The sequence below is a fragment of the Ochotona curzoniae genome, unplaced genomic scaffold (genome assembly GCF_017591425.1).
Source record: "Ochotona curzoniae isolate NIBS_2020 unplaced genomic scaffold, NIBS_Ocur_1.0 patch216, whole genome shotgun sequence".
Taxonomy (NCBI): Eukaryota; Metazoa; Chordata; class Mammalia; order Lagomorpha; family Ochotonidae; genus Ochotona; species Ochotona curzoniae.
Genome location: NW_024466769.1, coordinates 326324 through 466813, shown reverse-complemented (window position 1 = coordinate 466813; position 140490 = coordinate 326324). Strand labels below are relative to the sequence as shown.

Genomic DNA, 140490 nt, shown 5'->3' with positions numbered 1-140490 from the left:
CAGCCAATAGACCTTGGAAAGATTTTCCCAAGCCTGATGCAACAAAGCTGACAGTGTCTCAGAACCATGAGAACCACTCAAGCAGCACCCTTGGAACATTCTTCCCACACTGGGGTTTCTAAGACAGACGTCACCAAAGGACCATCCCCATCCCTGGGTTCTAACGAAGTTTGACAGCAAGGAATGGACCCTCCCCCTCCCCTGTGGACATAGGAGATGAAAAAAGAACTGAATCCTTTGTCTACCCACCTTCCTCCACATCTGACTCTCCCACTCTGTTCAGAGGTTCACATGGGCATGCATCCTTCTTTGCTATGTAAACAATATTAAAATGTAGTAAAAATTTAAAAATAAATTTAGCAAATAGAGATAATGGAAAAAGAGAAGTAAAATAAGTAAATAGAAAAAGTTTAAATTATAATATATGAAAGAAGCAAATGGTATGAAATATGAAATATAATATGAAATATGATGGAAGTGAGTCATGAGTTTGCTTTTATTTTTATAACTGAAAATAATATTCTTAGGTTTTTAAGATGTGACCCTACAATACCCTTTATTTCTAATGTACTTTAAGATAATTCAATTAAAATTGCTTTTTTTCCATTAGTATTTGAAAAGAAATAAAAAACAATAGTGCAAAGATCTGGAGAATAACCAGCATGGTAGCATTGCATGCCAAGCTGCTCCCTGTAGTGTCAGAAATGAGTTCTGGTAGTTTCACTTCCAATCCACCTCCCAGGTAACGTGCCTGGAGAAGCAACGAAGATCACTCCTGTCTTTCAGTGCCTGCACCTGTGTGGGAGACCCAGATAAATTTCCTAGCTCCTGGCTTCAGCATGACTCAGCCCTGACTGTTGCAATCATCTGTGGAGTGTACGAGCAGATGGAAGATTCCCCTTTCACTCTGTCTCTCCCTTTATTTTTCTGTAACTTTGCCTTTTTATATGGATAAATGTGAAAAAAAATTTAAGGAGCTGAAATGAACCAGATGCATCACTTTTTTGTACTTCTACATGCTACTAGGTAAGGATATAATATTCCAATTCTACCATGTGAGGACATGGCAAGATGGTACTTGACAGATGAGAAACATACATTTTCTCTTGGACTTCCCAATCTGCAGAACTTGAAAACAAACAACTCAATGAATAAGATGGACTCCTAATAACCTGCTCAGTTTGAGCTGACTATAAAACAACTGTGAATATAGAAAATAAAAGTCAAGGGATGCTTGGGAAAGGACTGTCCACTGAATGTGTTTCTCACTCTCTAAACAGGTGCATCACCCTCAGCAGAGGCCTTGTGGAAAACAGCAGCCAGACCCTATCCCCTTCCAGCTTGGGCAGTGTCAGCAGAAGAATCCTGGGGAATATTCACTCTCATTCTCATTCTGCAGTAATGAGATAGCCACAGGCTAAGTGCCGGAAACGACTTCAACCACTACCTGGCAGTCATGATGCAAAACTCCCTTTTCACCACCGACACAGCATACTGAGGTGTCTAATGGAAAACTACTCTACATGCCAAGAATGAGGAATATCTCAAGTTGAATGAGAAATGATAATCAGCAGACATCAAGGCTAAGATGAAAACTGGTCAGAATGATCTGAAAAGGGTATTAACAAAACCAACATAAAATGCTTAATGAACAAATTATTAATACATTTGAAAAATGCTAAAAGAATAAAACAGGAAACCTGTGCAAAGAAATAGGAGACGTAGGACATGGCGCAATGACTCAGTGGCTAATCCTCCACTTTTAAGTGCTGGGATGCCATATGGGCACTGGTTAATGGCCCACTGCTCCTGGCATCCCATCCAGCTCCCTGCTTGTGGCCTGGGAAGGCAGTCAAGGACAGCCCAAAGCCTTGGGACCCTGCACCCATGTGGGAGACCCAGAAGAAGCTCCAGGCTCCTGGCTTCAGACCAGCTCAGTTCTAGCCATTGTGGCCACTTGGGGATTGAACCAGTGGATGGAAGATCTTTCTCTCTGTCTCTCCTCTGTGTAAATATGCTTCAAATAAGAATAAATAAATATTAAAAATGATATGTCTTCATAAAAAAGAAATAGAAGACATGGAAGAAACCCAAATAAATATTTGAATTGAAAGGTATGATACTGAATTCCAACACTCAGGGAAAGAGGTCAGATGCAGATTGCAGAGACACAAAGGATAAAAAAACTAAAGACAAAACAAAAGAAATTATCTAATTTAAACACCAAAGGAAACTAGGCTGAAGAAAAATAAACAGAGTTTCAGGGACCAGTGTAACCAAAACCCATGTCATTTGTACGAACAAAAATCAGAACAGGGAGAAGAAAAAGGGCAAAAACAAAAAGTAGTCAGGAAAACAAGGACATTTGCCTGTACTCATAAAAATATATAATAACGTATTCAAGAGCCTAATTAATTCTATACAGAAAAAAAACCTAACAAAACCCATGCCAAAATACATCACAGTCAAAATTGTGAAAACTAAAGACAAATATCATTTATTGAAAGCATGGAGCTAGAAACAACACATAGAAAACAAATGTGCTGGCATGGTGGCTCAACTGCCAAATCCTCCCCTTTGACAACTGCTGGGATCCCATATGGGCACCAGTTTGTGTCCTGTCTGCTCCACTTCCCACCCAGCTCCCTGCTATGCCCTGGGAAAGCAGTAAAGGATGGGCGAAAGCCTTGGGACCCTGCACCAACATGAAAGATACAGACATTTCTGGCTTTGAATCCACTCCAGTGGCCATTGGGGGCATGAACCAGCAGATCTTAAGAGAGAGAGAAAAAGAAAGAAAGAAAGAAAGAAAAGAGGGAAGGAAGGAAGGAAAGAGAGGGAGGGAAGGAGGAAGGAAGGAAGAAAGAGAGAAAAGCATTCTGATCAGAAGGAAATACTGCCATCTATAACAACTGATAAAATAAAATAATAGAAAACCGTACATGATTATATTAATGGATTTACCTTTATATGTAATTTGGATTTTACATTTACATTTCTGCATACAAGAAGTTAAGCAGGCAGAGAAATCTCTTAGGATTCCTTTCTCTGAAAATGTCTTGATGTCCCGTCATTCCAAAAGAAATTTTTGATGGTTAGACAATTTCTGTATTAGGCCTGTATAGTGGACCTCAGGTTGAGATGCACATTGGAGTAGAATTCTCTTTTGAGTCGCAGCTGATCAGGTTTCAATCAAAACAACTGCGAATGCACCTTACAAAAGCAGTGGAGTGGGGCTCAACCTCCTGCATCTCACCCACACAGGTGGAAAGGTGAAAGGCAGGATAGAGTTCCTGCCTCAAGGCTTGTGCCTGACTCATCGCTGTTTTGCACGTATCTGTATAATGCACTAGTATTTGCAAGATATATCTTTCCTTGATGGTCTCTCAGACTATCACTTAAGGAATCATGTAAAATATAGAAAGGCAAAAAAAAAAAAGAAAGAAAGAAAGAAAAGAAAGAAACAAACCAACCAACAAACAAAAAACCCAGAAAGTTCAGAACCAGAGCAAAGACTGCAGAACATGGCCAGAAATATAAAAAACATGGTGATTATGTATAATAAAAGCACTTATATTTCACAAAGAGATATAACAAATACAGGAACAGAGCAGAGGATTAGCAGGAAAATCCATGGAGCTAGGAAAAACAAATTCTAATTGGAAAAACTCAGAATGCACACCACTGTATAAAAACGTGGTGTCTGATGCATTAGATTCTGTTGCATTAGAACAGAATCTATTGCCATGAATGCATCTAGCGTTCTGAATCTGCCAACAAGAAATGGCAGATAGCTCTGGAAGCCAGCATTCCCACTGAGACAAAGTGGATGTGATAATAAAATAAAAAATAATAGGGCCCGGCGCAGTGGCGCAAGTGGTTAAGGTCCTCGCCTTGCATGCCCAGGATCCCATATGGGCGCCGGTTCTAATCCTGGCAGCCCCGCTTCCCATCCAGCTCCCTGCCTGTGGCCTGGGAAAGCAGTCGAGGACGGCCCATAGCATCGGCCGTTGCGCTCACTTGGGGAGTGAATCGTCAGATGGAAGATTTTCCTCTCTGTCTCTCCTCTCTGTACATTCGCCTTTCCAATAAAAAAAAAAATTAAATAAAATAAATCTAAAAAATAAAATAAAAAATAATAAAATCGAAAAAAAAATTAAAATTGCAACAAGTAAAACGTGCCATCGCTTTCAATGCAAAAGCACAAAGTGTTCCCTTCAGAAAAGTTATCTGATGCCGAGTTAAAGGTGAGCAGTGCGCAGAGACATGTGGGGCATATTTGGGGTGGAACGGTCAGGAAGGGAAAGGTGGAAGGGAGAGAAATGCTTCTACCATCCCTCCTGTTGCAAGGTGTGTGGTGGGGGGAGAGAAAGAACCGCCTTCCACGTTGCCACTCTTCATGTGACCTGGGCTGGTATCTTCATCGGCTTCATGATACCAGCCCAGATGCAGGGGGAGGGGAAGTAGGTTCCCGTGATTGAGACATGGGCAGGGGGGTTTCAAAGAGCAGAAGCAGTGTGGCTTGCATCTTGGGACCCTGTGTCAGCGACCTAACTGTCCCACGTCATTCCCCTTCAGGGGGCTATGACGCTCAGGTTGCCTGCAGGGAGCAGAATCATCAGCTCTTGTGTAGTTATTTCCTGCTCATTGGGACATGGGCCTTGAAAACCATGCGGTTGGGGTTTGAAACTCTATCTCTTGGAATGAATTCTCTCATGGCCTAGAGATCTGCTACTCCGTGCCGTTGGCTGTGTCCCCTCATCTTCATCATCACTCTGAGCTGTCCTGGGCTTTGTGGCCCTGGTGGTGAGGCCAAAACCAAAACATTGGTGGGGGCAGCAATGTTGAGGCCTGAAGCTCGGTCCCACACAAGGGACAGAGTCAGGAGTTGTACGGGTGGAGAACGTGCAGATTTCTGGTTGAGGGAGGCTTGGAGAAGTACAATGGGGTGGTCTAGTTTTGAAAGGGAATATTAGGCAGATAATAAAAAGGCACGAGACTCTCCAAAGCTGAGCCCATCCATGCATGAGCAGAAGCTAGTGAGGTCAGCGCCAGAGAACCACCTCAACTCGGAGGGCTGCTTGGGTGGGCAGGGGTGTGGCTCGTGGGTGGGGCCTGTTCGGCCACCTCCTTCTGCCCCAGGCAGCATCACGGCTTCTGCTTCTGAGGGAGTGGGCTGGTGAGGAGAGCCTGAGCCCGCCCCGCCTCCCGCCTCCTGCTTCCCGCCTTCCGGCCCCTTGCACCATCTGGGGCCTCCCGCCTTCCGCTTCCCGCCTCCCGCCTCCTGCTTCCCGCCTTCCGGCCCCTTGCACCATCTGGGGCCTCCCGCCTTCCGCTTCCCGCCTCCCGCCTTCCGCTTCCCGCCTCCCGCCTTCTGCCCCCTGCACCCTCTGGGGCCTCCCGCCTTCCGCCTCCCGCCTCCCGCCTCCCGCCTTCTGCCTCCCGCACCCTCTGAGGCCTGTTGGTGCGCAGCAGGACCCAGCTGGCCGCCAAGTGGGTCGGGGTGCTTGTGGACAGGCCGCTGCCCGAGGTGAGCCGGAGCGCCCCCAGCCCAGCCTTCCCCTGAGGCCCAGGCACCAGCGGGAGACGCGGGAGCCGCAGCAGCAGCAGAGGCAGCAGCGGGAGCAGCGCCACCCCGCCAAGGCGCCCGCCCCGGCGGCCATCACGCGGCCCAGGCCCGGCCACGCCACAGGCCCGCACCATGCGCCTCACCCTGCAGGCCGGCCCGCAGCTGACCTTCCAGGTCGACGTGGACCCCGAGCACACGGTGAGAGCCCTCAAAGAGAAAATCGAGCTGCAGCAGGGCAGGCACGCCTTTCCAGCGGCGCAGCAACGGCTGCTGTATGCCGGCCAAGTCCTCCAGGACGGCGCTGCTCTCAAAGACTACCACCTGGATGAGCACACAGTGGTAGAGGTGCTGCTGGCCGAGCCCAGCGCAGCTGCCACTGCAGGGCCGGCCGTGCCCAGGGCCACGGCCACCAGCATGGCCACAGCCACCAGCACGGCCACGGGCACAGACACGGCCACAGCCACCAGCACGGCCACGGGCACAGACACGGCCATGGGCACAGGCAGGGGCGAGCAGTCACAGCCTGCCCCCTCTGCTGCCCTGGCGTCCAGCCCGTGGGCAGCTGCAGCTCAGGCCCCAGCGCCTGGCCCTGCCTGGGCGGCCACCTCCAACATGGCGTCTGCCCAGCCCGCCGCACTCGCTGCCCCTGCGCCTGAGCCACCTGCACCACAGGAGGCACCCGCGCCAGGTGCCGCCCTCCCAGCAGCCAGCGACGAGGCCACCGCAGGACCCTTGTCCGGCCCCACGTCCTGGGAGCACGGGGCAGGTGCCCTGGTGTCAGGCCCAGCCTACGAGCAGTCCATCACGGACCTCGTGTCCATGGGCTTTGAGCGACGGCAGGTCCTGGCAGCCCTGAGAGCCAGTTACCACAACCCTCACCGAGCCGTGGAGTACCTTCTCGAGGGAATCCCTGCACACACAGAAGGGCGGGCCGCGCACCAGCCCCCTGCAGCCGCGGGCCGCAGAGCTGCTGGCTCACCAGCAGACGCTGCGTGGACAGCGGCGGCAGAGGCTTTGGCATCTTCTACCAAACACCTGCTGGACTTTCTCAAGACTGGCTCTGGCCCTGCAGGCCTGGCTCAGGGCCAGCAGGGCTCCAGCGAGCTGACAGCCCAGGAGCTAGAAGCTATCGACAGGCTGAAGGTCCTGGGCTTTCCTGAAGCACTGGTGAGGCGAGCGTATCTAGCTTGTGACAAGGACGAGGAGCTGACGGCCAATTTTCTCATCGAGCACTACCTGCAGGAGGACTAAAGGGAACTCTTGTGTGCTGCATCCGTCCCCCCTCTGCATGACACTGACCTTGGTCTTGGGTGGTCCTCGCTGACTGCTGCTCTCCACATTTGGCATCTGGTTATAGATGCTAGGGCTTTGAGTCGAGTGCTGGTTACCCAGGGCAGGGATAGGCACGTGGTGGGTCTGCCTCTGCAGCAGGTGCCACAGGTCCCCACCGTGGGTCCCCCAGGATGCAACCAAAACCTGCTTTCGCTGCTGTGCATTTCTATGGGAACGCATTCAGGAACTTGTCCTGAGTGTTCCTCTTGTCAGTAGACTGCCTCCACAACTGTGTCCTGGCCTCCCTCCCGTGCTAAAACACTGGGTAACCTCTCCTGAGTTTGTGGCTCACTGGCCCCCAGCCAGGCTTGCATCTCGTCTGGATTCCTTTGGTCAAGCCCTCGGTCGCCTGTGCTGGCTTCCCCCGTTGTCGGTGGACTGCAGCCACACTTGGGTTTTGTCCTGACTGCGGAGATGACTCGCTGCGTACCTTCTGGGTTTCCCTGTAGTCACTTGCCTCCCTCCCCACCCATGCAGTGTACTGCCCCGTTTCCATCTTCCCTACACGTTGCTTTTTGCAGTCACTGCTCCCTCGAGGGCAGTTTGTCTCTGTTTCACAGCAACACTAGGTAACGGCTTGGTGAAACTGCCAAAAATAATTTGCAAGCACAAGAAACTGTGAGTGCTGCTTCTGGTGAGAATAACGTAGAAAGCAGCCCATCCCTCTTATCTCCTACTTGGTGTGTGAACGAGAGAAATAGAAGCTCTTTGAATTCAATGTGAAACCCTGCCAAAGAGACAGAGAAACTGTACATGAGTAGGCAAAGTTTTGTGCTGCTCAATGTTTGCTTGTTTTCCTGGTTTTTTTTTTTTTTTTTTAATTTCCTGGAGATTGGGTATGCATTTTTCTGTACCCGCTAGTCTTTTTGAAATACTGTTTGCAAACCACCTGTGTGTAATGGTGCTGCTTCTCCTGAGTTTGATGTGTGGGGAAGCTCTTTCTTGCGCCTCTCACACTTGGGTGGGCAAAGGGAGAAAGGCAATTGTCGTTTGAAGAAGAGTTGTGCGCGTGAGAGCGCTGTTGGTGTTGAAAATGTCCTCACTGTGTTGACTGTGAGACCCTTCTGGCCTGATGGAGGCAGTGTACGTGGGCAGGCCAAGTCATGTTGCCGTCTTCATTATTGCTTGTTTCTCTTGCGGGGAAATGGGTACATGCCTGCTTACTGTGTACCTGACATGTTTATGGCAATAAAGTTTGGAAGCCACCATTGCCTGTTTGCTTGGGACATTTCCTTTTGAATAGAGCGCCTTTGGGACCCCTGGGGGAAATGCAGCCTTCCTGGTCCACAGTGCTCTCCAGCCCTTTCCCCAGCAAGGTCATGTTTAGGAGCAAGTCCTGCCGAAATTAGTACCTGCTCCCATATGGGATCTTGATGCTATCATGGCAAGGACTTTAGTCGCTACGCTGTCACATGAGGCCCAATATTTGGAGTTTTTACTTCCTTATATGAAAAGCTTGGTCCCAGGGATAGCCAGAGGAAGGGACAGTTGTATCATCCGTTTATTGTTCATTCCCCCAATGCCTGTACCTGTTGGGTCTGGCCTATGCCAAAGCCAGGAGGGAAAAATTCTATCTGGATGGGTACTGAACGAAAACTCTATAAATAGGCAAAAAAAAAAAAAAAAAAAAAAAGAAGAAGAAGAAGAAAAGCAAATGTTTTTGCAGTTTAGAGCTAGGGTAGGAGAGAGAAAAGCCCTGAGCAGTAGGCAGAGAAGTACTGTTGGGTGACAAAAATGTAAAATTCAATTTTGGTACCATATGCACACCTTTGTGAATTCACTACAAACTACTGAATTGTTACTTCCCCACAGTGCATCTTATGATACATGACTTTTATCTCACAATGCTGTTTTTTTTTTTTTTAAGATTTATTTATGGGCCCGGCGGCATGCCCTAGCAGCTCAAGTCCTGGCCTTGAACGCACTGGTATCCCATAAGGGCGCCGGTTCTTTTTTTTTTTTAAGAGCACCGGTTCTAATCCTGTCAGGTCCACTTCCCATCCAGCTCCCTGCTTGTGGCGTGAGAAAGCAGTGGAGGACGGCCTAAAGCCTTGGGACTCTGCACCCATGTGGGAGACCTGGAGGAAGTTTCTGGCTCCTGGCTTTGGATCGGCGCAACACTGGTCATTGTGGATACTTGGGGAGTGAATTATCGGATGGATGGAAGGTATTTCTCTCTGTCTTTCCTTCTCTGTATATCTGACTTTGCAATAAAATAAATTGGATCCTTGTTGCACCAATCCGAAGCCAGGAGCCTGGAGGTTCCTCCAGGTCTCCCATGTGAGTGCAGGGTCCCAAGGCTTTCTTTGGGCCGTCCTCAACTGCTTTCCCAGGCCACAAGCAGGAAGGTGGATGGGAAGTAGAGTTGCTGGGATTAGAACTGGCACTCATATGGGATCCCGGCACGTTCAAGGCGAGGACTTTAACTGCTAGGCCACCAGGCCATGCCCAACAATGCTGTTTCTTTGAAGAGATTTATTACTATTTTATTTTTTATTTGAAAGGCAGAAAGAGGGAGAAAGAAATCTTTCATCCACAGGTATATGTTCAAATGACTGCAACAACCAGCGCTGGACTAGCCTACAGCCAGGAGCTAGGAACTCCATCGGAGATTCTCATAGGGGTGGCAGGGGCTCAAGAACTCAGGCCATTGTCCACTGCCTGCCCAGGTAAAGTAGCAGGGAGTTAGATAATCAGTAGAGCCTCAGGAGTCAATCCCGAGCTCAGTTACAATTGGGACATCAGTGGACATCTGTTCCTGTTTCTCAGATAAAATCATTTAAAAATGCTTATTTTAGCGAAAATGTTCAGACTGATGGGTTTTCATAATGGTTCCACAAACTTTTTAAACATGTGTTTATATTCGTTTATTTATTTATTTTTTGAAAAATATATCAACAGAGATGGAGAGACAGATCTGTGCGGTATTTCACTCTCCCCTATGCCTGAAATAGGTAGGACTGGACCAAAGTAAACTCAGGAATCCAGAAACTCCATCTGTATCTCCCATTTGTGTGGCAAGGGCCCAAGAACTTGAGCCCTCACCTGCTGCCTCCCCAGGTGCATTAGCAGGAAGTTGTACTGGAAGCAGAGTAGCTAGAACTGGAACTAGCACTCCGGTAATGGAATGCTAATGTTAGAAATAGCGGTTTAAGCCAGTGGGCCAAATTACCAATCCCTGTGAACTTTTTAACCTATTTATATAGGAAATTTTCAAAATTGAACAGTTAAATAAATCAGTCTAACTAAAAAACGAAGAGAGGATGTAAAGAGACATTTCACCAAATGGGATACCTGGACAGCAAAAACAGACATGGTCACATGTTGTCTGTTATTAGCTTTCAAGTCACTGCAAACTCATGTCGGCCTCAGGGTTCCTCCCTGGATAAAGCCAAGATGGGGGAAGTGAGGTAAGTCAGAGCTGGGGGAAGTATAGCAATGGAAGGATGAATGAAGAGATGAGACATGGTTATTACTGTGTCTCAGGCTAGATCCTGTCTCAGAGCTCCGTACAACACGAACCTGCAAATGCCAGCCTATCAGCTAGGAAAGAGGTCACCCGTGGAAGCCAGAGAGGCCCACGTGGCTTTAGTCCCAATCTCTACATTGTTGACTGGCATGACCAGGTTAGCTGGGCATGCCATACCTTTCCTGTAAAAAGTCAGCTAATAGGTACCTTAGAATTTTTAAGCCAGATGGTCTCTTTAGCAACCACTCGATTCTGCCATTGTAGCTTGAAAACGGTCACAAAAATATGTAGATGAATGGATGTGGCTGTGTTCCCATAAAACTTTATTGAACGCTGAAATTCAAACTGCATATAATTTTCTGCTATCCCAAACTTTCTTGTTGTGACTTTTTTCAAGGACTTCAAAATAGAAATGGCATTCTTAGCTCATAGAATATAAGATAACACCATGGGTCAGCAAACTAAGTGTTCAGAACTTAAAGAGGTTGTAATGGAGTATTGTACAAGTGACAATACTAGAATTACAATGCAGTGATGTTTAAATCCATAAACCCTTTTGAAAAAGATTTATTTATTTGAAATGCAGAGAGACAGATCTCCCATCTACTAGTTCATTCAGTAAAGGGTCACAACAGCCAGGGTGGTCCAGGCCAACCAAAGCTGAAGCCAGGAGACAGGAGCTCCACCCACACCGCCCAGCTGGGTGACAGGGCTCCAAGGACTTGAGTCGTTTGCTCTACTGCTTTCCCAGGTATATTAGTATGGATCCTGTTTTATATTGTGTATCTTCAGAGTTGCAACCTTCAAAGATGAATTCTAAAAAAATGGTCCCCGTTTCAAAAAAAAAAAAAAAACCTTTTTAAATGCTCATTCTCGTCCCCAACCATGGTAAGTGAAAGGCAACCCCCCGCCCCCCGTAAAAAGTTAAGATTACAGGACGACAAGCGACAAAACGATAGAGTGCCTTCCTTACAGATGAGAACCGCTTAGGTTTTGCCGTTTATACTGAACGCTTCACTCCCTAGCGCTACACGCACCTGCGCATTCCATCACCCCTAGAACCCGCCAAAACCCTCGTTGCCACGTGCAGTGCCCAAGGCTCTGCGCGCCGCTTCCGCAGCCTCCAGCTGGCCGGCTAGTGGCTGGACAGCCTGTTCCAACACGTTGCAGTCCTCCTGGATCCCCACACGTTCCGCAAAGTCCCGCCCTTCTCTTCTTCCCTTTGGTGGATCTTACCTCCTTTCAGACCGCCCCTCCCCAGCTGGTTATTTGGTTGGTCAGCGCGCTTGTGGCTACGTAATTCACCCGCGCCACCCGGAAGCCGTGGTTGTACCAACCCGTTCTTATTGCCGGCGGCCCTCAGGTAAGGGGCCGCGTTTTGGTGTCCCTGGGTAGCCGAGTCCTGGAGTTGGGAAGGACAGAAGGTGGACCCCCCCACCCCCAGCATGACCCGGACGTGCTCATTTCCCAACCTTAACAGGGTGGAAATGAACTGTGCATGGGGCCATACTGAAGTGGTCAATGTGGTCTTCCCCTTCCCCCTCCCCAGGAGCCCGTAATGGAGACGCCCCCTAAAGGGCGGGTGGTGGAGGCCACGGCCGAGAAAGTACTGCGCTATGAGGCCTTCATCAGTGACGTGCTACAGCGGGACTTGCGGTGAGTGACAGCAAGAGGGGCGGGGCCTGCAGGATATTCCACGTGGTGGATGGGGCGTTTGGAGTCCGGGCCAAGCCTTCGGATTGGTGGGCGACACATCCGGAGCCCATCCCCACGCGTTTCCTTAAGGGCGAAGGGGAAGCAACTTCCGGGGTGCAATCGGGCTGGGACTTGTGAGTCGAAGGGCGTGCCTGCGCATGCGCGGACCGCGATGGCTTAAGAGCCAAGTTCCCGAGCTACAGTTCTGGGGCTTGAGCTCTGGCTAGCTACTTTACCATCTACGTAAATATCGCACCCACCTTCTTTCTGTGTCTTATAAAGCTTTCAAATCAGTGAAATGAAGAAATTACAGAACCTTACTCATGCCATGATTTTGAGTGTTCAGAGTGATGTCAAATATACTAGGTGTTCAAGGAGTATGAAGAGCTATTATTTCTGTCCTTGGTTATCTGAGCAGGAAGCGGGGTGTTAGAACTTGGACTATGAACAGCCTGAAAGGAATGTAGGAATTTTCTAGGATGAGGATGACACATACTGATTGGCATTGGGAGTGAAGTGTAACAACAGTTAAGAGTTAGCACATTTATAAGCCTTACGATTTGGAAGGCATTATTCTAAATCTTTTATAGTAAGTTTTCATTTAATCCGAATGCCTCTACACGATCATAATGTCACCCCTATTTTATAGTTGAAAAAGCCAAATAGATTACTTGCCAAAACCACACATCTGGGTAAGACCCAGGCAGTCTGACCCAGGGTCCAAAACCTTAACTTCTGCACTGAAAGGAGAGCATAATAACATGAGACCTTTGGTGAGGTGTAGCCTGTTGCTCACCATTGTACTTTTACCCATTAGGAAGGTGCTGGACCATCGAGACAAGGTATATGAGCAGCTGGCCAAATACCTTCAACTAAGAAATGTCATTGAACGACTCCAGGTAGACATCAGGGTTGGATGCTCTTTTTTTGTTTTGCTTTTGAGGGTGCATGTGAGGGAAGTGGGAAGAGAGACCCTAGACTGAAACCTTTTACCTGAGCTGAAAGCTGACCACTGACCCCTGCCTCTTTCTCTCTCCCTACAGGAAACTAAGCACTCGGAGTTATTTATGCAGGTGGATTTGGGCTGTAACTTCTTCGTTGACACAGTGGTGTGAGTGTCTACCACCCTCCGGAGCCCTTCCCTCATGGAACAGATATTTTTTCAGCATCTGTTATGCACCAGACGCTGCTAGATTTTATAACCATTAGGATATAAGCTAAGTATTGGGGATATGAAAGGAAATGAAATGGAATCAGATCCCTGCCTCCCCAGAAACTCAAAATGGGGATGGAGAGGGGATAAACAGTTTTAATTAAACTGTGTGGTATGATGAACAGTAATAAGAACCTCTTCCAATTCTTCTAACCTCTCTCCTCAGCCCAGATACTTCACGCATCTACGTGGCCCTGGGATATGGTTTTTTCCTGGAATTGACACTGGCAGAAGCTCTCAAATTCATTGATCGTAAGAGCTCTCTTCTCACAGAGTAAGTCCATTTTGTGAAGGGAGTATCTAAAAGAACCATTTCCAACACTCTTTTCCCGTAACTTAGAGACCCAGCTTCCCTGTTCTTCAGACATGGGTCTAAGGGAGTGGATATGCAAAGCTCAGCCCCAAGGCTAGCACATAATAAACATTCCAATCACGTGGTCTTTGAATAATTCAGTCATACAAACATATTGGGCATCTTTTCCTGAGCACACTCTGTGCATGAGAGTAGAGATACAGCAGTGAACAAAACAGAAGCAAGCTCCCATTCTAAAGGGACTATGTTATTATACCCAGCTACAGCTGTGACAACAGCTCAACAAGGCCTCAGTGTAAGTCAGTAACAGTAAAACAAGTTACCTCTAACTTTACCTACTGATTTTCCAGCTAATTCATTATACTCTTGCCATGGTAACTTTCACATGCCTCTTTAAATGTCCCAGGAATGCTGCTACCCTGGGGCAGATGCAGTGGCTATTCTCCCTGCCATAGTCTTTCCCCAGTACACCTGTGGTTTCTCTTCTCACTCAATTGCCCTGCTTAAATATTCTCTCCTCATCAACAAGGTCTTTCATAGACTTAGTATGTACTTGCAATCCCTAAGACTCTTGATTTCATTTATCTGCTTTTTCTCTTAATTTTTCTTCTGTACTTATTACCTCCTAATACTTATTGTGCAATTTGTTTCTTTGTTACACATGTAGTGTCCTTCAGGATATAAGCTTAACAAAGGGAGAATTTTTGTGTAGACCCCAGGTGATTAGAATAATACATAGCATACAGTAAATCATCTGTGTGTGTTGAATGTATTTGAAAGGAATTCTGAAAACAAATTGATGTGGTCAATGAAATAAACCTGCATTGGTGGCGATGGAGAGAAAGTACGGATTCCAGTTGAGTTTAAGTTGTTGAATATGGAAGGACAGTTGGGAGTATAGATGAGGGGTTTGAAATGTACCTGAGGAAAGCCTCCCAGCAGAGATTCCATTTTGAGCTATTTGAATAAGCAAGCCATGGGACTTTCTGGGGAACATTCCTGTAAAGGGCAGCAGTGTACCTGGCCTGCTAGTGGAAGCTACCAAGAGGCACGCATGGCCCAGATGGGACAGGTGTGAGGGATGTGAGCATTGCGCTTAGATTAGCAACATCTCACAAGTGTGAATACTATTGATTTAAAATTCCTTCTTGGTTGTTTGTTTATTCCTGCATTGGCTTCTTCCAGAGTTACCTCCCTTTGTTTTTCAGTATTTTTTTTTCTTTTCAAATGTTTCTTGAATTTCTGTTTTAGTGAACTCAAAATAGTATCAGACCTGCTGAGAATTCTAAATCTTAATGATCAGACCAGTTAGTGACTAGTTTGATCAAGGGTTGTTCTGCTTTCATTATCAATCCAATTCCAAACTGCTTTCCTTTTTATATCACAGGATTCCTGGGTCTTTGAGATACATTTAAAATTTTTGAGACCCAGTGTTTTTTCTAAAAATTAGGTATGTAGCTTGTCAGTGCCTGTCCCCTTACCTGATCTATTAGTGTAGTTAAAAATGTGGTTGACTCTCTCATGCTTTAATATTAGCAGTTCGACTCTCTAGACATTTAATCTTTGTAGGAGATAAAAATGTGAGTCTGTAGGCTTTCCTCCTCAAGATATGATCATTTGGTATGTTCTTTCTGATTATTTCATGTATTCAAAACTGCCCAGAAGTGCTTCCTGTTCTTAGTCTATAATTTTGGGGATGGAGGAGAGCAAGCTTCTATATATTCTTTCCTGCTAAGCATCAAAGAGTGCACATCCACATCTTACAAAGAGACATGTAATTATAGAAAAGCAGTAGTAATACAACTGGAATTTGGTAGACTCATATTTTTCTCCATTTAAGGGTTAAAGTCTATAGCCATTCATAAACTAAACTTGTTTCATTGCTTCAGTAATTTTGTTCTTTCTCACTTTTTAAGGACTAATTAATTTTGTTCTTTTTAAAAAATATTTGTTTATTTGAAAGGCAGAGTTAAGTTAAAGAGAGAAGGAGGGAGAAACAGATTTTTCCAGCTGCTGGTTCACTCCCAAAATGGCTACAGTAGCAAAGCTGGCAAGATCAAAAAAACAGGAGCTTGGAATTCCATCCAGCTTTCCCATGTGGGTTTCAGGGGCCCAGCACTTGGATCTGCTTTTTCAGGTGCATTAGCAGAGAGATGGATTTCAAGTAGAGCAGATAGGACAAGAATCAGTGCCATATAAGATGCCAGTATTTTAAGTGATGGCTTAACCTGTGCCACAACCCTCCCCGCTGTTCTTTTTGATACTAAAAAGAACAGCTATGGATCTGATCAACTTTATTCCCTCCTGTCTTTTTTTTTTTTTTTAAGATTTTTTTTTCTAAATTGGAAAGGCGGATCACATTTACAGAGGAAGAGACATAGAGAAGGATTTTCTATCTGCTGGTTCACTCCCAAATGACCACAACAGCTGGAGCTGAGCTGATCTGAAGCCAGGAGCCTCTTCTAGGTTTCCCACAATGCTGCAGGGTCTCAAGGCTTTGAGCTGTCCTCTACTGCTTTCCTAGATCATAAGCAGGGAGCTGGATATATCCCCTGTTCTTTGAGCACTACACCAAATAACCTCGAAAGTACTGTCACTCTAGAAACAGCACCGTGCTTCATTTTTGATCTCTAAATGTAGATTTAACAGTTTTGTGTTTCAGCTTCCTTTGAGTCAATAATCCTTCATTTATTCAGCACTGCCCCACACTGTTCTGGATACAGGAAATGCAACAGAATAAAACATATCAAAAACTTCACCCTCACATAGCTGACATTCTAGTCAGGGAAGACAGACAATAAACAAAAGTAATATGAGGCAATTAAAAAAAATGAACATTAAGATTTATTTATATCTTCATTTATTTATTTATTTTAGAAAGGCAGATTTACAGAGAGAAGGAGAGACACTGAGAAAGAGCTTCCATCTGCTGGTTCACTCCCTAAACGGCTGCAATTGCTAGAGCTGAGCCAATTTGAAGCTGGGAACCAGGAGCTTCCTTGGGGTCTCCCATATGGGTGCCGGGTTCGAAAGCTTTGGGCCATCCTCCATGGGAAGTGAAGTATCTGGGACATGAACTGGTGCCCATATTGGATCCTGACACTTTTTTAAAAAAAGATTTATTTATTGTTATTGCAAAGTCAGATATACAGAGAGGAGGAGAGACAGAGAGGAAGATCTTCTGTCCGATGATTCACTCCCCAAGTGACCACAACGGCTGGTGCTGCGCCAATCCGAAGCTGGGAACCAGGAACCTCTTCCGGGTCTCCCACGCGGGTGCAGGGTCCCAAAGCATTGGGCTGTCCTCGATTGCTTTCCCAGGCCACAAGCAGGGAGCTGGATGGGAAGTGGGGCTGCCGGGATTAGAACTGGCACCCATATGGGATCCTGGAGCGTGCAAGGCAAGGACTTGAGCCACTAGGCCACGCTACCGAGCCCGGATCCCGACACTTATAGGTGAAGGATTAGCTGATTGAGGCATAATGCTGGCCCCTGTATACTTAATTTCAAAGTCTCTGATCTTCTGGCTGTTCCTCAAAAAAAAAAAAATCTTTCCTACCACTGGGCCTTTTTCTGGAAGACATTCACATTGCTGAACTCTTTCTTATTCAGTTCCTTCTCATTCTCATTCTTGAGGAAGGTTTCAACCTGTCAGGATTCTTTTGGGTGAGATCTGATGCAAACTGCCTTAGAATTGACTGGTGCATGTAGCTCAGCAGTCCAGAGCCAGAATGGTTTTAGGCACCTCTGGTTTCAGATCTTAGGCCTTGGCATCTGCCCCGAGTCCTAGCTCGCACCCAAGGTCCAACCCTTTGCTAAGTCCTATTGGCTCTACCTGCAAAATGCATCCCAAATCCAGTCATCTCTCACCCCTTTAACAGACAGCCACTGTTGTCAGAGCCTCCTTGGCTCACACAGTATACTGTACACTAACTCTCCATATTTCCATTCACTCCTCAACCCAGCATCCAAATGATGGATTTTGTTTTTAAGATTACTTATTAGAAAGATTTACAGAGCAGAGACGGAAATATCTTCCATCTGCTGATTCACAAGCTGAGTCGATCCGAAGCCAGGAACCAGGAGCTTCCTCAGGTTCTCCCACACAGGTACACAGGTCCAGCGTCCCAAGGTCTTAGGCCATCCTCCACTGCTTTCTCAGGGCACAAGTAGGGAGCAGGATGGGAAGTGGAGCAGGCGGGACATGAACCAGCACCTGAATGGGACCCCTGCACTTGCAATTAGATGATTAGTCATCATGGTAGGCTCAGATGTATGCTCATAAATCCAGTTCACTTCACCTCCCAGCCCTTACCAGGCTTCCAGTTCACTTAATAGAAATGCCCAGACTTTTAACCTGGCCTTGTTGGGTTTACACACTCTGCCTCCCACCCACCCCCATCTCTACTGTTTGACCACACCTGTTACAGTACCGCTCATTCTTCTCCAGGCAAAGTATCCTGTTAGCTATGCTTGAAACATGCCAGGTAAACTCCCAGTTCAGTACTATTGTCTTGGCTACTCCTTGTGTGTAGAGTACCCATCCTTCGTGTAGCACTATTAGCTTCTTTATGGCTTGACTCAAAATGCTTTTCAATGAAGCTGTCCCTAGGTACCCCATTCCACTTTTATTGTCCCTCCCTGTTTACTTTTTGCATTGTACCTAGAACCATGTGACATGCCGTGGATCTTATTCCATCATTTATTTGTCTGACTCTCTTAGGAATCTGAGCCCCCTGAAGCCAGGAAATTTGTATATTGTGTTTGCTGCTGTCCCCCCAGTTCCTAAAACCAACATACAGTAGATGTTTGGTAATCTTTGAATCAGGTCCAGACTGTGATCAGCCACTTCTACATAGAAGATTGGTAAAAGTCCTCCTGGATCTAAGTAGTTGAAGTGAGGAGGAAGAGTCATCTTTGTAAGTGGAGCCCACTTTGCCCATTGTTTTTTCTTTTCTCCAGGCTCAGCAACAGCCTCACCAAGGACTCCATGACTATCAAGGCCCATATTCACATGTTGCTAGAGGTGAGAGCAGTGCAGCCCACTCCCAGCCTCTGCCTCCAGATGTGGTTAGGGCGATGACCTGAAGAAGGGAGAGAACCAGCCTTGGAAAGGACCATCTTTCCCTTTGAACTGGATTCGGGGGGCGGAGGGGGGAGTTCCGAACAAGCCTGAGGAGGGGGCCTAGACCCAGTCTCTCTTATAAAAACCCTCTGTCCTCTTTTTCAGGGGCTTAGAGAACTACAAGGCCTGCAGAATTTCCCAGAGAAGCCTCATCATTGACTACTCGCCCCATCCTCTGACATTAAAGAGCCTGAATGCCTTTGAGTCACATGGCCCTTCTTTTACCCCTTAATCCCTGATGGTTACTAAGGTACCCTGTTTCTGGGATCCAACGTTAACTGGGAGGTTTAGTTTTTCTATGGATCCTTTAAAGCAACCTGGAAGTCCTGCCTCCAGCTTGTTGCCTGGCAGACTTTGCTGCTTGACTTTAGGTCCTCCCCTCCGTGTCACCGTGGCAACCTGCTTTCCCCCCCCCCCATTCCTTCCATTCTTTTTCCTGGACAGCATCCTTTGAATTGCCTTAGAGAATGGACCGATTCAAGGTGGAGGTTTGTTCCCATGGCAATCAGCCGTTCACTAGTAGCCCTAAGATTTACACAAATCGTTCCACAGGTACCATCAATTACACCCACGCCAGTCAACCTTGCCCCCAGCTTCTAAATGGTTCCAGCTGCCAGCAATAGGTGCCGAGCCAGAGTGTGCCCTCTCTGGCCCAACCCCTATGTTAGGTTAAATCTAGCTTCCCCAAGTCAAGGCAGAGCCAGGTTCCGCCTCCCATAATAACTCTGGCCAGAGCCCAAGCTTGCTCTGTGAGCACTTAGTTTCTCAACGCTCCTTTGCGTGTCTGGCAACCATCCTGCCCTCCTACCTCCGCTCCGTTCTAAATTCGTCTTTTCTAGCCAATCGCTATAGAGCTACCCTGTCCTCCTACGCAGAGCAGGGCTGGCTGCTACGCCCATTTCTATACAAGTCCTGCTTCCGCTAAGCAGCGTGGCTCGCAGCACCGCCTGCTTGCTGTTTTGGCAGCTGTCTAGGAGTCTCGTCCGCCAATCACTGGAAAGCTGCACCCGCTCTTACCTCCCCCCCGCCCGTCCCCCGCCCGTCCCCCGCCATCTTCAGGGGCTTTCTACCTTCAGTTCCGTTTGGGCCAATCAGCACGAGGCAGGTGCTCCCCCCACCTTATCAATTAACCACGATCTGTCGGGCCCCCTAGAGCCAATCTGCGTGGAGCAACGGCGAGTCCCTGCGTGTCTCCTCGGGACTCGGGTGTCTGTCCGGGGCACGTCATGTCGCCTTGGGCCAATCACGGAGTGGCTCTGTGGGACTGGCTCCGCCCCACCGAGCCCTGAAGCCGTGCGGTCTGGCCGTGGCGCCTTGGCCAATCAGCAAGCGGCGGGAGGTTGGGGCTCCTCCCTCGCAGGCCCACGTGAGCGGTGGGGAAACGCAGGGGCGGCTTCTAGGTGCTGCCGCCGCCGCCGCCACCACCGCCACCACCGCCGCCTCAGAACCCGGGCCTGGGGGGCGGTGGGGCCGCGTATGGAGCCCCCGCCCCCCGGAGCTACTAACACCGCCTACGCCGCCGCCGCCGCGCTACACACAGGTGAGTTCCGGCCTGGAGGATAGAAGGTCCTATCCATGACCCCATGTATCCTTCCCGCCCCCGCGTGGGGAATGTGGCTTGGCCGGTGGCCTGTGGGTGTCCGGCTCCCTACTACCACCACCATGGCTGGTGCACCTGCATGTGGCATGCCCTCCCTTCCCTTTGCCCCCAATGCTGGATCTGACCGTGGCCTAATGTTCCCCCTCCCGCTGTATAATGGATCGGTCTGCGCGCTTCTATTCTCCACACCCCAATTTACAGTGGACTCGTCCATGGGCTTGCCCCACCCCCCACCCCCCACTTAGAGCCAGTTCGCGGCATTGTCCAGCCCCCTTAATAGTAGGTGCTTGTTGCAGTTCTTCAGCCTCAACTTTCGGGGGCCCCTCTATGGCCTTGTTTATTGCACCCGTCCTGGTCCCCATAGAGAATCCGTGGCTCTGTACTCCACCGTGAACACACATACACACGTGTGCCCGTGCGCGCTCCTGTTTCAGCGAGTCCACCTGAGTTTGTGTGGTTTCCGTTCTGCCTTCTCCAGGCTCTATTAGTCCCTGGCTTTATCAAGGCCGCGCTCCCTTTCTAGAGTTCAGACTGGTCTTCAGAACCGCGGGCTTAGCAGTCCAGTGCCCTGTCTTACCTCCTATTTTGTATACTGTCACCCCAGGGCTTGGGCTTCCCACTTCCTTTTCCTAGTGGGTTGCTTCGGTGCTGTGTACTCCAGTCTCTGTTTGCAGTGGCACAGTCTCTGGCTTTGTCCTGCTTTCCTCTTAATCAAGTTTTTCCGCTGGTTTTTCTCCCTTTCAGCTGTTGCTCAAGAATCCATAAGCTTTTCCTGCTAGGAGATGAACCTTATCTCCCGCTCCCTTACACAAGGATCTGTTCCATGGTCTTCCTGCCCCCACCCAGTGTTCTTCCATCCCGCCTCTCCCTTACTCCCTCCTCCTGTGCAGTCCCAATCCCTGGGGAGTCTAAGCCTGTGCACTTTTGGTTGTGGAGCACTGTGCTTCATACACACTCTTAGTCACCAAGACGTGCTGCGTCCTCACTGTAAGTGAATACATTAGCGGCAGTGATAATGACCACGCCAGGAGGAGCTAACATTTACTGAACATCTGGTATGAACAGGTAAAGTGTTTTTATGTAGGGAACTCATTTTATCTTCACCACTATCTCGTGAGATAGGTATGGCAGAAGTGGGAGCCTAGCAAGCTCAGAGGCCTCACTCAGAGGTGCTCCAGTAAGTAAGCCGGGCACAACAGCTCTCGAAGCTGCCCTCTTTTACCTCGAGCCAGATCACGCCATAGGAAGCCCCACTCAAAAAAAGCAAATGCATTCCCGGCTCCATGTGTTTAGTTTTTCTGTTTCCTGTGCCTGCAGAATCGTCTCAGCAGCCAGCCACCAAATCCTAGCAGCTGGGTGACCACCCCCACCTCTTAAGCACACACACACACACACACACACAAGCACATGCGCGCGCACACACACATGACTGCTTTAACCACGTTATCTCTGCACGTGTTTGCTCGTTTGTGAAATGAGGGAATCGGAATCCCCTCCAGCGTAAATAAAGAATACCTGTGAGTTAATGAAACCAATCCCTTGTCTGGCCTCCATCCACTCCCCACCTCCTAACTGTGTACACTGTTAGGGTGCGGGAAGGACTCCTGTCAGCACCTCCCCGCTGCTTTTCCAACAGAGCCTGTACATCCTGCCACAGGGCCTTTGGACTAGCAATTCTCCAATGTCTCTGGCATCTGCCTGGTTCCTGTCTGGGCTCTGTGGCATGAGTGAATGGGACACACTGTGAAGAGACATGTATAAACAAAGCTTTGAAGAATGACAGTTTATATGTGAGAAAGGTGTTAGCAAAAGGATGTGTTTCCCAAACTAATATATAATATCTCCTCTTGAAGGCGCAGGTGGGAGAGCTGCTTTTAAGAGTCCTTGGGAGAAAAAAAACAGAGTCCTTGAACTGCACTGTATCTGGGTAGTGTTTATCACACTGTGGTACTTGGGCTATACTATTTAAAGGCACACATGTAATAAAGTTCCTCTGAATGGTATTTCTAACAACAAAGCCACTCTTGACGGTGGGCTCCCACACACTCAGCAGGACTCAGGCCCCGTAACTGTTCTGTTGGTCCCTTCGTCCTTTCCCGCTCCCTGACATATTGGCCGGTTTAGTTACTGTCTCTCCTCATTAAGTGGTTGTCCTGTAAGAATTTACACTTTATGTCTGCTTGTTTGCCCTAGTGTCTTCAGCTCCCTGGAAAAAAAAAAGAAAGAAAGAAAAAGAAAAGACCCAGGTATACAGTAGGTGCTCACTAAGAATTTATTGTGTGAATAAATAGGAAAAAACAGAATTTCAGACCTTGGTACTGGGGACAGGAGGGGTAAGAAGGGATATGAGCGGGAACAAAACAGGCGCATAGCCCTGTCCTTGGGGAGGACACCGTGTAAACAAAACAAGTGAAATGAGATCGTTAAACCGGGTGGTAAGGAGAAAACAGGAAGTGGAGCAGTAGGAATGGGTGAAATGTTAGGCAAAGGAAAGGACTCTTGAATTAGGGCCTGGAGGAGGTGAGGAAAGGATCTGTGATGTCTCAGGGAAGATGTGCCGGTGGAAGCAACAGCTAGGCAAAGTCCTCGTGGTAGGACTGTGCCTGTTGTGTCCGGGACCGTGGAGGAGGCTGGTGTGGTGGGGAACGAGGCACATAGGGGGTAGAAGCTGAGGTCACAGCAGTGACAGTAGCCAGCTGGCACAGGCCGATGTGATATATATCTGATTGGAAAGAAGGAACGAGGAGGCAGACGAATGATACACAAGCTAGAAATGCTAGCTAACATTTGTCTACCATGTGCCAAAACGCTTTTTCTAAGTCCCTTGCGTATATTGACATATTTCATGTTCCAAAAAAAGCCTTAAAGAAGAAGTGTATTTTTGAGGCTATTTTGAGAACAAAACATTACCATTTTACAGATGAAGAACTAGGGACAGAGAGGTTGAGACACTTGGCTCAGGGTCACGCAGGCAGGTCATGGCCAAGGAGTATAAGGCTAAAGAAACAGAATGGGTCTGCAAGAGTAGACAGGTTATTTGATGCGCCACATCACAGAGGGAGAATTCATTCTGCCTGGAAGGTACCAGAACTTGATGGTTGTGTAATCAAAGTTCATGGGGTGAGGGAAGGACTCCTCTGGCAGTGAGAACACATGTGTGCGTATCTCCCAGAAGTAGGCTATGTGGGTCGCTCAGGATGGTTGTCTCAGGTCAGCATCACTTCCACCAGGAAACCCTCCCTGCTTACCTCCCAAGATTGTAGCCTTGCATGTTTTGCTTTCTTGATGACTGGAGCCAAAGCTCATGGGTTTGAATCCCAGCCCCACCAGCTTTCCAGCTGTGCAGTTCAGGGATATTTCTCTGAAGTATATATTCTCAGTGCAGGATACTTCTCTGTGCCCCCATTGCTTCATCTGAACAGTGACAGCTGTAATAACCACCCTTGAGTTCTTGGTTAGAGGATTAAAAGAGCGTATAGCACATATTAAGGACAGTGCGACTGGATTGTATTTTTAAAATTAATGCTCATGGCCATGCACATCAGGGTCTACCAAGCCTCTGAATGTCTCCAAAACTGGTTGCCTGCTCACCTCACAAACCATACCCCTTTTCCCCCGACCCTGACACTCCTACTGCTGGGTTTTTCTGTTCTCATTCCTTGCTTTCTGGTCCCCTCCATTGGAGCTGGCTGCACCCTCCGCTTCAAAGCTCTTCACGCTGGCTGCGTCCTTGGCTGGGCATAGTACCCCCATTGCCCACAGCCCAGCTGCTTCGCCTCTTCTAGGTCTTTGCTCCCATATGATGTCCTCAGTGGCCACGCTGTCCTGACTCCCTGTGTCAAAACAACTGCTCTTTTTCTGCTCCCGTTTGGCCCGCTGCCTTCAACACCATTAGGTATGCTCTTGTTTGCCTTGGTTCTCGTCCTGCCCACTCCACCCGTGTATGCATTCCTGTACAGCAGGGAGTTTTGTCTTTTTTTTTTTTCCACATTTGTGTCCCTAGCACTGGGCTATGGTAGACACTCAAATCCTTGCTGAAAATGAATGGGATGAAGAGGAGTAAACACATCTGAGTGAGGCAGAATACTAGAGTTCTTATTAGGGGTCGAGTGGGAGAAGTGATAATAAGCAAAATACAAAGCCCTGTTGTGCTGGCAAGGCTGGAAGCCAGCCGGCAGATTTTCACTGAGCTGCTAGAGTCTGGAAGAGAAGGCAGTAAAAAAAAAAAAATCGCTTCTCGGCCTTTTGGCTAAGATCAAGTGAGAAGCCAGCAAATTTGCCTGGGTTCACGACCAGGAGTCACACTCAACTCTCCAGGCATCTGAAACAAGTCTGGCCTTCAACATAAACTCTGCTAATCCTCCGGCGACAGGACTGTCCCCATCCCACATTGCACGACGCTGTGACTTGTATAATTACCCAAGACTGGGCCAGCTGCATGAACTTGGAATCAGGTCAGGCAGAAGAGGATCCTGCTGTGTGGTTAGTTTGTGGCAGAATAAAGAATCCACAGTAACTGGAGGATCTTTGAAAGCTTCTGTTTTAACCCAGTGATCCTGGCCAGGTGAATAGTTGATTAGTTAAAGTTCATTCTCTTAAGGAACAGGAAGTTCATGTTTATTTTCCATTTGCTGCTAGGAAAAGACACGGCTGGAGTGACAGGGAGGGGCCTGCTCTCCGAGGGACATGCCTGAGAGGCAGCAGTTGATGTTCTGGGGGCAGGGGAAGCAGGGTGGCACTATAATCTGATGGCTAAAAAGCTCAGATGCTGGCTGTGCTGCTTCCAGCTGTGTGGCCTGGGCAAGTTCCAGAGCCATCTTGTGCCTGCGCTTCATCACCTGGAAAATAGTAATCAGACGACCCTAGATCCTAGCCTTGGGATGAAGGACCAAGGAGTCCGTACCTGTAAAAATACAGCACTGCAGGCGCACATGACCCGATCAAACTGGGCTGGGTAGGTTTCGTAGTCTTAGATTTTAGAAAGGTACCGTGGTGCACTTGCGATGTGTTACATAATCACATAATCGCCTCCATGAGCTCTGGCATCAACTACGTTTCTGTCTCTGCAGCAAGCGGAATGAGGCTCAGTAAAGACCGAAAAGGACCTGACTGCCATTCAAATCGGATTTTGCTGCCAAAAGAGTTACAAAGAAGCTTTCAGGTGTCAGGGCTTTTTGGATTTCTGAAAAGTAGAATAAGCAATTATTAACAAATTGGAAAATAATGTTTATTTAAACCCTACTGCCCTCCAGGGTGTATCATATTGAACCCACACAATAACCCTATGAAGCAAGTATCGTTGTTATTGTTTGTGTTTGACAGATGAGAAAATTGAGGTAGAAAGGAATGAAAAGTACGTGCCAAGGGTCACACAGCTAACAGGAGGATATGTCACACTGTTTGTGGGGAAAAAACAGGATTAAAGGTATAAGTTTATTTTTAGGAGAAATGTGTTATAAAAAGAAAAAACTTTGCAGCAAAATAAACTTGCTGAATTCCATTATTTCCTGGAGGTTTTTGAAATACTTTCGTAATTGGCAGAAACAGGATTCGAACCTTGGCAATCTGAGCCTAGAACCTGGGCTGTTGTCCAATAAGCCGCACTGCTGCTTTGCTTGGAACAGTGCCTGACATGTGTAAGTACTCAGTGTATATTAGTTATTGCTGTTGTTGAGAACATATAGGGACGAGAGTTGCTATGGAAGGGAGAGGACTTGGCAGCAGAGGGACAAGTGGGAACAGGCCCTGGGATTCAGGAAGACTTCTTAAAGGGCCTCCAACTGGGGCTGAAAGATGTGGAAGACTGATAAGTGGAGGTAAGGAACCAGCTTTAAGAGGAGTGGCAAAAGAAAGCCTTCCCACAAACTTAACCTTGATGTGGTAGGAGACACCGGTTAGGTTCAGACGAGGGGGACTGCCCTAGATACCCGCAGTGGTGGTCAAAAATTCATCTGCTTAAAGCAATGGGTTTGCAGTCCTGTAGTGCTGTATGGGTGCAACCCTGGTCTCCCCAGGCTGATGTCAAGGTGTTGGCAAGGCCGTGATCCTTTGTAGCACTGCTCGGGGAGAATCTGTTTCCAGCTTATTTGAGTTATTGGCACAGTTTGATTCTCTGAGGTTGGAGGACCAAGAACACTATTTCCTTACTGGCTTTCAGTTTGGGGCCCTTTCCAACTTTAAGATGTTGCCCACTTGCCTTGGCATAGGGCTCCTTTTTTCCATCTTCAAAGCCAGCAGCAGTAGGTCAAGTTCCTCTCACATTTTGAATGTCTCCTCCTCCTCTATTGTCTCATCTCTGCGTTACTTTTCTGGCTCCCTCTTCGGCTTTTCAGAGTTCACATGGTTATATCCAGCTCTCTCAAAAAATCCAGACAAATCTAAGTCTGTAACCTTATTCCATGTGCAGAGGGTCCCAGGTTATGTGGACATTTTTGAGTCGGGATGGCATTTTCGTACCTACCACAGTCTGCCCTCTGATCCCAAAAGTTTCACATAAGTGGCACATGCAAAACCCATTCACAGCACCCTAAGAGCCGTGTGTGTGTGTGTGTGTGTGTGTGTGTGTGTGTGTGTGTGTGTGTGTGTGTGTATGTGTATGTATGTGTATCATCCCAATAAACAAAACTGGGAAGCATAAAAGTTCATCTGACGGCATTCAGGGAAGGATGATAGCATATGTAGAGGCGAAATGACAAGAAAGGAATTCCCCCCTCCCTTCCATCTCTCATCTCTGCCTCCTCCTGTGTCCCCAGCTTCTCAGCTCTGAGTTCTCTACCCCTCCAGGTACTCCTGGGATGGCGTGAGTGCTCCCCCAGCGATGGACCCATCTGTGACGCTGTGGCAGTTTCTGCTGCAGCTGCTGAGAGAGCAAGGCAATGGTCACATCATCTCCTGGACCTCACGAGATGGTGGGGAATTCAAGCTGGTGGATGCAGAGGAGGTGGCCCGACTCTGGGGGCTGCGCAAGAACAAGACCAACATGAACTACGACAAGCTCAGCCGGGCATTGCGGTACTACTATGACAAGGTAAGGCCTCTAAGCCCAAGGCCGGAAGCCTGTGACATTGAGATCAGAAAAGTCATTATCTTGTTTAACTTCTCCTATAACATTGAAAACAATATGAAAATGTATTACTTCTCAAATCCTTTGCCTAGGACCTTCAGACTAACTTAATCTCCCTTATTTTCTTTGGTTAAAACCTTTATAATCCTCTTTTAGTCAACAATGTGTGCTATTCTTATTCCTGGAGTCGCAACCTCCCTGAAAAGGTTATGCTTATCTTCCTGACTTCGTTCTCTGAAACTACAGCATTTTTTTTTTTTTTTTACCAATTCTTTCGCTAAAGTCTCTGAAACAGCATGTATAAAGCCAGCTCCACACCCCATACTTTTGGATTCCCAAAGCATCCCTGATCTACTCCAGTATCTGTATGAGCTGTTTTATTTCATTACTACTACAGCAAAAATTTTAAATTTCCTTCATCCTGTACACACAGACTCTCTGAACAAGATTTTTCCTCTCCTTAATGTTTATACCAGGCATCTCACTTTGTTATTTAGCTGGATGAGGCCTGCCGCGGTAGCCTAGCAGCTGAAGTCCTTACCTTGCATGTGTCATGCCGTGCCGGGATCCCATATAGCCACCACTTCTAATCCTATCAGCTCCACTTCCCATCCAGCTCCCTGCTTGTGGCCTGGGAAAGCAGTGGAGGACGGCCCAAAGCCTTGGGACCCTGTACCCGCGTGGGAGACCCGGAAGAGGCTTCAGGTTCCTGGCTTCCTGGCTTCAGATTAGCGCAGCTCCAGCCTTTGTGGCCACTTGGGGAGTGAATCAGCAGATGGAAGATCTTCCTTTCTTTCCTCCTTTCTGTGTATCTGACTTTCTTATGTAGCTGAAACCTCCACCACAACAATGTTCCTTTTCATTCCTCTTCTGAGAAACAAAAACCCTGATCAGCATCATGACCTCACAAGGTGGCTGGTGTTGTGGCAGGCTAAGCCACCGCCTGTGGTGCCAGCATCCCAGTTGAATGCTGAATCACGTCCCAACTGCTCCACTTCCGATCCAGCTCCCTGCTACTGTACCTGAAAAAGCAACGGAAAGTGGCCCAAGTGCTCGGATCCCTGCACCTGTGTGAGAGACCAAGATGGAGTTCCAGGCTCCTGGCTTCAGCCTGGCACAGCCCCTATCCCTGCAGACATTTGAGGAGTGAATCAGCAGACGGAAGATCCATCTCTTGCTCTCTGACTCTGCCTTTCAAATAAATAATCCTTAAAAAAAAAAGCCTCACTGGGATGCCCTAGTATCTCCACAGTCCTCTTGCCCCCAGAACAGCCACATTCTTACATTGCACACATTAATCATCGAAGGCATTTATTCCATTTTCCTATTTTATGCTTTTAACTTGGACCCCCAGAGCACCAAGGTTACCTCTGTATCCCCAAAGGTCCACCAGAACCTCCCTGAGTACCCTCCAGACCAGACTGGTCGTGAAATAAAATCTCAAACATACTTGGCTCCCCCAAACCGGCCCTGAGATCTGCTCCCACAGTGTTGACACCAATATTTTTATTGGTCTTTTCTAATTGTTATCAGCGGGTTCATTTTATCACTCTTTTAGCTTACAAACCTCCACAATGCCACAGCAGTATTTTTCACTTATTTGAGGGGCTCAGACTATGTTCCCATCCACTGGTTCACTCTCCAAATAACAGCAGCTGGGGCTGGGCCAGGCTGAAGCTGAGAGCTCGCAAGTCAGTCCTTGTTTCCCACATGAGTGGGAACCATCACCTGCTGTCTCCGAGGTGGCACATTAGCAAGAGTGTAGAATTGGGAGCAAAGCTTTGACTTGTACCCTGGGCATCGCAGCATGGCATGTGGATATCCCAAACAGCATCATTTACTATCACACTAAACCTCTATCCCCACAATTTTATTTATTTATTTTTAAAGATTTGTTTATTTTTATTACAAAGTCAGATATACAGAGGAGGAGAGACAGAGAGGAAGATCTTCCTTCCAATGATTCACTCCCCAAGTTAACCGCAACGGCCAGCGCTGCACTGATCTGAAGCCGGGAACCAGGAACCTCTTCCTGGTCTCCCACGAGGGTGCAGGGTCCCAAGGCTTTAGGCCGTCCTCGACTGCTTTCCCAGGCCACAAGCAGGGAGCTGGATGGGAAGTGGAGCTGCCAGGATTTGAACCGGCACCCATATGGGATCCTGGTGCATTCAAGGTGAGGACTTTAGCCGCCAAGCTACGCCGCCGGGCCCTATCCCCACAATTTTAATGAGGCCTTCTTACCTTGTCTGCTGTAATGGACCTCGGCCCGCTCCACTTCTATGTTAATAACTTTAAATACTCTTTATTAATAATTCATCTTCCCACTCAGCTGAATTAATTTATTCTCTTCCAACATTTATAACAGTTACTTTATTTTCCTGTTGTATCGCATTAGCTCGCCTCCAAATCTGTGTCCTGGCAGCCACCCCATAGGCCTGGCATTGTTAACCTGCAGGCACCTCTGCTGCTCAGAGGCTTGGGAGAACCTGCCCCTGGTACCATGCTCCCCTTGATGGGCCCCATTGTGAACAAGATCCAGTGGGGCTGGGGGAGCAGAGAGATGGAGATGAAGAGTGGCAATGGGAAACTTGAAGGTTGGTGCATGAGGAAGACATTAAAGAAAGCATCATGGAAGGGAGGAAGAAACAGAAGAGATAGTGAGACAGGAATTGAGGGGAGTGAAGAATGTAGACATTGAAAGAATGAGATGGGTGAAATTGGGGCAGGTGGGAAGAATGGTGCTAGGAGGAAAAGGACCCCTCCATTCTCTCCTCTCCCGGTCTCCTCTTTCCTCTAAGGCTCTCTGTTTTGTCTCCTTCCTTCCCAGAATATCATCCGCAAGGTGAGCGGCCAGAAGTTTGTCTACAAGTTTGTATCCTACCCCGATATCGCAGGGTGCTCCACTGAAGACTGTCCACCCCAGCCTGAGGTGTCTGTTACCTCTGCCGTGGCCAATGTGACCCCTGCTACTGTACATGCCACCCCTGGGGACACTGCCTGTGGCAAACCAGGCACACCCAAGGGTACAGGAATAGCAGGCCCAGGTGGTTTGGCACGCAGCAGCCGCAACGAGTACATGCGCTCCGGTCTCTACTCGACCTTCACCATTCAGTCCCTGCAGCCACAGCCACCCTCTCACCTCCGATCTGCCTTGGTGCTCCCCAACACCACCTCTGGAGGAGCAGCAGCGCCCCCCTCAGGGAGCAGGAGCGCCAGTCCAAACCCCTTGGAGGCCTGCCTAGAGACAGAGGAGGCTGGCCTGCCTCTGCAGGTAAGGACTGGAATGTGAAAGTTCCCTAAGAGGGGGGCTGTACAGTTCCAGAATGAGCAGGAAGGCTGGTACAAGAGGTGCAGAAGTCCCCTTGGAGAGACTGGCACTGTGATGCAGTGAGTTAAGCAATCACTTGGAATGCTACCTTTCTCATTAGAGCACTAATTCAAGTCCCAGCTACTTTTCCACCACTCCAGCTCCCCACTAATGCACATGGGAAAGCGACAGGTGATGGCCCAGATGTGTGGACCCCTGCCACTCACATTGGAGATTCAGTTGGAATTCCTGGCTCTTGGCTTCAGCCTGACCCAACCCTGGCAATTGCAGTCATTTGGGGAGTAAACCACTGAATGGAAGATCTTTCTGTCTCTGTCTCGCCTTCTCTCTGTAAATCTGCCTTTCCAATAAAAATAACTGTTGAAAAAGAAAGAAACTGCCCTCTAGAGGCAAGGCAGACTCTAAACAATTACTAGTATATCCTGCTGTGCCTGGGTTAATGGTCTCTATATCTGTCACTCTGTCTTTTAAATAAATAAAATATATCTTTAAAAAGAAGACCCCTTGGAGAAAGGGGTGGAAAGGAGAGCTCTACAAATCTTAAGATGGAAAATAAATGTCCTACAATTCAGTGTTACCTGCATGTTGTGGCTGCCATGAACGCGGGCTCTCACTTCAGTGCTTGTCAGGACCATCCAGAGGGCCTGTTAACACATGGCTGGGGCTCACCTGCAGAGTTTCTGATTGCATAGGTCTGGGGAGGGGAACTTCCATTTTTTTTTAAAATGTGTTACCTTGAAAGAGAAACAGAAAGCTACCTTCCTCTGGTTCACTGCCCAAATGCCCATAATAACCAATGTTGGGTCAAAGCAAAGCCGGGAACCAGAAATTCAGTCTGGGTTTTCAGCTTGGGTGCCAGGGACCTGTGCGTTGAACTATGGCCTGCTGCCTTCCTGAGTACACATTGGCAGGAGGCTGAAAGCAGAGCTGGGACTCACGTCTAGGCACTCAGATGTGGAATACAACCCATTGCTGCTAACTGGATGTCCAACCCAAAATTCAGCACAACTGGTTTGTCAATAAAATTTTGAGGACCCCTGTTTAGTGCATGAGGCAGGACATTGTCAGTTGTCACAGCTGGGCATGGGCGTCTCACCCAAGGCCACTGCCCCTGCAGAAATCCCACTTCCCTAAAGTAGTCCTGTGTCCTGTGGGAAGATCTGCACTTATGCAGAGTTGAGCCCCAAACATCAAGTTCCAGGGAAATCATTGGGTAGCTCATGAGAGCAAGCTGTTCTACCTAAACCAGTTTACCTACCCACTCTGCAACCACCCCTCTCCTAGGTCATCTTGACCCCTCCCGAGGCCCCGAACATGAAATCCGAAGAGCTGGATGTGGAGCCTGGTGTGGGCCGGCCACTGCCCCCAGAAGTCAAAGTGGATGGGCCCAAAGAAGAGTTGGAAGGCATGATGGAGGCAGGGTTTGTCCCAGAAACCACCAAGGCTGAGGCAGAAGTTCCTCCAACAGAAGGTGGGCCAGCCCGGCTGCCTGCAGTCTCTAGGGAGACTGCAGCGCCAGCGGGTAGCCTGGCAGCCTCTAGCCCTGAGAGTTCCCAGCCACAGAAGGGCCGGAAACCACGGGACCTGGAGCTTCCACTCAGCCCAAGCCTGCTTGGTGGGCCGGGACCCGATCGGACTCCAGGTTCTGGAACTAGTTCTGGTCTGCAGGCACCAGGACCAGCTCTGACGCCTTCTCTACTACCTACGCATACACTGGTGAGTGCCTGTGAATGAGGCAGGCCTGGCAGCCAGGGTGGATGGGATTGGTGCTAGGCAGGTGATTTACAGGACTTCAAAGGAGGAGGATGTGGTCACTGAAGAGGTTGAGCCTTGCAGTGCAATTAGCAGCCGTGAGACTTACCTGGGAGGACTGGAACTAAGTTGAAAGGCAGGTCTGGGGACTTCTATGGGCAGGATTGAGGGGCTGCCTGATGTTCTGTAGGAACTGTTTCCAGATTAGACTGTGGCTTAAAGATTCTGAGTGGGGCTTTGGGGTCTGGGATTGGCCAATTGGCTCTCCTGTCAGGTATCTGAGTGGGACATACAAGTTGGAGGTTAACCCTGAGCCACTGGGATTGTGCTTTGTGAGATGTGAGGACAAGGAGTGGCTAAGTTTTTGGGGGTGAGTGCTCAGGAGTTGGGAGGGGGTGTCTAAATTTTGGGAGCTGTCAGGGGCATGGCCTTAGTAGTTATGGTCTAGGTCTGTCAACTTTTGGGGAGTGAACTTAGGAGTCCAAGGGGAAAATTGGTGGTACGGCTGTGACCAAGGTCCTTCCGTGTCTCATGCCTGTGTGCCCTGTGCTCACTGTGAGTACCCCTTCCCTGCAGACCCCGGTGCTGCTGACTCCCAGTTCGCTGCCTCCCAGCATTCACTTCTGGAGCACCCTGAGTCCTATTGCACCCCGTAGTCCGGCTAAGCTCTCCTTCCAGGTAGGATGCCTTCCTCTCCCATCTTGGGGAGGGTGAGAGACCCTAGAACGACCCCCCCATCCATGACCTCTCCCTGTTTCTGTCCCCTCCCCCCCCAGTTTCCTTCCAGTGGCAGCGCCCAGGTGCACATCCCTTCCATCAGCGTGGATGGCCTCTCAACCCCCGTGGTGCTCTCCCCAGGGCCTCAGAAGCCATGACTTCCACCACCACCACCATCCCCTTCTGGGGTCACACCATCCATGTCCTTGAAATTCTCTCCAGCCAGCCATCTCAAGGAGAAGCATAATTCAACTGACAGACTCACGCTCTGGTTGTGGTGGGGTGGGGGATTCTTGGGAAGAAGCTCTCCCACTAGCTCTTCTATAAAACACCCACGACTTCTGTGCTCTTTGTCAGTCCCCCAGTGGCCGCCCTGGCACGTCTCCTACTTCAAGGGTAGGGGCGGTTTATTTATTTATTTTTTGAAGGCCACTGGGAGGAGCCTGGCCCAATCCTTTTAGGGGAATGGTTAAGATGTCTCCCCTGCGTCCCCACTTTTTCCCCTCCGAGACGAGACAATCAGGGTCTGGCTTGAGATAGACATTTCCTTATTTATTTCTCAGCCTACCCTTGGGGAGATGAGGGAGCCCTGTCTCTATTTTGGGATTTGGGTAGAAAAGCTAAGCTTGTTGCATTTTTTTTTTCAATTATTATTATTATTGTTGTTGTTGTTGTTGTTATTCCTGGCCACCTCTTAGAGTCCAGGGAAAAACAAATTGTACCATTTAATGGTTTGGGAGTCTTGGCCAAGCAAGAATCACACCTTTGAAATGGGTATTTCCACCTCCGCCTTTCTCTCAGACAACTTGTTCTATTTTCAACCAACATTCTGGCCAGGGAGGAATGCCCTGTTGTTCTTCTCCCCCCTGAGAAGCCATTCCTTTGTCTGCCAAACTCCCTGGGGTCCTGTGTGTTACCTCCCAATGGAGGATTTTTCTGGAGGAATGGTCCCCGTCTGGGGGACCCCTCCAACCTGTACTCCAGGTCTCCCTGTCTCCCACCCCTGCCATTTTGATAGTATAATCTATTTTTAAATGGGGCTTTTCAACAGGGGAGATGGGGGCATCTCTTCCTATATCAATGGGGTGGGTGGGAAGGAAGGGATTTGGGGGGGATCTTCCTGTCACCCCCAAGTGTTTATTTTTGATACCAAACATGTATTTTCAGCTCCCTCCCAGCCCCCCAATTTCCTGCGGGCGGGTACAAAGGACTCTAAGTGTCCCTGGAGTTGGGAGGGAAGACTGGGGGACATAAAACCTGTTCTGTCACAATTCCAGGCTGGAGAGGATGGGTTCAATAAAACTCCTGGGCTCACCTCCCATCAGCACCAGCCTAGTCCAGGCCTGCGGGTCTGGGGGTTGGTGATTTGGGGGACGGTGCTACACTCGTCTCCACTGTTTTACTTCCCCAAAATGGACCTTTTTTTTTCTAAGAGTCCCAGAGAATGGGGAATTGTTCCTGTAAATATATATTTTTAAAGGTGTTGCTGGAGGCTGCTGCCATTTTTTTTCCCTCTGATGTTGTCAGGACTGAGTGTGACAGGCATGATTTGGTGTAAAGGCAACGAGAGTGTGAAGCAGGGGTTGATTGTGAGAAAAAGTACCACGACATTAGGTATCCAAAATAATAGTGGCTCCAGATTGACAGCCAAGTGTGAGAAATATGGGAAGCTATGATTGTGTTTATGTGTGTGTGAGAGAGAGAGGGAGAGAGAATGAAGAAGGAGAGGGAAGGAAGAAGTTATGAACACAAACTTTTGATAGTGTGTCTTAATGGGAAATCATGTGTTTCAGGAAATCTCTCTGACTGAATGATTAAGATCCTGTAGAGAGGGAAGGTACTTAGCTTTAACAGTTAGGCCACAGGTTAGGATACCTGGTAATGCACATTGAAATACAATCCTGACTCCAAATTTCTGCTGTTGCATCCCCGAGGAAGCAAGTAGTAGAGTCCCCGACATTGATGCGCCAGACCTTGTTTGAGTGCCTGGCCCAGCCCAGTGCAGCCCAGCCCAGTCTGGCCACTGTAGGCATTTAGAGAGTGAGTTGGCATATAGGAGCACTCTTATTTTTTTATTATTTTTTTATTGAAAAGTCAGATACACAGAGAGGAGGAGAGACAGAGAGGAAGATCTTCTGTCTGATGATTCACTCCCCAAGTAAGCGCAATAGCTGGTGCTATACCAATCTGAAACCAGGAGCCAGGGACTTCTTCCAGGTCTCCCACGTAGTGCAGAGTCCCAAGGCTTTGGGCCGTCCTCACCTGCTTTCCCAGGCCACGAGCAGGGAGCTGGATGGGAAGTGGAGCTGCCAGGATTAGAACCGGTGCCCATATGGGATCCCAGCACATTCAAGGCAAGGACTTTTAGTTGCTAGGCCACGCCACCGGGCCCAGGAGCACTCTTTTAAATAAACGTAAAAATGCATATATATCTGCTGTTCCTAAAATCTACCAATGGCAATGTTTTTTGAAGACTTGTGATGCTACATAGACAATGTTTATGAGAAGGGAGTAAGGACTGCAGATTTGACACTATGCAGTCTGATGAGCAGGACCAACTGAGTGACCAAAATAGTGTGCAAGAGGTGGTTAGAGGAAATGGGTAGAGATTTGGGGGACCATGTACGGGTGGCAAATTTAACTGTGTGTAAGCAAGCTACTCTGAACAGTTGTCAGACTATTATTGCAAGGCTATAGTATCTACATGGCACCAGCATACCTGTGAGAATTTAAGAGACAATAAGCAGGACCAAGTGGTGGCTGAGACCCAAGATAGAAAAATGGTTCGTGAAAGGCGGAAGACAAGATTGAAAAAGAGCTGGTGATGGGAAGAGTGTAGGGTCGCAGTCATATGACCCTGAGATTATTGCTAACGATCAGCAGTTCCTGCTACAATCTCTCAGAATTTTACAAGACTGAATGAAGGGGTGTGAGAGAGGAAGTGAACTGTTGGTGAGGGAACTAGAAGTAGCGATATCTGGAAGTCAGTGACTGGAAGAGAAACTTGAAAACTGAGCAGCATATGTGTGTGTGTGAAGACTCAGGAAATCTATGTGAGAAAACGACACTGCGCCCTCATCAGGTGATGTGAGAAATTGATGCGACTGCAGTAATTCACATGTATATGAGGGGACTTGAAAAAGTTTATAGAAAAAGTTTATAGAAGGGGGCCGGGCAGCATGGCCTAGCGGCTAAAGTCCTCACCTTGAACGCCCCAGTATCCCATATGGGCGCTGGTTCTAGTCCCGGCAGCTCCACTTCCCATCCAGTTCCCTGCTTGTGGCCTGGGAAAGCAGGTGAGGACAGCCCAAAGCTTTGGGGACCCTGCACCCATGTAGGATACTCGGAAGAAATTCCTGGCTTCGGATCTGCATAGCATCGGCCATTGCACTCACTTGGGGAGTGAATCATCGGACGGAAGATCTTCCTCTCTGTCTCCTCCTCTCTGTGTATCTGACTTTCCAATAAATAAATAAATCTTTAAAAAAAAATCTTTAAAAAAAAAGTTTATAGAAGGGTGAACATTTGGCACAGTGGGTAAGGTACTGCCCAGGGTGCCTGTATGCCTTTTCAGAATGCCTAGGTTTGAGTCTTGGCTCTACATCCAGTTTTAGCTTCCTGCTAATGCACACCCTGGAAGCAGTGGGGTGATGGCTCAAGCACTTAGACTTCTGCCACCTATGTAGGAGACCTAGATGGAGTTCTTGGCTGCTGGCTTCAGCCTGGCACTCGGAAAGTGGAGGAAAGGGCTCTTAGGCTCACTGGCTTTTGCTCTCCCACCTCTCTTAAATGGAAAGAAATAAAGTGTAAATCGTTGTTTGGAATCCACACTTTAAAAACATGAGAGAAAAGCAGACTACGAGGGAAAAGATAGTATGCAACCCTGACTGTCCCATAGGAGGTAACTGCACTAGCATCCGAGAGCATGATGGTATACATATGTGTAAAACTCAGAGGCATACATGTATCTGGACCAACTGTGTCGAGAGCTGATTGAGACTAACTAAAAGACCTGAATGATAAAGATGGAGTGTGATATCCAATATAGTGGTTCTGTTGTATGAAAATCATAGGAAACTGTAAGAGACACTGGAAGCCGGGACCGTGGGATGTGAACTAAAAGTGGCTTGAGTGAGAAGGGCTAGGAGAGAAAGGTGTTCTTGTGTGTGGGTGAGAAACATAAACAACTCACAGTGACTAGAAATCAGTGACTGTTGTTGGTGTAGATGAGGAAGCAGCAGGCTAAATGAATGGCTGCCACATGTTAGGAGCTGATACCACTCTGTGTGAGAGAGACTGGTGAGAGAACCCTGGCAGGGCTGCACCAGTAAACGGGCTATAAGAGCCGGTGGTATGTTTGAAACTGCTAGGAGACTGCAGTGGGGCCAAGGGTCAAGGGTGGAAGATGAGTCCCTGAGGAGGGAGTGACCAAATATCCGAAAGACTATTGTGGCTATGTATGGGAACGTGTTCCTAAAAGACACCAGCGGAGGCTGTAAGTGTGGATAGAGAAGAAAATGTGAAGGAAAACAAGTTCGAAAGCATCTACGGAGACCACAAATCAAGCCTGAGATGCAGGGAAAGCCCTCTGCTCTTCGTCCTCTCCCTCTGCAGGCCCCTTCCCAGTTCTCTAAAGCTTGAAACGCTGGAGTTCCCCCAGACCTTGCAAGAGTCCCTCCTTCTCTTGTTCCTAATGGTCTTATCCAGTCCAGGAAGTAAAACTTGAAAAACTGCTCATTTCCTAAGTCCTGCCCAGATGCTAACGTCCAACTCGCCATTCTTAGTACTTGTCAGCATCTTGTATCCCAGGAACAGGTCCGTTCTGCAGATATTTTCTTGAGCACCAACTATTTGTTGGTCCCCATCCAATGCCCTGCAGACTCAGCAGTTAACACACTAGGCATAAACTCCTGTTGTTCACAGAGCTGCTATTTAGTGAGGGAGACCAACAAGAAAATACATCACACCAGGCAGTGACAGAAGACCAGAAAGACTGACTGACTCTCTCAGTGTTCCCCACAGTCACTGCCACAATGTATGAGAGAAGATGAAAGGGCCAGCATTCCTCTTCCATCAGGAATCCTATGAATATGCAGTGGAAGAACAGAGAAAATAGTGGTTTCTAACATTATCACCAGGGCAACCAGTGATTCCATAAGACAGCCAGTGAGAACTGCAGGTTTCTTGGGTAGTTTGTTTTCACAGGCTAACCAGCACTTACCCTTTAAATCTTAGACTCTTGAAAAGACTTTTGTTCTATGCACACTCTCAAAGACAAGCTAAGATTATGTGAGAACAGAGTATATCCGTAATGAATACAAATATTAACACACACCTTATCACCTGTAAAACAAGATCAAGATTCTTGAGGGATTTATTTTACTACTTGGCCAGATTCTTTGGTTTTGGTTTTTAGAATGGTATTTCTCCATTAATATAAACGACATGAGTTGTTGGCCTCTGTTTTTCTTAGGCTCTTTTTTTCCTTTTCATTAAAGAAGTCATCTCTGGAAACTTACAAGATCTCCTCTCCCGCCCAAACACACACACCGTTTTTTTTTTTTTTTTTTAAAGACAAAACAGATCTGTGGAGCTCAGTCTTACCTGCATGAAAAATGGGCTGAAGAGGAATTAACAGTAAAATAAGTATAGAAAATTCTCTCTAGATGGCAATCACAGAAAAATAAAGGATCAAGGATTAGAACAGTGGTTCATTCAAGTGTGGTCCTAGACAATATCATCAGTCTAACCTAGGAGCTTGTTAGAAATACACATTTTTTTCCTAAGATTTATTTATTAGAGCAAGAGTGAGAGAGCTTGCAGTGCTAATCCACTCTCTAAATGGCCATGTGGGAGCAAGGAGCCCCAGCTGCGTCTTCCCATGGGGCAGGGGCCCAAGTACTCAGGCCACCATCTGCTGCCTTCCCAGGTATATTAGCAGGAAGCTGGATTGGAAGCAAAGCAGCCAAGGCTCAAACCAGCACTCTACTGTAGGATTCTGGCTTCACAGGTAGGAGCTTGACTCACTGTGCCACAACATCAGATACCGAAGTAGATTTTTGATCCGCACTCCACACCTAGCGGATGGGAAACCTGGGTACGAATCAGCAGTCTGCATTTTAACAAGTTGTTTGGGCAAATATGAAACATTAGCACTTGAAGAACCACTGGGCCGAAGAGTAACAGGGGTACCCTGCAACAGTGGTAGCTTAGGGAAGGCCTCTGTGAGATAGGTGGCATCTATTATCAGTCTTCTCTGAAAGGTATAAGGCCCTCCGGGGCCAGGAATTGTGTCCCATTCTTCCACCTAGCTGCAAAGAAGTGCATCTGGCATCTAGTAGGTGCTCAACAAATACTGAACAAATAAATGAACAGAACACTTGCTCTACAGCAGACACTGTCCTCAATAAACCGTGCCTGTGTGGTAGGTGCTGTCCATGTGTATATTTTATAGTGAGGGGGGCAGCAGGCTCAGGGAGGGGGTGCATACTGCTCCAGGATATTCTGCTGGAGGCGACCCAACAGGCTCCCTCCTAAGCACTCTCCCTCCCGCCCCCCAGGCCCCACAGGTCTGTCCAGGGGCAGAAGAAAGGCCCAGTCTACTCTTGCTGAACCCTTCCCCACCATTCTGCTGCTTCCTCTTCTCACTTCCCCTGTCAACAGGGCCAGGTCCTGTGTTGACCGCAGGGGACCTCACTTCCAGCAAAGGGAAGGGCAGAAGGAAAAGCAGTCACCCCAGAGCCGCCCCTCCCCCTCCTCCCACCAAGACGGCCGTGATCCCCTCAGCCCCTGGTCACCCCTCCCCAGAGGTGGCCCTCAGGGTAGTGGTAGGGATTGTAGCAATCAGCAAGCAAACTGAGACCCAGAGAGGTTTAAGCAACATGCCTAAGGTCATGCCCCATGTCCCCTGTGAAGTTGTCCAGGGAGCGGTGATTAGACACTTCGATAAGGCTTCTAGGCAGAACATGAAGTGCTGGAGATACGGTGACAAACAAAACAGGCCCAAGGCTGAGGCAGGAAATGGGATGGGAAAAGAGAAGGAAGCAGAGGTGATAGGGAAGAGGTCAGAGCAGAAGTGGCCTGCATCACACCCTCCCAGTTCCTCCTGCTGCAGATTCCTCTTTACCACTGACTGGGAGCAGGTCATCCCGCAGGCTGGCAGACCTCCTCTCTGCCACGGGTACAGGTGCATACTGCTCAAGATGCCCGCCCAATCACAGCCTCCTGTGTCGCTGCTGCCACTGCTGCTGCTGCTCTTCACCCTGCCAGCCAGCGGTGAGTGGATGAGGGCCCACCTCCCCCCCTTTCCCTGGGGATGTCCAGGGTGCCCACTACATGCCTGACTATGCCACCTGGCCCTGTTAACAGGCTCGGACCCTGTAGTCTGCTTCATGCAGTATGAAGAATCCAGCGGCAAATGCAAGGATCTCCTTGGGGAAGGCATCAGTGAGGAAGAGTGCTGTCTCAATCCTGCCTATGCCTTTCGGAAAGCTGGCAGCGAGCTCTGCCAGGCATGCAGGTTGGGGAGAGCCTGGGGCTGGGGACAGACCAAAAGGTTATCTGGAAGTAACAAAAAACTGGGCTCTTTTCTGGGATTTTGAAGGTTGCACCCAGCTCCCTGGTCATGACCATAGCTTAGGGTTTCTCCACCTTGGCACCATCTATAGTGTTTGGGGCTGGAAAAATCTTGGTTTGGGGAGATGGCGTTGCATTGGTGCTGCTCACTACTTTGTAGGAAGATCTTGTAACATCTCTGGTCTCCCACTAGATGCCAGTAGCAATCCTCCTCACTAGTGACAACCAAAAATGACCCCAGACATTGCAAAATGTCCTTTGGGTGGAAGGCAGGGAGCAAAATTTGTTCCTGATTGGGAATTACTGCTGTAGTTCACAAATATTGAGTGCTTCCTGCATGCTGGAAGCATGGGGGACAGGGAGCAGGCTGGAGGAGGAGGTTCAGCTTGATTGTGAAGGCAGCTTTAGTCCCCAAGTTGCTGTGGCGCATCCTAATTATCAAGTATTTATCATTTATGAACACACTGTAGGGGTGGAAAAGTGTGGATAATTCTGAGGGCAACTCTGGCCCCTGATTCTCGTGCCACGTCATCTTCATTGAGCACCTCCTGCGTACTAGATGCCTTGCAGGGGCGAGGAGGCAGCTTAAGGATTTCAGAGGGTAACTCTACTCTCCTTATCACCATTTCCTGCTTACATGCTTTGAGCTCTTCCTGTGTTCTAGAATAATCCAGCAAAACTGTAGGGGTAAGGAGGTTGGGGATTTCTGAGGCCATCTCCGGGCCCTTGGTTGTGTTAACAGTTCCCTTCAGTTTATTAGTGTTAACACCACAGCTGGTGCTGTTCAGTGGGTTGGGGACAGGTCAGGGACATTTCTGAGGGGCCTCTGAGGTCACTGGAATAACGCCTTGTAGTAAGTACTCGCCATCTTCCTGCAACCAATGCACGGTGTTGACCTGGAGGCGGGGCGTCTCTGACAGAACTTCCAGGCTCTCTAGTCTAGGTTTGCTTACTGCACACTTGATACTGTCTTTGTGAGGCTTCTAAGGCAAACTCGAGGGCCTTCCATTAATAAATGGCATTTATTAAACACTTAATGTATGCCTACCTCTTCCCATTCAGTTCCCCAACATTGGTAAGAAGGAGGTACTGGGTGATCTATCCTATGTCCATTCACCCAGCACCCCCTCATAAGCCAACCCATATACCCTGGCATCCCAAACGCCATCTTCAGCAGCACTCCCTAGGGTGGGACACTTGTGTTTACCCCCACAGGTCCCCAAAATGGTCCCAGTGGTCTGCGTGGGCGCCCTGCTCAGTGTCGTGTTCTGAGGGTTCCCAGCTGCGGCACCGGCGCTGCATGGGCAGAGATGGGGAGTGCCCAGAGAAAGCAGCTCCAGGGAGCCTCCAGTGGGAACTCCAGGCCTGTGAGGACCAGCCGTGCTGTCCCGGTGAGGAGGCTCAGCAAGACAGGAAAATACCTGCATGGTCAGTGCAGAGGCTTTGAGGGTGGGCCCAGGCCCCTGTGCTCACAGGGCACTAAAGAGCAGGCAGCAATGGTGGGAGGTGAGGCCAGAGAGCGAGCAGGGCCTAATCTTAGGAGACCAAAGAGAAGATGCTGGTGCCTGAGAGAGTTAGGTTCTCTGCAGGGAGAGAAATGTTGTCTGACTCAAAAGCGAAGAAGACAAACTTTGGATGGGGTAAATCCAGAAGGCTGGTGTGAAGTTGCTACAACAGTGCAGATGAGCAGTGATGGGCTGGGTGTGGTGGTACAGTCAGGGGAAGGGACAAGATGAGTGACTGTGTAATATATGAGGAAATAACAAGCCCTGTGGGCACCCCTGTCTTTCTCCCATGCCCCTCCTCTCCCACAGAAATGGGTGGCTGGTCTGACTGGAGTGCCTGGCAGCCTTGCTCTGTCACCTGCTCCAAAGGGACTCGGACCCGTAAGCGAGCATGTGATCGCCCTGCCCCCAAGTGTGGGGGTCACTGCCCAGGAGAGGCACACGATTCGGAAGTCTGTGATACCCAGCAGGTCTGCCCCAGTGAGTACAGACTGTGCAGGCACCCTGATGAGGGCATCCAGGGTGGCTCTGTGGAAGGACAGTAGGGAGCTTCTGAGGTGAGATGACTCCAGCAAACATAACCACACTTGCATCCTCCCATTACCACCACCACCACAGCCCACGGGGCCTGGGCTGCCTGGAGTCCCTGGAGCACGTGCTCGGGTACCTGCCTCGGCGGACCTCAATCAGCAAAGGAGACAAGAAGCCGCAAATGTTCTGCACCTGAGCCCTCCAAGCAGCCGCCAGGGAAGCCCTGCCCAGGGTCAGCCTATGAACAACGGAGCTGCACTGGCCTGCCACCCTGCCCAGGTACACGTGAGCTCTTGATGGCATGCATAGCCACGGAGACAGTCTCCCTCAAGGGTCTTAGAGGCTGGGGGTGGGGGAGTGAAAAAGCCTTCTCACTTTTTTCCCCACTCCCTGCCAACAGTGCCTGGAGGTTGGGGACCATGGGGCCCTGTGAGCCCCTGCCCAGTGACCTGTGGCTTGGGTAAAACCCTTGAGCAACGGAAATGTGATCATCCTGTGCCCCAGCATGGAGGCCCCACTTGTCCCGGTGATGCCACCCGGACCCACGTCTGCAAGACAGCCACACATTGTCCTGGTCAGCACACCTGAGCCCTGCCACCACTGCCTCGCTCTGCTGCTGAGGCTTCATTCCAGCTTCGAATGCCTCCTTTCCCAGTCCTGCTAGCTTGGTTCTACCTGTCATCCGCCAGTCCCCCAAGCTTATAATCCTCATTCCCTCACAACAGCCCACATCCCTTACCCCTCTCTAACTCCACTTGTGAGCACTTTGCTTTGAGCTGAGTCCCCTATCTCTGCAGTGAATGGAGAGTGGGAGGACTGGGGAAAGTGGAATGAATGCGTCCGCCACGGCATGAGCTCCATCAAGTGCCAGGAAATCCCAGGCCAGCAGACACGCAGTAGGACCTGCAAAGGCCGCAAGTTTGAAGGACAGAGATGTCCTGGAGATATCCAGGATAGCCGGCAATGCTACAACATCCAGAACTGCCCCTGTGAGTTCCCTACCCCCTGCACCCACGGACTGCACTGCACAGGGAGCAAGGGTTTCCCGGCTCTCCACTGGGCGCCCGTGTCCCTGAAGCCTCCTGCTTACCTTCACACTGAGACTTTCCATTCTGAATCTGTGGCCAACCTCTCCACCCCTTTTCACTGCAGTGAAAGGCTTCTGGTCTGAGTGGAGTACCTGGGGGTTGTGCAAGCCCCCTTGTGGATCCAACCCCACCCGCACGCGCCAGCGCCTCTGCACAGCTCTGCTTCCTAAGTACCCGTGAGTGAGAGGGCACAGTGTGCCTACCAGTGGGCGATGGCATTAAAGACTAGACAATCAGATAACCTCAACCATAGCTTCCACCACCAGTGGGTCTAAAGAGCCTAACTTTTGGAGCTATCTCCCAGCTGCAGCAAGAAGGGAGAAATGGAAAAAGAGAAAGAAGATAATAGGGTAGGACTCGTAACCTCTGGGCTCCTCGATCACTCAGTCTCTTAGCTATCCTCCCATTAACTCAGTCCTTTGTGTGTCCATTCACTCTGACCTCTCCGTAACCCACACTCTGAGTTTCTTATTCACTTAGTCATTCAGGCCTCCACTCATTCCTACAGTTGCCCAGATCTCCATTCACTCACTCCACATCTCGGGCCCCAAGGTCCTCCAAGGCCTTTTTAGCAACTGATGTAGACACAAAGAACCCAGATCTCATGGATGCCCTACCCACCCCCTCCCTGCCTCTGCAGGGTGAGCGCAGCGTTGATGGAAGCAGATAAAGAATGGCTATTTGCAAAGGGACTTCCTCCTCAGTCCGGATCCCATAAGTTAATCAGACCCACCCATCCCCAGGAATCAAAGGTTCTGGAAAGCAATTATGTGGACATTAAGAACATAACCAGAATTATGGACACACAGGATTGGCAGCCCCACGAGTTTCCTGGTGACCAGAGTGACCCAGGTTAAGACATGCATGCTTTGCTTTCATCCACACACATCAAGCTACTAGATTAAGTAGGTTGTTCCAGTTCATGGAAGGCCTGCCATCTGTGAAGTGCTCTGGCTGTGGCTTAGAGTGGATCTTCAATATGAGAAGTGTTGAATGGAGGCACAAAGGATTTGAATGAGCAAGAGACTGAACAGAGGAAGGATCAATCGAGAGAATCAGTAGGAATGAAGGGAGGGGGGCTGGCTAGTGGGAAAAATAACCAAGGAAGAAGCCTTTCTGTGCATAAGATTGAGCTGGGGTAAATGCAGGGGAGAAAGCTATTGCCTTGGGACAGGGATTCGGGTCCAACAAAGTCTTGAATTTCAGGACAGAGCACTTGGATTTCCCGCCCTCCCAGGGGGAAAGAATCAGTTTTGAAGTAAGAGAAGCTAGCTCATGTCACCAAGTGACAATCACCAGCATTTATTGAGCAAATACTGTGTGCCAGGTGCTGCTCTGAGCACTTTACTAGAATCAACTCTTTGATTCTTACTTAGCCTGATGAGCTAGGAATTAATGCCATTATTATTCCTATCATTCCCCTACGCAGATGAGGCACAGGGAAGGTGCAGAAATTGTGTTGAACAGATAGCAATTGCTCATGAAGAGTTTGTTGAATGTATTGTCACCTTTGATGAGCTTCTCACCTCCTTCCCCTTCTCCCAACACCCCAGGCCCACCGTTACCTTGGTCGAAGGTCAGGGTGAGAAGAATGTCACCTTCTGGGGGAGACCGCTTGCAAGATGCGAGGAGCTGCAAGGGCAGAAGCTGGTGGTGGAGGAGAAACGGCTTTGTCTACACGTGCCTGCCTGCAAAGACCCTGAAGAGAAACCCTGACCCCTGCCCCTTGTACTCTGACCCACTGATCTCCCACACCTCAATAAAGCAGTACCTGAGAGCTCTTCTAAGCACCATTAACCAAGAGAAAACCATATGTCCCCTTCCCTAGAGTGAGGCAGTTGCATCTAACAGGGCAAAGTCATTGTAGCCTAGTGATTTTTCCACTGTGGCCATAGCTTAGCAGAAGTCAAAACAAGTGTCTTGCTCCAGCCTCCTTTCCCTGTGGTAACCTGGATGTCTAGGGCCACCCAGCAGAGCTCTGTATTACCAGTTTGATGATTGGCTACTAATCCTGGCAGGATTTTCTTGGTTGGTCTGTGGGCTTGTTAGTTGCCATCCTCCCCTCCTCCTAGCCTCCTGCCCTGCAGAGCTTGGCCATTGCTGGCTCCCTGTTGTGCGAGCACCTGAATCCACCCACTCCCAGCAGCCTAGCTCCAAAGCAGCAATTACAGGCGAGAAATAGCTCCAAGGCAGCAGCAGAGTGTGGGAGGGGGAGGCCAAGGAAGAGCCTGAGATGTGCCTCTAGGACAAGGAAAACTGTAGGCAGCATCTGCCTGGAAAGAGCTCCCAAGACAAACCCAAACATATTCCTTGAGCATTCGTTCATTCAACACTTATTAGCGTCTACTGTATACTAGAGCTGTGTCTGGACATCTGGAGTGGAGGTGGAGGAGGGCTGATAGGACATTTTGAGTGAGGGAACAGATTCAGAATTGGTATTTCTTGCGCTTGCACGTGCAACACTTAACGCCTACTGTATACTAATAATAGTGCTAGACATCACGGGGACAGGGAAGAAGAATCAGAACAGCACATGCCTCCACAGGGAAGAGAACAAGCCTAGAAGCCACCACTTTTAACATTTGTTCATTCATTTGCCATGTGCTGGGGCTCTTATGATGAGCTGCCTCATAAGAATTTGCATAATAATTATGGTAATAGCTAATCCTTAGAAAGTCTTTGCTGTGAAGCTTTCCATAGCATGAGCCAATTTAATCCACGATAAGCCCATGACGGTCATTATTGCTGTCATCTTCCTTTCACGATGGAGGAAGCAGGCATAGGAAGGTAGCAAGCTGGACATTTCTCAAACACTATGGATTTTGACATGACCTTAAGCATCAGGAGCAGAGTTCAGGACTTGGTGCTGTGCGTGAAGGAGACCCCTCTGTGTGAGAAAGTTCCAGCAGGAGATTTGTACAGCCAAGAGTCTTGCCAGTGTTCTCCTGTGACTCCTCTGGGTTGACTTTCCCTTATGAAAAAATGGGCCAGTTGGTGATTTATAGAAATGAGTGGGTACTTGATCATCTGCAGAAGAATGGGCCAGAGTGAGGGATTCTAGGTGCTCCTACAGGGTGAGAGGTGTGTATTTATGAGAAAGCACAAGTTCAACTGTGTGTGCATAAATTACACATGTGGGGCCCTGCAGTGTAGCCTAGTGGCTAAAGTCCTCGTCTTGAACGTGCTGGGATCCCATATGGGTGCCAGTTCTAATCCCGGCAGCTCCACTTCTCATCCAGCTCCCTGCTTGTGGCCTGGGAAAGCAGTCAAGGATGGCCCAAAGCCTTGGGACCCTGCACCCATGTGGGATACCCGGAAGAAGTTCCTGGATCCTGGCTTCGGATTGGCATAGCATCAGCTGTTGCGCTCACTTGGGGAGCAAATCATCGGACGGAAGATCTTCCTCTCTGTCTCTCCTGCTCTCTGTATATCTGACTTTGTAATTAAAAAAAAATTACACATGTGTACGAGAGATGCTTATGTTGCATAGAGATGTATAAGAATGGAGGTGTTGAATGTGTGACATGTGATCACAATGTGTGTTATATGCCCATGAAGGTGGCATGGGTTACAAACATGAATACAGTACTGAGTGCGAACATTTGCCAAGAATGTGCATTTGACTTTCTACTACTCACCAATGCACAACAAAGAAAATCTCTCTTGAAGACCTTGTATACCCATTCATGCTGATGAACACGAGAACAGTTCAGAGGAGTTCATGGGAACAGTTCTGTCTCTGATCTTGAGGCATTCCTGGAAGGGGTACCTACATTCCACTACAAAACAATGTCCAAAGGCCATTTCTGGGAATTGGGCTACCCCTGGAAAAGGGGAATGGTACTAGGAGTCACTAGTATTAGGAACCTGGGAACCAGGCCCTTAGGACGAGACATAGTCTGAAGACAATCCTGCGGAGCTTGCATTCAGGCCTGGAGAAACCAAGAAGATCTGTAGACCTGAAACTGCTTCTGTCCCTCACGAAAAGAACTCACCACAGTCCCCGCACAGCTTGTTTGCCTTTATTACTAAGCAAAAAACTAAGGAACACAATACTTCAAAATATTGGAAAATGCTCACCTTACAGGATTCTCCCATTTGGTGTCTGCAAGAGTTTGGAATGCCAAAGAAGGTAACCTAGAGGGAGGAGAAAAGAGTAGCCAAAATAAAGGCGCTAAGGTGGATTTAAAACTGGATGGGATGGAGAAGGGAGAAGAAGATGGTTCCAGAAGTGTTAAACTATGGAGCTGTGGCAGCCTAGGGGAAGAAGGGACAGAGTCAGATTTGGAGACCTGGAAACCATGGTCAAAGAAGACTTTTGATAGAGGGAGAGGACATTCCTGGCTGAAATTATACAGCACGTGAAAAGGTCCAGAATTTGCTCCTTCCCTCCTCTCCTTAGAAGTAAACTAAGTAATTGCCCCCTTTTCATAGAAGAGGGAATAAGACACGTTCCCAAGGGTATAGTGAAACCCAAGTACTGGGTCTACAGACCCCACATTATTACTCCACTGTTTAAACTGGTCAATGACTTAATAATTAATGAATAAGTGGGTGGTTCATCTGCAAATCTTTCAGGCAAAAAGGCGTAAAATCTGCCTACATATTGTCTATTTTCTTCCACTGCACCTGCTCTGCCCTAAGTACTTACTATAGCCAAGGGTTTGTCCAAGGCTCTAGGTAACCATCCTGATCCCATCTCCTATCACAAGCCTCCTCTCCTTGTTCCAGGTTCCACTGACATTTGCTGCTCCCTCTTCCTAGCATAGTGTTAAAAAAACAAAAAATGTGAACATGAACCTTTTTGGAAATTAATTGAAACTGTTAGATTCCTTCATCTGTTAAGTGGCGATTATGTTTATCCACCCCATAAGATTGTTGGGGAGGTTGGATGAAACTATATAAACAGCTAAGTTTTGAGTATACAGTCAATCAACAAATGATTATTCATATAGTTGTGCTTTTATTGTAACCAAAATCTTAACAGTTTTGGCAGGCTGACTTCTACATACCGCATTTACTCATGTGAACACATTGTTTGGCACCTACTGTGTGTCTAAACTTGGGCCTGGCTATGTTGTGTTAAAATCCCTGGGTAAAGGAGGAGACAGCACGGACACTGCATCCATATCAGAGGAAGAGTGCATAGCGCCAGTCTGGCGGGAAGGAGTAGATGGACACAGGTCGAGCTAGAGCTGCAGAGAATGTGTATTACAGATACAGTGTTTCTCCATGGTTCCACGGGTGTGTGTTTTATCCAGGTGAGCATGCTCAAATAAGTTTGCTTAGTCTCTGTGTGTCAATGGGATTTCTGTGTATCTGCATGCATGTGTATATATGCCCATATGTGTTATTCTGATTTTGTATGTCTGAATTTATACTAATATGGGTGTGAATTCTGAGTTTCCTTACTTCTGTATGTGTTTTGTCACCTCGTGTGTGTCTCATTCCCTGTATGCTTCCAACCCTCACCCCACCAGGAGCAAGGGAGATACACCATCCAGGTATCCACCTGATCTGTCTGATGCTGGCCTCTATACCGCAGCACCCTACTCTCTGCCTAGCTAAGACGTAAAAGACTGGTCCTGCAGAAGACTGTGTGTGACTTCCCCCAACCCTTTCGAGAGGGTGTTAGTTCTCCACTTTTATGCCTCTTAAGTGCGTCTGCACTCCCACTCCCTAAATGCCTTCTGCAGTGAATATCAACAGTGGAAACTGAGTGTCCACGGAGGGTATCTGTGAGAGTGGGTGTGGGATGGTGTGACCTAGCAGACGACGGACCACGACGCTCCACACAAGCACCCTACCCCCACTCCCCAAATTGCGCATCCCCTATTGGAGGCGGGGGAGGGGAAACAGGATGCGGCGTGGCGCGTGCGCACTGCCAGCTTCAGCACCGCGGACAGCGCCTTCGCCCCCGCCTGCCGGCGCGCTCCACCAGCGCCCCAGCACTGAAGGCGCGCTGACGTCACTGGCTGTTCCTCTGCAAACTCCCCTTCCTGGCCTCCTTGGTCGCGTCCTCGCCACCGCCGGCCAAGCTGGACTGCACCATGCGAGGCGTGAGATAGGGGGACACGGGCGCGACCATCCGCGCTGCGGCGGCGGCGAGTCAGCGCTACCTCAGTCTGCGGCGGGCAGCAGAAGAGTCGTGTCGTGCCTGAGAGCGCGGCTGTGCTCTTGAGCCCCGCGCGGCCCGCCCCCGCGGCTCCTGGCCAAATTGCCCCTAGGACCCCCTGCCCCAAGCCGCAGCCATGAACTACCTGCGGCGCCGCCTGTCGGACAGCAACTTCATGGCCAATCTGCCGAATGGGTACATGACAGACCTGCAGCGCCCGCAGCCGCCCCCGCCGCCGCCCTCTGCTGCCAGCCCCGGAGCCACACCCGGTTCCACGACTGCCACTGCCGAGAGAACCTCCGCGGCCGCCCCAGTGGCCTCACCGGCAGCCCCTAGTCCTGGGTCCTCAGGAGGTGGTGGTTTCTTCTCGTCGTTGTCCAACGCGGTCAAGCAGACCACAGCGGCTGCGGCCGCCACCTTCAGCGAGCAGGTGGGCGGAGGCTCTGGGGGCGCAGGCCGCGGGGGCGCCGCCGCCAGGGTGCTGCTGGTCATCGATGAGCCCCACACCGACTGGTAAGCCATTGCCGCGGACGTCTCCCCGAGGGCCTGGGTTCCCATATAATTCCGCGGTGAATGAGCAATTACTGAGTGCCACTTGTGCATCTGATACCTGCCCCTTTTGCCCAAATTCTGCTCCTCTGAATCGTTACGCTGGGGGCTTCCAGTGTACCCCTACCCTTGTCACCTAACCTCCTCCATGGATACAGGGAGGAGTTGTGTATTGGGCACTGCTGTATACTTCTTCCCCAATCCACCTCCCCTAAATACTTTAGCTTCAATATATCTTATGAACTTCAAGAACTGAATGTACCCTGACGCGCCCCCCCACACACACATACACACAACCCTTGCCCTCAAAGGCCCTTGACCTCGAATGTATCTTAGGAGCTTTTTTTTTTTCTTTTTTAAATCAAATGCTTGCCCTATGCTTCATAGATGAATTCTTATCCTTCCCGAAGGCCTTAACTTCAATTTTGTGAGTATGTTTTGAAAGCCTGATTTCCGTCCTGTTGCCCTCAGGCCTGTCTCCAATGGATCTTATGAGCGTGCATCCATCTGTGCTATGTGTCCCACGCCAGCCCCCTCCCCAAAGACCCTTGGAAACTATTCAGTAAACGTTGATTGAGTATCCAGCTTCTCACCAGAAACTGTCTCTTTAATGGATCCCAGGAGTCTTGCCGAATACCTTCTGGGTGCCCCCACACACACATTCCAGGCCCTCTCCCAGAAGACCTCTTTTTCTAAAGGAAGGTTGAGGTTTGCTCATCCCAAAATCTCTTCTCAGGCAAATTATTTTTCTCCAGTGATATCCATGAGTGTTTTTGAGCCTTCTCTGTGTGACTCATCATCAGACTGTGCTCAAAGACCTTTCCCTGCAGTGGATGTAGAAAGAATTTATTGAGTGTCCCCTGCAAATGCCTTCTCTTTGGTGGGTGCCTCCAGCATTGATTCAGTGCCTGTGATGTGACTCTTCTCTAAAGAGTTTTTCTTCCAATGATTGAATATTCAGCAAGCAAATATTGACTGCCTGCTGTATCCTGCATCCTCGAGCCCTTTCCCCCAATGCCTTTTCCTCCAGTGAATTGAGTCAGCCTCATTGAGCACTTGTCTGTAGGACTCTACCTCAGATCTGCCTGTAAAAGCCTCTGCCTCCATTTACTCCAGTGCTCAAATATCTAGCATTTTCTGTGTGCACCATTTCAATCACCCTTCACAGAGATCTCTTGTTTTAGTCATTCTTGGGAGGACTTACAGAATTACCTGTTCTATGTCTTCTCTACAGAAGCCTTTCCTGTCATGATGGAGATGCAAGCTTATAATCTACATCACCATTCTCCTTCCCCAAAACAGTTCTCCTCCAAGGACCCTAGTAACCATTTAGCAATTGATTGCATGTCCCCATATCTAATGTCGTCCACCTCCAAGAGCCTTTTTTTTTTTCCAGTAGCTTCCATGAGCGTATATGGAGTGCTCACACCTCCTCACAAAGTCCTTTGCTTCCAGAGAAATCAATAAGTGTCCACTGCCATTCATTGCCCAGGAGAACCACCCCAATCCTAAGGCCTTTCTCCAGGGTCCTTTCAAATGGTAAAGCCAGAGCCCAATTTATAAGCTTTGCTCCCTTTCCCACTGACTTCAGTACCCCTAGAATTCCCTCTCATAGCATCCAGTCCCTACTTAGTGAGCTTTTAATCTATTTAAGCCAGTAAACACTTATTGGGCACACACAGTATGAGTCATTTTCAACCCCCTTTCCTCAAGTGTCTGGAATTCTGCCCTTGCCTCCTCCATGGGTCTGCTTCAGCCTAAGTGTATTGAGTGCTGGCTGTTTACTGGTCAGATCACTCCTCCCCCAGAAGCCTTTACCAAGTGACCTTTCTCTCTGTCCAGAGTCACTTAGTCATGCCACAGTACAAGTGTATTTCAAAATGTTCATGTTTATTTTGACAGAAAGGAAAACTCTTGAAATCCATGTGTAGTTTTCTTAAAATATACATCTTCCATGAATTTTCTGACAATCCCTCATACTTATATTTATTGCAATACCTTCCATGGGCCAGAGTGGGGGGGGCATTTATCAAGCAGTACTATATACCAGGAAGAACACCTACTCAGCTCCCTTTCCTTTTGATCCCACCAGCTGGCTTTTCTATACCTTTCCCCCCATTCAACCATGCGATCATTTAATAACCACTTATATACTACTGGGACCCCACATTCAATGCCTTTTCACCTCCTCCTCCCCTTATAGCATGAATTCCCCTTCACCAATCTCCCTCCTGCCTTTCACGTGACCCGTCTCTCACCCATTTAATAACCATCTCCTTAGCTGCCCCTTTCACCCGATTATTCATGAAAACACGTGTTGATCTATTAAGGTCTTATGTTCAAACAACCACATCCCCTGCCACAAGCTTCTTCCACTCCTGTCTCCATCTGTCTGTGAAGCATGTAGTGAGTACATGCCTTTGCCAACAGCCACTCATCGAGGTGATATTTTCCAGGTTAAATCTGCTCTGGTGAACTTAGCAAATTTGAAGACCCTACTGAATATTGATAATCACCCTCCTTTAGACTCCCCTTTTCCTCTCTGGCCTTCCCAGAAGGTTTTTTTTTCCCCCTGCACTTTTCCTTCATCTCATGAAGTGTTTATGAGGATCCTTCAGAAAGTTAATGGAAAAAATGTTGACATCCATGCATGTGAGAGTGCTTCAGAAAGCTCTTGGGAAATGGATGTTATGGAAAAACTCGGCATGGATTTCATAATTTTCTGCCCCCAAATAAAATTCTATTTGAACCGCGTTTCACACTCACTCCGGTTTGGTGAACTCTGGACATGTCTCATCTCCTTGCCATAATCTTAGCTCTAACGTTTTTCATTTTGTTCAAACCGGTCCAAAAAGCATTTACTGAGCACCTGTTGAATCCTGTGAAAGGTTTCCTTCCCCTTCTGCGTCCCAAAAGTCCACCTTTAATCCCAGGAACCCCTCTGGTGTTTTCTTGCAGTCCATCCAGTAGGTCATTATATCAGCGCCTGCCCTGTGTGAGGTGAGATAAACAAGGACGGGAGCCTGTGGATGCCAGGCCCCGGGTGGGCAGCTCACAGACACTCAGACACACAGGGATTTCAGCCTGGTGTAAAGAGGTCCCACCACAGGGTGCATACCTAAGTAGAATCAGACACTTTTCTCACCCAACTTCTCCACCCACCTTCCTTCCTGCATCTCGCTTCCTCCATAGTTTAAAGCTGTGCATTCAGAGTTGAGACTCATCACCCCCTTTTAGAAGTCATTTCATCTGTTTTTCAAATCACGAATCACTTGCTGGCTTGTCACGAGCATTTCATTTTCTTCATGGGGTGGTTGCAATGAAACTGGAAAACAACTGAGCCCATTGAACGTAGTAAGTATATGTATGTTAGTCTTCATAGACGGGAATAAAATCGAACAGTAAATATAAGACTGCACTGTGCATGACAAAGGCTGTTATTTATTGGAATGTTCATCCCAGTTGTGTATGCACACTACTATTATACTTTCTAGGTACATATGCATACCACATAATTATATTATATATGTGTTACATAAGGCCACACCCTATATTCTGTTATATTTGCCCTATAACATAATGTATCTTACATAATATACATTACATATGTGACATGGGGTTATTATGTAAGTATATATGTAGTAGATTACATAAACTGTTTCATACTGTGACTTCTTTTCTTACACTTCCCTGGAAGCAGACCTTCACCCTCAGCTAGTACTTCTATTGGTCTCAGTAGCTTATTTGATGGATGATCCATTCCTTCATCCTCAAGGGATCCCTAAGCCTTTAGTCCCCATTGCCTTCTCAAGCTGTGACAGCTGCACATGTCCATTTGCCATCAAAGCTGAGCAAGTTGTACCAACAGATGTTCACGGAGACCACTTGTGTGCCCCGCATCCTCCTCCCTTTGCCCACTGTGTAACAGCAGCGCTGTCTCCTCCTAATCAGCAGGGTCATGCTCCCCTGCCAAGATAGCAGCTACTCTTCACCTGGCATGAGAAATTTGACGTGCCCACCTGCAGCTTAATGGTATTCCTGCTCTGCCCCCTGGTAGCAGTGTTCCATCCTCCATCCCGCCAAGAGACCCGGACCTCTAGCCTTGTAGAACCCTGGGGGAACAGGGCGGGCAGGTTCCAAAAGTGGATCTTGATGATAAGCTGAGTCACTCCTCCTGAAGCCTGTGAATTCCCAGCCCTGTGTGTTCTGCCTGTTAGGGTTATGGTATGGACAGCACTTGTTGGGTTAGTATTTACCCTGTGTTAGAGGCAATGTCAATTTTTACATATTACCTCCAGGCTTGGTCTTAGCATGGCAGCAACAAATCATGATATTGTGTTAGGTTGGGTGTGCAGTTTTTGAGTGATATGGTACACAAGGCCACCGGTTGATCCCAAGATCACAAGCCGGCTTTTGTGTCTTCTTTGTTTTCCATTCCTTTGCCTTGTCGTAGAGTTTCTCCTTTAGTTTGATGAAATGTTAGGTGATATTCCATGTTGGTGGATCGAACACTGTGTAAGTCCTTGGACAGTGGCATTAGCTAAGGCTCTGCAGTCAGAAAAGGAAAAGTAGTCAAAAGTTTAGCCAAAAGAAATCACTTCCTCCATCCCCGTTTCCTGGGGTAGTCAGCTTGCCACAAAGTGCCTGGTTGGTCTTCTGGAGGAATGATGTCGTATCAGAGATTCAGTGCTAATCTCTGTGGCTGGCAGATTGGACATTCAGCGGCAATGCAGTTGACCCCAAATATAGCTTCTCTTTCTGCTGCTTTTGCCACTTCATTCATATGTCCATCTGCTAACACTGTGGCCAGCTGACATCATCTGGGTAGCTCATTGCCTCTACCTGGTTGCTTAATACCACTTGAAGTGCTGGTGGATGCTCTCTGGTGGGTATTAAGGCATGATAAAAAGAGTCCCCACTTTACATTTAGTCTTCTCCCATAGATCTACCCACAGTCTGTATCACAGACGACAGATCACTTCCATTTTTTTTCCTTCCTTTCCTGACTAACCAGCCAAGCCATTTATCACTGCCTGTAAGTGAACATATGAGTGAAAATGGGGAGGGAGGACCTTAAAAAATTCGTGGAAATGGGATTAAAATGTACATTTATTTTGTGGCAAAGCATTTTTGAAATCCATGCCTATGAGAGAATCTTCCCAAGTTCATAAGCAACATGTGTTATGAAAGAATGGTGTGTCAAGTATTTTTCACTCCCAAATAATCTTAGCTCTTGATTCCATTTTCTCACAGTTTTTAAAAGAAGTCCTTTCGTATTCGCACCAAGTAGATGAGCAGGTGCACAGCCTGAAGCTCTGGCCATTGGGAGCTCTGCCACTGTCTTTCAAAGCCACTCCAAGCTGCAGGGCCGCCACTGCCCAGTTTTTACTTCCATCCATATACAAGGCAATCCATGTGTGAACCAAGCTTAAACTGTTTTCTCCTTCATCAGCTGGTTTGTAAGAAGTTTCATTAGCTGAGGGAGAAACAGTGCTGTGAAAACTGTGGAAGACACAGCATTGGGGGACACCTGCTTATGCACTTTGTGGATCCTGGTTTGGCAGACCACCTGACTTTATCAGTTGATGGAACTGGCAGAGCCTAGCTCATAATGAATCATTCTGGATGCAGTTACTTGGTGCCCAGTGGCTAAAGTATCCTGTTCCCATCAGGACCTTGTACTGTAGGTCCCAAAAGGCATACTATTTATCATTGTTTGATGTAGATGGCATGGTCTCACTTCAAAACCACAAGAGCTCCCCACTAGAATTTCCCATAGACACTATGCTGCATATTCTCCCGCTACTAACATTTCCAAATTCATAGCACCTGCTAGATCATATAGACTAAGTGGCTGGAATGTTTGTATCAGAGCCTGGACTTCTATAGAACCTTTTTCTTCCACCTCCCCACCTCCAAGTCAGGGCTTGGCAGATTTACCTATCACCTTAAACATGGGTCACAGTAGCGTTTCTAGACATGGAATGTGCTGCTCCCAGAACTTGGAGGAGACCTTCCAGGTGTTGTGCTATACTCTTTCAATAGAAGGTACAAGGTGCAGTCCTTTTCCCTGTACTTTGAAGGAGCTGTCCTGGCCTACCCTGTGCTTCTGGATTCCGAAAATATTGCTATTGTGGCCGTCCTCCAAATCTGTGCTGTTTATCCCCCTCTATAGTACATGGGTCTTCTCAAGGCATATGCTAACTGTCTCTTGCTTATCTTTCAAAAACAGTATGTTGTAATCGACAGCATAGAGCAGTGTGATATGCTGCTGGATGTCCCAATGATCTAGGTTGCTTTAGACTATATTCTGACAGAGGACGAGAGAAGGATAAAGTAGCTCTGTGGAAAGACCATCAGTAATACTGTTATCAGTCCACATGAGTGTAAACACAAGTGGTTCCTATTTGTCATCAGAATAGTTCACAACCCATTCATCAAGCAGTAGCATCTGCTATACCTGAGGTCTTGCTACTGTGCTGCAGCGGTGATGACATATTCGACATGGTAATTGCAAATAAGGGTACTTCTATATTTGGTTGTACTTGTAATAGTCTACAGGCATTATGCAGGATCTAATCCAACCTGCTCAGTAGCCAAGCTGGTTAATTCAACAAGTGTAAGATGAGATCAAAACCCTCGGCGTTCTTTAAATATTTCAAAGTGGCACTGATTTTCACCATTACCCTGGGATGCATACAATAATGATTTTGGTTTACTGTTTTGGTTGGGACACAGTGCGCTACCATTTAAGAAGTTTCCATTGAACTTCCTACTGTCATAGTTCTTCATGCACAGGCTAAGGAACCCCCATGTAAGGGTTTTGACAGCTACAACTTTCCAGTTATGAATTGGGGAAGTGACAACTGGGTGGGTGTTTGGGCCAGGACATAGTGCTACTGTGTGTCTCACCATGGCTGATAACCACTCTTGTCAGCATACCCCGTATTGTTTTTAAAGTTTAGTATGTCCTTTGGGCCTTTTCATAAAATATAATCAGCTGGTAGGTCTTCCAGACTTGAGTAGTAAATCTGCTTAACATGTCTGCTTTTAAAAAGAGAATATTTATTTATTTTCATTTGAAAGGCAAACTTTACAGAGGGAAGGAGAAGTAGAGAGAGAGGGTCTTATATCCACTGGTTCACTTCCCAAATGACCACAGTGGCCAAACTTGAGCTGATCCAAAACTGGGAGCCAGGAACTTCTCCTTGGTCTCCAACGTGGGTACAGGGGCCCAAAGAATTGAGCCATCATCCATGCTTTTCCAAACCATAAGCAGAGAGCTGAATTGGAAGCGAAACAGTCAGGACATAAAAACAGCCAGGACATGAACCAGCGCTCATGTGGATGCTAGCACCATGGGGCGGAAGATCAGGCTGATGCACCAAACTGCCAACCTCCATATCTGCTTTTTTGAGCCCCTTGGTCTTTCCATCCACAAGTTACCATGGAAGTTCTGGCACTTCTACCTCACTTAATGGGCTATGATGTTCTGTAAGCTTCAAAGAGTTATTCTCCCAGTGTTAGTAGCACCTGCCAGGGTCCTTGCTAGGGTTTGGGGTTCTGTATTCTGGGAGAGCACTCCAACTTCATGTTCTACCTCTTTGATCCATTCCCCTCAGGGCCCAGTTCCATGTATACCTTATCAGCTCCTGCTAGTGTGTGTCAGGCAGATCCAGCCAGGTTGTGCTACAATATGATCCTGATAATTAGTCCAGTCTTCAGAAGCAAGGGCAGGGGTGGATTCTGAGAGAGGCAGTCATTGTCGTATAAGCCACCTGATTCATTCAAAGCCTTTGCATTATCTTCAAAGCAGAAGGGAGGGAGGTCTGTATTTTAACAAGAGGGATGTAACCTACTTCTGCATATCTAGTCCGTTCAGATGGGTCTGTAAGTATTTAGCCACATCTGTTTAGATGGCTCCATCACAAGCCCCAGAATTGCACTCATGTCCTATTAGGATCCTGAGCATGGCGTAGGAGATGTGCTGAGCCTGAGAATTCAGCCCTCTCTGAAGCTCCCCCACCCCTATAGTTAAATCCTCAGCCTTGCCCTCCTTTCTGTCTGCCCTCTGGTAGGAGATCAGGGATTTCTTTCATGAAGCCAAGGAGGTCTCTGGCTTTCACATTTGGCCTGGAATTGGTGAATTTTCACCAAGCGTATCCTGTCTTTTGCCAGCTAATCAATAGCACTCAGCAACTAGTCACCACAATCTAGTTACCATTGCCTTCATACCTCTCCAGTGCCAGGGATATTTCATCATCTGACTCATTCCCTTCCCCAGAATCCTGTTCACAGTCTACCAGCAGAAAAATTCATGGCCGTTCCAAAGCCTCAGGGGCCTGTGCTGTGATTCTCCCATGTAGACTACATTCCACACAGCAGCTTTTCCTGCTCCTGGGTCATGGGGCCCAGGCAGATCGTATGGCTTAAGTGACAGTCTGCTTGTCCCACATCCCCACAGTGCTGCAGAATGCCCCATGTGGCTACAGCATGTCACACCTAAGGGGGCTCTACCTCCCACCGCTGATGGAGCCTCATGGCCATCTGGTTACTGAGTGACCCATCTCCACAATTGCATCAGAGTCTCTGGCATTTGATTTCTTTGGTCCACTGTTTTCAGTGCTGTCCTAGCAGCTGACTTTGAGGCAAGGGTTTGCATGCAAGGAAGGCTGCCGGGAAGTGCCTTGAACCTGTGAGGAGAGGGGAGAGTAGAACACAGAAAAGGCTGGCTTGCTGTGTTGTTATTTCAGAGGTGACCCCAAGAGGAGCTTAGGAGTGGGATGACCCTTTCAGTCAGCCGAGATTGAGCTGAAGGCTGACTCTGTGCCCCCACAGATAGATAGGCTCCAAGGAAGGTGTAACCTTGGCCAAGGTGGTTCCCTGTGACAGAGGACAGTTCCCAATGGGGACACAACGATGAGCTGTTAGCAGCTTATCCTCAAAATCTAATGAGCCTGAGGAGGAGACCTGAGTATAACATTCAGCATCCATGATGTTTATAATCAGAGAAAAGCAGTGAACTACAAACATCATCTGTTTAGAGCTAAGCAAGGTGCACATCTGAAATTCCCTTTTCATTCTGGTGATGGGGTAGGAGATGTAAAGGAAGAGGGAGGGAGGAAGTGTTAGTGGCTGCGTTTGTGGTCTCTTGTGTATATCACTGAAGATACCAGGATCCATTCCTGATGAGTGTATGTGTCAGACCATGACTGTTTGCATGTCCATAACCAGTGCCCCTGGTAGGTCTCCTCACCTTGTTGCCTTCCACAGAAAGTCTGACTGAGGATGAGCTTTCTTCTGTGAAGGCTGGCAGTAAGAGTCCTGGGCGTGGGGAAGGAAGCCACTAGAAAGCAATCCCAGCTGGGGACGAGCCCAAGAACAATGACATAGCAGTTCATGGTGTGCCTGCTGCCTATTCCTCCTCCCTCCTCCCCAGCTGCATCCCTCCCTCTCCCCCTCCTTCATTGCTGGCTGGGGCCTCTTTAGAACCACCCCCACCCAGCCTGCACAGCTCAATCTTCTCCCATTAGCATCCAGCTGCCCACCTACGGATGGTACATCCCTCACAGCACACAGCTATACATGGTGAGACTGTTCCTCCTTGTGATCGGGCCCGAGAGCAGAGAGGGATGATCAGACACACGAACAGACACACACAGACACACACAGGCACCAAAAGGCTGAGCAACTCAGCCCCTAATGTACATATGCTCCCTGTCATTCTTTTGCATTTACCAACCTCAATCCAGTATCTTTTCTAAAATGTTTATTTTCATTAACTTGAAAAGCAGAGAAAGAGAGAGAGAGAGAGAGAGAGAGACAGAAAGAGATCTTCTAACCACTAGTTCACTGCCTAAATGTCCACAACAACCAGTGCTGGGCCAGGCCAAAACTAGGATCTCAAATCTCCCTGTGGGTCTCCTGTGTAGGTAACAGGGCTCATGCCCTCCAGCCAGCATTTGCTGCTTCCTCAGCCATATTAGCAGAAAGCTGAATCAGAAGTGGAGTTGCGGGCCCAGCGCGGTGGCGCAGTGGTTAAGGTCCTCGCCTTGCACGCCCAGGATCCCATATGGGCACCGGTTCTATCCTGGCAGCCCTGCTTCCCTTCCAGCTCCCCGCCTGTGGCCCGGGAAAGCAGCTGAGGACGGCCCAAAGCTTTGGGACCCTGCACCCGAGTGGGAGACCCGGAAGAGGCTCCTGGCTTCAGAGCGGCATAGCATCGGCCGTTGTGCTCACTTGGGGAGTGAATCATCGGACGGATGATCTTCCTCTCTGTCTCTCCTCTCTGTATATCCGACTTTCCAATATAATAAAATAATAAATAAATAAATAAATAAATAAGAATCATTTGAATCCTATGTAAGATAAGTGAATTCTTTAAAAAAAAAAAAAAAAGAAGTGGAGTTGCCAGGACTTGAACCAACACTCTGATATGAGATGCATCCCAAATTGTGCCTTTAACCTTCTATACCTTAACACCTGCCCTTCCACCCCATGCCCAAATCTTATGAGCACCCACCAATTTTCTGAAGGTATTCCAGAGCATTTCCATGGGACAGTTGTTACTAGAAGCTAGGAGGGGAAATGGATAAATTAAATCTTTTTTTTTTTTAAGAGAGAGAAGATTTGAAATATTCCCAAAGAAGAGATGATAAATGTTTTGTTAAAGAATGTTACATACATATATTGAAATGTCAGCCTGCCCCTCATACATATAAAGGGACTGACATTTAGTCTAGCGGTCAACACATGATTAGGATGCCTGCATCCCACACCAGGAGACCTGAATTTGATTCCAGGCTCCAGCTCCTGACTTCAGCTTCCTGCTAACGTAAACACTAGGAGGCAGTGGTGATGGCACAGATATTTACGTTCCTGTCACCCGCATGGGACACCTGGATCGAGTTCCCAGCTTCCTATTCACCTTTCTGTCATTGTAGACATTTGAGGGAACAAACTGGCATATGGGAAGAGTATGTTTTCTGTCGCTCTCACTCTTGCTTTCTCTTCCTTTCTTAAATAAATGCATTTTTAGAAGCACTTATAACAGCAGTTTGATGCTACAAAGCAGCTTTTTGGATACATCATCTCTCTGTGGTTTAAGGATACACTTTGTGGTTTGAAGTGTACTTCCATCTTTACCCACTGCTGTGAGGGTTATAAAAAGGCCACGTTTCACCATCTACTACTGATCTTCCCAAGGTATCCAACGATAAAGCACTTTATGTTTTCTACAGTGGCACTGAAAATGCACCGAGGTCACGGGGCTGCCTTGGGTCTTGTTTTCTTGCCTGAGATTTGAGCATTTGACAGATATAATCTACTTGCCTCTGCAGGGCCAAATACTTCAAAGGGAAAAAGATCCATGGAGAAATTGACATAAAAGTAGAGCAGGTGAGTGGGGACAGGTGGCCCAGGGGGGCTCAATTACCCAGATTACAAACTGAATGCTCATTTCTGTATGATATGGGTTAATCACCGATTTTCTCTTTCCCAGGCTGAATTCTCTGATCTCAACCTTGTGGCTCATGCCAATGGCGGGTTCTCTGTGGATATGGAAGTTCTTCGGAATGGGGTTAAGGTTGTGCGGTGAGTACAGAAAGGGAATCTTGGTATTATGGAACCTTGGTGTTATGTGAGAGGCAGAAATACTCTTTAGAGCTAGGGGAGATTTCCCACTTACCCCAGCCTCCCCTCAGTGCTCAAGAACTTAACCACAGAACAGACCATGGGGAGATAACTTTCCTTTTAAAGAAGAATCAAGGGTCACAACAGACCACATGCCAAACTTTTCAATTATGCATTCAGCAAACATTTGTTAAGCATCTACTGTGTGCCACTTGAGTCTCTTGGCACTTTACACTCCACAACTATTTATTGAGTACCTACTTTGTACCAGGAGCTGTTCAACATGCTGAGTCATGCATAAAACAAATTAAAAAAAAATAGAGTAAAACAAACCAAATGAACAAACAACCCCTGTCCCCTCATGAAGCTTACATTCTTGTGGCTTACAACCAATAGTTCTTAATAGGGAAGTGTAGAAGTTCTAAGAAATAATAAAACAGTAAGTCATGTGTAGGGGTTGTTGGATGGCAATGGGGTCTGAACTATCCTACACAAATATCTGGAGGGAAATGATCCAGGCAGAGGGACCAGCCCATGTGGAAGTCCTGAAGCTGGAATTTATTCTGAGCAGGTACACTTTGAGAGCCTAGTTGGTGGTCTCAGACATTGTGACCAGAAAACTTTCAGAACTGAGTGAAACAGTTATAAACTGAGCTCAGTATGGAGGGGAGCAGGTAGGACAGGCTTAAAAGAGGTCAAAGGATGGAGAACAGACAGGAAGGATGTAAAGGCAGAAGGAACAGCTGTGTGTGTGAGAGAAGATACCACTTTGCAACTTCTGGGAATGTTGGAGATTTGGAAACTCGTTCTTTGTTCCATGGGAAGGGGCAGCTTCTGGGAGACCCTCCACCCTGCTACCCCTGCCATCCCAGGTCTCTGAAGCCAGACTTTGTGCTGATCCGCCAACACGCCTTCAGCATGGCACGCAATGGAGACTACCGCAGTTTGGTCATCGGGCTGCAATATGCTGGAATCCCCAGTGTGAACTCCTTGCATTCTGTCTACAACTTCTGTGACAAGCCCTGGGTGGTAAGTGCCAAGAAGGAGGCTGTGGGCTCAGGCACACACACGGGCGCATTGCATCACTCTCATTTTTGCGAAGTGAGAATGTTTGGGGATGTGAAGATTCCTTTCAAGGAAATGACTCGCTGACCTACCTCCCTTGGTTTTACAGTTTGCACAGATGGTTCGGCTGCACAAGAAACTGGGGACAGAAGAGTTTCCACTAATTGACCAGACCTTCTACCCCAACCATAAAGAGATGGTGAGTCCAGAGGAAGTACAGTGGGCCTGAGGGACGAGTCATGATCACTGTGGTAATGTTACCAATGAATATGTTTTTAGTGTTGTATCAAACAGTACTGTTGGTGTAAAGTGTGCAAGTCTGAAGTTACTTTGTGATAGAAGTCAAGGAATGCCATGAAGTTACTTTATGGCTACTAGTGTGAACTTGATCACAGATCCCAATATTGATTAAATCGTGGTGCCCATATTGTTTATTCTCATCAGTATTAAAAATGCAATTTTGTTTTTAAAGACTTATTTACTTGTTTGACAGGCAGAGCAAAAGAGAGGGAGTGAGATGGAAAGAGAGAGATCTTCCATTTACTGTTTCACCTCCCAAATGGCCAAAACAACCTGCTCTAGGCTAGGCTGAAGTCAGGAGCCAAAAACTCCCACGTATGCCCAGCACAGTAGCCTAGTGTTTAAAGTCCTCGCCTTGAACATGCCAGGATCCCATATGGGTGCTGGTTCTAATGCCAGTGGTCCTGCTTCCCATCCAGCTCCCTGCTTGTGGCTTAGGAAAGCAGTTGAGGACAGCCCAGGGCCTTGGACCCTGCACCCACATGGGAGACCCAGAAGAGGATCCTGGCTCCTGGCTCCTGGCTTTGGATTGGCTCACCTTCAGCCATTGAGGCCTCTTGGGGAGTGAATCATCAGATGGAAGATCTTCCACTCTGTGTCTCCTCATCTTTGTATATCTGACTTTCCAACAAAAACAAATAAATCTTTAAAAAAAAAGAAAGAAAACTCCCTCATGGGTGGCAGGGTTCTAATATTTGAACCTTCTTCCCCTGCCTTCCATGCATGTTAGCCAAGGGTTAAATTGGAAGCAATGTAACCATGGCTTGAACCAGCACTCCAGTATGGCTGGCTCTCCAATAGGGGGTGCTAGTGTTACAAGCAGCAACTTAACGTACTGTGCTGCAATGCTAGACCCTCAAAATCAGTTTCTTTAAGCTTTATTTGCTTTACTTGAAATTCAGAGTTACAGACAGAGAAGGGTAGAGACAGAGAGAGATCTTCTATCTGCTAGTTCAATCCCCAAATGGCTATAGTAGCTGGGGCTGGGCCAGACCAAAGCTGAGAGCCAGGAGCTTCTTCCAAGGTCTCCCACATGGGTGCAGGGTCCTGAATCTTTGAGTCATCCTCCACTGCTTTCCCCGGCAATTAGCAGGAAGCTAGGCCAGGAGTAGAGCAGCTGGGACTAGAAACAGCATCATTATGGGATGCTGGTAACCACAGGCAAAGAATTAGTCTGCTATGCCACTGGCCAGCCCCCTGCCCATGAATGTTTAAATCAAGCTAACAGAATCAATGTAATGAGACAGATTATATGTTTACATCGAGAAATTAAATAGCTATTGCTAGCATTATCAAATATCCCTTATTTTACTTATATTTCAAATTAAGATTGCTAATAAAAAATTACTAGTAGCAATGCAAAAAGTAAATTGTTTGTGAATAGAAAATAGAAAGTGAAGGAAATTAAATTTTCATTATTCTATGAATAAAGTATATTACATTAATTGTTATTTTCATAAAACATAATCACAAGTATTGCAACTAATTGTAAATACAAGTTATTGTCACTGATGTAGGTGATGAGTACCAACATAACTAATTAATATATAGTTCCTATGAAAAAACAAATAATCATTACTAATGTCATCTAAGATTATAGATACTATTTTAAGTATTACCATAACATTACAAATTATGTTTTAATATTAAATTATAAATACATTTTTGAATTATTATGTTATCCCTGGTATTAGAAATGAAACTGTTACTAATACCATAACATAACTAGTATGACATTTTTTTTACCAATGTGATAGGTTCAAATAGCCCATATAAATCATTAATACTTATGCTATCAATTAAACTGTAATTACTAAAAGAAATTGTCAGTAGAAATCTGTTGTCACAAATGCAGATTTTTACCAATGTTAAATTAGGTTTGATAACATAAACTCTGAATACCTGTTTTGAATTATCTTATAGTTCCTAATAGAAATTATTACTAATGTGGTTAAAATTCAAAAAATGCTATTATAGATCAGTGCTAAAAATAAAACTGATTACGAATGCAGATTCTGAGTACCATAGCTATGAGTCAGTTTAGTCTGTGGCTAGACATTGAATCATTATAACTAAGGCCATCAAAGTTTACAACTAATTTTGAAAAATTTTACCAATTATTCCACATTGTTTACTTATGTATGTCATCACCAATTATACATCTTAATGTACAATTAAATGTCAGTATTAAACTAACATTACTAGCTTCATTAAATAACCATTGATGTTAATTTTATAAATTCTTGCCTATATCATAAATTATAGTCACTGATGTAAGTTAACAGGGTTATGAATTAAGTGTATGAATTATGAATTATATTAAGGGTATGAATTCATGTTTACACATGAACATCAATAATTGCTTCTAAGGAAAGTTTGTTTATCAATATTATTAGTCTACAAGAGGTTATAGCAAAACATGATTAATAGCATGAACTTGGGCCCAGCGCAATAGCCTAGTGGCTGAAGTCCTCACCTTGCATATGCCAGGATCCCATGCAGGCACCAGTTCATATCCCAGCTGCTCCATTTCCCATCCAACTCCCTGCTTGTGGCCTGGGAAAGCAATCGAGGACGGCCCAAAGCCTTGGGACCCTGCTCTCATATGGGGAGCCCAGAACAAGCTCCTGGCTCCTGGTCTTGGATCGCCTCAGCTTTGACCAGTTGTGTACATTTGGGGAGTGAACCAGTGGACAGAAGGTCTTTGTCTTTCCTTCTCTCTGTAAATCTGACTTTGCAATTTAAAAAAATACACAAATCTTTTAAAATTTTTTTTAAAAAATAGCATGAACCCTGTAGCAAAAAATTTTATATGGGGATCCTAGCCCTATAACTTATTATAGGAAAGGTTATATAACATTATTTGCCTCAATTTACCCATCTGAAAATATACATAATAATAGTTCCTGTCTCATAGAGTTGTTGTGAGAATTAAGTTATTTTAATACATTTTAAGTGGTTAGAATGGTGCCTCTGACATCTGCTAATTGCTGCTGACATGCAGATTAATATCACTATTTCCAGTTGCCTGAATGTTTTTATGATGGAAGGAGATTGTACTTCGTAGCCAATTTTTTGGCTGTGCTGACATGATCATGTGGCTGTCTTCCTTTGTTCTATGAATAAGTTATATTCCAGTAATTAGCTTTAGTGGAAGTTGATTTACCCACAGGTCATATGTGTTATATGTGGAATCTGATGTGCCTGACCTAAATTTCACCAGGTCGTGGTCTAAGTTCTTTTTTACATGGTATAGATTCAGTTTGCTCATATTTTGCTAAGGACTATGGTATGTGTATTTGTAAGGGTATTGATCTGTAGCTTATTTATGATGTCTTTGGGTTTGCTGTCAGAATGATACTGGCTTCATAGAATGAATGGCACTCTATGAAGAATGATTGATTGTCTTCTATTTTGGGGAAGACTCGTATTAATTCTCTTAAATTTAGATAGAAGTGACAGGTAAAAACAACTGGTCATGGCCACTTTTTTTGCAGAAGTTTTTAAACTTCTAGTTCAATATTTTCACTTGTTATATATCTGTGTAGGTCTTCCATTTCTTCTTGAATCAATTTTGGTATTTGTGTCTTTCCAGAAATTTTTCATCTTGCTTTCTGATTTGTTGGTATTCAGTTGTTCATAATATTCTCTTACAGAATTCTTTTTTATTTCTGTGGAAGGAGTAGTCATATCTTCTCTTTTATTTCTAATGCTATTAGAGTTTCCTTTTTTATTAGTCTATAAATTTGTCAATTTTGTTGATCTTTTAAAAGAACCTTTTTTTGTTTCGTTAGTTTCCTATTCTTTTTCCATTTTTTTATTCCACTATTTCCAGTGTATTTTTTTTATTAATTTCTTTCCTTCTGTTTGTATTGGACTGTTTTCTATTTTCCTAATTTCTTAAAATGAAAGATCAGATTATTAATTTGACATCTTTCTTCTTTTTAAATATAGATGCTCCTTAACTTATGATACTGTTATATCCCAATAAGCTCATTGTATATTAAAAATACAATACACCGAATATGCATTTAGTACATCTTATGTACCAAACATCATGGCTTAGCCATAGCTTAGCACCTTAAATGTGCTCAGAGGGGACGGCAGCATGGGTTAAGCCTCTGTCTGCAGCGCTGGCTTCCCATATGGCACCCATATGACTTTAGTTTAGTTTGAGTCTGGCTGCTTCACTTCTGATCAAACTCTGCTAAATTTCCTGGGAGAGAAGCAGAGGATGGCCCAAGTCCTTGGGCTCCTGAATCCATGTGGGAGACCCATATGAAGCTCCAGTCTCCTGGCTTCAGACCTGCCCAACCCCAACCATTGCAGCCATTTGGGGTGTAAAACAGTGGATGGAGTATCTCCCTTTCTCTCTCATTCTCTCTGTGATTTTGTTTTTCAAATTAAAAAAGAAAACTCTTTTTTTTAAAAGTGCTCAGAACACTTACATTCATGCACAGTTGGGCAAAATCATACAATATAAAGGCAATTTTATTTTTTAAAGATTTATTTAATTTTATTGGAAAATCAGATATACAGAGAGGATGAGAGACAAGCGGCCACAACGGCCGGAGCTAAACCAGTCCGAAGCCAGGAGCCCAGAGCTTCCCATGCAGGTGCAGGGTCCAAAAGCTTTGGGTCATCCTTGACTGCCTGCCCAGGCCACAAGCAGGGAGCTGAATGGGAAGTGGAGCTGCCGGGATTAGAATTGGCACCCATATGGGATCCTGGCACGTGCAGGGCGAGGACTTTAGGCTACCATGCGGGGCCCTATAAAGCCTATTTTAAAGTGTTGAATATCTCATGCACATACTCAGATGGGCATTTTACAGACATAAGATGTGAAAACACAAAATTAATAACCCAAAGATGCTAGCAACACAGCACACTGAGGAGCACTACTTGTTTGCCCCAGAGATTGCATGACTGACTGGGAGCTACAGCTCTTTGCCACTGAAACAACATTAAGAGAGAGGATGATAGTACATATCACAGGCATGGGATGGTACCACAATTCAGGATGTAAAGCACAGTGTGATGAATGCATACTGCTTTTGCACCATGTCACCAGTGGAAAGCTGAGAAAGTGTAAATTAAACAGTCAAGTTGGGAACCATCTGTGTATACACTTACGGCTATGAATTGCCTTCTAGGCATCATTTCTGGCTACATCCGTGATGCTTTAATATATTGTTTTCATTGTTATTCATCTCAAAACTTCTAATTTCTCTTGTGTTTTCTTTGATCCATTGGTTATTTAGGGGTGTGCTGTTTACGTTTTATATATTTTTGAATACTCAAATTTCCTTCTGCTATTGCTTTCAAATTTCATTTTATTGTGATAAAAGCACATACCCTATATGAGTTCAGTCCTTTCAGATTTTTAAAATAGTTTCGGTTATTTATTTGAGAATGTGTGTATGAGTGAGAGAGAGGGAGGGAGAAATCTAATCACTGCTCACATGGCCACAACAGCCAGGGCTGTGCCAGACTGTAGTCAGGAGCTTCGTCCATGTCTCCCACATGGGTAGCAGGGACCCAGACATTTGGATCATATTTTGCTGCTTTCCCCCAGGCCATTAGCACAGAGCTGGATCAGAAGTGGAAGAGTCAGAACACGAGCCAGTACCCGTAAGGGATGCTAGTGTCACAGGCAGCACCGGTGCAATGTAGAATGATATTGTATGATAAATATAAATAGCAAAAATGGTTCCGATAAAGACATGCATTAGCCATCCATCATCTCATGTAGTTTGCTCTCTTTGTGTTGCAAGAGCAGATAAAATCTGCTTATTGGGCCTGGCGTGGTGACCTAGCGGCTAAAGTCATTACCTTGAACTCGCCAGGATCCCATATGGGCGCTGGTTCTAATCCCGGCAGCTCCACTTCCCATCCAGCTCCCTTCTCATGGCCTGAGAAAGCAGCCGAGGACAGCTCAAAGTCTTGGCTTCCTGCACCCTTGTGGGAGACCTGGAACAAGCTCCTGGCTCCTGGCTTCGGATCGGCACAGCACCGGCCATTGTGGTCACTTGGGGAGTGAACCATCAGACAGAAGATCTTCCTCTTTCTCTTCCTCTCTGTATATCTGCCTTTCCAATAAAAATAAATAAATCTTAAATAATAATAATGAAATCTGCTCCTTATCCTAAATCCCCCAAACAGTATAATTTTATTCATTCAGGTCCTCCTATTGTGCATCAAAGCCCTACACTTTTTCATTCTGTATAGCCTTGACTTTGTGTCCTGAGACCTGCAACTCCCCATTTCCTCACTCCTGGCAACCACTCTTTTATCCTCCAACTGCGTGTCTCTGAGGATTTTTCCCCAGACTTCACAGAAAAGTGAGATTATACAATACTTTTCTCTGTGTCTGGCTTATTTTCCTTTGCCTAATGATCTCTAGGTTCATCTACCTATGGCCACTGGCAGAATTCCTTTTATAAAGTTGACTAGCATTCCGTATTATATAATATATATATTTAATTTCCATTTTTCATTTGTTTGTTGATAGACACTTCTCGCTTTTTTTTCAGTCTTCAAACTAAAGATACAAATGTTTATGTACCAAATAAATGTATGACATTAGAACATTTTGAAATTGTCTGTATAGTTACATTTACCAATGAGTTTCATACCTTCCACCATTTTCATATTCATTAACATTTTTTTTAAAATGTAGTTTTTAATTGAAGGGCACATCTACAGAGAGAAGAGAGAGAGAGAAGAGAGAGAAAAGAGAGAGATCTTCCATCTGCTGACTCACTCCCCAAATGGCTGCAACAGCCAGAGCTGAGCCAGTCCAAAGCTGGGAGCCAGGAGCTTCTTCTGGCTCTCCCACATGGGTGCAGGGTCCTGAGGACTTAGGCAATCCTCCACTGCTTTCCCAGGCCATAAGCAGGGAGCTGGAGCAAAAGTGGAGCATCCAAGACTTCAACTGGTATCCAGCTGTCTGCTCCACAGACAGAAGATTGCGCTACATGCCACTTTGCCAGAACTTCTTGTTTGATTTTTTAATTATCTCAGTCTCTTTTTAAGCTCTCTAACAGAGCATTGAGTTATTTCTCTGTTTTCTTAACGTTCTCTGAGTTTCCTTAAACAGTTTGAATTCTCTGAGGTCACACATATATTGGTTAAGATATGGTTAGTTCTTGGCATCTAATTTTGCACATTAGGTGAGGTCACGGTTATCTAGAAGCTCGTTTTAGAAATATCTTATATGGTAGAAGGGTGAGCATTTGGTGTAATAATTCAGTCATTTCATAAGATACCCACATCCCACATCCAGCTGCCTGGGTGAAGTCCTGGCTCCTCTACTTCCAAAACAGCTTCCTGCTAATACACACCCTGGTGGGCAACAAAGGGTGGCTCAATACTTGGGTCACTGTCACTCACCTGGGAGACTAAGATGGAATTCCTGGCTTCTGGCTTCAGCCTGACAAAGCCCTGGCTGTTGCAGACATTTGAGGGGTGAATCAAGAGATGGAGGATGTCTCTGTCTCTGTATCATTCTATGTCTCTCTGCCTTTCAAACAAAATGAAAATCTGCTTTTAAAAAGTATCCTTTGAGAGGCAGACAAATACAGATGGATAGATGGGTGGAGGGACAAACCAAAGAAGGAAAGAAAGGAAGGAAATGGAGAAAGAGCTTCATCCACCAGTTTATCCTTCAGATGCTTGCACCAACCAGGGTTGGGCCAATCAGAAGCTGGGAGCCAGGAGCCATCCTATCCTGGGCCTCCCACTTGGGTTGCCCTTACCAGGTTGTGCATTAGCAAGAAGCCAGGATTGAGAGCAAAGCTGGGTTTTGAATCTGGGTGTCCCAATTAAAATCTTAACTGCTGAGCCAAATTCCCACCTGTTCTTGGAAATTCTTGATACCGGTTGACACACATCAACATCTGTGCATGGAAGGATTAAGTCTTCACATCTAGTTTTGTCTGTGCCTGTACTTCGAGAAATTCTAAGCAGACTGGGTGTTTTGCTGAGCCTATGGTCACTTCTGCTTTCTCATCCTTAGATGGCACTCTAAGTTCAAGTTTGATGTGATTCTGCCGTTGGTGCATTGTCACTGAGCACTTTCAAGATTCCAAGACCAAATTTGTCCCAAAGTCACAGATGGTACACTTTTCAAATTTATGGAAGAGTACCTAGAAAGGGTAATCTAGCCGTGCAGGCTGTTCAAATTAGTCTCTGTGTGGAGATGATCATTGAAGGGTCTTTCTCAGCTCCCATATTTCCCTATCTGTTTGGCTATTTTGAGTAATGCTGAAATAAGCAGGGGAGTATAAGTGTGCAATATCCTTACAAGGTAGTGATTTCCTTCATTCTGAGAAAATAGATGTATATGTATGTATGTGTGTTTCTGGCTCTTATACTAGTTTCATTTTTAATTTCTTTAGGAACATTCATTCTGTTTTCCCTAATAATTACAGCTTTCTCCATACTCTCACCAACATTTCCTATATCTTCACTTTCTAATAATAGTCACCCTAACGGGTAATGGTGATACCGCATCATTCTGTTCATTTGATATCTTTGGAGAAATGTATTCATATCCTTTGCCATTTTCTGATTTTGAATTTTATGGTTTCTTTATCAATTTTGGATATGAATACATTATCACATAAGTGGTTTGCAAAAACATTTTTCCCAGTCCAGGGGCTGCCATCTCATTTTGTTGATTATCTCCTTTGCTATTCACAAATCAGTTCTTTTCTGCTTATGCATATTTATTTTCTTATTTAACATATAGCCTGTCCTGAAAAAAGTTCCATGCACACTAGAGAAAAATGTATGTTCTGTTATTAAAAGGGGGAAGGTCTACTATACCTAGTTAGTTTATAGTATTATTCAAGACTTTTCTCGTTGATCTTCTATATAGTTTTGCTCATTTTGAAGTAGGGAATTGAAATCTCTATTGTTAAATTTTGTATTTTTCTTCCAATTCTGCTTGTTTTGTTGCTTGTATTTTTGGACTTTATTGTGAAGTGCATATGCTCGTTGTTGTATCTTCTTGATAGAGTTATCCCTTTATCATCTCCTTCTTTGCCTAATAGTTCATTTTGTTTGATATTAGGATAGCCATTGCAGCTGTCTTAGTTACTGTTTGCATGGTCAATTTTTTTTCTATCCGTTTAGTTATGACTGTGTTTCTGAACTTAAAATGTGACTCTTGTAGACAGTATGTAGGCTAATCACAGTTTTCATCCATTCTCCTTTTAATTGTAGCATTTAATTCATTTACCTTTATGTTCACAATTTTGCTATTGGTTTTTTGTATTATATCTTTTCATTCCTGTATTCCTCTGTTAAGCCTGGCTTTGTGTTAAATATATTACTAAGGTACCATTTTAATTCTCTAATCTCTTTCCTGTCTTTGTTTAATATTCTTAGTGATTTCTTTGGGGAATTATAATTAACAATTTCATTTATACCACTCCAGCTAGAATTACCAAATTAATTTCAGTACCAAAGGAAAGATAAAAGCATTAATCTCTAATAGTTTTATTCTTGCTTCTACTTTGTGTTATTACTGTCGTACAGATTACATCTTACACATTGTATGTCCATGAAATAGTTATTGCTTTACATAGGCATCTTTTAAAACAGAGAAGGCAGGGGAAGTATGATAAATAATATTGCATTTATGCCATATTTAATACTTGCCTATATAGTTACTTTTATTGATGTTCTTTATTTCTTTCTGTGGTTCTAGGCTAGTGTCTGTTATTTCTTTTAAGTCTGAAAGACTCCCTTTACTATTTCTCATGGGGGAGGTGTGGTAACTTTAAATTATCTCAGTTTTTATTTATCTCCTTCCTTTTGGAAGATAATTTTGCTGGATATAGAATTGTTGAATGACAGTTGTTTTCTTTCAGCGCTTTGACTATGTTACACCATTGTCTTCTGACTTCCAAGAATTCTAATGAGATGTTATCTGTGAAACTTATTGACAATCTGTTCTGCGTGATGAGTCATTTTTCTCAGTACTTTCAAAATTCTGTCTTCATCTTTCCTGGTTTTATTTGTGATGCATGTAGGTGTATGTTTCATTGAATTTATCAAATTTGAGAGGATAAATTCATAGATTAATGTTTTTCATCAAATGCCTTCAGATATCCTCTCCCCACTTCTCCCTTGGAGACTGCTATAATGTGTGTGTTAATACTCTTGATGATGTCCTACAGACCTTTAATGCCATATTCATTTTGTTTATTTCTCTTCCTATTTCTCAGCTTGGATAACTGACCTGTTTTCATATTTACTGATTCTTTACTCTGATAGCTCAAATTTGCTTAATTTCTCTAGTGAATCTAAAATTTTTTCATTAGTCTTTTATTATTTATTTGGGAGAGAAAGAGAGACTGACTGTTCACTGTCCACTGCTCACTCCCCCAAATGCTCAGAGTAGCCAGGACTGGACCAGACTGAAACCATGGACCAAGAACCCACCCTTGGTCTCCTGTCTGGGTGTCAGTGACCCAACTACTTGTGTAATAATCTCTTGGTGCCTCCAAGAACACATTTTAGAAGGAAGCTAAGGGTCCAGCAGCATGGCCTAGTGGCTTAAGTCCTCACCTTGAATGCACCAGGATCCCATATGGGCACCGGTTCTAATCCCGGCAGCTCTACTTCCCATCCAGCTCCCTGCTTGTGGCTTGGGAAATCAGTCGAGGACAGCCCAAAGCCTTGGGACTCTGCACCTGTGTGGGAGACCTGGAAGAAGTTTCTGGATCCTGGCTTCAGATGGGCATAGCACCAGCTGTCGCACTCATTTGGGGAGTGAATCATCGGACAGAAGATTCCTCTCTGTCTCTCCTCTCCGTATATCTTACTTTCCAATAAAAATAAAATAAATCTTTAAAAAAAAGATAATATTAGACTCACCGATTTATAGTCTTTATCAAGTCCAACAGCTGGACTCCTGAAGGACTTCTATTTAGTAGTTCACCCACCAGCTCTGCAATGGCTGATACTGGACTGGACTGAAATTAGGGACCAGAAGCTCATTCGAGGTTTCCCATGTGGGTGGCAATTACTTGAGCTGCCTCTGCTGCCTGCCAGAGTATGTACTAGCAGAAAGCTGGAGTCAGGAAGCAGAGCTGGGCATTGAACCCTGGCAGCTTGATGTGAGGCACAGACACCTTAACTGGCATCTTAGCTGCAAGGCTGAAAGTTTGCTTCAGGTGCAGTGTCTGTTGTCTGCTAGTTTTCTTTTCATGCTTTTTTTGCTTGCGTCATCCATTCATGGTTTGTTTATTCATGACATAATAATATAAGTGACAACTCAGGAAATCAGATTCTGCATTCTCCCTGGGGTTAGTTTCTGCGGCCTTTTTATTTTTTTTTTAATGTAAATATTTGTTTAACTTGAAATTCAGAATGAGAGAGATCATCAGTCCACTGGTTGACTTCCCAATTGGACCACAGCCCAAGTTGGGCTAATGCAAAGCCAAGAGCCAGGAGCTCCTTCCCGGTCTCCCACGCAGGTGCAGGGTCCCAAGACTTGAAGTCATCCTTAACTACTTTCCCGGACTACAAGCAGGGAGCTGGATGGGAAACAGAGCAGCCAGCAGCACATGAACCAGCATCCATATGTGGTGCTTTCTGTGCCACTGCGCTGGTTCCAGTGTGGCTTTTTAAATTATTATTATTTTTGTTTTAGAAACATTTCTGAACTAATTCTGTAATTAGTTCAGAGCCACCAAAGTCTGTAGTGTGTTGGATTAGTAATTAACTAATGTTTGTGAGGTATTTTTTGAAACACTATAAACCATTACGTCTCCCTGCCTTTACTTACAGGCTGTATGTAAATGTTGAGGAAGGATTTTAGTGCTCAAGGCAGGCTGTTGACAGCTTTGTCTTCGATTTTGCCTGCAGCTTTGGCATAGCTCCAAAGTCAAACAGTTCTCTTAGCCCAGAGCTTTGAAGAAACCCCAACCCTCTTCTGCCTACAATGGTAACCTGGTTGTGCAAATACAAAATCACAACATTCTCATTTTAATATCTTAATTAGGGGCCGACATTGTGATGCAGAGGATTAGGTCACTGTGACACCTGCATCCCATTTGTGAGTGGTTGGCCTGCCTCCCAGCCAGCTCCTGCGAAGGTGACAGAAGATGCCCAAGTCTGTGTCCTGCCACTCATGTGGGAGACCCAGCTAGGATTTTCTGCTCTAGGCTTTGGCCTGGCCCAGACCTGGCCTTTGCAGTCATTTGAAAAATGAATCAGCTAATAGAAGACCCCTCTCCTCCCACCCCCTGCCCCTTCCCTCTTTCTCCTCCTTTCTCCTGTTCTCTGCTCTCCATGAATCTGCCTTTTAAATAAATCATTAAAGATCTTAATTGCCTTATGCGTGAGTGTAGAGTCAGACAACAGTTCATTCCATAAAATGGAATAAGTATTCTGGAGAGCTGAACACAGGAAGTTTGTTTTATAGACAGTTAAAAACTGAAGTAGATACAAAAACAAACAAAAAACAGAATTGGTTCTTTCAAAGTCACGTTCCTTGTATGGGAGAGGCTGGGAAATGGACTAATAGAGAAAATAGCTGGTGGGGTAACATCAGGTGACCTTTCATTGTAAGGAATAGAAGAGAGGGAGTGTCATTATCATGCCAGCTAAAATCAGCTTGTTTGGAAAATTTAACTGTGATCCAATTTCTTAAAACGTTAGTTTCAGTTTGGTGACATGGAACTTTAATATGAGTAACTGCTTTTTGATTTTCGGTCTGGTCATCCGTGGCCCAATGAAGGAGACCTTAGTCCCCACACATGATTTCCTTGAACTTGTCTTTAACACTACCCTGCATGTTTTTTTTAACCAACATCACTGTGAATTTGCAGGGCTGTTTCAGAGAGGACAGAAGAGGGTGGAAAGAACAAAACTTCAGATAGCATCAAGTTTGTTTTTCCTCACTGAGATTCAGTCATTTTTCTTAAGCACATGACTTCCAAATTGTAAACTTTTGATCAATTTGTAATGTACTAAAACAGTTGCGTTTTGACTAATTTGCCAGTGTTCTCATTTCTGTGTGGAACAGAGGACTTTCACAGACGCTTTCACCGGCCTGTCTGCTCACATTGCCGCCAGGCGTATCTTGTTCCTTCCCAGCCATTGCCCCAGACATTCCAAGGCCAAGATATGGGAGCTGAGCGTGCTGTGTCCATAGCTACTGCAGTGTCCTTGCTTCTAGGCTCCTGCCCTCTGTGCAGAGTTCATCTTTGTGGCTGTATCATTTCAAATGTCACTGTATGCTTATGTAATGTGTTCACATTACCTCCAGTTTTAAAAAAATTTTTTTGAGATTTTGACTGATGTAATGCTTCAACGTTTGGGTACAATGTAATATTTCAATACACATGTACCAGGTACATTGACCAAATTGGGCAATTAGCATTTCCATTTCTCTAACTTTCGTTTATGTGTGGAGCCAACCAGCTCTTTTCTCCTAGTACTTTACACAGACTCCATTATGGTGGACTATAGATACCCCGCTGTGCTGTACAATCCTAGAACATTTTACTTCTGTGTTTTAGTACCTACCAGCTATCTCCCCTACCTTTATCCATCCTACCCCAATCCTTCCTAGCCTCCAGGATTCACTATTCTGAGTCCAAATCTACGTCTTAGCATTTTTACAAGTGAGAGAAAACCTAAGGCATTTGTCTTTCTATAGCCAGTTTATTTCACTAAACAACGATCTCCAGGTGCATCTATTTCGATGCAAGTGTGAAGATTCCATTATTAAATTAATTTTATTTATTTATTTTTAAGATGTATTTATTTTTATTGGAAAGACAGAATTACAGAGAGAAGACAAGACAGAGAGATCTTCCATCTGCTGGTTCACTGTCCAAATGGCTGCAACGGTCAGACCTGAGCTGATCCAAAGCCAAGAGCCAGGAGCCAGGAGCTTCTTCATGTCACCCATGTGGGTATAGGGAACCAAGGCCTTGGGCCATTCTCCACTGTTTTGCTAGGCCATAAACAGGGAGCTGGATCAGAAATGGAGTAGCCAGGACACAAATTAGTGCCCATATAGGAATCCAGCACCTTAGTCTGTGTTTTGTTACTTTAATTAAAATACCTAAGTGGGGTTCCTTTGGGAAAGAAAAATTTATGTCAGCTTCCAGTTGAAGAGTGCAAGATGTGAAGGCTGCATAGTCTGGTATCTAATGGAGACCGGTCATGCTGGGTTCAGAGGCATGACCACGTGATGGGACAAAAGAGAAAGACAGAGATAGAGAGAGGGAAAAGAAGAGATCTTTCACTTGTTGCTTCACTCCTCAGATTACCCCAACAGTTAGGGCTGGACCAGACAAAACTAGGCTCCAGGAACTTCTCCCATGTGGTTGGCAGGGGCCCAAACACTTGGACCATCTTCCACTGCTTTCCCAGGTACATTGGCAGGAAGCTGGATCAGAAGTAGAGCAGCTGGGACCTGAGCCAACTTAACCTGCTGTGCCATAGTGCTGGCCCAAGAGAGCCATCCTCTTGAGAGTAATGTTCTCTGTGACCAAAAGACTTCTCACAAGCTCCACCACTCAGCTTCCACCTGTAAATCAGCCACTTACGTTAACACATCAGAGTTTAAACGTTTACCTAAGTTTTGAGGCAACAAGTCTTGCTTGAACTGTAAGAGATGGTCTTTTATCTAGTTTATGTTTTTGATGACTTGGTGAAGTCATTTTTTTTAATTCTTTATTTTATTTGAACAGCAAATTTACAGACAGAAAGGGAAAGAGAGATATCTCCCTTTCCCTGGTTCACTTCCCAGATGGCCACAATAGCTGGAGCTGAGCTGATCCAAAGCTGGAAGCTTTTTCCAGGTCTCTCAAGAGGGTGCAGGCCCCCCAAAGACTTGAGCCATCCTCCATTGCTTTTCTAGAAAGTAAGCATGGTGTCAGAAGTGGAGCAGTCAGGACACGAAGTGCTGCCTATATGGGATGCTGGCACTGTGGGTTGAGCCATGGTGCCAGCACCTGCATGCTTCCTTATTATTGCACTAGAACCAGGCACTGTGTCCCTGGGCCTCCTTGGCGCTAGGAAGGCGGCTTGGTGTGTCATTAGCTGTTCAGTTGGTCTCTCTTGGAGAAAATGATGTCTGCAGTGTCTTACTCAGTCACTGTCTGACATTGCGATTTTAATCACACTCCGTAGAGCTCGGTCTCAACCTTCTGCCAGTCCTCATTTATATTGCTTTTTGCTTGACTTAAGTATCATTAATTCGTTGATTTATCCGGCCCTGCAGGACACAGAAGGTATTTTTTTTTTCTGTAATTTCAATGCTGATACCACTGTGAAGGGCAAATCCTTTGTTTTCTCCTTTTTATGTCTTTAGACTGCGAGTATGCAGTCACAGTACTAGATTCTAAAATTACTGGTTAGTTACCTTTACTGTTCATTCAGCATAATTACATGATTCATTTTGCTTCAAATATACTTTGTTTCTCTTTTACTCTATTTGCATTTTCCCCTTATGCATGTTGATCCAGGGCATTTTGCCTGGTTACAAATATTATAATATAAAAAGACATAAATAAAATTAAACACCCAAGTTAAATAAGTAGCTGCCCAGGAGACACAGTATCCTAAAATTGACCTCATTAGAGTTTAATAGCCAAGTTCCATAAAATAAATAGAAAAGGTCGCTAAGTATTGAGATCAGCTCATATTACAGGGGATTTTGCTGAATTATTAGAGACCAGTCAAGCTCATCACCTCAAAGAAAATGAAGAGACATTCCCATGCTTTTCTTCCTTTCTATAGCTTGTTCACCAGTGTTGTTATTATTGTTTATTTGAAAAGCAAGGAGAAAAGGGGTTGTAAACATAGGGCCCGACACAATAGCTTGGTGGCTAAATCTTTGCCTTGCATGCACCAGCATCCCATGTGGGCACTGGTTCCTGCCCAGCTGCTCCACTTCCCATCCAGCTCCCCGCTATTGGCCTGGGAAAGCAGCAGAGGATAACCCAAAGCCTTGGGACCCTGCACCTGCAAGGGAGACCCAGAAGTGCCTGGCTGCTGGTTCTTTATTTCGGATTGACCTAGATCTTGCTATTGCGGCCACTTGGCGAGTAAACCAGAAGATAGAAGATCTTTCTCTCTGTCTCTCTTCTCTGAAAATCTACCTTTTCAATAATAATAATAATAATAATAAATCTCTTTTAAAAAGAGCTGTAAATATAATCCAAGTCTCCCATGTGGATGGCAGGAATCCAATTACTTGATCTATCACCTGCCAGATTCCAGGATAGGTGTTAACAAGAAGCTGAATCAGGAGCAGAGGCAAGGACTTGGACCCAGATACCATTCCTGTGGCCTGCTTTCACAGGCCACAGGCAGGGAGTTTCCGGAATTAGAAGTGGCACCCATATGGGATCCTGGGCCTGTGCAAGGCGAGGACTTTAACCGCTACGCTATCGCGCCGGGCCTGGCACGTGAAGATTTAATAGCAGACATCAGGTCACCTGGAAAAGCCGCCAAGTTTGTGGTTTCATGTTTTTGCCAAGGCTCGGAGAAGCGTGGGTTGGTCTGTAGACCCGGTGCTGAGTCGGGGTTGAGGTGCTTGGCCCTGTGGAAAGCAGCGGTTGCAGTGGCTGTGGTTTGTTGCTGTCAGGAACTAGGCAACAGGGACCAGGGCCAGGGCCCAGGGAGACTGAGCAGGGAGGGAAAAAAAAAAAAAAAAAGGAAATGACTTTGTGAGAAAGGACATTGAGAGATGTGGGAGTTAGGGAGCCTGAGCTAAAGCAGGGAATGGGAATGGAGAACCTGGGGCAGCGGTCGGGGCAGGAAGTAGAGAAGAAAGGGAGCTGGGACTAGGAGGAGGGAGGGAACAGCCTTTGGGAACAGAGAGCAGGGAGCGGAGGACCTGTGGGTACCTGCTGCTATTCAAGGCGACCTTTCTGGGTCCCGCCTTCTCAGAGCCTGGAGGGGAGCTGAAGGGCACGCACCTTCCGGGCCATTCAAATACAAGCAGTTCTCTTTCTCGCTGGGACTCGTGCATTTCTCTAAGCAGCCAATTTCAAGCGCTTAAGGCAGAATTGGCTGTGGTGAGCTGAAATCAGGAACACAGAGTCCTGGAGTCCCGGGGCTAGACGCACAGATGGTGCAGATGGGGGCCTGGGAGTGAGGGCTCACGTGGAGTGGGAACAGCTTGGATGAGGGTGAGAAGGGATTCCCAAAAGGGAGCCTCCCCTTTGAGTGGGTCCCCATACTTGTCCTTGGTGGCTGTGACCAAGGACATTGCTCTTTATTTTCAAGGATTTCTGTGGACCCTGTGGTCCCAAGGATTCGGGACCCTTATTAGGAACCTCAGTGAGAGTCTTGGAGGAGCAAGAGGAAGAAGAACAACATTTATGCGGTGATGGGCTGACATCTTAATAACACATCAGTAGCTTTGAGGGTGTCAATCCCTTCAGCCAGAGCAGTGTTAGGGCTAGTATTTTTATGGGAAAACAAGTGTCCAGGAGAGGTACCCTTGGTGCCCTGAGGACTTTAAACTGATCATTCTGCAAGCTATTGGTATGGAGTATCAGCTACCAGAGTTATACCACAAGGACCCCTGACCCTTCACAATTGTCCTATCCCCAAGATTTCCGGAGAAAACATCAGACATCTCTCCTCTGGAGGGAAGGAGAGATTCCACCTTCTGGAATCTCACTGACAGCTCCTGTTTAGGAGGCCTCTGTTTAATGTTCAGAGAATCACTCTCCTGCTGAGACCCGTCCAGGTCTGAGTTATAGCACACCATGTGGAGATGTGGTTGAGAGCTCCCAGAGGTCCGCCCAAAGGCAGAGCCCGAGGGATCTCAGGGGAAGAGTTGAAACTTGTCCTCCCCCTGGCCAGGCTTGCTCCTTAACAGGAAGAGGATTCTGCAGCACCTGTCCAATGTCATTGTTTTCCAGGGGTCTGGGGTCAGAGGGAGGCCTTGATGGTGTAGTGGGGTGAAAGGACCCTGGATCTGGGGGCCTACTTCCATTCAACGGAGCCGAAGCTCTTTGTGAAGGTTCCACAGGAGGCCCATGCTCAGGGGTAGATAGTCAGCAACAGGTAGCTATAGCCTAGACATTCTTGGCCACATGAATCAGATCTTTATTATGGTCTCTGGGTTTCATACCGTGGCCCTTCTACTGGAGCAGGATTCTTCTGGACCTCTAATAGCTTAGATTTTCAACCTATCTTGTGTTTTCTGAAAGTTCAAGTTGTACCCCCACAACCAGAGAGAACTTTGCACCCTCTAGTGTAGTCATGGTTGATCCTCAGATTTCACTACTGCTGGTATAGGAGGTGTCCAGAGCCGGGTAGTAAGATGTGTCAGTCACTATTCATAAAAAGGAAGTGCTACTCTTAGACAAATCAGCCATTGCACCTGTCATTAGGTAAAAGACAAGGCTGACTCATCATATGGGGTAATAGGTTGGGAGCTGTTCTATCTAGCAAGGGGATTTTCCAACTGTAAATATCTAAGGATGCAGAAATGTATTCAGTGGAGGACAAGCAATAGGGAGGGAATACATGGATGTGTGATTTTATAAATGGAAAAAATTCTTGAATGGGCTTTTGTGAGCTATATCGACAGATATCAAGGGTAGCTGTTTCTGAATAGGAAAATGTGACAAGGGGGCTCATCAGTGCCATTCCTAGTGGACAATAAGCGCATGCCCATATGCTCTCTTGATGTATGAAGGTGCAGATTTACCAGGAGTTTTCAGTGAGAATTCTATCTTGGAAAAACCTTATGATTAGATGGATTTCTCAACTGGGGAGATACCGATAGATGGGTAGTTATGAAGAGAGATCGTGTTGCCAAGCTCCACCAGTAGGCAGGAGATTACTGCTGGGTGTTTGTGAATGGGGAAATGTGTCACTGGCGGTGATGCATGGTGTGATGGCAATGGAATATTTATGAACCAGAAGATGTTTCTTAGTGAGGCATTTATGAAAGAGGGGATTTGTCACAGTGAGGAGAGAGGACTTATCAAAGGAAGAATCTATTGAGAACTTGGGATATGTTGTGTGTAGTCGTGGCAACAGAAGAGATTTACAGAGGCAAGGATTTGTCCCCAGTGAGAACAAACTGGTGGGGAATGCTATTGTGGAGGTGGGAGGTTCCTTCAGAAGCCTTGTCAGTGGAGAGATTGTACACTGGTGAAGCAGGGGACACACATCATACCCTGAAGACAAATGTAACAAGTGAGTTTATTAAATATAACAGCTCTGGGGGAGATGAGCAAGATCATGAGTTAACTGTTTCCACATCTTGGCTCCTCTTTTCCCAATCCAGCTGCCTGCTAATACACCCCCTCTGAAGGCCCTGGGGTCCTGGTACTCATGGAAGATAAGGGTAGAGTTCCTGGTTCCTGGCTTTGGCCTGGCCCAGCCCTGGCTGTTGTGAACATTTTGGAAGTAAATCAGTTGTTGAACGATATCTTCTTCTCTCTCTCTCTTTTTCCCTCTCTTCCCTCCCTTCCTTCTTCCTCTCTTCCCTTCCTCCCTCCCTCCCTCCATCTTTCAAATAATGAGAATTTTTTTTTTAATTAGAAAATACGAGGCTGACATGCAGCACAGCAGGCTAACCCTCTACACTGCGGTGCTGGCATCCTATATAGGTACCAGTTCATGTTCTGGCTACCAAATTTCCAACCCAGTTCCCTGGTTGTGGCCTGGGAAAGCAGTGGAGGAAGGCTCAAGTCCTTGGGACCCTGCATCCACGTGGGAGACCCGGAAGAAACTCCTGGGTCCCAGCTTCAGATCAGTTCAGCTCTGGCCTTGGCAGTCATTTTGGGGAGTGAAATAGCAGATGGAGGACCTTCTGTCTATCTTTCTCTCTGTTAAAAGAAAAAGAAAAGAATCTGTCTTTCAAATAAAAATTAAATTAACCTTTAAAAAATAGAAAACACATTCTTTAAAAAAAAAAAGGCTTCCAGGGTGCATCAAATTATTACTAATAGAATACATGGTTTCTAATCTTATTATTACTAATGAATATTATTTGAAATACTGTAAAGAATTACTAATAAGAATTATCATTACTAAAGTTATAAATTAAAATTATTTTGACCATACCTGCTACTTATAAGTACTGTATGCCTAGCACTATGCTAAGCAGCTTCCATATACAATCTTATCTAGTATGTACATCATCTTTATGTGTTAGATATATAGTAAATCTACCTATATATCTATTATTTATTAATTTATTTGATCAGCAGAAAGAGACACAGAAAACTCCTGTTTACCGGTTCGCTCAATGGCCAGGGCTGGACAAGGCCAAGCTAAAGCCTAGAGCCAGGAGTTAATCCATGTTTCCCCAACTACTTGAGCCATAACCACTGCTTCTCAGGCTTGTATTAGCATAAAGCTGATAGACTTGAACTCAGGCAGTCAGTTATGGGATGCGGGCACTTCAGCTGCTATTTTACTGACCAGGCCAAGCACTTGCCCTTTAACTTAGTATACATGTTATTCTTACACAGGAATTGAGGTGCAGGAAGCTAATAAGGCTCTCTCCATGACACGCAGCTAGGACATGGCAGGGCCAGGATTTGAATGCAGGTGGCCTGACTCCAAAGCACATGGTCTTAGCCATCACTCTACACTGTCTGGCAATTCAGTGTTAGCAATGTTGCACATAAAGTTACTGTTACGAGAGTCTTGTATTTTCACCTGAAAAATATCCGTGAGGCAACGATATCCTTTGCACCCTTCTTAAGCAGAGCTTCAGAATGATTCTGGCTGGAGACTGTGACACTCAATTTTTAGTAAAGATTTATTTATTTATTTTTATTGGAAAGTCAGATATACAGAGAGGAGGAGAGACAGAGAGGAAGATCTTCCTTCCGTTGATTCAATCCCCAAGTGGCCACAATGGCTGAAGCTGCACCGATCCAAAACCAGGAATCCGGAGCCTATTCCAGGTCTCCCACATGGGCGTAGGATCCCAAGGCTTTGAGCTGCGTTTGACTGCTTTCCCAGGCCACAGGCAGAGAGCTGGATGGAAAACGGGACCACCAGGATTAGAAGTGGCGCCTGTATGGGATCCTGGTGTGTACAAGGAGAGGACTTTAGCCACTAGGCTACCATGCCGAGCCCTGTGACACTCATTTTTGAGGCAGAGAAACAGAGACCAGATAAGAGAAAGGACAATCTCCAGACTGCCCACTGAGCTGCACACTTTGTGCAGCCGTGACATGCACATGCATGCTCTCAGCTTTGCTAAATCTCTCCCAGAGGTTCACACATGGACCCACTGAATGCTGGGGATAGGGGATGCTCATTTTACTCCTTTTAAATAGATTCTCTAGAAGAATGCTACGGGCACATGGTGATCCCAGGACTATAGTACCTGCCGGGAGTTCATGCCATTTCTCTAAGGGGGTGTAGCTTTGTGCACGCTGCTGTGGACTCTGTGTACCCTGACGAATTGGCCTGCTCCATCCATGCTGCACTGGGTGTCGGTTCAGTGATCTCCTGAAGGGTGTGTATGCTGACAGGAGAATGGTCTCCATGATGAATGCCCTGCCACCTTCCAGGCCATCCTCCTCCCACGGGTTAGAAGAGCTGAAGGCTCAGGGAGTGGGTCCCAAAGGCAGGATGCAGCTCAAGAATTCAGAATGCATCCTGGGATTTGGTGAACCCTAGGAGCTGCCACAGGCTTGCAGGAAACTAAAGGAATCGTGATATAGTCACCTGGGCCACAGCGAAGCCCAGCCCATTCCCTGACACTTGTATCCGTCCGTAAAGGCTGCCATTTGCCTTTTTTGGTGGACAGAATTCAAAGTCTCCTAAGTCATAATCAAGGTGCTGATAATAACATAGAAACCACTGCCACAGTAGACCTTGCCTGTTCAAGCATATCAGTTTTGGGTGCTCAGAATCTCCTGTCCTTATCTGGAACATAACTTAGGCCCTGGGAGTGCCAAAGGCTCTGAAATAGGACCATAGAGGCTCTAAGGTCCATGCTTGGTTAGCCAAAATGTTCTGGAGGACACCTGAGTTCTTACTGGTAGAAGCAGTGGGCAGTCTGATGGGAAGGAATTCAGGGTCCAATAGGACCCTTTTCAGATTCAGGTCAACAGGACACTTGAGTGTCCCAATGAATATTTGCATTAATCTGAAATGCTGGTCCCAGAGCCCTCACCCAAGTAAAGACTTTGGAGCATCCAAAGCAGGAGCCAGGGCCTGGGAAGGGGCCAGAGGGGCTCAGCCCCAGCTTTACGCATAGAAAAGGCCAGGTGTATTGGGAAGGTCTTTTTGGAAGAAGATGAGACTGAAAAGTGAGGGGTTTGGTTCAGAGACCTCAGTTTGAGTGAGGAACCAGCTGGCTAGGGAAACACTGTGAAGGGCATTTGCTGTTTAGTCCTCCTGGTGAAGCCTAGAGGCATTTCTTGGTTGTCAGTATTCCCTTCAGCAGTGGCCAGAGGAATGAGGGAGAGGAAGGAGGGGAGGGGGTAGGAGGAAAGAGCTTGGGGATTTTGCGATCACCATCTCCTCTCCATGTCACCTCTCCTGTGGCTGCACAAACCCCTTCCTAAGGAGTCCCTCCCAGGCAGAGGTAGAGTTGGAATCCCAGGCTGGGCCATACTGGGGATTTGGGATCTGCTGAAGGCTTCTCCTTTTTTTTTTTTTTTTTAAAGATTTTTTTTTTTTTATTGGAAAGGCGGATATACAGAGAGGAGAGAGAGAGAGAAAGATCTTCCATCCGATGATTCACTCCCCAAGTGAGCGCAACGGGCCGATACTATGCCGATCCGAAGCCAGGAGCCTCTTCCTGGTCTCCCACGTGGGTGCAGGGTCCCAAAGCTTTGGGCTGTCCTCGACTGCTTTCCCGGGCCACAAGCAGGGAGCTGGAAGGGAAGCGGGGCTGCCGGGATTAGAACCGGCGCCCATATGGGATCCCGGGCGTGCAAGGCGAGGACCTTTAACCACTTGCGCCACCGCGCTGGGCCCAAGGCTTCTCCTTTGTCTCGAGTCAGACTTAACAGTAGCAAACCCAAAGGTGAGATAGCATGAGGAAGCTCATCCTTCAGGACAATGCTGGAGGCCAGGAAGGCAGTCGCCACTTGTTGACGCTTCTGACAGTGCTTTGTCAGTTGGCCAGATTTGAGAGCATGTGCAATGGCCAGGGAGACAGTGAGTTGTTCATGAGTGGGATGACTGATTTACCTGAGAGTCCTGGGCAAGTAGGAACACGACAGAGCAGAATCAAACATTATGAAGTATTGAGTGGAGAAATTACTAAGACAGAGCTGACAGTGCAGGTTAAAAAACCATTACTGATGTGGCAGATTGGCAGCGCCAAAGTCAGGGTTGAGAGTAATAAGCAAGGCATTATATTTTATGTAAAAGAACAAAACCCAACACCTTGCACCTTTCATTCCCAGATGGAAATGCATACAGGTTCATTCCAAGGCACGACACAGAGACAATGTCCGCAGGTTGATAATTCTTTATTTCACGGACTGGGAGAAAGAAGGGTGGGAGTGGGAGAGAGGCAAGCACAACGCAGGCTTCATCTTCCAACATCGGAAGCCATTAGTCTTTCCGGGGCCGCAGGGACTGCCAGACACACAGCCCAGGCTCTCGTGGCAGGCAGGCTAGGTGGCGGCTCTGGAAGCCCTTCTCAGAGCCTAGGAGGAGCTGGTCTGTCCACAAGCAATGAGTGTTACTCTCCAAATGGCAGGGTACGGATGCGCAGGCGAACACCTGCAGGAAAAGGGAGGATGCAGCTGTGAGGGCCTCCCTGCACCACCTGCCGCCCCTACTCAGAAGTTTCCTCTCCTTAATTTGCAACATGGGGGAACTGGTGTGGCCCCACCTGGATTCAGACCCAACAACAACCCATCTCACTCAGGAATGGCAAGCCAGAGAAATGATCAGTATCCTTGAATGGTGGTTGGGGAACAGTTGCTGGGAGGTCAAGCTGGCAAGTGTCTTGGGGAATCGTGTCTTAGGACCACTGGAAGTCGTGGGGGAACAGTTGTAGTGGGGGAGATGAAGCACAGCGCCAGCTAGTGGGCTCTTCGGCAGTCACTGGCTTTAGATGACATTCAGGGCCATCAGGGAGCAGGCTGGGTGTGTGTGTGTGGCAGTGGTGGGCCAGAGAGTGATGTGATTCGCGCTGACTTCACAGCTATACTGAAACATCAGAGGTGTTGAGCAAAACACAGTGGATTTGGGGGCCAGCACTTTGGTTTCTTGGAGAACATTCTAGGTAAGCAAGCAATATATCCTATGGGGGAGTGGGGATCAGATCAGAAACAGTGGGACTACAGAATAGTCACCAGGGGGAGTTAGAGGGACAGGGACCAATCAGAACGAAACAGGCCATCTTGGTGTCATACACAACCGCAGAATAGCTAACAGAGCAGTCTCTCTGCTTGGGAACCAGAGAGGGAGATTAGGGACAGCCCTTAGGTGTGGGAGCAGCCCAGATTTTGAGGGAAGAGCTCCGGGAAGGTGGAAGACAGGCCCCAGGCACTCACTTTGCACATGTCACAGCCAGCAGCGTAGGTCTTGGTGAAGCCAGAGCGTTGAGAGGAGCTCAGACTATTCCAGGGGACCACGAAACTGCAAGTGTTGATGTGCAAGAGGCCTTTCCGCAGTTGTCCTAGGGAAAGCGGTCAATCAACAGGCAGGTTATTCTTGATTGGCTGAGGCGGGGCGGTGGGGGGGACGGGGTGGGGCGTACCTGATTGACATTCACGGGCATACAGATCCCCCCCACGTAGGGCAAAGTCCCTGCCGTCTGATAGGCTGGGATAGGGGAGGGTTCCCTTCCCGAGCCTCGCCCCTCCAGGGTTGCTAAGCAGCGACTGAGGCAGAGGCGTGGCTCAAGGTGAAGGGATAGGGCCTCACCCGCGATGAGGAACTCCTCGCTGCGGTTCTGGGATTCATGGAAGTACCCGCAGAGGCTTTCCATGGCGGGGGTGTAGACGAACCGGATATCAGCGGCATGACCCAAGGCGTCAAAGCCTTTGAACATCTGTTGACAGAGGAGGGTAAGAGTCGCTTTTCCTGACATAACCCTCCCACTCCTCCTTCTTCCCTGAAGTCATACAAGTATAGCATCCTGAGATCACCTCACTTCCTCCCTATCCTGTGGCCGGAGCTGCTTTTTTTTTTTTTTTTTTTAGCTCATATGCTTGAAAGGGAGGAATGGAGAGAGGGAGAGAGAACTCTCATCCGTGGGTTAACTCCCAAATGCCTGCAACAATTGGACTTGGGTATGTGCCAGGACCAGGAGCCCAGATCTCAATCCAGGTCTCCCACATGGATGGTAGGGACCCAGATCCTTGAGCCATCGCTGCTGCCTCCCACAGGGTGCATTAACAGGAAGCTGGAAGGAAGAGTCAGATCCAAGACTTGAACCCAAGCACTATGATGTGGCATGCAGGCATCTTAGCTGCTAGGCTAAATGTCTGTTTCCAGAAGCCTCTATTTTGACCATGAAAAGGCTTTTAGGGATCACAGGGACAGAGACAGGGGAATACCTTGGTGGTCTTGATTTCATAACGCTGGTATAAGGTGGTTTGGTTGACTTCTGGGGCCCCCACAAACTTGGCCCTAATGACTGCAGGAGAGGAGGGGGAAAATGAGTCAGAGGGACTGCATAAGCCAATAAAAATTAAATCAGCATTATGCTAATCCTAGGAAAGCACATACGTAAATAGGGATTACTGGATTCCAGACAGCACACTAAGCAATCGACACATTTGTTAACTGATTCATGTATATATCGAGTGACTGCTCTTTGCCAGGCCCTGCTGTAAGCCTTCTTCATTTGTTCATTTGCTCATTCACTCGACACATATTGCAGAGCATCTACTGCGTGCCAAGCACTGTTGTGGGTGTTAAAGACCCAACAGGGAACAAAACACAGATATCCTTTCCCTTGTGGAGTTCACATTGTAGCCAGGAGGAGACCGCCTGAAAACAAAGATTAAGTACCTGGAATGTTTGAAGCGGTTAAATGTAGTAGGGAATTACACAAAAAAAAAGGATTCATTGCCTGGCTAAGCTCCTTGAACCTTTTCCTGGGTCCATCATTGCACTTGCTTGCAAAACCTTGTTTTTAGCAAAAAACAAACAAACGAACAAACAAAAAACCTGCTAAGTCAGTTTCAAAACAATCTCCTGCCTTGGTTATCTGATGGGGCTCTTCATTCCCTGACCCACCCCTACCTGCAGGTGACATCTGGTCACCCTGGCCTGTCTTCAGTGACTTCAGTGGCCATAGTTCCTCTTCTCCCACCTGACACGCACCTCATGTTTCCTCTTAGTTGCTTTCTGTCCACTGACCTCTACCCTGTTCCAAGCCACAGATTCCCACTGGCCCATGCAGTGTTTGGATTTGAGCCCAATCTCTTGCTCTTACAGAAATAATACCCAATCCCACGGCATGGGTATTATTTCTGTACCCCTTAGCAACAGGCCTGAATAAAATTCTGAAATGGAATAAAGTTCTGAAATGGTGACACTGAGGCAGCCACCCACATTGGTATGGGGGAAGGGCGTGGGAAGGTAACAAAGGCCCTGGGGTGGGTTTGATGCCGGTGCATCCATCCAAGAAGTGAGGAGGATGCATGGGGGATCAAAATAGGGTGAGGACACGGACAAAGTGGAATTACTCTAGAGGTGGACAGCATCAAGACCCCCCCCCACACACACACTGGACTAAGGGAAAGCAGAGCAGATAGAGAAGAGTGGGCACAGAAGAGTGGGCAAGATGGGCCGGGACTCACCAAGGTCCGAGTTGCAGAAGGCCGTCTGTGGGTGAGGTGGGGCACAGGTGCAGGCTTTGCTGGGGGCTACCAGCCACAGCAGCAGCAGGATGCTGGAGACCAGGGCTGCCAAGGGGGCCATGGCGTTCTCTACGAGATAGGGGGGATGTCAGACAGCCTCCTACCCCTGGGGGACCTGGAGGGAGACTAGGAGATTGGATTTGGGACTTAAAGAATTGGGAATCTTAGGATTTGTAAGTCGGAGTGGGAGTCCAGAGGAGTTTAGGGGCTTAGAAAGTTTGGTGAGTTTAAGGTTTCCTAGAGTTGCAGTAGTTTAGGGCATTGAGTGAGCTGGGGATTGCGGGGGGGGGGGGGGGGGGATTGTAGAGGTGCGCATTTTCTAAGTCAAGGAGTTGAGGAAGTCAGGGGAGTGTGTCAGGGTATGGGTTTTGGAGGAGGTCTAGAATTTAGGAGCTGTCACTATGAAGTTACAGAGACGGTGGGAATTTCAGGAAGCTATGGGATTCAGCGGCGGTGGTGGAAGGGTGGTCAGGGAGCTGAGTGAGTTTGGGAGTTCAAGGTGCTGCAGAGAGTGGGTGCCCGTGGCTGTTTCAGGGATTTGCAGGGGAAAGGAGCCTTGAGGTTTAGGAAGTTGAAGATTATGGACTTTTAGAGAATGGGCTGGGGGTGGAGGTTATGAAGCTGCGGCGGAGGGAACGAGCTACGGGGGAGGGGGCGAGCTGCGGTTTGAAGGGGCAATGAGGGCCTTGCAGGAGTTGGAAGCTGCGGGGACATTTTGCTATTAGGGGCCATGGGTTTGGGGCATTGGGCATGGCTTCCAGGGGTTCGAGGGAATTTGAAGTGTCAGGGGTGTCCGGGAGCACTTTCAGCCCCCTTTCCTTCCACCTTGCCCTTGAGCAGCCCAGGGTCCTGGTACCTCCGCAGGCCAGGCTGAGCAGCCACAAGGAATCCGGCCTGGACTGCTCGCCAGCACACAGCCAGGCCACCCTGCCCCGCGCCAGCCCTCATCCAGCTTACCTCTCGTGTCTGCCCGGCGCTAGATCGGCGGCGATGGCGGCAGCACGGCCTGAGCGGTAGGGGATAAATGTCCACGCGAGGGGCGGGGTTGGCGCGGAAACCACAGGCCTCCAGGCTTCCTGGATGCGTTACTCATCCGCCCACCATCAGCGCACAAGTCTAGGGGCGGGCCGAGGGCTGCCCAAAGGAGAGACACTCTCCTCCCCTCCTCCCCCTCCTCCAGCTCCACGTCGGGCACATTCCTAACAAGCCGGCCACCTCCCTCACTCTAAGGAAAGTGTTGTGGCTGGATTGCCCCCTACTAGTCCCTGAAAGTCCCTGAGGGCTCTCCAATCGCCCACATCCGCCAAACTCCCTATGGTCAAAGCCCAAATTAGTGCATGCCTTGGATCTTTATGTATCAAGTGTACAAAAATCCCATTATGGTGAAAAGGGGGACAGAGAAGAAAGAGTTGAAGAAGAGGCAGTTCTGAGATATGAGGCAGGTGAATGGGGAAAGAAATCAAAGTGAAGAGACTAAGGCACACCAGGAAGAATACGTGACTTAAGGCAAGCCTGGGATTAATAAACGGCCCATATGAGACTGGAACCCAGGCAGCCTGGAGCCTGAACCTGGCTCTCGCTCGACCCCTCTCTAAAAAACACAAGTAAATATCAGCATTTATATGGCACCAACTGTGTACCAGGCCCCTCGGTCATTTAGCTCATTTAAAGCTCACAGTTAGTCTCTAAGGCATTCTACAGATGAAGAAATAAGAAGCCCATTCTACAGATGAAGAAATAAGAGGCCAAGAGGGAATCAGCCAGGCCAAGAACTTTCCCAGCATCACAGGACATAGCCTGGGAATGAACTTAGGTTAACTGGTGCCAGGCATAACATTGTGCTGGCCAGGCAGGGGATGGTATCAGTGGATTACTGAGCTTTGATGGGGGGGGGGTGCACTGAATGGTGGTGAAAGAAGGGAGTGAGTCAGTAGAAAACCCATCCGCACCCCGTAGTGCCCTGCCCCTTCCCCACCACTACCAACCCACACTCCTAGGAGGGGAGGGTGGATGAGGCAATCCCTGCCCACCGGTTTCCCAATGATGCTGGCATCTTCCTTGGGGTCTTGCAGGGGGTTCTGAGGGCTGATTAGAACCTTGGTTAATTCAGGCAGAATAGAGCAAAAATGACGATAGTGATGAAGGCAGCCCCTGATTGGATCCTTATGTATCCTGGGCTTTGTGTAAATTATCTCATTCACTCTCCATCACCCCCATTGGCAATTAAGCTTGATTAACTTAGAGAGTTTGGCTCAATAACACCACCGGCAATACACTAAAAGCTAGCAGCAGCACTGTGAAAGTAAGCACTTCCCGCACGTCAAACACCATCTGTAAAGTCTCTAGATTCATCCCTGGTGACCTCCTGGCTCATTATTGTTCACGAACAAAGGGCTGTTAAAGCCTCAATCAGAATAATGATAGTACGATGTAAGGATGTAGGCTTAGGACTGGCTAAGTACTTGCCACTAAGTAACTGTCTCCTATGAGTTAGAGGCAGTTCAGTGTCTCATCAAGAGGGATGAAGAAACTAAGCCACCTCAGGGAGGCGGGGGAGGGACCTGCCTGGGAACCAGATTTCAAAGGGTTCTGTGGTAGGGACCAAAAAATAATAATAATAAAGGGGTGGCGGGGGAAGGGGGGGAAGTAAACCAAAAGCCTGTAGAAGCTGGTTGGGAAAGTGGGGAGTGAGAGTGAATGAGACAGGGGCTGAGTAACTAGCCTGCGGGACACAGAGGGAAGTGAAGGTAGGGCAAGTCCTCCCTCAGCCCCTCGCTGACCCTGCTTCTGATGCCAGCCCCTTTTGCTGACTGTTACCAAGGGAAGGGTGGTCCGAATCCAGGTGCTTCTGCAGGTTTGGAAGCTGGGGCAGAAGGGCGGAAGGGTTTTGTGGAGGTATGTTGGGGTGTGGGACCCTCCAGGGCACCAAGATAGCTGTGGGGTTCAGCTGGATGTGCAGATACCCGATGTGATCCTCCCAGTCTTTCCCAGTGTGTGGCTCTGACTGTGCCCATTGTAGAGAATAGGAAACTGAGGCCCAGAGAGGAATTCAAAGGAGTCCCAGAGTCTTACCTGGCTCTAGAAAGAAGGGAAGCTGAGACACTGATCTAGAGTCCTATAGGCCATTCTGAGGGTGGATGGGGGTTGACAAAGCTCCCAGCACACACACATGTGTTGGCACACACAAACACACACACACAGAACACTCACAGAGTCTTGTGTTCAGGCTCAGGTGGGGAGGGCACTTAATGAAAAGGAAGCCCTAGAAAAGCGCACATAGTAGGCGATGTGCATGTGTAGACAGCCTCTCTGACTTGTTGCTGGACACATCCACTGGTGCTACACATGTGTGTGCCTCAGTACTCCTTATTGCTCCATGTGTGTGCCTGAGTACTCCATATTGCTCCATGTGTTGCCTCAGTAAAGTGGTTCTGGGTTCTTGGTCACTTCCAAATGTGTTGTTAATTCTGTGTGCAGTGTAGTACCTGTCTGAGACATCACGTACACACCCTGGCATCATGTCCCTGGCACGCTGCCCAGAGGCTCTCTGCCAGCCACCAACCCTCTCCCTTGCCCCCGGCCGCCATGCCAGCACTAGGCCTCTCAGCTCCCCCTTACTCTCCCCCGCCTCCGGAATGTCACTAGTCATTTAGGAAATGAGGAAGGGAGTGGGAGCACAGGGGGAGGAGGAGAACTGAAGGTCCATCTGGTCACCCTGAGTCTGCGGGCTTCCTGTGCTTGTCGGGAACTGGGAGCCACCACCGCCCCCCGGCAGTCCCGCCGGGAATGCCATCTCTGTCAGCGCCAGGGAAGGCACAGCACCTTGCATACATGCCAGCCTGGCCAGGAAAAGACTCACTTCCCTCTACCTCACCCAGGGTGCAGGGAGAAGGAAAAGTCATCTTCTCCCCTGAATTTGTGTGTGTGTGTCCATAAGGGTGTATTTCAAAGAGTTGTGTCTCTAGTTATGGGTGTGCCTTTCTGTGTTGCATACTTTGTGTGTCTAGATGAATTTTGTCTGGGTGCCCAGGAATGTGCTATGGGTTTTGGTGGCTGGATGAATGAGTAGAGGGCCACGCACCTCTGTAAGTTGGGTAGTTCCTTCTAGGGGTGGACGCATGCCTCAGAGGTGTGTGTGTGTGTGTGTGCCTGTGGACATGGAGCACATGCCCAGTGTTACTGAGTGCACCTGCTTGAATTGTGTGCACCTCTGTGGTACATGGGTAATCTTTTGTGTGCCGTTTGTGGTGTGAGTTTGTGCAGGGAGAAGGCGCCTCTGTGTGTATGTGTGTGTGTGTGTGTGTATGTGTCGGTGGGGGAGATCCCAAGGGTTGATTGTGTGTCTCAGACTGTCACGTGCGTACTGCCCAGGAGTGCTCACTGCTGCACCACCCTCTTGAGACCTGGCAGACTGAATGTGGGCGGTAGTACAATTTTCAGAGTCAGCACACTTTGTGCCAGCATTGGTGGTCGGCGCCAACGTGCCTGGGCACCTTCAGGTTCCATTGCATAGATCCGAGTTCTGAGGGTTTGTGTGCGTCTCCAAGGGGTGAGGTTGGAGGGTGGGAAGCCCATCTATGAGGCTTAGCTGAGGGGCCCAATTACCACATGCTCAGTATACCCATGCACGCGCACACGTACACACGTACACACACACACATACACACACAGAGGCATACACTTACACCCACATTGATAACATCCATTCACTTATAGAAACAAACTTTCTCAATTCCGGAAATGTCCTCCGCCCAGTACCCTGTGCCTTTGCTGGGGAAAGCAGAGGCAGCATGTGTGAGACTTGGGGGAGTAGAAGAAGGGCCAGACAGGCAGGTGCTCTGGGTTCCATTTCTGAGCTGTTTCTGACTCGCCCCTTCTGGGAACTGGCTGTTCAGGCAGCTCCCACTGGGAGAGCTAGCCATCCTGCCCTGACTCTGCCTCCTCTGCCTTTGCTTCCTACCAGCTCAGCAGCACAACGTACCCTGTGGTTGTGAAGATGGGACACGCACACTCTGGGATGGGCAAGGTGAGTCCCTTGCTGTGGAAGCGTGTGCATGTTTGTATATGGTATCTGGATGTGTGTGCAGTAATGTTGTACAATTGAGAGGCCTGGGTGTCTCTGTTTGCACTTGGGTTTTCTCATATTCAGCTGATTTTGTCTGCCCCTTTTCCTAGGGTGCATTCAGGTGATGCTGTGCCCTGCCATCTTGCTAGGATGCCCAGCCTCGTGTGTGTGTGTGTGTTTAAGCCTGACTCTGTGTGGAACATGTTGCATGGGACCTTTGACGAATCAGGGTCTGGAAGTCCTATATGCGTTTCCTGCCAATTGGTTTTGTCTTTTCGTGTATGTGGAAAGCAGACTTGTCCTTTGTTAACTGTGCATGTCCAAACCTCTGATTAATTTATATAGTACATGTACAACAACTGATTTTTTGTTTGGGTGCCTATACGCATGTGTGGTGGACAGAAGTGGTTTCGCCCCCCCACACACAATTTTATTCCTACACCATACGACTTACCCATTTAAAGGGGAAAATTATATTGGCATTCTCGGAGTTGTATGCACACAATTTGTATCTGCTCACACATGTGTGAGACAGGAGTTGCAATTATGCATGTGTCATACACAAGTGCCCAGTGAATTTCTCATGCTTTCCTTACTTGCATCCTGTGTGCATACCCCTCCAGCAGCTCCCATTTCCCCAGTGCTTTCTTGTCTGGACCAGGCCCACCTTCATCTCTGTCTTCATGCTCACAGGTGAAGGTGGACAACCAGCATGACTTCCAGGACATTGCAAGTGTTGTGGCACTGACCAAGACATATGCCACAGCTGAACCCTTCATTGATGCCAAATATGATGTGCGTGTCCAGAAAATTGGGCAGAACTACAAGGCTTACATGTGAGTGGACAGCCAAAGGCCTGAACAGTGGTCCCATGCACTGCTGGCAGAGGGGGCCTGATCTTCCTGAGCCCTTTTCCTTTTGTCCCCCAGGAGGACATCGGTGTCTGGGAACTGGAAGACCAACACTGGCTCTGCAATGCTTGAGCAGATAGCCATGTCTGACAGGTGAGTGGCCTGAACTCAAGGGGTTGGGGTGACTGGCAGTGTGACCTCTTAGGTAAGGCACTTAGAGGCTCCCCTGCTCTTTGTCTTCTCTTGGCCAGGTACAAGCTGTGGGTGGACACGTGCTCGGAGATTTTTGGGGGACTGGACATCTGTGCAGTGGAAGCACTGCATGGCAAGGACGGAAGGGACCACATCATTGAGGTGGGAGCATCCGCGGATTGGTGGGGCATAGAGGAAGCAACAGGTGCATGAGGGCAACACTCCAGACTGTGAAGCACTCTGGCTCATAGGTCCCCAGTGAATGGCAATGCATGCTGGGATAAGCCCTTGCAAATGGTAAAACAGTTAACTCTAAACTGCTCTGTGAAGTCGGACTTCCTTGGCAGATGGCAAACACTTGCTCACCTAGAAAGTGCTCTGTAAATCGAGATATCCTTGCAAATGGCAAAGCACTTAGTGACCTTTTAAGGGTCACTGGGTGGCCTAGGTGGGCTTTGGCCACAGCTTAATGGCAGAACAGTAAAGAACAAAGGAGTGATTGGGAACCATTTTCTGTGAAGGCCCACTCTCAACTTGTCATACTCAACCTGGCAAAGAAAGTAGTGCTAGATGATGGGTCAAAAAAAATAAATGTGGCTGCATTCTAGTAAACCTTGCCTTCTGCACGTTGAATATGAACATCAGACCATTTGCACAAATCATTAAATCTTTTGATTTTTCATCAACTGTTAGAAAAATATCTATCACCTGTTCTTAGCTCATGGGCCATACTCATGAGCTAGCAGGCTCAATTTGGCCTGTGCATCCTCACTTGGTGAGGCCTGTGCGGCAGTACCTCATCAATGCCTTGTAAAGACAAACTTTCTCATGATGCATGTCAAGCAGCCATTAGGAACCTGACCAAGTGCGCTTGCTCTCGGTCGCCATGCCTTTTGCCAGCTGACAGTGTGTTGTTGCTAATGCCTGCTGTGCCCTTCCTGCCTGCCTCTGGCCTCACCAGAGTTCTTTTTGGTCTTTCCCAGGTGGTAGGCTCCTCCATGCCACTCATCGGTGACCACCAGGATGAAGATAAACAGCTCATCGTAGAGCTTGTGGTCAACAAGATGGCTCAGGCCTTGCCACGGCAGCGGCAGCAACAGCAGCAGCGAGATGCCTCCCCTGGCAGGGGCTCCCACAGCCAGGTCAGACCCCTGGCATTGAGCTAGTGGTAGCAGTGAGGCCAGGCCTGGGGCAGGCTGAGCCCTTGAACCCATCCATCATCCATAAGCTAACAGCATTACCTTTACACACAGGTGGTCACAATTCCCAGTTGTTTAAAAAAAAAAAATCTGCTACTTGGATTTCCCTGAGTTTCCCACCCCACAAAACTTCAGCTTGGCCACAAGTGGGGCCACACCCAGCACACAAGGAACCCGGGTTGTTCTGGTTGGCTAACACTTCAGCAGCTGGTAACTATTTTTAACCTCTCCTGCTCCATTCCTCTGCCACAGGCTCCTTCCCCAGGGGCCCTGCCCTTGGGTCGCCAGACCTCCCAGCAGCCTGCGGGGCCCCCAGCTCAGCAACGACCTCCACCACAGGGTAAGTGTGGAGCCAACTGTTTCAGTTCCCACTTCACCCCTCCCCTGGCTCATTCTCACAAATGTTCTCTCTGTCCCCTAGGTGGCCCTCCACAGCCCGGCCCAGGCTCCCAGCGCCAGGGCCCCCCATTGCAGCAGCGTCCACCTCCACAGGGCCAGCAGCACCTTTCAGGCCTTGGACCCCCAGCTGGCAGCCCCCTGCCACAACAGCGCCTACCAAGTCCCACATCGGCACCCCAGCAGCCTGCAGCTCAGGCTGCACCACTGACCCAGGGTCAAGGCCGTCAGTCCCGGCCAGTGGCAGGAGGCCCAGGAGCGCCTCCAGCAGCTCGTCCACCTGCTTCCCCATCTCCCCAGCGCCAGGCTGGTCCCCCACAGGCTACCCGCCAGACATCTGTCTCTGGTCCGGCTCCACCAAAGGCTTCGGGGACCCCACCGGGTGGGCAGCAGCGCCAGGGTCCGCCCCAGAAACCCCCAGGCCCCGCTGGCCCCACACGCCAGGCAAGCCAGGCAGGTCCTGGGCCCCGCACTGGGCCACCCACTACGCAGCAGCCTCGGCCTAGTGGCCCAGGCCCTGCCGGACGTCCAGCCAAGCCACAACTGGCCCAGAAACCCAGCCAGGACGTGCCGCCACCTGCCACCGCTGCTGCCGGGGGACCCCCGCACCCCCAGCTCAAGTAAGGGGACCCCTAGAGCAGCCCTCAGCTTGCTGCTCACTAAGCAGGTTCTGGCCTGGGGTATTGGGGGGCAGAGCAGCCCTAGTGTCCCCACTTTTCAGACCCAGGTCCTATTCAGCGATGCTGGCCAGACCCCTCCCCCAAGCTTTCAATCTGCCCCTCAGTCATCTGTCCCAGATCCTCTTGCCAGCAACCAAGGGTTCAGATTCCTCCTAAGGGGCCCTGGGAAAGTCCCCTGCCCACCCGCCTTCAGTGCCTCTCAAGAGCTGTCCCAGCCCAGTCTGCGCCAAGCAGATTCCCCAGAACATGCTCTGGGCTGATTCATTCCCCTCTCCCCAACAGTCTACGCTCATTTCTGGCCTGTCCCCAAATCCTGCAGCCTTCTCCCAAATCCCTTCATCACCATCTCTGCCTTCTCTGATCCATTCTACCTCCCACACACCGAAACTTAGCGCAAATCCTGTCCCGTCAACACCCCACCGCCAACACACACACACACACACACACACACACACACACACACGGCCCCCTCTCAGCCTGTCCTCCTAGACTCATCCTACCTGGAGCCCTCCCTATCACCTTTCCCCTTAGGTCAGACTAGCCTAGGCTTCAGGAAGGGTCATGCCTGTTCCCAGGAATCCCATATTGCTTTTCCACCTTGGACCTACCACCCTCCCAGCCCCAGGACTCCACCCACTCTGAGTCCTTCAGAGCATCCATCAGGGTCTAGGCCCATGGTGGTGGGTGGGAAGGTCACAGGCACAGCCCCAGGATCAGAGGGGCAGGGCTGGGGCCGGGCCTGGGGTAACATTGTGTTTCTCTCCCTTCCTCCCTTCCTCTTCCCCCCTTCCTCCCACGCCTCCACCTTGTCTCTCTCTAGCAAATCCCAGTCTCTGACCAATGCCTTCAACCTTCCAGAGCCAGCCCCGCCCAGGCCCAGCCTTAGCCAGGATGAGGTGAAAGCTGAGACCATCCGCAGCCTGAGGAAGTCTTTCGCCAGCCTCTTCTCCGACTGACACCCCTCCCCCAAGAACCCCCAAATCCCTGGGCAACCGTTCTCTGGGCCCCGGAATCCATTTCTCACCTTTCAGGAATCCCCAGATCCCTCAAGGACCCCCTTTCTCCTTGGTTCTCATTCTTCCTCCAGCTGCTCAAGTCCCTTGACACACTTCATGCCTGGTCCTAAAGCTCTGTCTGCCCCATCTGCAAACCCCCAGTCCTTGTAGAACTGTGCTCCTGCTCACTGCCAGATTGGCATTAGGACCTCCCAGTTCCCCAAGGCTGCCTCTGCAGGTCTTCACAGAAGGTGTTGCCCTCCCTGGAAGCTCCTGAATCCAAGGCCACCTATTTCTGGCCCTACCACCACCGAGTCTCCTCTGCAGCCCTGAGATTCCTGGAAAAACCCTATTACTGGTCCCCCATCTTCCTAGCATAGGAAACCCTCCTTTTGAACTCCTTTCCATGGCTCTCCTATCTCCTTGGAGATCCACATCTTCGGACACCACCCACTGCCCAGTGCCCCAAGGATTTCCCTTCACCCGCTCCTCCAACCCTATATTCAGCACTTTTGGGAGTTCCTCCCACTTCTAGCACCCTTCAGGTCCCCCCAGGGCCCCCCTCCCCAGATTCCTGCCTCTGACAGCAGTCTTTAAATATGCAAACTCCACCCACCCTCCCAGAATCCTTTGCACACGGAAGGCCAACTGGTCTCCCATTGCCCCCACCTTTGCTGTGACGTCTGTGTCTGTGACTGACGTGGCCTCCTCTTGTGCTGTGCTTGGCATATGTGGTCCTTGTTCATCGTGCCGCCTGTGGTGATGTGTGCAGTGATGCTGTTTGTGTGGTCTGCACCTTCCTCCCCATCTCCACTCCTTGCCTGGACCTCTCCCCTATCCCTCAGCGGCTCTGAACCCCAAGAAAAGAGTCAGGAAGCAAAATAAACAAGCAAAGGCCCAGCAGAATTCTGTGCTTCTTGGTGAAGAGAGAGGGGAGTCCTTGAACGGCGGGGGACACACAAAGGGGACCCCCACATCCATATGGGGTGCTGGGGACCCCCAAATCCAGTGGAAGACACATCAGGCACAAATTCCAGAGAGCTTCGGAGTTAAATCCCTGCCACAAATCCCAGCCAAAGGAGATGGAGGTGCTCCCCCAAATTTATAAGTATCCCCAAAGCCAAGAGCGAAACAAATTACGGAGGAGGCAGGGGTCTCAGTCTTTGGGGGATCCCCCAATTCCAGACAAACTGGAAGAGCACATTGGGGACCCCCTCATCTCCCAGGGTTGGGGATGGGGGGGATCCTGAGGCAGTATATCAAGGCAAAGGAACATTGATTGGTTGCTGGGTGAGCAGGACTCCTTGGCGTGGCAGCTGATTGGCCCCTGCTGGCTGAGGGTGGGGCTAAGGCACAAGGCGGGCTGCACTGAGGAGGCAGGCAGGCAATTCATCGGCCTGGGTGCGGTGCAAGGAGGGTTCGGAGGCACTCCGCTCAATCTTGGGGAGTGACCGCTGTAGCAGCTCAATCGTGGCCAGGATCTGGGGGCAAGGAGAAGTGTCTGAAGTCCTGTGGGCACCCTAATACCCCCAGGCCCCAAGCCAATGGGAACACACACACACACACAGAGCCCGGATACCCCTGAGGCTTGAGCATGATTCAGAACCACGTGTACCTCCATCACAGCCTTCCTCCATCACAAAGCCCCCAGGCGACCTTTACCCCAGCTCACCTGGGGGAAGAGGGGCCGCTCCTCACGCTGGAACTTGAGGCAGTCAGACAGCAGGCGCCGCATGGCCTTGGGGCAGTTGCTGGAGATTTTGCTGAGGTCAGGGGACAGGTAGCCTCGGCCTACCATAAAGATGATCTGGGCGGGAGGGGGGACAACAGCCATGAGGTGATTTGGTGTCCACTTGGGTGACTGTATCTATGTGTATTCTTGAAGGACACAGGGACTAATTCCAGTGAAATGAAGTTTCTAGGCTAAGGCACTTGGGCGGGGGGGGGGGGGGGGGGGGAGGATTTTGAGTACCCAGGGGACCTGGGGACTGGGGACTTTAGGGTGTTGGAAAGCCTAAAGGGATTCAGAGGTTTTGGGGCTTTGTGGATGCAGGACATGGTTGGAGAAGGAGGGGAGCAGGAGAGGTGCCTGAGTATAGGAGACCCAGAGGATTCATAAAAAGATGTCTGGAGGATTCTAGGAGTTTCCCTCTCTTGGGAAACATGAGGTTCCTGGGAGAGTTTGCTGTTTGTGGTCTGTGCAAAGGAAGTGGGGACCATGCATCAGGTGCATGGCTCACCTGGTCACGGCTGCCAATGTGGCTGTAAGGCAGTGAGCCGGTCATGAGTTCGTAGAGCACAACCCCGTAGGCGTAGACATCTGACTGGAAACTGTAGGGGTTCGGGTCCTGCATGCGGATCACCTCAGCCGCCTTCAATAGGCCAGACCAGACAGGCAGCGTGCGAGTCAGCAAGTGGCTGGCTTGTGGTCCCAGATGCCACAAGCCACAGCACATACAACTCAAGGTCACCCGGATGAGGGAGAATGTGAGTCATTCGGACCTCCATGGCCACTATAGGCATCCCTCCTTGACCTGTGTATCCCAAAACAGGAGCCCTTTCCCCTTCCGGGCCCCTAACTAGCTGGGCCAAACTCACCATCCAAAGCACAGAGCCTGAGGGCTGCTCCAAGGGCTGGGCCCCACTCCACCGTGTCTTCACAGTGGCCAAGCCAAAGTCACCAATCTTCACTGTGAGCCCCTCATGTAGGAAGATATCTGCCAGGGTCAAGGGCCACTACAGGGACTCCTAATAGCCATGACACTGCTCATCCTGCCTGGGCAGCAAGGGAGATCACATCAGTGCTCCCATGCATTGTGCCTCTGGACCAGACCACAAGCCTCTCAAGGTCACATAAACCATCTGCAGCATTGACCTGACAAGGAAGCGCCAAGGAATGCCTTCCACATGTGGCTCCTCTGTGGGTTGGCCAACAAGGTCCCTCAAATGACATAGAAACCTGTCATGCCCTGGTCAGAACTCTATCATGCCCTCCACGATTTACACACCTGTGACCCTGACTAGAGTCCTCAACAACAGCACTTGATCCATCAGCACTTAACTCCTGGCCAACGGAGGCCCCCCGCCCCACTCCGAAAACCTGCTCAACAGCCAGTAGGCATCTGGCATGGGTCCCTCCCTCTTCACCCCTGGAACACCACCCTGGTAGGAACCATCCCTCTAAGCCTTCATCTTGTGTGATGCCCCCATCCCAATTCCCACACAGAAAACAGGTGGATACTGTTAGACTTGAGGTCCCGGTGGATGATGTTCTTGGCATGGAGGTAGCTGTGTGGGCAGAGGCAGCAGGTGTTGAGTTGGCTGGGGGCTCCTGTAACATCTCTTTTCCCTCCCCATTCCAAACCCCAAGAGACTCACTCCATGCCCTGGGCAGTCTGCCGAGCCACGTCGATGAGTTGGACCATGTCAAAGCGTGTGTCAGCCACATGGAGGTGATGGTAGAGGCTGGAGCCCTCACACCATTGGGTGATGATGGCAAAGCCTGGGCGGGTCATGAAGCCCATGAACAGCAAAATGTTGACATGCCGGGTCTTCCTGTGGGCGGGGAGGGTGGTGTTGGGCATGGGGAGTAAAACTAGCTATTATCATGCACTTCACCAAGAACATCAGGAATGGCAATGCAGCTGCCTGTTACTGTCTTTTATTAATTCCATTTCACCTTGTCTTAGGGCACTCAGGACCAGATGACTGCCAGCTTCCACCATTGTGACATGTGTTTCCTGGGCTATATGTTTCTCTGCTGGGGACTTGTGCCCTGAGCTTCCTCACCCGAGTCTCCTAAGCAAAGCAGGAGGGAGGGAGTTATTAGTCCCACTCCCTTGCCTACTGCCAGCATCTCCAACCATTAACATCCTCTACCTCTCTGCCTCATACTAGTACCAGGGCCTGTGGCCAACCCACTTCACTGAAACACCAACACTGAACTAAACGCACAGTGCCTATACTGATGACCTGGCAATTACAGCCTGTTAGTCACCAGGAAAGCCTCTGGGATGGAGTGTGGGATCCGGACTCTTGTTACATCCTGAGTTCACATCTGTACTTCACCCAGTTACTGCACAGCCTTAAGAAAGACATTTGCCTTCTTGGGGTCTCAAGTGAGATCCGGTGGAGCAGGGAACAAACAACCTGAAAGGTGCTTAGAGCAGTGCTGGACCTCACTCTCCAGGGGTGGGGCCTGTTCTGTCACAGCACGCTCAGCCCATGCTTGGGACACCAGTATTACATAGTGTAGTGCCAGTCAGAGTCCCAGGCCCTTCACTTCAATCCAGCTTACTGCTAATACACACCCTGAGAGGCAGCAGATGATGGTTTAAATAACATGTGGACCCTTGCCACCCACATGGGAGACTGGGAATGAAGTCTGAACTCCTGGCTTCGGCCTGGACAAGCCCTGGCTATTGCAAACATTTGAGGAAGTAAGCTAGTAGATGCAGGTTAAGCCTCTGCTTACAGCACCACCATTCTCATCATACCTCTCTCCATCAGAGAAGATGACAGAGCACGTGAGGATTCCTAACAATGACTAAGATTATGGCTAAACAAGAGCAGCACTGAACAGCGTTCAAATCATTGCCATCTCATAGACAGGAACCGAGAATAAGAGTTTCCTACTGTGACATGCATGCATTATGAAGATCAACATTAAGATCACACAAGTCATGATGATGACACAAGACTCTGGGATATCACCAACCCCACAGGGCCAAGGGGAAAAGCCTATGTTTATAGCCCTAGCAGTGATGGGGATGGTACAGTAGGGCCCCCACATTATATGGGAATTTGGGCCTATGCTACATAGACACCATAGCGGTAAAAAAGGGACCACCCGGGCTTCTCAGCATGAAGGAATCAGTAGTAGTAATCACATATTCATTATGGCAATCATGATACTAGACAACAATTAGATTATGAGTAGGATGCTAACGATAAGTGTTTTCCAGATACGACTCAGGTTAAGCAACAGCGAGAACACAGCATAATAATGTTCCATTAATGATACGGTCCAAGCTAGCAGAGAGAAAGACAGGCTCCTCATGCCAGTGCCCATAACACTGCAAGTCATGGTCCCTACCTGAGCCCTGGTCATAGCAGGCAAATGGCAAGACCCGCATTTTGGAGACAGGGCCACTATTTCCTATAAGCATTCACTGAAACACACACACAAGCACTGGGAGGGGTCTCCTAGACAGATCCAGGTGGTGCTGGGAGGGAGGGCAAGATAGGAAATCGACTTCCAGCCAGGCTTGGAACACAACCCAAATGCCCATCCTGTTCAGGCAGACCCCTGAGCGTGGCTTTCACCCAGAGATGCTCAGCTGCGCCACACATACGTACTCAGTGCACATGTGCAACCTCACCTGAGCACCTGCATCTCATTCTTGAAGGCCTGGGCCTGCTCAGCTGTGGGCTGGGCCACCTTGAGCACCTTCACAGCCACGTCGCCGTGCCACCGGCCACGGAACACGGTGCCAAATGAGCCTGTCCCGATCCTCTTCAGCAGCTGCACCTCACTGGGGGGCACCTCCCAGTAATATCCTGAGTCCCGGTACCCCAGGTTCTTCTGTGGGCCAGACAGGTGGCATGTGAAGGGCCTGGGGCCTGCCCACCTCCCACCGCCCTCAGCCTGCACTGCCCTCCAAAGCTTCCTCCTTGAGCGTACCACTTTCTTCTTGTCATCAGCTGTGGACTTCCGCTCCCGCTGCTCAGATGGTGACTTGGAATGTGGGGACTTCCTCCCCGAAGACACACTGGCTGGGCTGGGGCTCCCCCGAGGAGCTCCATCACCGCCACCTCTACTACCAACAGCTACAGTGATGGAGAGCATGTGAGTGGAGGCAGGCAGGGTGGAGGCGGGGAGTGGGGGTGAGGGCAGGGTACGGGTTTGAGGGGCTCACCATCAGTGCCGAAACTCTGAGCAGTGAGCTGGAAGAAGAGGGATAGGGGTCAAAGCGAGGATGTGGAGGCCAAGAGGAATGGCTCTCCCCTCTGCCCAGTGTGCCCTGGGCACCCACCTGCATAAGGCTGGAGTCCGTGGGGGCGGTGGTGCTGACCATATGGACGTTGGGAGTGGATGTGGAGCGGATGCGCTGGAGGGGGGCGTTGGCTGGGACAGGGAAGGGGAAATGCCCTGGATCCCGGTGCTGGGTGCAGGAGCTGATGGGGGAAAGGTTGTGAGATCCCTGGCGAATCGATCAGAAGACCAAGAGAGCCCCCTCCGCCAGCAGAAAACGCCCGTAGCTCGTAGCAACAATGCATTTGTTCAAGAGACATTTATTGAGTGCCTGTTGTATGCCAGACACCGTCCCAGGAGGTGCAAGGAAAAACCATACACAGGCCGCGTGAAAGGTCTTGCCCTTGCGGGGGCAGAGATTGCAGGAGAGGCAGACACAAAAGACAAAGAAATACATGCTCTGCCGCTCCACTGGCAGATTCACAAAAGGGAAAGAAAATAGAGAGGAAGGGCAGACAGAAAGCGTCTCTGGTGGGGAGGAGGGGTGCGGAGCCAAGGCCAGCAAGCCGCAGGGAGAACAGGGAGAAGGGTGACACTGTGTAAGTATATATTAGGCACGTTCTATTAGACAAATACTAGACAAGCGCTATTCAAACAGGCTGTGAATTACATAACATGCGTTATCTATATCAAAGTAGCAATGTTTAAATCTACTCATATTATAATGTTACATGTTGCACATGTTACACATAGGATATGCCCGTCACACGCATCATAATGTTACAAAAATATCTCTTAACGGTCACCATCCTAAAATAAAATTCAAAGGTAATACAGCTACATACAACCATAATTTAAAAATACTGTAATATCCTCACCTTACCTCTTCATATAAAAATGCATGGTGTTTGACATTATATAAAAATATGATATAGCACAACACATGATACAGTGACATAAATATGCCATATAAATATATGCACATTACAAATTAGAGTAATAGTATATTTTAACAGAGCCATGTTACTATATTATAACGCTTCATATCAAATAGCAATGGGTAAAAGGGAAGGAACTTATGATAAGATAATAGGTATTTTGAAATGGAAAGGCTTGCACATAGTTATACTGGTGGGACAATTAACGGTGTGCTTTAATGCTTACAAATACTTACAATGAATAATAACAAGAATTGAACACTTATTCTAGGCCAGCTCCCATTCTAATCACTGGGCCTAGCTTTAATTCACTGAATCCTCACTAAAACCCTATGTGGTGGAGATGATCATGGTCCCCACTTCACAGATAGGAAAACTGAGACCCAGAAAGACTGGGTGATTCGCCCAAGGTCATGCAGCTCCACGCCTCACACATGTGGGTGCCCAGCAGCTGCTTGTCAAGTAAACAAGGAAACCAAGTATGGCTTGTGGGAGACCAGGGCCCCCACACCTGCTTCTCCTCTAGTAGCCCTTTAGCTCAGGCATCCCTACCTGGGAGCCTGGGGGGTGAGCGGCTCATTCATGGGGCGGCTGGAGGGAGCCTCATGCTGCCGGGAACCTCCAGACAAATCCTGGACACTGTGGTAGAACCTTGAGGGCATTCGGGGCATAAAGCAAGGAGACGTGTGGGTGAGCTGTCTGGGGCCTGCTGGCCTTTGCCACCCCCACCCACCCTGGGGGAGCCAGGCTCACTGTCGGCGGTTGGTGTTCATATCCACGCAGACTGTGGGCACCTTGGAGGAACAATGCTGGTGGAACTTGTAGCCACAGGTTTGGCAGCGAAAACCATGAAACAGAAACTTAAGGCAGAAGTCGCAGAATGCCAGGCTGAAGAACGTCTTCCGGACCTGCCACCATCGCAGCCCAACAAGGGAAAGCTGAGGCCGGCTCAAGGGTCCTTCCACACTCCCGCAACCACACCCGCAGCTGCCCTGCTCTCCCTTTCCCTCACCCACCCACTGCAGCCTTGGCACTCACAAAATTGTGCATGGTCAGCGGCACATCTTCAAGGACCTCAACAATGAGCTCTTCGCCATCAAGGGGGGCGATGGCCGTGTCCCAGGCAGTGACTGTCTTTCGCCTGCAGATGGCATGGAAGGGAATGAGTGACAATGTGGACAGGAGCCAGGAGGAAGCAGGTACCCACTCCCCCCACCCCCATCAACACCACCACTATCAAAGGCCTTAAGCCTGCCATCCATGGAGTAATATGTGGCATGTTTAATTCCCATCACACCAGCTCTTAGGACGTCCTCACCATCCTAGGCCTCCATTTTACAGCTTGGGAGGACACACTCAGAGGCCTCCAGGGACTTGCCCAAGGCCACAGGAAAAAGGAGTCACAGGACTGCTTGAAGAGTTCAGCTCCTCACCACCAGATAAGGCGACAATGAGATCAAGCAACTAACTACATCTTGGTGGTACTCAAGCAGCCCTTGAAAAGGGGGGCTGGGTGAAAGCCCCAAGACAAAGAAGACACACTGTGGAGGGTGAATAAAAAAAGAACAAAAGCAGCTGAAGCATGAAGACAGAGTAAGCAAGCGGGGAGCTCCCAAACAGAGGAAAGAGCAGGTCAGAAAGGGCCCTGGTCAGTAGAGGAGGACGGTGAGAACTGACAATGCAGTGACAACGCTGAAAGAATCGGACACAAGAACTCAGGGAGGAAGTGATGGAGCAGAGGCAACGAACTGTAGAACCAGAATGGAAGATGCCATGGGAGAAGGAAGAGGGCAGGGGAAGCAGGGGCTGGGCACAGGGCTGCCATACTTACCCCTTGATGAGTCGGTAGACGACACAGCAGTCCTGATTGAGCCCGCGCACTTTGAGGGCCTTGTCCAGAGAGTCGTAGACGCTCATGCCATCGCGGACAGTTACCTGTGTGTGCGTGCGCACGCACGTGTGCATGTGTGGATGTGTGTGGGCACACAGAAGTGGGTATCCTCCACACCCAACAGGTGTGTCAACGCTCTAAAGATCCCCGACTCCATGCACCACTATCCCCAACCCCTTAGCAGCCCCTCCCAATTGCAGAGTTAAAACTGGGTTCAACCCTGTCCCCTCTCGCTCCCATGACTCACCACCGTGCGTTGCTTGTTGGGCAGGTACACTTTGACGGTGCCCACTGCCCGGGACGGTTCAGCCCCATTGGCAGGGGGCCCTCGTGGTGGCTCCATGGAGCCTAAGAATTTGTCAAGACGGGTTGGGGTGGTGCTGGGCAGGTGCCATGAAGGCTCCTAGGAGAGAAGGCAGACAAAGGAAGAATTCAGAGGTCCGATAACGACAGCCTGAAGGCAAAGTGACCAGGAGGCAACAATCCAAGCCTGGAAGCCCATTCCTCTCTGCGCTCTCATTCCCACACAACAGCTGGAAGGGGGAGGGGAGCCCATGAATACCACAACCCCATTCAATCCTTCCTCTGCTCGGCCTCTCCCGGTATGCCAAGGCCTCAGGTTCACTGTCTAGGTTCAAGAGGGAAGAGCTAGGAGGCAGGGAAGGGCAGGGAAGGGCAAGGAATGGCAGGGAACAGCAGGGAAAGCGACACACACCATCCCGGAGCACACAGAGTCCACAGGCTTCTGGGCTAGTGACTAATGGAGAAGCCAGCCCACACTGCACTGGGGGCGGGGGCGTCAAGGACACATGGGCATGAACAGGTTGTTCTGGCTTGTTGATGGAGAGATAGGGGGAGGGGCGACAAGGGGTTTGTTAGCAGACACTCCGGCGACTGAGGAAGTGAAGTTCATGGCATCGCCGTCAATTGGGAAAGGGGGAACGTGCAGCTTGCGCCAAAACCGTGTTGACAAAGGACACTGTGGGTCTCCCTAAACACTGGCATCCCAGATACTGCTTCGGGGCGGGGGGGGGGGGCTGGGGGAGGTGGTAAAAGAAGTCACCAGACCGTGACCAGGAGTTCACAGCAGGTCACCACAGACATTATGCCGAATGGAGACAAAATAGTGGCTACTGCAGACTGCACTGGAGGCAGGCGAGATCTTAGGGGCCAGCCGACTTCGCACCAAATGCATGTGGTAATGGTGGGCGTACCACACGTTGTTACCAGGAAAGGGAAAGGAAAGGCAATGGCGTGAAGGTGAAAAAAAAAAAAAATGGAGGTAAGGCGGATGTGAGGAGGCTCCAAAGTTCTCCCGAGAGCTAATGAGGGGTCACAGACATAGGACTGATGTTAACTGAGTGGGGGATCACGCAAGCAGGTTGGGGAGGGCTAAAGGAAGGGAAATGGAGGGGGGCACTCCTCGATACCCCCTAGGGGGTCTGGCGGGGAGTGAGCCGCACTCCTTGGAACTGGTAACAAAAGATCACGAGAAACTTTCAGAGGTTTAAGACACAAACCGATTTTAGGTACCCCAGCCCCCGACCCCACTCGGCCTCGTCCCGCCTCCTGAAGAGTTTGGGGATGTGCGCAGGCGCGTTGCCACTCGCGGCGGACGAAACCATCACCGCAGCCTTGTCCGCCTATTCCTGTCTACGCACCCCACCCCCGCTGCCTGCGATGGTCTCGCCCCGGGTCAAACCACTCCTCCGGTTCCGGGAGTGGGGCGCCGAGACCCAGGCGCAGTCATCCTGGGGCTGAGTTTTCGTTCTGGGCTCCCTGCCCGTGTCTGGCGGCCGCTCCAACAACCGATCCCTGTCGGACCCGCCCTCACCTGTCACGCCGCTACAGCCGCCGCCGCCTCCATCTTGGGCCTGTCTTCTCGTTTCCTCACACATTCCGCCTCCACAGTCCCCTCGGATTTTCGCCATTGGCTGTGCGGGACTCAACCCTCTATCCTAATTGGATGAGCGTCACGCCTGTCAAAGTCAGGACCGACGGAATGTGGGTCGTGTTCCGGATTAGGAGGGGCTGCTAGAAACGTCAGGGTCTGGGGCAAATTCAAGCTAACTAACGCGCGCAGGCGCAGTTGGGGGTCAGGACTGCGTGCCCAGGGCTTTAACCCCAAGGTTGCCAGGGAGGAATAAAGCCACAGTTTTTCTCGGTCCTTTGGGGCAGACTTTAGAGGTTTAAGAATATGGGTGAGGAAATACTTAAGTAATCTGTTTAGGCCAATACAGTAAACACCCTTTTAGGATTTTGCAATGTGTCAGTTTTACCGTCTTTGAAATGGGCTCAGGTCAGACCAAATGACCTAAGACGCTTAGGAGCTCTGGGAAACTAGTTCCAGCTAGGATCCTTTGATAACAGCAGGGGTGTAGGGTGAGTGTGGCTGGAGATTTGGCCCTTGGAGGGACGACCTGCTGTTTTGGGAAACTTAAAGACTCACAGAGTCATACGTGACTGGGAAGGTCCCTTACCCCTTTGACACCATTTTAAGCATGGAGCATCTCCTTGTGAAAACTCTGAAAGAGTTTCCTACTTGACATGTATATCATTCTTTACCAAAGCTTCATGGGTCCCTTGAGGGTTTGTCAATCCCGGAATGTTTTCCTTCAGGGTCTGGGAACCATCTCTTCAACATGTAAACACCCAAGAAACAGCATCGTTATCTCTTTGTCTCTCTGGTCTACGTGTCTGGCTCCAGATTGTCGCCTGCTTGTTCCAAGCAGGAGTTCGAGGCTGGCTTCAAATAAAACGGATAAGCTGAAGCAGATGGCCACCCTACAGACCAAGTGACTGTGCGCCCAGCTGTGCTGTGAGGCTTTCTTGCTTGCTCCTGGCATTTGGAGAACACAAGTGTCGCAGGGCTGTAGCTGTCTCGCTCTATGGAAGGATGAGGTCTCTCTTTCCTGCCTTCGATATTTCTTGAGCTAATGATACACCTCCCAGTCTGCTTGAATATTTATTCAACACTAAATCATTACTCTTCTTCCCTACCTTTCTGGAGAAGATGCACTGGGTGGTAAGAATGTTTGCCTTCTAATCGATTCCTCCCCGAAGCAGGAATGCCCTTGACCTGACTACATCCTCGTATTTGGAGTTTGGACCCTCCGCGGTGAAATGTGAAAAGCAGAAAAAGGTTACTAGGTGAGGGGACCTTGACGCACTTCAGTATGGATTCACGGGCTGCTTCCTTCGCCTGTAGCAAACACAACTTCTGCTCCCTGGGCCATCCTAGAATTTCAATTTGTCCCTCCCCCATCTTCCTATCTAGATCTTTACAAGATGGACAAACACCTGAAACATCTCCGCCACAGCGGGCGTGTGAAATGATGTAGCTGCTTTGAAAGCAGAATGTCCACCCGAGACAGCGGTCCCGCCACGTCCCTGTGTGTGTGTACTCCACAGAAATGAGAACGTGTGTCCAACGGAGAGCTGCTAAATGTTCAGCAACCCACTGTCCTTGAAGAAAACAGCTCTGATCTGTCACAGTTGCCAATTAGGAAGTAAAGACTCCCCCTGTGGCTTGTTTCAAGCTACCAGTATGACACCATTAAATCAAAGACATGCAGAAGTGCTTGCAGCGAATTGGTCACAGCATGCTGTTGCCGCAGGAGCAGCTAGGAACTTGTATATAAATGTTCACATTAGCCCTGTTCGTATTAACCAAAGAAGTAAACAAACAAAATACCCACAAAGAGCCTACATGTCCAGCAAGAGAACTGACAGAGAAACACAACAGCGGCCTAACAGAATATTACTCAGCAACAAGAGAACTGACTTGATTGGAACAGCCAACGTGAGTCTCTTCAAGTTGAGTGAAAGAAGCCAGACCCAAGAAAACCTCTGTATGATTCCATTTGTGTGAAATTCCATACAAGGAAACACTATCGTGAAGGTAGCCACATTGCTTATAATCCTGGAGAAGAACAAGTGGAAAGGATATTGCTGGCGTTTGAATGTGGCTTGACCCCACCAAACCTTATGGTAAGATTTGGTTGCCCAAGGAGCGGTGGCACTTTCAAGAGTGATTAGTGTGTTGCCTTTGAGACTGAGTTAGTTCTGCTGGGATTGTAGTCACGTGCTCTCAGGTGGATTGTGGTAAAGCATCTGTGCTCTCCTGCCTTTTAGGCACACCCATCGCCCCTTCCCTCTCCAGGAGGCCCTCCTCTGGAGTCAAGCAGACAAGTCCCAGTTGCCATCTGTTGGGCTTTCTGGCCTTCAAAACAGTGAGCCAAGACAAATCTCTTTCTTTTTTTTTTTTTAAAGATTTATTTTTATTATTTTTTTATTGGAAAGGCGGATATACAGAGAGGAGAGACAGAGAGGAAGATCTTCCGTCCGATGATTCACTCCCCAAGTGAGCGCAACGGGCCGATACTATGCCGATCCGAAGCCAGGAGCCTCTTCCGGTCTTCCACACGGGTGCAGGTTCCCAAAACTTTGGGCCGTCCTCGGCTGCTTTCCCAGGCCACAGGCAGGGAGCTGGAAGGGAAGCGGGGCTGCCGGGATTAGAACCGGCGCCCATATGGGATCCCGGGCGTGCAAGGCAAGGACCTTAACCACTGCACCACCGCGCCAGGCCCGACAAATCTCTTTCTAAGTCCCCAGTTCCAGGTATTCAGTTAGAGCAACAGAAAACTAAGAGTGGCAGGAAGGCAGATTGGAGGTAACTGGAATCTTCTGTGTACATTTGTCAAAACGCCTTGAATTATAGTCTGAAAAATGGGTGTGTAGTATATGTAAAAGAATGCATGGCCAAAAAAAATGCCTTTATATATAATTGTAACCATTCTGATTTCTTACACATTCTTATTGGTTACAGAATTTAAAAACAAACATTTCTGTGGGGTTTGTTTGGCATAGTATTTCAGTGGCTGCTCGGGACACTCCCATCCTATCTGAGTGCCTGGATTTTGAGTCTCACCTCTGCTTCAAATCCCAGTTTCCTGCTAGCAGCATCTGGGGAAGCAGCAGGTGAGAGCTCAGATTCTTGGGTCCCTGGCTCATGGGGAACCCAGCTTGAGCTCTGCGTTACTAGTTATAGCTTGACCCAGCCCTGACTGTTATAGATATTCATTTAACCTGCCCACGGGAGACCTCTCTCCCTGCCCCTATTTGAATAATTGAAAATATTGAAAAGTTTAATAACAAGAAACAGGGCCCGGCATGGCAGCCTCGCAGTTTAAGTCCTCACCTTGCACGTGCTGGGATCCCATTGGGTGCCGGTTCTAATCCTGGCTGCTCCACTTCCCATTCAGCTCCTTACTTGTGGCCTGGGAAAGCAGTCGAGGATGGCCCAAAGCCTTGGGATCCTGCACCCACGTGGGAGACCTGGAAGAGCTCCTGGCTCCTGGCTTTGGAATGGCATAGCTCTGGTCCTTGCGGCCACTTGGGGAGTGAATCAACAGATGTAAGACCTTTTCTGTCTCTCCTCCTCTATATATCTGACTTTCCAATAAAAATAAATCTTTAAAACACACACACACACACACACACACACAAGAAATAAACAACAATTTCTCCTCTGAAAGTGAATCCCACTGCCAGGGCAGGAGTCACGGCAGCCGCAGGAGTGAGCTATAAGGCCGGAAGCAACCGAATGAGCCCAGTGAGGAATTCCAGAATGCTTCGATGTTATTGAAGCTGCTCTTTAAGCTTCCATTTTGGGGCAACGTTTGAAGACAGACTTCTGACTCCATTGTCCAATGTTTACAAAACGGGCAAAACCCTAACACAAACCCCTGGCAGCAGGATGGACGGGGTGAGGCAGGGTGCACGGTGTGCACACAAAGAGAATTCTGTTTCTCCCAAGGACTTCTGGGTTCTTCAGACCAGTTGCGACTGGGAGAAGTCTTTTAGACCCCTCAGCGTCTCCTGAAAGATATGAAGGCTTTAGAAAATGATTTTGTAATCATCATCATCATCACCATATTTTACACCATCAGATCTGTGTACTTAAAATTATAACTGGGACTAGCTGAATATGTTTTTCTGGCGTCCCCTTCACAATTATACAGCTAGAAACTTGTAAAGATTTTTTAAAGTAGCTCTTGTTTTTGATTATTGCTATTTTTCCATTTTTCCATTCTTAGGAACAGGTCTGTACATAAAAAAAAAAAAAAGCCTGAAATGTTCACCAAACTGCTGTTGTAATACTTACTACCCATTTTTCAGATAGGAAAACTGAGGCTTGGCCTGCCCTAACTAGAGGGACACATGAGAGAGTTCCTGTTTAATAAGGTGGAGGCGGGAGTATCTCCTTAAAGAATCTGACACCCTCCCCAGAAATGTGTCTGCGGGAGGACCTCCTCTCAAACATCCCCCCTCGCATTTTTCGGTCCCTGCCCCTGCTGCCAGGTGAGATGATCCGGCGTATACTTTTGCCTAGGACCGCAGGCCTGACTCATGTCCTCAACGATTGGCTCCCTCAGTCAACTCAGCCAATTGCAGGGTCCTCTCTCGGCTGCAGGCTCCGACAGGCAGCTGGATTAACCAATGGCAACAAAAGGCGGGCTGTGCGGTGCGGACAGCATTCAGGGGCTCTGCTTCAGCTGTGCAAACATTAATGGGACCATTGCTGTGCAGAAAAGGTAGGCTTCTGAGCCTTCCCAGCCAGTGCGAGATGGTGTGGCTTTGAGATTTGCAAGAAAACAGCAATTTCAAGCTACATTTAAATTAGTGGCAATGGAGTTATAAGATTGTTTTGTCTGCAACCTTAAAAGCAGAGTATAAAAGTTTCCACCGCTGTATATTCCTTGAAGAGATTTTTAATGCAATCCTGAGTTCAGAAGTGTAGGAAATTTACAAGTGAACCTAACTATCAAGTTTAATTTTCCTCGTTAAGCGTCTTCCTTAGGATGTACTAAGTAGTCATTTGAACTTTCCATCCATACTTATGTTCCAAATTGAGGAAAAGCGCACGATTAAACAGGCAGAGTTCTATATCTTTGCATTTTTAAAGTTCACTGTACACAATATATGGCAACTCCTCTGTATCCATAAAATTCAATCGAAGTACAAATTTATATGTTTTCAAATTTCCAAATGCAAGGAGGTAATGAGTGGGGAGAATGATCCAAATAATAGTCTTATCATTTTATTAGCAAAGATTTGCTGCGGTGAGAAAGATCTTTGGCAACTATGACTGTTTCTTCATGATAAAGCTAAATTCAAGTATGAAAATATTTAATAATCAAGCAAAGGGAACATGAGAAGCAAAGCCTGGATTTGAGATGCCATTGACGATGACAAGCACCTCTAGCCTCTGGGAGGCATTGAAATTCATTATAGCCATCAATTGTTTTTAAATTGTAATTCTTTTTTAAAAAGGAGAAATAATTTCCCTGAAGCAGTGATTGCAAAATGTCTACTTTTGGTTTTGATCAGAAATATATTTTGTAAAAATTTCTCAAGGTTAATGTTTATTTCTTTTAAAAGAGATTTTCAAATACATATATCTATATTTATTTGGGAAGCAGTAAGAGAAACAGTCAAAGGTATTCCATTCATTGGTTCATTCTCCTAATGTCCACAGCAGTCAGGCTTGAGTCAAGTTGAAGGCCACAGCCAGGAAATCAATCCAGGTCTCACGTGGGTAGCCGAGAACCGAGTCCTTGAACTAGCACCTGTTGTGTCCCAGGGAGCACACCGGCAGGAAGCTGGGATCAGAAGTGGAACTGGAACCCAAAGCAGGCACTCCAATATCAGATGCAGGCATCCCAAGCGGCATCCGTTAGAAAACAATTGGTTGAGTAGTGCTGTCTGGAGCCTGCCAGCCATGGTCTCTGCCACCAGCGACGCCACTGTCACAGTCGCTGTGACCCATTACCAAGCATAAACCATTGTAGGGGCGCTTGGAGCAGCCGGGGTGCCAGACACGCTGACCAAAGTGTGATTAGTAGTCTAATATGAAGAATTAGAGAAACCTAGTAATGCTTTGGGCGTTTGAAAACATCACTTAGGAGTGCTACCCCAGAAAATCCAGAGATAGAGCTGCTTCGCCTAGAATTGGCAGAAATGAAAGAAAAATATGAAGCTATTGTAGAAGAAAATAAAAAACTGAAAAACAAAGCTTGCTCAGTGTGAACCATCTTAGAAGTGTGTTAAATAGGCTTCTCAGTTGAAAAGTTACTAAAATGGTTTTGTGTGACTTAGTTTGTGTAGTATATAACCTTTTGTAAAGAAATGCTATAGAACTTTTAATATGTTAAATTCACCTATTACACTTTAATTGTTAAAAACACATATATTAGAATCACCAATATAAACCTCAATATTTAAAAAGAAAAAAAATGTTTATTTGAAAAACGGAATGACAGAGAGTGGGAAAAGATTTTCCTTCTGCTTGTTCAATTTTCAAATGGCCCCCCAACAACCAGGAGCCAGGAACCCCATCCTGGTGGAGTCCTCATGGGTGGACAGGACCCAGTACTAGACCATCTCCTGTTGCTTCCCCAGGCACATTAGCAGGGAGCTGGATTGGAAGCAGAGTATCTGGGACTTGAATTGGAGTTCCAATACAGAATGATGGTGTTGCAAATAGTAGCACATGCACTTATATTTTTAAAATATTTTCTTTATTAGAAAGACAGGTTACACACAGAGACATGGAAAAACTAAATGGCCACACATCAGCTGGCACTGGACCAGACCAAAACCAGGAGCCAAGAGGGAGCCACTGCCCTCCCAGGCCACGAGTAGGGAGCTAGAAAGTAAATGGAGCAGCCAGGACGTGAACTGAACCTATATGGGTAGTGGCACTTGCAGGTGGAAAATTAGCCATTTGAGCCAAGGGCTTTATCTGTGTCTCCCATGTGGGTGCAGAGACACAAGCACTAGAGCCATCCTCCACTGCCTTTCCAGGTGTATCAGCAGGGAGCTGGATTGAAAGTGGAGCAGCTCAGATATGAACCAGTGCCTATATGGGATGCCTGTGCTGCAAGCAGTGCCTCAACCTGCTATGCCACAGTTCTGATCCTTTCATGACTATTTTAAAGTGCCCTCATATACATATATATTGTATAATGATACATCATCTTTCTCTACGGAAAATAATTTCTAATAATGTTTGTACTGCCCCGGTAAGTACTGTCTGAGGAACTCTATTGTGTAATTACCCAGAGTGCTCTACTACTTCGCCACTTGCTAGTTAGTGTATATGAGTATCCATCCGCCTGCCCTTCTATAACTAACTGCATGCTTCTGCACAAGTTGTTTGCTTTCTCACTGTCCTCAGTTGCCTCATCATTAAAACATTTTTAAGGTTTTATTTGAAAGGTACGTTGACAGAAATACACACACAGACATAACTCACACATCCACTGGTTCACTCCCCAAGTGGCCACAGCAGCCAGGGCTGGAGCAGGCCCAAATCAGGAGCCAGGAGCTCCATCCAGACCTCCCACATGGGTGGCAGGGACTGAGGTACTTGGACCATCCTCTGCTGCCCTCCAGGGGACATTGACTTTGGTAAGAAGCAGAAAGAGCAGAGAATTGAACCTGCTGCTGTCTCAAGAGGCAGCTCACCCACTGTGCAACACTACGAGTCTACTGTACTTTTTAAAAGTTCTTCCACCGTCCAGTTGTTCTAAGATTCCCTGAATGGTCGAGCTTAGGAAATGACACCTGAGCTGAAGGCGTCGGAAGTGGCCGCCTAAGCAGTTTCTTCCTGACCATCTATTTGCCCTCTTGTCTCTCTCCCCCTCATTGCATCAGGAGGAAAGCCAAGGAAAGTAAGAATTTCTTTTTCCCAAGTTGAGTCATAGAAACCAGAACCTACCCTCTTGCCATAAAACCTAAAAATATTGACTCTAACTTTCCCTTGCCTTTGTGTGTAAACTGACCATGAAGGAATTCTCAGATGTACTTTGTTTCATTGTGGATCTTAAGACCTTCATTCTAGAAGCTTTCCTACCCAGAAAAAAAGGACCACTGAATAGAAGAACCCAGAAAAATCTGGAAAGGCATTGTTGGATGTCTCCTGACTACAAGATCAGACCCTTTTTGTCTGATTATATTTCTTTTTTTTTAAGATTTATTTATTTTATTACAAAGTCAGATATACAAAGAGGAGAAGAGACAGAGAGGAAGATCTTCCGTCCAATGATTCACTCCCCAAGTGACCGCAATGGCCAGTGCTGTGCCAATCCGAAGCCAGGAGCCAGGAGCCTCTTCCAGGTCTCCCACGTGGGTGCAGGGTCCCAAAGCTTTGGGCTGTCCTCGACTGCTTTCCCAGGCCACAAGCAGGGAGCTAGATGGGAAGTGGAGCCCATATGGGATCCCAGCGAGTTCAAGGTGAGGACTTTAGCCGCTAGGCCACACCGCCGGGCCCCTGATTACATTTCTACATGGCTTCTCATGATCTATTGAACTTAAGCTTTAAAAAATGCATAGTTCAGGGGCCCGGTGCGATAGCATAGTGGCTAAAGTCCTCACCTTGAACGTGCCAGGATCACATATGGGCACCAGTTTTAATCCCGGCAGCTCCACTTCCCATCCAGCTCCCTGCTTGTGGCCTGGGAAAGCAGTTGAGGCCGGCCCAGAACCTTGGGACCCTGCACCAGCATGCAAGACTGGAAGAGGCTCCTGGCTTCAGATTGTCTCAGCTCCAGCTGTTGCAGCCACTTGGGGAGTGAACCATTGGACGGAAGATCTTTGTCTCTCCTCCTCTCCATGTATCTGCCTTTCCAATAAAAATAAATACATCTTTTTTAAAAATGCATAGTTCAAGGTGGCTCTTCAGGTTTTCAATTTAAAGGCTTCAGTGTCCAATAAAACTGGAACCAAATAAATGTGTTCCATTTCTCTCTAGCTAGCCTGTCTTTCTGTTTGTGGGGAGGAAAGAGAACATACCTTTCTGCCCTTCTACAACTAATCGACAGAACTACTCCTCAGTGCCTGATGCAGGGTCAACGTGTAGCAATTGTTAGCTATTCCTGTTATTGTCTCAATTGATATGATTTAAATATCAAAGCAGTGCCTGCAATGTGGTGTAGTGGGTGAAGCTACATATGTAGTCCCAGCATCCCATGTGGTTATTGGTTCTGACTGCTCCACTTCTAATCCAGCCCCTGCACCCACATGGGAAAGTCAGAAGAAGCCCTGGCTCCTGGCTTCAGACAGGCCCAGTCTCAGATGTTGAGGCCATTTGGGGGTGGGGGGGTGAGCCAGCAGGTGGAAGATCTCTTTCTCTGTATCTCTTCCTTTGTCACTCTCTAACTCAGATTTCAAAGAAAAACAATTTTACAAATGTATTTATAGCAAACCATTGCATTGCATGCATTCTGCTTGCTATTTATGATAGAGCATGAAGGCATGGTTGTGGGGAGGGGACAGCATTGTGATGCAGCGTGCTGGGCCACCACCTGTGACATCAGCATTCCTATGTCGGTACTGATTCAAGCCCTGAAATGCTTCGCTGTTTCTGATCCAGCTCCCTACTGATGTGCCTGCAAAACCAGCAGCAAATGGCCCAGGTGTTTGAATTCTTGCTGCCCACATGGGAGATCTGAATAAAGTTCCTGGTTTCTGACTTTATCCTGGCCCTGGCTGTTTTAGCGATTTGGGAAATGAACCAATGGATGCAAGATCTGTTTCTCTCTGCCTCTCTCTCTTGCTATGTCACTCTGCTTTTCAAATAAATAAAATCTCTTTACAAAGTTATTTTGAAAGACTTGAACACAACAGGCCATCTTCTGCTTTCTCAAGCATATTATCAAGAAAATGTATCAGAAGCAGAGCAGGTAGGACTTGAACCATTCCTCATATGGGATTCTGATGTTGCAGGCAGCAGCATGACGCACACAACACCAGCCCTATAAAATAAAATCTTGGCCCCGTGTGCCACCCCCTCGGGAGCTGAATAGGCTGTGTTCCTCTAGGAATGTGACACAAAACCGGGTCATGGTAACAATCGCCACGTTTGCTTCCCAACTGAGCGCCCGCCAGCCCACCGCCCCCTGCCGCAGCAGCCTGCCAGCCCTCCCTCCGGGGTCAAGAACTTGCTGCCACCAGCACCATGCCCTACTCATATCCTGTGCAGAAGAAGGAGCTGTCTGACATCGCTCACCAGATTGTGGCCCCGGGCAAGGGCATCTTAGCTGCAGATGAGTCCACAAGTAGCATCGCCAAGAGGCTGCAGTCCATTGGCACGGAGAACACGGAGGAGAACCGGCGTTTCTACCGCCAGTTGCTGCTGACCGCTGACGACCGTGTAAACCCCTGCATCGGGGGCGTCATCCTCTTCCACGAGACCTTCTACCAGAAGGCTGATGATGGGCGTCCCTTCCCGCAAGTGATCAAATCCAAGGGCGGTGTCATAGGCATCAAGGTGGACAAGGGCGTGGTACCCCTGGCAGGAACTAACGGTGAGACCACCACTGAAGGACTGGATGAGCTGTCGGAGCGCTGTGCCCAGTACAAGGCAGACGGAGCCGACTTTGCCAAGTGGCGTTGTGTGCTGAAGATCGGGAAACACACCCCCTCAGCCCTGGCCATCATGGAGAATGCCAACGTTCTGGCCCGTTATGCCAGCATCTGTCAGCAGAATGGCATTGTGCCCATCGTGGAGCCAGAAATCCTCCCCGACGGGGGCCATGACCTGAAGCACTGCCAGTATGTCACTGAGAAGGTGCTGGCCGCCGTGTACAAGGCTCTGAGCAACCACAACGTCTATCTGGAAGGCACCTTGCTGAAGCCCAATATGGTCACCCCAGGGTACACCTGCACCCAGAAGTATTCCCACGAGGAGATTGCAATGGCAACCGTCATGGCACTGCCCCGCACAGTGCCCCCTGCTGTGGCTGGAGTCATCTTCCTCTCTGGAGGCCAGAGTGAGGAGGAAGCGTCCATCAACCTCAATGCCATCAACAAGTGCCCCCTGCAGAAGCCATGGGCCCTGACCTTCTCCTACGGCCGTGCCCTGCAGGCCTCAGCCCTGAAGGCCTGGGGTGGGAAGAAGGAAAACCTGAAGGCAGCCCAGGAGGAGTACACAAAGCGGGTCCTGGCCAACAGCCTTGCCTGTCAAGGAAAGTACACTCCGAGTGGCCAGGCCGGGGCTGCCGCCACCAAGTCCCTCTTCATCTCTAACCACGCCTACTAAGCCAAGGTGTCCTCAGGTGGCCCCCAACCCAATACTCCAGGATCCCACCCCCTCCCTCCCAGCACACTCACTCTCAAAGAGGGTGGGGTTCCAAGCTGCATTTCCCATCACTCTTGCCTCCCTTGTGACTTTGGTGTGTGGTGTTGTCTGTGTACCCTAACTCCATCACTTTCTCCAGCCCACTGCCAATAAACAGCTATTTAAGGGGAAAAATAAAATGAAATCATAAAAAAGAATGTGAAAGAATCTTAGCCATATTATGAACTGAGTATTTGTGTCCCCCCAAATTCATATGTGGAAGCTCGAATCCCCAGTGTAGCTCTATTTAAAGATGGGGCCTATAAAGAAGCCATTATGGTTTACTGAAGTCATAAGGGTTGTGCACTAATCCAATGCATTAATGCCCTCATAAAAAAAAGGATACCAGACAACTTGCCCACTGTCTGTCCACCTGCCCAAAGAGGTTGAATGAACCCAAAACTGAGATGTCAGCCACCTTCCAGGCCACTGAAGAGGCCTCAGAGTTTAACTTACCTCACCAAGCACCTGCAGCATACATTCCTGGCCTCTAGAAGCCTGAGAACCTAAGTGCTTCTGGCTTAAGACATGCAGCCTGTATGTTTTGTTCTGGCAGCCTGAGCAAAGACTCCTTCATCAAGGATGGGTTCTGCTAACGTCTTTCAGTAGATTGCACAGCATTTTTGTCTTAGATGCACGTTCTCAAGAGCTCTGTGACCACATATGATGTTAATGCCGGGCTTTCAGTACGGCTTGTCTCCGCCAAAGAATCCTGTGGTAAGAGTTTGGTCTCCAATGCAGCTGTATTGAGGCAGTGAGTCATTAAGGCGGGACATAGGGGAAAGTGATTGGGTCAGGAGGCCCCAGCCTCAGAAGGGATCCATGTTAGGGCTGGTGTTAAGGAGCAGCGGGGCCTACTACAGCGTGGGATGCTGCCATCCCATATCAGAGTGCGTGGTTCAAGTCAAAGCTCCCTGCTAATGTGTCTGGGAAAGCAGCAGAGGATGGCCCAAGCACCTGAGTCCCTGCCTCCCACATAGGAGACCTGGATGGAATCCTAGGCTCCTGGCTTGCACGTGCCTCAGCCCCAGCCATTGCAGACATGAATGGAAGATTCTGTCTGTCTGTCTCTCTCTCTCTCTGCCTTTCAAATACATACATATATACATACATACATACACAGATTTCTGAAAGGAGAGATAAACCCTAAGTCTCCTAGCCCCTGCTTCCCCACCCCAAATGGGAAGAGATCAATGTTCTCGAAGGACCAAGATAGGTCTCACAATAGTGGGTTGTTATAAATCAAGCCATCCCACCTATTTGGTTTCTGCTGTGTGTGGCCATTTCCCTGCCTTGCTACCTCCATGTCATGTGGGCTCTCACCAGATGCCAGCATCAAGCTGGGAGAACTTTCCAGCCAGCAGCACAGTGAGCCAAGTAAACCACTTCGTTTCATACATTATCTGTAGTCTGGATTTTATTTTTGTTTTTAATATTAATAGCAACCAAAACAGAAAACAGGGGCATAAAGGGAAAATATTAAAAATGCCTCATTGTAAGTGTTCTCTTGGGAAACCACTGAAAGCAAATTCTTTAAAACAAAGATTTTAGGCTTGACATTGTGATACAGCCTGTTGTATGGCACTGCTTACACCACCAGCATTCTCTCTCTCTCTCTCTCTCTCTCTCCCCTGCTCCCCCGTCTCTGGTGATCTACCCTTTAAGTGATTAAAGAGTAGGTTGGTTCACACCACCCTCACCACAAACAAGTAAGTCATGCATTGTGCTACGATGTTACAACTGCTATGACATCACTAGGCAAGAGGGATTTTCCGGCTCCAGTATAATTTAATGGGATCACCGTCATGTATGTGGTTAGCTGTTGATGAAAATGTTGTTTTGTGGCTTATGACTGTACTTTGAGAATCTCTGCCTCTTTATTTCACTTTCTCATTTTAGTCATGTAAGTTTTCTGCCTTAAACTTTTGAATTTAAATTTAATTTTTTTTTATTTCTATGGCAGATCGAGGAAAGGAGGAAAAGGAGGAGAGAGATATAGAGGTATCTCCCATCCATTGGTTAAATTTCCAAATGCCCACAACATCCAAGACCAGAACAGGTCAAGGTCAGGAGCCAATGGATTGGCCCTGTGGCTTAGAGGGTTAAGCCATCACCTATGGTGCCAGCATCCCATAGGGTGACTGTATAAGTCCCAGCTTCCCTGCGTCCAAAACCAGCTGTCTGTTATTATCCTAAGAAAGTGGAGGAGGATGGCCCCTGTACCCACATGGGAAACTTAGATGAAGCTCCTGGCTCCTGGCTTCTGGCTTTGGCCTGGTATAGTCCTGGATGCTGTGGCCATTTGGGGAGTGAACCAGAAAATGAAAGATTCCTCTGCAATAACTCTGCCTTTCAAATAAATAATCATTTAAAGCCAGGAGCCAGGATCTCAGTTCAGATCACCTGCAGGGGTGGCAGGAACGCAAGAACTTGAGCCTTTACCTGCTGCTTCTCAGGATTCCCATCAGCAGGAAGTTGGAATCAGAAGCCGAGACAGGACTGAGACCAGGCATTCTGATATGGGATGTGGATGTCCCAAACGGCACCCTGACTACTGGCCCAAGCGTCGGCCCCTGCACTAACACTTTTAAGGCTCTTAAAATCAGTAATTGCTAAACTTAGAAACCTTTACACTAGCAAGTTTTCCACAGTGCAGACCCCCTAGTAGAACAACTGAAAATTGCTACAAGTCCTAAGAATTTCTTTCAAAAAATGCAAATGCTTGTGTTCATATTAATCTTAAACTGTGTATGATACAGAATTACAAGAAATGGAAAGTGTTTAATATGGTTAAAAATTATTTTAATCCGTAATATGGGGTTTCAGGGCCAATGCAGTGGCTTAGTGGGGCTGGCATTCCATATGAGCACTGGTTTGTGTCCTGACTGCCCTATTTCTAATCCAGCTTCCTGCTTATAGCTTGGGAAAGCAGCAACCACATGGAAGACTTGGAAGAAGCTCCTGGCTCCCAGCTTCAAATCAGCTCAGCTTTGGCCGTTGTAGCCACTTAGAGGAATGAATCAGTAGATGGAAGATTCTCTCTCTCTCTCTCTTTCTCTCTCTCTCCTCTCCTTTTCTCTCTGTAAAACATGACTTTCAAAATAATAAATACATAAATAAGTTTTAATTAATAAAAAATCCTTACCTTTCTAGATGACCATTTTTTTCATTTTGCAATTAATAGGTAGATTTTAAAAATATTTTTAAAATTTATTTGAATTTCAGAGTTACAGAGAGATAGAGACAGAGATCTTCCAGCCGTTTGTTCATTCCCCAAATAGCTGCAACGGCCAGGGCTAGGCCAGGCCAAATCCGGGAGTTAAGAACGCTATCCAGGTCTCTCACATGGATGGTAGGGTTCTGAATTCTTGGGCCATGTTCTGCTGCTTTCCCAGATGTGTAAGCAGGGAGCTGGATTGGGCACAGAACTGCTGGAAATTGAACCAGTATTCTGATATGGGAGGCCAATGTGACAAGCAGTGATTATGCATGATACAGCCCAACACCAACCCCATAGTGGACAGATTGGTCAAGTTTAATACAACAATCTCTGTGCCTTAGTATTTGTAGAATCTAAGGGAAATCTAAGCTGCGTTAAATTTTTTTCCCCCATTTATATCTTCACCAAAAGACAGGTGTTTCACAGTAGACAAAAGCTTTGCAATCTGAGCTCAGTCTAGCTACACAATATCAACTGTGTATTCCATATATAGAATTGTGCAATGTATGTAGAAGTGGAAGATCTATCTATCTAGCCAGGTTTTTGCCGTTTCCTTGGAAACAGGAGTGCATGGACAGCAAGGTGGAAAGGTGCTGGGGCAGCGGGGGAGATTCTCTAACCAGTAGGCTTTGCAATGGGATTTAACGTGCAGATTGTGTATTAGAGAGCGTGTGGTTCTTGTCAATGCGTGTGGGAGGTAGAGGGGGAGACAGGACTGTCAGAGGGACCAGCTGAGCTGTTTTGCCATCCCAAGGTCACCCCTGACTGAAGGAAAGCTCTGGAACATGGTTGGCACATCAGCGATCTCCCAAAGTGGGCTGAAAGCTCTTGTAATGCCGCATTGATGGATTCAGAGACGTAGGCTGCTCTGAGAAGGACATGTCCTTGCACATGCAAGCTCTTGGCAGCTGATGCCATCACTCAGGGAGCTGACAGCTGAAGCCTGTGTGCCCACAGCCTTCCCAGCTGCCGAGCCCACAAGCCCTTTGAAAGGAGATCTTGCTGGCATATGACAGCATGTATCCTAGATGGGTGGGTGTTAAATGACACCTGAGGACAACCCCCCACACCATGGTCAGCTTGCATTTGATCAGAAAGGCCTTATTGTGCAAGGCGACTGTTCATCTAGCTTGTTTCTCACCAATGCACACTCAGAAGCTTGGCTAATGCGCAGAATGAATACCTTATTTTGTTCTTGACAGGAAGTGGGATAAGTTGGGTAGTTTGGTTAAGGAGGTGACCACTCAGTGGTAGTTCTTGTGTGTGTAAGACTCATCTCTTGTCTAGGGGGCTACACTTGGGGGTATATTTGACCCTATAACCCTCTAAGATAGATGAGTTGCTTCTTGGCCATCATGTCTTGAGATTCATCCACATTAAAGTTGGGAAAGCCCCACTTGCAGGAACCAGGGAACTTGAACGTGGGTCCTTTGTAGGACCTCAGTCACCTGTTCCTTATTCTGTGTCCTGGTGCATTTGGTATAATGACTCGGCCCATGTGAAACCCTGGCTACCAGGCCTTTGGAGCTTGTCACATAGCTGCAGGAAACCTTGCAGCACAGCACAAGGTTAGAAACCTGAAAGTTTGTTGCAAAGGGCTGTCTCCAAGGTCCCTTTAGACCAAGCTATAGAAACAACAAGCTGTGTACACTCTGCAGGAAGTTGCCATTTGCCCCACCAGGACAAAAAGAAAAGCAGCCCAGTTCCTTTAATTAGCTGCCAAGGAGTATATGAAATGCCTTTTCATTTGCAACATTAGTGCTTGTTATTAGCTTGTGGGTGTTAGAAAATGGGCTCCCACTGGTCATATTGCTGGTGTTCAAAATAAAACGAGCAGCAACTGAAATGTTCAAGGCTTCTGTGTTACCGTGAGCTGCGTAGTAAGCTCCAGGCAGCTTGTCACGTTTCTCCTACGGATGGCTCTCTGGGCCCAGCCAGAGATGAATTTGCATCTTTGTGTAACTGCTTTGGTAAAAAAGAAAACAGCCTATGAGAATTGGCTAACAAAGGCAGAAAGAGCTGGAAACCCCAAGAAAAAGGACAAATCCAGGATTATATAGTGTCATTTATGGGGGGTTGGGAGTTGCAAACAGTCATTAGACAAGGAATCCTCAATAAGGGGGTTATGTATTACACTGGACAAAGGTGGCTTTAACTATAATTGGTATATATAATTGGTCTTTCTCCAGGAACACTAGCATTCCAGGTGCTAGATAAAGGACTGCCCAGGACTGAGCCAGCCAGTACAATACCAGCAGATTATCTTCATGGCTTCACTCACCCTGTCCTAGAGCTTGAGATGACCACTGGGGTTATTTACCTGGCAAGGTGACAGTTACATCCAAAATGGCTGCTGTCATGTCAAGCTGAATCCCTACAGCCATCGAATGTACATATTATTCAAGTGTTGAGACAAGACCACGATGCTTTCAATGATGGTGTCTCTATTAACAGTTCCACACAATTTTTATTTTTTAAAAAAGTTTTTTTTTTTAAATCTTTATTGGAAAGGCAGACTCACAGAGAGGGAAGGAGAGAAAGAGGTCTTCCATTTGCTCGTTTGCTTCCTAAATGGCTGTGATGATTGGAACCAGGAGCCAGGGGTTTCTTTCAGGTCTCCCACATGGGTGGAGGGCCCAAGCACTTGGGCCATCCTCCACTGTTTTTCCCAGGTGCATTAGTGGGGAGCTGGATAGGAAGTGGAGCATCCAGGACTGGAACAAGTGTTTATATGGGATGCTGGCACTGCAGGTGGAGGCTTAATGGGCTACAACACAATGCTGGTCCTCCGTTAGACTTTTAAATACTCAATGTATAGTCATTCTTGACTGGGATTTTAATTTACATTTTCCCTCTTATTAAGAGATAGAGTCCTTTTGTTTATGTTTGTATGCCAGCTGAGTTTCCTCAGTTACAAGTTGCCTATATTGTCCATTTTCCTTTGAATTTTCTATTGTTTAATTAATTGGCAATTTTACTCTCTGGATAACAGGGTTTTCATATTCGCCCATTCTGTGGCTTATCTCTTCAGTCTAATTATCTTAGAATTCAGTGGATAAAAAAACATTTAATGTAGTAAAATAAGTGACACTTGTACATAAGATTTGTGTTGTTAAATTTTTGCTTAAAATGACATTCTGTGCTACTGTCCAGGCTCAGAACACAATACGCAGTCCGGCATGTTGCTCTGCTGAACACTCTGAGCTAGCAGAAATGCAAAGGGCCTCACAAGCAAGATGTGCCCAACCTTTCCCCATCCTCCCCTTTCTTCCTCTCCTTTTCCCTCTAAAGCAAGCCATAGGAAACTAGAATTCAGGGAATGGTGCTATGATGTAGTGGATAAAACTACTGTCTAAAATGCCGGCATTCCATATGGGTAGACCTTAGTATCCTACCTGTTCTAGTTCCCTGCTAATGGCCTGGGAAAGCAGCAGAAGATGGCCTGAGTGGGAGACCTGTGAGAAGCTCCAGGCTGCTTTGGTTTCTTTGAATTGACCCATTTCTGATCCTTGCAGCCATCCAGGGAGTCAACCAGTGGACGGAAGTTTCTCTCTCTCTCTCTCTCTCTCTCCCGTCCCTCTGTAAAGAAAAAAAGAATCACATTTTTTTTTTCCCTCCAAAATGAAGATACTAAAACCTAGAATCCCTTTCCCCCAAAGCAAGCCAGAGAATTTTGAGACGTTCCCCTGGTTCCCCCTATCTTTTTGCATGGAAGCTGGCTATTAAAGCATTCTCTACTGATCTTGTCAGGTTGCTATCTACTGGTGATGAGGCCTTCATTTTAGAAGGGGTCCTGCCCCGTAGCTGGCAGGAAAGAATGCTGCACAGAGAGACCAAAAAGAATTCAGACAGGCCTTGGTGTGTTTTTGCCCTCAGTCTTTTATCATGAGATCACACTTGTTGGTCTAGTCACGTTGGACAAAATCACAGCTGTCCATTCCTCGTCAGAACAGACAATTTCCTAGGGAAGGAGGAGGGAGGGTGGGGAATGTGGGCAGGAGGGAGGGCGGGGTGGGAAGGATCATTAAGTTCTTAAATCTGGATTGCAATACGGGGAACATTTGTCCCACTTTATATAAATAAGTTTAAAAAGGGATCATTTCTATGGGTCTGTAAGTCTGCATTTCTGAAGGCTCCCATATCACGTACAGCTCTTTTTTTTTTCTTTTTTACAGTTTATTTATTTAAAAGGCAGAGAGAGTGTGAAAGAGGAATCTTGAAGCCACAAATTCGCTCCCAGATGGAAAGTAAAAGAATGTAGCAGAATCAGCTATAATATCTTCAATAATAACTGTTGTTTACCTTTGTTATGTCATCATTTTCATAATCTTTCCAAGTATTTATATATTGAAAATGCATTTTTACATGAAAATAGGAATCTTGTGTGTGGGGGGGGGCTGTCTAATGAAGTACTGGCATACTAATTCGCATAACGGGAATCTTTTCCTGAGCCACTGGTTATTCTTAGAAACCATTTCTACTGCCTTTATGAGTAAAAGGAAGTGGAGCCACCATCTGTTGTTAGCAGACCAGCTGGAACTGGAACCCGCTAGCCCTGTGGGTACAAAGTGGGAGGAAAGGCCTCTTTCCTGATTTGCTGATTGCTGTCTGCAGTGTCTTCTATGTATACTGGACTGTGGCACAGAATTGGGGGCCCTCTGCTGGGCTATATGCAACATTCCATCCAAGGAATTTTCTGGAAAGAAAACAGTCACAGAGAATACAGGGGAAAATTGTTAAGAACCAAAGCAAACAACAAAGCATTCATTTGAGCTTGTATACAAGTTAGAAACCACCTGAAAGCTACAATATACATGGCAGCTAATGAAAAAGCCCATTCCTCATTCCCTGCCCCGTTTGTTAGCAGTACCTGACATGTACTGATGTATGATTTTACTTAGCTTTTAATGTTAATTTGTCATCACCCTGGCAAGCAAAGTAACATGATTTAAAAACACGTCGCTTCAGAGCTTTCAGAATCTGAATATTTTTTGAAAAAGAGATTAAAGATAGAGATAACAGAGAAATCTCACATCCACTGGTGCACGCCCCAAATTCCTGCAACAGCTGGAGCTGGGTCAGCCTGAAACTGAGTCTAGGAATTCAATCTGGATCGCCCACAGAGCTGGCAGAGTCCCAGCTACTGAGGCCACCAACCTGTTGCCTCCCAGGGTGCACATGAACCAGAGATGAAGATGGGGAGTGGACCTGGGACTCAAAGCCAGGCATTCCAAAAGGGAATGTGTCCATTGCAAGTGGCGCCTCATCTGCTGCACCAAATGTTCACCCTGGAACTTGAAAAAAAAATGTTAAACTTTATATCCATCTTGAGTGCTGTAAAATATGCAGTGTGACTCAACAGTTTTCAGAATCACTCATTTCCAGGAACACACAGGAGCAGACGATATCATGACACCAAGAAGTGCTTGAAACTCTTCAGTAAGAATCTTTAGACATCATTAATGTTGCTGAAAGCTCATTGATTGTTTTTCACATGACCTAGTTAGGTAACATATTTGTTAGGTTTTAAAACACATGTAAAGTTCTTAAAGTTCTTACATGCAGCCAGTTCCTGCAGCCAAGTCCTCTTTTACCTTAAGCTGAAAACACCAGATGCGATGAGATATTAGGAGGTCCTTTTATTCCAACAGGGTAGGAACGGGAGCGGGGGTGGAGGGGGAGAAAACTAGAAGGGACACATCTCCTGCCATGGTGGCAGGATGGGGCAAGGGAAGGGGACAATATGGAGGAGGATGAGGAAGAGAGAGGGGGAAGGAGAAAGGAGGGGCTGTGTGGGCTGTGTGCTGGTCCCCAGGACTGGTGGCTGAGATTATCTGAGCCACAGGTAGGTGGGTGGGGACTAGGGGAGGGGCCGTGAGAGATTGGGGAGTGGGATTCTCAGGTAAGGCGCCAGGTTACATCTGATTGGTGGATAACCAGACCAGTGCGAATTTTGCGAGCTGTGGGAAAAGCAGAAGCAGGAAGTGGCACCTGGTCCAAGATGGGATGTTCGAATCACTCCTCACAATATTAACAGAAGAGGATATGATCTAAATACATTATAGATTTTCATGTAATGAAATACTAATGTGAGAGCCTTTGCAAAATTTGTATTGTATTTTAATTCCAGGTTTCCCACAAACATTGTAAATGAATGCAGTCCCTTGGAAAGACTCCATTATTTTACTGCTGGATGAAGAAGAGTAATTTACAGAGAAATAAGTGTTTAATGATCTTATTTGCATTTAAAAGATTGTAGTTGGGGTGGTTGTTGTGGTGCATTGGGTTAGGCATCCACCTGAGAAGCCCAGCATTCCCTATCAGAGTCCTGGGGTCAAGTCACATCTCCGCTTCCAACCCAGTGCCCAATAAATGCTCCTGGGAGGTAGCAGTGATGCTCAAGTGTTCAGGCCCCTGCCACTCATCGGGGAGAGCTGGATAGAGTTCCCTGCGGCCAGCTTCACCTGGTACACTCAGAAAGTGAAACAGTGGAAGGGAAGAGCTCTCTGTCTCTCCCCTCTATTACTCTGAATTTCAAATAGATAAATAAAAACTTTAAAAAAATTGTATAATAACAGTGAAACATTCAGAAGTAACATGTGAACGATCAGGTTTTTAGAAGGCCTAATTCATCAAGATTATTCTTCCATGACTTATAATTTGTTCATTTAAAAAATATCTGCCTAATTCTGTAGGGGGTATGTGGACTCATCCTTGTGGGTCTGCCGTACCCACTGGTTTGCGCAAGAGCTGGGGGTGGGGGATGGACTGAGCTAGGCGTGATCACAGAACTCACTGACATTCACACGAACTGGGATTGGGAGCAGGCAAGGCTGGTACAGGCACCCATGGGCAAACTTGAGAGTCAGGTCTGGGAGTGGGCCAGGCCGTAGCACCCTCCAGCACATGAAAAAGCCTGGCTGCGGGCAGACTAAGCCGGACAGAAGCCTAGCACCCACTGGCATGCGTGAGACCCAGGTCTGAGAGCAAGCCTGGTAAGGGAACTTGGGAACTCCCCTACTACGCACAGGTCCTTCTACTGAGTATGAGAGATGGGGTTGTGGATGGGCCAGGGCAGGCAGGGCTGCTCCACTTGTCTACTGCATGTATGTGGGCTGGCTTGTGGGAGTGCAGGGCGAGCCAGGCTGGGCTGGACCAAGCCTTAACACCCATTGCCATGTGCAGGAGCAGGATGGGGTGTAGGCTATGTCAGGCTAAGGCACTTCACCCACCAGTTCATGGGAACAGGCTGGGAAGGGTTTGCTGCAGCATACACTAGCAAGAGTTGGGACTGGTGCTGGGCCAGGCCAGGCTAGGCCAAGCCAGGCTGCAGCATTTGCTGGCAAGTGCAAGAGGCTGGGGGCAGACAGTGCACAAGATTCTGGCTGGGAGTGGTCTCGTAGGGGAACTAAGGAGACTCCTCTGCTAGCCAAAGTTCCTATTGGTCAGCATTAGAACAGGGCTGTGGACTGGGCTGATTATGGCTGCAATACCCCTTGGCATACGTGTGAGCTGGGTCTGGGGGTGGGCCAGACTAGGTTAGGCTCCAGCACCTGCTACTGCTTGTAAGAGACAGAGTGGGTGCAGGATGGGCAGGACTGAGTTGTGGTACCCACTGGTCCATATAAGAGCCAGGTCTTGAGGTCGGCCACGTAGAGCTGCAAAGCACTAGCTTATGAGAGCTGGAGTGGTGTGGGCAGGTCAAGCAAGGCCACAGTGCCCACTGGTGAATGCTGGAACTGGAGGTGGCCCATATCAGGCTGGACCAAGCACCCATTAGCATGCATGAAATCTGGGGTTGGGAGCTGGTCTGATAGAGGAACTTGGGGAACTCCCTTGTTAAGGCATAGTTCCTACTGGTGGGCACAAGAATTGAGGTTGGGGGCAGCCCAGGCCAGCTTGGGACATTACCCATCTGCATACACGTGGACCAGGTCTGGGGGCAGGCCAGGCTATGCCAGTCCTCAGTACCCAATACAGGTGAGAGACCCAGGATGGGGTGCAGGCCAGGTCAGGTTGGGCCACAACACCCATGAGTTCACATGAGGGTAGGGAAGGGGGACTGGCTAGGTTAGATTAGGCTTTAGCACCCACCAACATAAGCTGGGACTGAGGGCAGGCTGAAGGGAACCAGGCTGTATCACCCACTGGCAAATGCCAAGGCGAGGCAGGCCATGTCAGACTGGGCCGCAGCACCTGCCATCACATACAAGACCTGGGGCTAGGGGCAAGTCTAGATAGAGGAACTTCAGAGACTCCCCTGCTAAGCCAGTGCTCTCACTAGTTAGTGTGAGAGCTGGGACTGGGGGTAGACTGGGCTGGGCAGGGCTGCAACACTCATTGGCCCACATATGAGTTGGTTTGGGGGAGGGCTGGTCTAGGCTGGGCCACCACATCTGCTGCTACATGCAGGAGGCGGAATAAGTGCCAACTGTCCAGGCTTTGTCACAGCATTCACTGGCAAGTGCCAGGAAACTGAGTGCAAGTCACATCAGGCTGAAATACAATACCCTCTGGTAGGCAAAAGATCCAAGGCTGGAAACATGCTTGAAAAGGGAACTGTGGACATTCCTCTGCTAGGCTGTAGCCCCCGTTGGTGAGCATGAGAACCAGGGCTGGGGGACTGGGCAGGTTGGACAAGGCACCTGTCAGATTACGTGTGGCCCACATCTGGTGATGGGTCAGGCTGAGCTAAGCCACAGCACTCATGGATGTGCACAAGAGTGAGATAAGCTGGGCTAGACTGCGGCATGCGCTGGTCTAGGATTGCCCCAGGCGAGATTTTTTGGGGGACTCCCAAACTCTACCACTGAACTCAAATTCCACCCACAGGGAAAACCACAGGATATGTGGTCTGACCTTGGAGTGCATGTGTCAGGACTGGGCTTTCTCAGTTGCTGATGCCTGTGCAGTGGACAGCATGCCCAGAAGCACATGGGGGACGAGACTTCCAGTTCATCCAGGCCAGCAGAGTACAAAAAGTGCTTCATCAGAGAATGGAGAGCAGAGCAGGTTGAACAATTCTCTTGGCCAAGCTTTGCATCATGTTCTGGGTCAGTGGAGTCATTGAGGTGAACTTGGTCAGCCAATAGACCTTGAAAAGATGTTCTCAATCCTGATGCAATGAAACTAACAATGTCTCAGAATGTTCAAAACCACTCAAGTAATACCCTCAGAACATTCTTCCCCACACCAGGGTCTCTAAGGCATCTTCAAGTGATCATCCCCCATCCCCAGGTACTGATGTAATTTGACAGCAAGGAACGACCCCCTTCCCTTTCTCCCCCTGCAGATACAGGAGAAAAAGAAAAAAGAAAAGAATATCTGCCTTTGTTTTAACTTTATGCTTTCAAGGGTTTTGTTTGTTTGTTTTGTTTTGTTTTTGATTTTGTCACATTTGGAAGTCTCTATCCAGATGGAATTTCTTTTGATATGAGGACTAAGATGTCATATTTTCTTTTGTTCCCCCTAAATAAACTTACTAGGACACCATAAAAATATTGGAAAGTGACAATTCCTGACGCAAAAAGAAGCAAAGCCTTAACAAGCGTCACAGCTTCAGTGCTGGAAAACTCCGGAAACCACAATTTGGGAAGAAATCCAGATGTTTTGCAGTATCCCATGACAGAAAGTGTTTTGAGAGTTTGTGAGTACAAGAAGAGGAAGAGAGATCTTCCATCTGCCAATTCACCCCACAATGCTCCAACAGCAAAGGCCGGGCCAGGCTGAAGCCAGGAGCCTGGAATTCCATCAGGTTTACTCAGGTGTATTAGCAGGAGCTAGATCAGAACCAAATAGCTGGGACTGGAATACATGTTTTGATAAGGGATGCCTGCTTCACAAGTGGTGGCTTAACCTGATGTGCCACAATGCTGGGCCTAGGAAATACTTTTTCTTTTCTTTTTTTTTTTTTTTTTTAAAGGAAAAACTTAATGGAAGAACAATTTCGGAACCCTTTGGATATCCATAGTTTTATCATTAGTGAGATGTGGAGGAAGAAAATCCCATAGAACAGACAATAAAACGGATCATTATGAAACATAGAACTGATCAGAATACTACACAAGGAAAAGTCAGAGTGCTTTAAAATTCTGGTATATGTGATTTGGCCGCAGGGTGGAGGATTAGCTTGCTACACCTCCATGTCTGCCCCAGTGTTTTTATTTTATTTTTGCTTTCGAAGAAGGGGAAGAGTGTACCTCTGCGGAGAAGGCCGGGAGACGCTTTCATCTAGTGATTCCCAGCGAATATCAGTGGAGGTAGCAGGAACTCATCTCCCCAGCCACTCAGGTGACAGCAGCACTTCCGTGACACCTCTGCCAAAGATTCCCGAGTACAGTCATGACGAAGCCTCTGTCGTGTGCAAAGCGAGGGACATCCGACACACGAACTGTCCCTGGAACTGCCAAAGGTCAAGACAGACAAAGGCAGGCTGGGAACTCTTCCATGACGATGACAACTGAGCGGATTGTGACATTTCTCAACGAGAGCAGACTCATGCTGCCTTGTTTAGTCTATTGATGCCTGGCCGGGGCGGTGGCTCAATTCCCATCCTCTCTGCGTGAAGCTTCACAGAACATCGGGCGCCCTGTTCACCGTGTTGTAACTGCGGGATTCCACAGGGGAGGGCGTGTCAGGGTAGGATTTCTCCATTGGGATTTGACTGCTGTGACAGGGCTGCCATTATCCAGGTTTTCCTGTTCTGGCTGAGGAGAACAGGATGTTTTGGACCCTTACAACGATCTGTGCCGGTTAGTTCCGGACTGGAGGTTTCCACGGCCCCTTGCCCAGGACATATGGGAAGTAAGGAGGGAGCCGAACAAACTCACTGCCATGTTTGTTTCTCAAGTCTTGGGGTCCCTAAGCAGTCCGCCTTCTTCCCCTCACCTTTTAGAGTCTTTCTATATGTGTTGGCTGTTTCAGTCTTAGGCTTTTGCTTTGCAAGAGGGAGAACTTAGGGCTGTAATTAGGATGCAATGAGTTTCACAGCCACCTGTGACACCAGCATCCCTTCTGGGCACAGTTCTAGGTCTGGCTGTTCCCTTTCCGATCCAGCTCCCTGCTAATGCATCTGGGAAAGCAGTAGAAGATGGCCCAAGTGCTTGGGTAACTTTTCCCCTGTGAGAGAACCACATGAATTTCTAGTCTCCTGCCCCCAGCCTGGCCTTGCTCTAGCCATCGCACCATCGGGGAGTGAACCAGCTAATGAAAGATTCTTTCTGTCTCTCTCAAACTCTGCTTTTTCAAATCAATCAATTTATATATTTTTATTTTTGATGTTGTTGACATAGCTGACAGGCATGCACACCTAACAAGACCACTGATTAGGGTGGGGAGGGTCAAGGCATGTCCTGGTCCCAACCCCAGTACCCATGAGTGTTGGTGAGTTCCATGGTCATGCCTAGCTTAGCCTGTCACCACCCCCAGCTCTTGAGCAAGCCAGCAGGTATTGCAGTTCCACAGGAGTGAGCCCACATATCCCCCACAGAATCTGCCCCCAGACCTGATTCTCTCACATGCTGGTTAGTGTCATGGCCCAGCCTAATGTGACCCACCCCCTGTCCTGACACTCACTGGCAGGTACTGTGGTCTAGCCCTGCCAGGCAGGCTTCCCAACCTTAGATTTCGTGTGTGCCAGTGGGCAGTAGTCAGTGCTAACTAGCTCAACTCAGGTCTCCCACGTGTGTGGGCGCATCAGTCTAACCCAGAAAGTCCTCTCGTCTCTCCTCCAAACCGCCACGCCTCAGCCCCATCACTCACACGCAAGTGCAGTGGCCTGCACTGGTCAGTCCCCCAAAAGTCCTCCCTGTCCCTCCTCCCTGTCCCTCCTCCCTCACCTCCGCATACTCCCTTCCCTAAGCAATCCACAGCCCTTGTGCCCACACCAACACGCCAACCTTGAACCCCATCCGCTAACCTTGAACCCCATCCGCTGGCCCCCATCTCTCTCTCTCTCTTTTAAAAGTTGTATTTATTACTCTTTTGAAAGGGAAAATTTACAGAGAGAAGGAGAGATAAAGATCTTCCATCTACTGATTCACTCCCAAACAGCCACAGTGACCAGAACTGAGCCAGCCTGAAACCAGGGACCAGGAGCTTCTTCCAAGTCTCCCATGTGGGTACAGGGTCCCAAGGCTTTGAGCAATTCTAACTGCTTTCCCAGGCCACAAGCAGGGAGCTGAATGGGAAGTGGAGCAGCTGGGACATAAACCAGTGCCCATATTGGAGGTGGAAGATTAGCCAGTTGAACCTACGTGCTGACCCACATCTCTCTTTTTTTTAAGGCTATGGACATTAGGAGGCAAACAAAGGAAAACTTAAAAAAAAAAAAAAAAGGCGGAGGACTTAGGAGGGAAGAGACTCCTCTATCCTGGATGGAATGAGAATCTTCTATTACTTTGGTGCTCACATTGAGATGATCCGCCCAGTGAGAGGTCCTGGATCATTCCCACGCAGTGCGGTCTTGTTTGTGCTCTTCTTTTTGGTCTGGCATGAAATGGTGCTCCTGTCGTCTTCCCCTGCTTCAGCCTCAGAAGTGCTCCACGACCTTAAATGGTGTTCGCAACCCCCCACGAAGGGCTGGCAAATCTTCTGCTCATGCGCCCTCTGGCGGCGACACTCAGCTTTGCCTCTAGTCACCTTGGCGCAGCACCTGACGTTCCACCCGGCCGACGTGAGTAGTTAACAGGGTGTCTGTCGGACTGGCTTTGGGGAGGCGGGGGGGGGGGGGGGGCAGGTGGCTTGAACTTGGCAGAGTACAGCCTTAACTGGACCAATGAACTCCTTGGCTTGCTCAGGCCGCAAGGATGAGTCTGGGAGTGATCACTGCCCTCCCCCTGCGCCCTGCTCTCTCCGGGCTCTGTCAAGTCACCGGGGAGTGTTCATATCTGATGGCTGTGACTTAGAATAGCCCAGAACCCTCGGCCCTACCCACGACGCTTGTACATGGGACTTGGGAGACAGGCTTGCTCCCCCTTCCCCAAAGCCTTACATCCCTCTGTCATCCCTTCCCTTTCAGCCTCGCCAGTTCCCTCCTTTCCCTGACTTCCTCTTTCCTCCCCAATTCCAGCCCCCTATCCGCGGGCATCCAGGCCTCCTGTCCAGGATGTTACTGATGACTGAGGGGTGGGGAAGGCAGATGGACGGTCGTCTGGGACATGCCTTAGCTGCACTACCTGGGAGCCTCCTGTGTGACCTAGTGGCAGTGGACCTGTCTTCATCCCACAGCTCATGAGCCAGAGCTGATGTAGAGGCTCAGCAAGCACCAGCCATTGTCTAGACGCTGGAGTCAAATGTGGGCCCTCAAGTGACCTGCGCAGGTGATAGGAATAATGTGCGTTTTGCAAAGGAGGAGGCAAGCTCAGGAATTTGCAATGCTGGGATCCCTGGAGCTGCCCACCTGGCTGCCGGGAAGGACTAAGCACAAACTTCTAAACCTCCTCTTAGACCTACTGGTGCGCTTTCTTGCAAAATCCAGTTGTCACAAAGAATTCTGCTAAATCACTTTCACAAGAATTCCCAATGATCATCCAAAATCTCTTGGAGTTTCCCAGTGCGACACAGCCAGAGACATCTGGTCACCCTGGCCAGCAGCCTTCCGCAGGCATCCTGATCGAACCCTGAGCTGCAACCCTCTCCCTACATCCAATATTTTGTCATTTTATGTCCTAGAGTTCCTGGCTGTGTATGAAACCGAACTGACAAAGATGAACCAAGCCTTGCAAATGGGAGGAGTTTTCTATGGAAAACTTTGAATGGAAGACTCCAATGACCCAGAGAAAACAGTCCATGTTTTCTGCTTAGATTCTGTGAGGAATGAAGAGCTGATGAGAAACGCGAGTGGACAAATGGCAGTGGTGTGATGGTCACTAGACTGGGGAGATGAGGAGTACAGCCAGCTGATCGTCCCTTCCTCCCAGCTAACAGTCGGGGCCCTTCATGGAATGAGGATCTTAAGGAGCAAACGAAGGAGCTCAGCTGTACCCCCGTGCCAGGCTTCCATGCAGACACTGGTACAGTAAGAATCTCAGGAGACCTTGCCTTCACTCAGAAACGAGGGGGCCATGAGCTTCTGGAGGGCCAGCTCTTCCACAGAAAGGCAGGGGGCAAATCGGAGTCCTTGCTCGGAGGTTTGGGGACTGCCTTTAGGGGAGAAAGATGGCCGGCGTCTGTAAGGTGCATTGGAGACCAAGCATTCTGGCTTCTGTGGCCTCTCTTGGGGGAGGAGACAGGCAGGAGATCAGAGAGCTCTGCCTTTGGAGCCCCTTTCCTTCTCTTCGAAGTTGTCAGCACGTAGAGGTGCCATCTTTAGGCTTGCACACATTGAGTTCCGGTGCTATAAATTCCCCCACTTAGCTCATGCTCTATATTTGGCCTTGAGCCCTGTCCTCTGCTGATGTCTCTCTCCCTCTATTACAACAATTGTGTGTAATACCTATTTATATCACTAACTGCTGTCCAGCTCTGTTTTTTCTTTGATATGCAGAATACAGCAGGTGGGGGGAAAAAAGATGGGACAGGAAGAAGCAAAGCACCTGCCGGGGCCGGGCAGGCCTCCCTGTCCACACCGCTTTCTCTCACCCCCCAACAGGCAAGGTCAGTGTGCCTCCGTGTCATCCTGTGGCCCTCCTAGGCTGCCAGGAATGGGAGTTTGCAGGCCTCTGAGTCAGAGGAAATCCCCACCAGCTCCCTGGATGTCCGCCCTGGGCTGGGCGGGATGGAGGGGATGCATTCCAAAGGACAGACTCACCTGCCAGAACTCTGCCTTTTCTGGATTCCTTTTCTTTTTTTACATTTTTCTTAAATGTATATGAATCTGCAAACTTGATGCTTCCATAAATATTCACTGTGTATAAACAGTGTAGGGGTGTGTGTGCGTGTGTGTGCGTGTTTGTACAATGTGATTTGATCTGCTCAACTTCTTTCCTGGAGATGACTCTCTTCTTGATTTCATTGCACACACACTCCATGGCTTCTGTATCTCATTTTAAAAAAGAAATTATGTGTTTTCAAACACAAATATTTTAGATTTAAGGATAAAGCAATTAGTTTGGGGCATAGTGGGTAAAGCCACCACCTGTAACACCGGCATCCATAAGAGGACACTGGTTCAAGTCCTGGCTGTTCCACTTATGATCCAGCTCCCCACTCATTAGCCTGGGAAAGCATCAGAGAATGGTTCAAATGCGTGGGCCCCTGCCACCACCCATATAGGAGACCTGGAAGAAATTCCTGGCTCCTGGCCTCAACCTGGGGCAGCACTGCTGGATATGGCCATCTATGGAGTGAACCAGTAGATGGAATCTCTCTCTCTCTCTCTCTCTCTCTCTCTCTCTCTCTCAGTCTCTGTGCAACTCTGACCTCCAAATAAATAAGTAAATCTTTTTTTTAAAAAAGGAAAAGTATTCTTTTGTATATAATTTTTGTATTTGAATCCAATTAGAGAAATATTCTCTACCTTGAGTTTATTAACTTTTTGCGATTTCTTCTATGACTTTTTCTTTTTTAAACTGGGGAGAGGGTCAGCATGGTGGCATTGTGAGCTAAGCCTTCATCCGTGACGTC

At 47.9% G+C, this 140490-nt stretch overlaps 8 protein-coding genes across 10 annotated transcripts; 6 read left to right on the top strand and 2 right to left on the bottom strand.

Moving 5' to 3' along the window:
* Nucleotides 1-5701: 5701 nt before the first annotated feature.
* On the top strand, nt 5702-6820 carry LOC121166717 (UV excision repair protein RAD23 homolog B-like). Its single transcript, XM_040995970.1, has one exon. The coding sequence runs from the start codon at nt 5702-5704 to the stop codon at nt 6818-6820; it is 1119 nt and encodes a 372-aa protein (XP_040851904.1).
* Nucleotides 6821-11666: 4846 nt separating this feature from the next.
* On the top strand, nt 11667-18920 carry LOC121166735 (protein UXT). Of its 2 annotated transcripts, XM_040995996.1 has the most exons (7): nt 11667-11733; nt 11920-12026; nt 12883-12964; nt 13109-13176; nt 13445-13552; nt 18554-18617; nt 18822-18920. In XM_040995996.1, exons 2-7 carry the CDS (start codon nt 11929-11931, stop codon nt 18873-18875), a joined length of 474 nt encoding a protein of 157 aa, XP_040851930.1. In that variant the 5' UTR covers nt 11667-11733; nt 11920-11928; the 3' UTR covers nt 18876-18920. The 2 variants fall into 2 exon arrangements, with proteins under 2 accessions (XP_040851930.1, XP_040851931.1); XM_040995997.1 differs by having other exon boundaries at nt 11667-12026.
* Nucleotides 18921-20148: 1228 nt separating this feature from the next.
* LOC121166734 (ETS domain-containing protein Elk-1) lies at nt 20149-34659 on the top strand. Its single transcript, XM_040995995.1, has 6 exons — nt 20149-20256; nt 27100-27343; nt 30207-30650; nt 31992-32423; nt 33036-33137; nt 33236-34659. Exons 2-6 carry the CDS (start codon nt 27134-27136, stop codon nt 33332-33334), a joined length of 1287 nt encoding a protein of 428 aa, XP_040851929.1. The 5' UTR covers nt 20149-20256; nt 27100-27133; the 3' UTR covers nt 33335-34659.
* A 5611-nt stretch (nt 34660-40270) lies between these two features.
* On the top strand, nt 40271-45652 carry LOC121166733 (properdin-like). The gene is made up of 9 exons (XM_040995994.1): nt 40271-40451; nt 40545-40695; nt 41967-42142; nt 42566-42736; nt 42875-43066; nt 43188-43361; nt 43585-43776; nt 43940-44051; nt 45429-45652. Exons 1-9 carry the CDS (start codon nt 40379-40381, stop codon nt 45589-45591), a joined length of 1404 nt encoding a protein of 467 aa, XP_040851928.1. The 5' UTR covers nt 40271-40378; the 3' UTR covers nt 45592-45652.
* A 4345-nt stretch (nt 45653-49997) lies between these two features.
* On the top strand, nt 49998-100620 carry LOC121166729 (synapsin-1). 2 transcript variants are annotated; one of them, XM_040995991.1, is made up of 13 exons: nt 49998-50503; nt 61879-61936; nt 62040-62131; nt 63043-63199; nt 63345-63434; nt 95306-95368; nt 96101-96243; nt 96337-96411; nt 96510-96612; nt 97434-97592; nt 97902-97989; nt 98071-98665; nt 99584-100620. In XM_040995991.1, the coding sequence occupies exons 1-13, from the start codon at nt 50127-50129 to the stop codon at nt 99609-99611; spliced, it is 2028 nt and encodes a 675-aa protein (XP_040851925.1). In that variant the 5' UTR covers nt 49998-50126; the 3' UTR covers nt 99612-100620. The 2 variants fall into 2 exon arrangements, with proteins under 2 accessions (XP_040851925.1, XP_040851924.1); XM_040995990.1 differs by having other exon boundaries at nt 99546-100620.
* Nucleotides 86973-91383, bottom strand: LOC121166732 (metalloproteinase inhibitor 1). The gene is made up of 6 exons (XM_040995993.1): nt 91300-91383; nt 90283-90411; nt 89032-89111; nt 88397-88523; nt 88024-88148; nt 86973-87244 (listed from the first exon to the last, which is right to left on the bottom strand). Exons 2-6 carry the CDS (start codon nt 90401-90403, stop codon nt 87074-87076), a joined length of 624 nt encoding a protein of 207 aa, XP_040851927.1. The 5' UTR covers nt 90404-90411; nt 91300-91383; the 3' UTR covers nt 86973-87073.
* On the bottom strand, nt 100603-110484 carry LOC121166730 (serine/threonine-protein kinase A-Raf). The gene is made up of 16 exons (XM_040995992.1): nt 110358-110484; nt 108771-108926; nt 108464-108567; nt 107671-107773; nt 107386-107540; nt 107185-107283; nt 105756-105897; nt 105639-105666; nt 105404-105549; nt 105102-105304; nt 103099-103275; nt 102962-103008; nt 102319-102437; nt 101961-102092; nt 101393-101527; nt 100603-101201 (listed from the first exon to the last, which is right to left on the bottom strand). Exons 2-16 carry the CDS (start codon nt 108864-108866, stop codon nt 101067-101069), a joined length of 1821 nt encoding a protein of 606 aa, XP_040851926.1. The 5' UTR covers nt 108867-108926; nt 110358-110484; the 3' UTR covers nt 100603-101066.
* Nucleotides 110485-120503: 10019 nt separating this feature from the next.
* Nucleotides 120504-121628, top strand: LOC121166714 (fructose-bisphosphate aldolase A-like). Its single transcript, XM_040995968.1, has one exon. It carries the CDS (start codon nt 120546-120548, stop codon nt 121626-121628), a length of 1083 nt encoding a protein of 360 aa, XP_040851902.1. The 5' UTR covers nt 120504-120545.
* Nucleotides 121629-140490: the final 18862 nt, after the last annotated feature.

Coding starts and splice junctions, on each gene's coding strand:
- LOC121166735 (XM_040995996.1), top strand. CDS start 11,929: ATGGAGACGCCCCCTAAAGGGCGGGTGGTGGAGGCCACGGCCGAGAAA. Junction 12,027..12,882: donor GTGCTACAGCGGGACTTGCG/GTGAGTGACAGC, acceptor TTTACCCATTAG/GAAGGTGCTGGACCATCGAG. Junction 13,177..13,444: donor TTCTTCGTTGACACAGTGGT/GTGAGTGTCTAC, acceptor CTCTCTCCTCAG/CCCAGATACTTCACGCATCT.
- LOC121166730 (XM_040995992.1), bottom strand. CDS start 108,866: ATGGAGCCACCACGAGGGCCCCCTGCCAATGGGGCTGAACCGTCCCGG. Junction 103,276..105,101: donor AATGAGATGCAGGTGCTCAG/GTGAGGTTGCAC, acceptor CCCCGCCCACAG/GAAGACCCGGCATGTCAACA. Junction 102,093..102,318: donor CAGGCTCTGTGCTTTGGATG/GTGAGTTTGGCC, acceptor GGCCTATTGAAG/GCGGCTGAGGTGATCCGCAT.
- LOC121166717 (XM_040995970.1), top strand. CDS start 5,702: ATGCGCCTCACCCTGCAGGCCGGCCCGCAGCTGACCTTCCAGGTCGAC.
- LOC121166733 (XM_040995994.1), top strand. CDS start 40,379: ATGCCCGCCCAATCACAGCCTCCTGTGTCGCTGCTGCCACTGCTGCTG. Junction 42,737..42,874: donor TACCCAGCAGGTCTGCCCCA/GTGAGTACAGAC, acceptor CCACCACCACAG/CCCACGGGGCCTGGGCTGCC. Junction 43,362..43,584: donor GACAGCCACACATTGTCCTG/GTCAGCACACCT, acceptor CTATCTCTGCAG/TGAATGGAGAGTGGGAGGAC.
- LOC121166729 (XM_040995990.1), top strand. CDS start 50,127: ATGAACTACCTGCGGCGCCGCCTGTCGGACAGCAACTTCATGGCCAAT. Junction 61,937..62,039: donor TTGACATAAAAGTAGAGCAG/GTGAGTGGGGAC, acceptor TCTCTTTCCCAG/GCTGAATTCTCTGATCTCAA. Junction 62,132..63,042: donor AATGGGGTTAAGGTTGTGCG/GTGAGTACAGAA, acceptor CTGCCATCCCAG/GTCTCTGAAGCCAGACTTTG.
- LOC121166734 (XM_040995995.1), top strand. CDS start 27,134: ATGGACCCATCTGTGACGCTGTGGCAGTTTCTGCTGCAGCTGCTGAGA. Junction 30,651..31,991: donor AGGCTGGCCTGCCTCTGCAG/GTAAGGACTGGA, acceptor CCCCTCTCCTAG/GTCATCTTGACCCCTCCCGA. Junction 33,138..33,235: donor CGGCTAAGCTCTCCTTCCAG/GTAGGATGCCTT, acceptor CTCCCCCCCCAG/TTTCCTTCCAGTGGCAGCGC.
- LOC121166732 (XM_040995993.1), bottom strand. CDS start 90,403: ATGGCCCCCTTGGCAGCCCTGGTCTCCAGCATCCTGCTGCTGCTGTGG. Junction 89,112..90,282: donor CTTCTGCAACTCGGACCTTG/GTGAGTCCCGGC, acceptor CCTCTCCTGCAG/TCATTAGGGCCAAGTTTGTG. Junction 88,149..88,396: donor CGAGGAGTTCCTCATCGCGG/GTGAGGCCCTAT, acceptor CGCTTTCCCTAG/GACAACTGCGGAAAGGCCTC.
- LOC121166714 (XM_040995968.1), top strand. CDS start 120,546: ATGCCCTACTCATATCCTGTGCAGAAGAAGGAGCTGTCTGACATCGCT.